General features: G+C 38.7%; 1 protein-coding gene and 1 long non-coding RNA gene across 8 annotated transcripts; both read left to right on the top strand.

The window, feature by feature from the left end:
* Positions 1-45,970: 45,970 nt before the first annotated feature.
* On the top strand, positions 45,971-104,286 carry LOC143880151 (phosphatidate cytidylyltransferase 1-like). Of its 7 annotated transcripts, none has more exons than XM_077382923.1 (14): positions 45,971-46,608; positions 62,226-62,347; positions 62,944-62,979; positions 66,142-66,255; positions 68,694-68,947; positions 74,271-74,422; positions 74,700-74,841; positions 79,032-79,188; positions 83,157-83,204; positions 83,307-83,393; positions 101,371-101,499; positions 101,597-101,653; positions 103,639-103,722; positions 104,032-104,286. In XM_077382923.1, the coding sequence occupies exons 4-14, from the start codon at positions 66,178-66,180 to the stop codon at positions 104,107-104,109; spliced, it is 1,266 nt and encodes a 421-aa protein (XP_077239038.1). In that variant the 5' UTR covers positions 45,971-46,608; positions 62,226-62,347; positions 62,944-62,979; positions 66,142-66,177; the 3' UTR covers positions 104,110-104,286. The 7 variants fall into 7 exon arrangements, with proteins under 7 accessions (XP_077239038.1, XP_077239040.1, XP_077239039.1 ...); XM_077382925.1 differs by having other exon boundaries at positions 66,117-66,255; XM_077382924.1 differs by lacking the exon at positions 62,944-62,979 and adding an exon at positions 46,766-46,825.
* LOC143880150 (uncharacterized) lies at positions 93,409-100,396 on the top strand. Its single transcript, XR_013251510.1, has 2 exons — positions 93,409-98,879; positions 99,012-100,396. It is a non-coding gene; the product is annotated as an uncharacterized LOC143880150 (long non-coding RNA).
* Positions 104,287-119,247: the final 14,961 nt, after the last annotated feature.

Below are 119,247 nucleotides of genomic sequence, written 5' to 3'. Positions count from 1 at the left end.
AACCATCAATCCTAACACTCTTAAACTTCATTTGAATACCCAAGAGTGAATCAAGCTTCAATTGTGCCTCTCATCACCAACTCTAGGATTTGGATCATAGGCTCTCAATTGTACATCTTTTGTAACCCTTGTGAAGGGATTTTTTAGTTCTTTCTTTCATCTTTCAAGATTTGTATTCGGGCGAGTATTCGGAGAAGCGGAGCCCTTTTTTCTCCGTGGTGAGGATTGCCACCAAGGTTAAAGCAATTGTAATTGGCACCGATCTTCGCCAAGGTTAAGAAGATCAAATAGTGAAGCCATCAACGGGTTTGGTTGGTGGAGTGGAGTAGGCCTCGGGTTTGAGGACCGAACCACTTTAAATCTCGGGTGCACTCTTTCTATCTCTTTGCTCTTTCATTTGCATTGCACCATTAGATTTAACTTGTATGCTTAAAATATTGTTTTTGATCTCTTAATCGGTTTAAGTTTTTCAAATTGGTAAATTCTAGTTTTCTTAAACAACCGTATTCTCCCTCCTCATAGTTGCCATTTCTAATTCAACTTGGGACCCCCTATATCGGATTTTCAGTACCATATTAAACTCGAATTTTTGCCGTCCCGTTTTATTGGCGAATCACGTTTTGCTAACTATGGTATTGCATTGCATCATTTGGCCGTGTACACAGCATGTAGTGGATTGTTCCTCAAAACATTCTAACAGGAAAATGAATATAGCTGACCAAGAGATTGATATGATTGAGGTTCAACAACTCGCATTTTCATATTCTCAAGTCAAGAGAAATAATCCAGTGTTTATGAGCTCACTGTAGGCAATGGATGTATCCATCACCACTAATTTAGTGACTAGTGGTGTAGTAGGAACTGTATAGTTAGAAAAATGAAGAGACAAAGGAAAAGAAGAATTTGTATGAATGGAGCAATGTGTAGCATGGCCAGCACACCCGTTTAATTAAAGAGATTTCTACAGAATTGACAAATCTACCAGAAGTACACAATTATGAATATATTATGTTGATCCCCGCATTTATGTGCTTAGTTCTTTAATTGAACATAAGATCTGAATGTATGAGTGTCACAATGAGGTCTCATAGGAGTACTAATGTCAAAACCCATTTCTTAAAAAGAGTTTGAAGTTAAAATTGGTTCAGATGTTGTATGAGATATAGTCAAGTATTCGTTTTCAACACATGATTCAGATATTAGAGAAGGGATCGTGGGCCCTCAAATGGGGTAAAATAAGTCACCATGGGGGGCCCATCAAATCCGTAAGATGGTCCTAAAGTTCAAACTCAAGGGTTTTCAGCTACATAAATGGGGGTAATTAGTACCTAAGGGGGCTTCTTAAGGGCAATAGAGGGGAGCTGGGCATGGTATTAGAGAAGGGATTATGGGCCCTCAAATTGGTTTGAAGAAGTACCCTTGGAGGGCCCATCAAATCTACAAGATGGTCCTCAACTTCATACTCAGGGGTTTTCAGCTACATAAATGGGATTAATAGTTCGTAAGGGGAGCTTCTCAAGGGCAATAGAGAGGAGTTGAGCATGGTATTAGAGAAGGGATTATGGGCCCTCAAATGGGGTAGAATACGTCGCCTTGGAGGGCCAATCAAATCCAGAAGATGGCCCTCAAGTTAAAACTCAGGGATTTTCAGTTACATATGTGGGATTAATAGTATGTAAGGAGGGTTTCTCAAAGGCAATAGAGGGGAGCTGCGCATGGTATTAGAGAAGGGATTATGGGCCCTCAGATGGGGTAGAATAAGCCACCTTTGAGGGCACATCAAATCCACAAGATGGTCCTTACGTACTATTAAACGAGATTAATAGTACATAAGGGGGGCTTCTCAAGGGCAATAGATGGGAGTTGTGCATGGTATTAGAGAATGGATTATCGGGCCTCAAATGGGGTAGAATAAGTCCTCATGTAGGGCCCATCAAATCCATAAGATGGTTCTCAAGTTCAAACTAAGGGGTTTTCAGCTACATAAATGGGGTAATTAGTACCTTAAGGGCGCTTCTCAAGAGTAATAGAGGGGAGCTGTGCATGATATCAGAGAAGGGATTATGGGCTCTCAAATGGGGTAGAAGAAGTACCAATGGAGGGCCCATCAAATCCACAAGATGGCCCGCAAGTTCAAACTCAGGGGTTTTCAGTTACATAAATGGGATTACTAGTACCTAAGGGGGGCTTCTCAAGGGCAATAGAGTAGAGCTATGCATGGTATTGGAGAAGGGATTATGGGCCCTCAAATGGCGTAGAATAAGTGACCATGGAGGGCCCATCAAATCCACAAGATGGTTCTCAAGTTCAAACTCAAGGGGTTTTAGCTACATAAATGGGGTAATTAGTACCTAATGGGGGGCTAATCAAGGGCAATAGAGGGGAGTTGTGCATGGTATTAGAGAAGGAATTATGAGCCCTCAAATGGGGTAGAAGAAGTACCCTTGGAGGGCTCATCAAATCCACAAGATGGTCATCAAGTTCAAACTCAGGGGTTCTCAGCTACAAAAATGGGATTAATAGTACGTAAGGGGCTTCTCAAGGGCAATTGAGGGGAGCTGTGCATGATATTAGAGAAGGGATTATGGGCCCTCAAATGGCGTAGAATAAGTCTCCATGGAGGGCCCATCAAATACACAAGATAGTCCTCAAGTTCAAACTCAGGGGTTTTCAGCTACATAAATGCGATTACTAGTACTCAAAGGGCTTATCAAGGGCAATAGAGGGGAACTGTGCATGGTATTAGAGAAGGGATTTTGGGCCCTCAAATGGGGTAGAATAAGTTACCTTGGAGGGCCCATCAAATCCAAAATATGGTCCTCAAGTTCAAACTCAAGGGTTTTCAGCTACATAAATGGGGTAATTAGTACCTAGGGGGCTTCTCAATGGTAATAGATGAGCTGTGCATGGTATTAGAGAAGGATTATGGGCTCTGAAATGGGGTAGAAGAAGTACCCTTGGAGGGCCCATCAAATCCACAAGATGGTCCTCAAGTTCAAACTCAGGGGTTTTCTCCTACAAAAATGAGATTAATAGTGCGTAAGGGGGCTTCCCAAGGGCAATAGAGGAGAGATGTGCGTGGTATTAGAGAATGGATTATGGGACCTTAAATGGGGTAGAATAAGTCCCCATTGAGGGCCCATCAAATCCACAAGATGGTCCTCAAGTTCAAACTCAGTGGTGTTAAGCTACATAAATGGGATTAATAGTACGAATGGGGGCTTCTCAAGGGCAATAGAGGGGAGCTATGCATGGTATTTGAAAAGGGGCTATGGGCCCTCAAATGGGGTAGAATAACTCAGCGTGGGGGGCCCATCAAATCCACAAGATGGTCCTCAAGTTCAAACTCAGGGGTTTTCATCTACATAAAAGGGGTAATTAGTACCTAAGGGGGGCTTTTCAAAGGCAATGGGAGAGCTGTGCATTGTAATAAAGAATGAATTATGGGCCCTCAAATGGGGTAGAATAAGTCACCATGGAGGGCCCATCAAATCCACAAGTTGGTCCTCAAGTTCAAACTCAGGGGTTATCAACTACATAGATGTGGTAATTAGTACCTAAGGGGGGCTTCTCAAGAACAATAGAGGGGAGCTGTGCATGGTATTGTGGACCCCGATCCGAGAGAGGCGGGGGACGAGCCCCCGGAAGTCTCTGGATCATCCACGTGAATGGAGAGCTCTACCAAGGAACTCTCGAAAGAAGTACCTCTCACAGTATGAGTGGCGATGAAAGGTGAAATATCTCTCGATTCGGGGACCAGCCCGGATTTGAGACGTACCTTAAACAAAAGAAGAGTCGTCATCCAAGGAAGTGGGCCCTGGATCCCATACTATGCTCTGTTGCAATGGATAACCAGATATATAAAAGAAGGTTCGTGTTTGGTTACGAATTTGGAAGGTCCGAAGAGCACCTTATCCGCCCAAGTGCAAACCCATAGTCTCTTATGCCATTTATTTATTGATTTTGAAGAGTTTTGGATGAAAGTCATGTGAAATGGGAACATATATCTCCAAGAAGATGTTTACCTAATCATGTATGTCTCGGAGATGATTAATAAGCACACACAAAAGAAATGAAATAAGTGTCACCTAAGAATAACTAGGTTATGAGTGTCATACCTAATTAGGGGTGTCAATTTTGGCTCGGACTCGGAAGCTCGCTCGAGCTCGGCTCGAATCCTTAACGAGCCGAGCCGAGCCGAGCCGGCTTGCCAGGCTCGTTAAGCTTAACGAGCCGAGCCCGATTTAGGCCAGGCTCGGCTCGGCTCGTTAAGGCTCGTTAAGAATTTAATACACACACACACACACACACACACACACACACACACACACTAAAAGGGTTATCCAGGGAGTGAAAGGGGGAGGCAAAATATGTCACTTCATTTTTGGAACCCCATTTGTTACTTGGACCACCCCCCATAGTGTAAAAAAAGTAATCAAATTACACTAGATAGGGCTGTCCAGGGAAGATGAGGGGTGTGAACTTAATATAACCCGAGCTCGGTAAGGCTCGCGAGCCTGGCCGAGCCTGACCGAGCCGAGCCGAGCCGAGCCTGGTTCGAGCCTGGGCCGAGCCTGAATCGAGCTTTTGAGCTTAACGAGCTGAGCCGAGCCTAGCCAAGCTCGGCTCGTTTACACCCCTATACCTAATTGACGTCTAAGTTCTGGTGTGCAAACACATGCATGCTACAGCTAAAGGTATAGGGTCTGTACATGAAAGTAAGAAAACACAACAAAACACACATCACGACTTGACTCTACACTCGACTCGACACAATAAACCCTAAAACTCTAATGCAATACTTGACTCGGACTAAGATGGCCATCCAGCCTGGCTGCTCTACGTATCCCGGCCTCCGGAAGAATCAGAATCAACGTAGTTCGATGACCTATTCTAAACTACGATGCCTAACCATCTAGAACCGCTATCCTACACTCTGTCAACTAGACTCGACTTATTTTTAAAGCTTTTTGTATGATTGCTTAAGTTCAAGTGAATTATAATTTTTTTAGGACTCTCCATATGCCCTAACTAATGCAAGTTGGTTAGCCTTAAGCTAATGCAGGTGGGCCCTACATCCTATGTGTAACTAGGTTGTGCATCTTAAGAAAAACCATGGGCTGACTAAATGCTTCCTAGTCTAGCCATCGGTTCAACTAAATGTCTAACCGACCATGACTCAAGGCCTCGTAACTCTAGGGACACTCACACGACAAGACACATCATATCAACACAAACAGGACAACCTCCTAACTCTAAAACACCCCAAATATTTAGGACAGGCTCCTAACTCTAGAGGAAGATCTTTTTGAAAAGGTTTTGAAGAAGTTTTGTATTTTTAGAAGGTTTGAAATGTTTATTTTTAAAGGTTTGGCTGGACTTGGGATATAGATCTCAAGCTGCACTACGTATCCTGTGGAAAGGGATCAAGCCAAGGTAGTTCGGAACAGACTTTCCTAACTACTCCAAATAATTCAAGATTTTTGAGATTTTTGGTTTCTCGGATATTTTTTATGTTTTTGACTCAAAATGACAGAATCCTATCATCATAAAGGTAAGACAAACTTCTAATATTCCGCAAAGGTTGGACAGCATCCTATGCTTTGTGGGGGAATTGGACAGAATCACCACTTTGCAAGGGTTGGACAACATCCTATACCTTGTAGGAGTGGATAAAAAATCATATGACTCGATGAGAGGTCGGACAGAATCTTAACCCCTATGATGATAGGACTGACTCCTGAAAGAATGACTGACTTTCTAGCTAAAGAAAGACTCCTATGCTAATGGAAAAGACTTACTGGTTAAGGGCAGACTCCTGTGTTAATGACTCTAAGAAGGGCTAATGAGACATGACATGTCTCCTAAAACAAAAGGATAACTAAGGGTACTAGTGAAACTGGGCAAGTCTTTTAGACACATAGGTGGGCTCCAAGTATCCTTATCATTACCCTTGCAATGAAAAGGGAAAAATAGGGCAACTAACAAACCAAGTTGGTCTTCTACTAGAAAGAGGTGCTACTTTTGAGACTTGGATAGTCTCTTATGTGTAAACTCTCTAGTGGGACAAATCATGTCTCCCAAGGATGTGGTTTTGTTTATCAAGACATAGCTTGTCTCCCTAATAGGGGTAAGTTTCAGCTAGCGCTATCATTGCCCTTGCAATGAAAAGACAACTTTTAAGCCTTTCTAAAGACTAGGTAAGTCTAAAAACAAAAGAGGGGAGCGCTACTAGGACCGAGCAAGTCTCCTAAGGAAGGGCTTGGGCTATCGCCTTCATCGAATAAGGGAAGATAGGTTCAAAGGTATCTAAAAGAAAAGGTTAATCTAATAAATGAAGAGGGGAATGCTCTCCAAGCTCTCTAAAGATAGACCCTAGAAATAGAACTAACTAAAAAATAATAATAATTTGCAAGAGCTGATGATTAGATTTAGTTAAGTAAATGGATATTTGATTCCTACATAAATGAGTGCTAAAGGATGCTACACAAAGTTTAATACTTTCAACACAAGCCGAATACTTTAAAGATGCTACAAAGAACCCAAAATTCAGGATATAAATTAAACATATATAGCACTAAGAAAATGCTACGAAAAGAATCAATATACAAACTAAACAAATCTAACACTTTCCAATAGGCATCCAAATGTCAGTCAACAAGGAATATTTGTCTGTGAAGCAGACCATAAAATCTATCTATGAACAAATCTCTCCTTCCTATATTCTGTTACTCTCAAGAGATTAACTTTTATTATGAAAATATAACTTAATCAAAAACTTTATAAATGACTACACCTCTCCCAATTAGCCTATATGATTTTAAAATACTATGCAAAAGAAAATCAAATGAAATTTAATTCTGAGGAACGCCTATGAAAAATAAAACACCAGTATGGAACTTACTCTGTCAAATTAATACCATCCCCTACAATTAGAGCTCCATGTAACTAGAAACTATAGTAATATTACTATCACATCTATATCCTCAAGCTGTTAAATCACCCTAACAATTCTCATGTCCTACATAGGAAAATGACTCCAACACCTGCATTTTGGTACCTCCACAAACCATTCAAATACTATCATAATTCATGAGGGGTTCTAATGAAGTCAATCCAAAAGGAAAAGACAAATCAAATCATGTGACAATCACAAACTACTAAAAAAAAAATTAACTATTTGGAATATAGATTCTTATGTTATTTGGAACTCAAACTCATTATGAAAGAATGATTACATGATTAATCTTACTAAAAATGACTCTAATATCATCACAACTACTATAAAAAGAATTCATGTCTTTTCAGTATGTGGACATTAGTTTTAGATAAAATCTCTCATAAGCATTTTGAACCACCAATTAAGGAAAAACCATATTCTCAAAATTCACTCCATCCTAGAGTCTAATCTGTAAGTTGTCAAACCAAAGGACATTTTATCATATGAGAAAATTAAAAGGCTTCTTTTGCAAAATGAGAATTCCAATCGAAAGAACTAATGGTTAAAAATTTGCAAAAGTACTACACTCCTTATGGCTTCATCATCGAATCCCATTACTAATCCCCAGTTCCAATTTGTTTCAGGTCTTTTGACAGAAATAGTGTAGCATCAATTCAACTGATAAAATAAGATATTATCTTATAAACAACAATAACATTACCATGCCAACATCACCTCTTGAAAAGAGCAAAGTAACCAAAAGGAGCATAAAGAAAATCTAACCATTCATGAGCAAAGTCAGTGAATTCAGATTATGACTGTATTTATTCATGCTCTTAATTTCTGAAACGAGGACAATTGTTTTTTCTAAAACCAGGTGAGAATCGAGAGGGAATCCTCATCCTTCACCCTGTGCTCTAATTTTTATTTTTGAAAGACTATAGACAAAAAAGCAACACTATTATCTAAATCTGAAGCTCATGAAGCCAAGAAACACATCCCAATGAACAGGGAACATTAACTCACAGATCTTTTGTAGAGACAATTTAAACACAAAAGAACTCATATTGAAAGCATCAAAATGAATTGTAAGCCCATGACTATCATGACAACATAATTCTCATTCAAATGATGAATTGAATCACGAGATAAAGAAGATTACCGGCATAAATTGGACAAGGTAGCTTATTCCGATCTAAGCGATGACCGGATCGGAGATGAGTCAATGAAATTTGCAGAAATTGCTGGAACTTGCGACTCTTTCCAGAAATTGTAAAAATATGAGAAAAAAATTAAGAAATAGCAATCAAATATTTTCTCTTTCCTCTTGCTTCAATTTGTAAACCCTAGAAATTCTTCTTATGTCTCAGATCGGCAGCAAGGTGGATGGCCGGAGTTCACCGAAGCTCGCCGGAGAAGAAGATCCCATTGGAAAATTGGCGATTAGAGTATGAAAACGAGATCTATATTTCCTCTCTAATTTTCCCACTCTCTCTCTCTCTCTCTAGAAAATTAGCTTAAGAAAACTCTCGATCCCTGAAAATGAAGGTTAGAGTGCTATTTATAAGGGATTTGAGATGATGATATTGGCACTACTAGGTGGATGAGGCGCGCGGTTGCGCAATTTTTTGATGAGCGCACACCCAAATCCTGTCCTATTCGGATTCTGCCACGACCTCCACAGGATAAATCACCCCCCATTCTACGGATAAACTCACCCCCTTCTATATTTGCACTACGACACTTCTTCGGTTCGTTCGCTAGGCAAACACGCTCAGATTTCGACAAAATTTTTCAGGGACCTAGATAGGACCCTAAGCTAGCTTAGGGTGAAGTTTGGGGTCTCACCTCGCTGATTTGATAGGTTTTTGCACAAAAATGGAGGGATTAGGGGACAGTCAAAATGGGGTGTCTACAGGTATTAGAGAAGGGATTATGGGCCCTCAAATGGAGTAGAATAAGTCCCCACGGAGGGCCCATCAAATACACAAGATAGACTTCAAGTTCAAACTTAGGGGTTTTCAGCTACATAAATAGGGTTAATAGTACTTGAGGGGGGCTTATTAAGGGCAATAGAGGAGAGCTGTGCATGGTATTAGAGAAGGGATTATGGGCCCTCAAATGGGGTTGAATAAGTCACCATGGATGGCCCATCAAATCCACAATATGGTCCTCAAGTTCATACTCAGTGGTTTTCAACTACATAAATGGGGTAATTAGTACCTAAGGGGGTTTCCTAAGGGTAATAAAGGGGAGTTGTGCATGTTATTAGAGAAGGGATTATGGGCCCTCAAATGGAGTAGAAGAAGTATCCTTGGAGGGCCCATCAAATCCATAAGATGGTCCTCAAGTTCAAACTCAAGGGTTTTCAGCTGCATAAAAGGGGTAATTAGTACCGAAGGAGGGCTTTTCAAAGGCAATAGAGGGGAGCTGTGCATGGTAATAGAGAAGGAATTATGGGCCCTCAAACGAGGTAGAAGAAGTACCCTTGGAGGGCCCATCAGATCAACAAGATGGTCTTCAAGTTCAAACTCAGGTGTTTTCGGCTACATAAATGGGTTTACTAGTACGTTAGTGGGGCTTCTCAGGGACAATTGAGGGGAGCTGTGCATTGTATTAGAGAAGGGATTATGGGATCTCAATTGGGATACAATAAGTCACCATGGAGGGCCCATCAAAACCACAAGATGGTCCTCAAGTTCAAACTCAAGGGTTTTCAGCTACATAAATGGGATAATTAGTACCTAAGGGGGCTTCTCAAGGGCAATAGAGGGGAGCTGTGCATGGTATTAAAGAAGAGATTATAGGCCCTCAAATAGGGTAGAAGAAGTACCATTGGAGGGCCCATCAAGTCCACAAGATGGTCCTTAAGTTCAAACTCAGGGGTTTTCAGCTACAAAAAATAGGATTAATAATACGTAAGGGGGGCTTCTCAAGGGCAATAGATGGGAGCTGTGCATGGTATTAGAGAAGGAATTATGGCCCTCAAATGGGGTAGAAGTAGTCACCATGGAGGGCCCATTAAATCCACAAGTTGGTCTTCAAGTTCAAACTCAGGGATTTTCAGCTACATAGATGGGGTAATTTGTACCTAAGGGGGGCTTCTCAAGAACAATAGAGGGGAGCTGTGCATGGTATTAGAGAAGAGATAATGGGCCATCAAATGGGGTAGAATAAATCCCCACGGAGGGCCCATCAAATACACAAGATAGTCCTCAAGTTCAAACTCAGAGGTTTTCAGCTACATAAATGGGGTTATTAGTACCTAAGGGGGCGTTTCAAGGGCAATAGGGGGAGCTGTGCATTGTATTAGAGAAGGGATTATGGGCCCTCAAATGGGGTAGAATAAGTCACCATGGAGGGCCCATCAGATGGTCTTCAAGTTCAAACTCAGGGGTTTTTAGCTACATAAATGGGGTAATTAGTACATAAGGAAGGCTTCTCAAGGACAATAGAGGGAAACTGCGCTTGGTATTAGGGAAGGGATAATGGGCCCTCAAATTGGGTTGAAGAAGTACCCTTGGAGGGCCTATCAAATCCAAAAGATGGTCCGTAAGTTCAAACTCAAGGGTTTTCAGCTACATAAATGGGGTAATTAGTACCTAAGGGGGGCTTCTCAAGGGCTATAGAAGGGTGCAGTGCATGGTATTAAAGAAGGGATTATGAGCCCTCAAATGAGGTAAACTAAGTCACCATGGAAGGCCCATCAAATCCGCAAGATGGTCCTCAAGTTCAAACTCAGGGGTTTTCAGCTACATAAATAGGGTAATTAGTACCTAAGGGGGGCTTCCTAAGGGCAATAGAGGAGAGCTATGCATGGTGTTAGAGAAGGGATTATGGACCATCAAATGGGGTAGAAGAAGTATCCTTTGATGGCCCATCAAATCTACAAGATGGTCCTCAACTTCATACTAAGGGGTTTTCAGCTACGTAAATGGAATTAGTAGTGCGTAAGGGGCGCTTCTGAAGGGCAATAGAGGGAGTTGTGCTTGGTATTATAGAAGGGATTATGGGGGGTAGAATATGTCTCCTTCGAGGGCCAAATAAATCCACAAGCTGGTCTTCAAGTTAAAACTCAGGGGTTTTCAGCTACATAGGTGGGATTAATAGTACGTAAGGGGGGCTTCTCAGGGGCAATAGTGGGGAGCTGTGCATGGTATTAGAGAAGGGATTATGGCCCCTCAAATGTGGTAGAATAAGTTGCCTTGGAGGGCCCATCAAATCCACAAGATGGTCCTTACGTACTATTAAATGGGATTAATAGTACGTAAGGGGGGCTTCTCAATGGCAATAGATGGGAATTGTGCATGGTATTAGAGAAGGGATCATGTGAGCATATCGTAATGATCTATAAAAATATGAATGTATAACCATTTGGCTCTCCCCTATGAATTTGTCAGAGGCCTTAGATGAACCTATGATATAAGGCATAACAAGGCAAAATGGTTGAAAATGTGAGTGATTTGAATACTTGGGCTACATTTGCAACTTATGAAGCAGATAAATTTCTATCTGAGCAAGGATATGCTCAAGTCTTAGACATAACTTTCAAGTTCATAAGTTTCATTATGTAGGGGATCTCTTGACAATAAGCAGACAAGTCTTCTTCCAGAGCATTGATATGCTATGAACTATAATATGCCTTTTTGAGATACTTGTTTCTTGCTTATAGAGATTGACACATTTCAAAGTGAAAACTCCCCCTAACTATGTGCAGCTAATATAAATGTTAGAGTTCAAGCACATAAGCCCCTGATTCAATTAATTACCTTTAACATTTTCGGGTTGCTCCATTTAAAAGAAGATTACAATTTGAATTGGAATGGATGCTTATTAGACATGAGATATGACAATGAAAAGTGTATAGTCTAATAAATACATGGATAAAAGAATCAAACTAGTAAGGTACATATCTATGGAAACCAAAGATCATGCATATATAGATGAAACTATAATGCTTCATATACATGATCAAATGATGGAAGATTGATACCACATTTCAATTAATGTTTCTTAAATGATAAAAGTGGTATTTGAAAATCTCTCGGAAGAAGCAAAGCTGAACTTCACATTCTTCTATCTGGAACTCTTTTACAGATGAATGTTTAGAAGAGCTTAGATCAATGCTTGACCCTTTCTTCCATGTAAGGGTAGTATTTTTAAAAGTTCTTCCCTGGTTGAGAGACTTGTTTTAACTTTTGTCCTTCAACAAAAGGCTATCCCTGAGAGGATGAACATGAAGTGCATATGTCAGCCTTTAGTCATGAATCTTCAATTTTCTTAGTCTCTATTCATCCTTCACTGTGAAAGAATGTAGAGTTGGACAGAGGAAATTGAGTACATTTACCATTTTATTACATTTGGCATGATGGAAGGAGACAAGTACCTTAGACAATCTGTGAATGACTGATTATTTGAAATCAATCAACTTGAGTCCTCCGAAGCTAAAATCTTGGAAGAGATGATGAGACATGACAAGCTCAGAGAATCAATTATCTCTCTCAAGAGATTGTCAGTGGCCTTTGATAAAACCTATGAGGCAAGGCATGACAATATAGAGTGGCTATAGATATAACTGTAAAAGTATTGCCATTGGATCTTATCATGATGAAGGATATCTTGATCTTCAAAACCACATGATAAGAGACAACTTCATAGGTAATGATATGATCAATTTAAGCCTATCCTATGAAGGAGAGTTCTAGAGATTTTGAAACTCTAGAACAAGATACTTATCATTGGAAATGATGAAACCATAAGTTCATCCAAGATAAGTATAAAGCCTACAAGAATGTGATATTAAGGCTCAGGCAAAGAGTACTTACCATACATGAGTGATGATCTAAAACAAGAAGGCATAGGACAAGACCCAAACTATAACACATATGGAGCAATGGAGCTCCACATGAGTGTACGTATCATATGTGTTGTAGTATACACATCAAACATCATATGATAAGATCCGGACAGATATTACACATGTATAGCTCTCCCTATGTGAGTGACTCATACAAATTATGAATCCAAAGGACTGTCCAACCCAAGCACCAAAGGATTTAGAGGTGAATAATTTGCAATCAACCCTTGGGCTACAAATGCATGATAGCTAGGAGTAATCAAGTAATACCAAAAGAAATGACAGCCTAGGAGCCAATGCACCCCCTAATTATGTGCACACACACAGACACACACACACACACACACACACACATATATATATATATAAGTGACACTTCAATGCACATATGGCTTGTCATGGTGAAGATGTTGGCTAGAAGCCAAAGAGATTAGATGTTTTAATTAAAGTGAGCATACACTCTCCAACTTACTAGGTAAGAGGACTGAGAGTACCAATTGAGTGATTTTTAACTTTAGGTTTACCATCTTTACCATAGCTAATGCCTTACAAGGGGATAAAACTATAGATTATATAGATATGCCAATATAGCTCAAATATATAGAACTCAGACACAGGAAATATAGACTATAGAGGATTATGTCTGAGAGAGACATCCACAGCTCATGCAAAGTGATAATATATCACTTATGGGTAAACATAAGCAATATATGATATTTTAAGACATGAACGGACAGTCTACCAAGTTTGGACATAAGTAACATGACACATTAGGTTCATGGTCCAAACCTCTATGTTTTATATCCACATACCACCTCTCTAAAGATAAGGCATTAAGCACAAAGTTGATAGGCCTATAGAAAATCAAAATGTGAGGGAGATACGTGTTCCCATCACAATGTATTACATGATAACCACTACAATGAGTAGCTACCCAACAGAGATATTAGATTCCTATGACATTTTCAATTATACTCAATTGAGTTTCACACATTGAATCTAGACTCATTTTTAATTCTCTGCAAAAAAGAATTCATACAAGACTGTAGAGAATAATCCAAGGACTTCTAGAGAATGTCAAGTGATGAACACCTTGACACATGCATTCCAAATAAACTACTATGACTAGATAGTTTTATCTTAGTCATGAGAGGATATTCATTTGAAGCTTTTTGGAATACATCAATTTAACCCATCAAGATTTCATATGCATTTAATGATGGTCATGAAGCACATAAGAATGGGGTTGAAGGACAACTAAGTGCATGGTAATAAACATATTTACTCACCTAGGGCATAAGAGATGTCTAAGAAGGGATTTGAGTGGATTTTCTTAGACAAAGCTTTTAACATATAATCTTGCTAGAAATGATATTCTATCTAAGTTGAATATACCAAGATATACTAAGATATAGCAAATGCCAAAATTGTCCTAAATAGAGTTCAAGAATGAAAGAAATGAACTTGAATGATCAATTTGAACTCAAGGGCTAATGGGTGGTTTATTTTCATGAAAGCACACATGGTTTTCATAATGAATTTTCTATTGAGGATTTTTGTTTGTGGATGGAATACTAAGTGCTAGAATATATGAGACAAAGTGTGTGTACTCAGACTAAAAAATTCTAGAATGATATCAAACAAAGTACAAAGATATAGTCTTCAATAAGTATAGCATTGTTTTACTTATAGACTATAGCATGGATATGATGCGAGCATTAAAGCACAATGAACAAAGGTACATTCTATTAAATTATGTATAATGATATGTATCTAAGCTCAAATATGAAATGATATGTCGTTTAAGCACACATGTGATCTAGATACAATAAATTGAACATTGAAATAGTATCTAGAGAGAATTCAAATGATATAACAATTAAAGCACAACCCCATATATCAATAAATTCAAATAATGATTTGAATGGGGAACTTTGGAACCCAAATTTTTTTGGTTCCGACCAAGTTTGTTTTTGAGACTGTATCATTTCTTAACCAAACAAAGTTGTTTGACTTTACAAATCTAAGTTTACATCTAGATTTGTGATCCTTAATCTACCACAATATGAGCAAGAATAAGCATGGGTAGATGAAGAGCAAACATAATAACAAGACTTTGAAAGTAAACAAACATGTTCATCTTTTTCATCTTGAAGTCTTTGATTCTTTGATGAGAGTTCTTTATTTACTAGTTTTATCTCATTTAATTAACTATTTTATGAGAGGAACTAGTTTTCAATTTTTCTTCATTTTCACAACCATGTTTATATTTTTCATTTAATTTCATGTTTGTGTTTTCAATGCTTCTATTTTCTTTCTCAAAAGCATTGCATCTTTGGATTAAGTAATTATTTTTATTTATCAATGTTTTGCTTAAATGACTTAATTTTTTATTTCTTTTTAAAGTTACATCAATTTTCATTTTTAAATCTTCAATTTGATTCTTGAATTTGAAAATTGAATTTTCAACATTCTCTTTGTTTGCAAAAGATTTTTGAGTCTCTTTTTGTTCAAAATTTAAAAAGAGACAAACATTTTTCTCAAAAATATTTTCAAGTGTGGTCCAAATGTCTTTTGCATTTAAACATGTTGAAATTTTCTCAAAGATGTCTGGAGTTAAGTTACAACAGAATAAAATCTTGGCTTTTGAGTTCAAGGAAAATAATTTTAAATTATTTTTACTACATTTTCTTGAAATAGAACATCCCCTTTCAATGACATCTAACATGTCATAATCTATGGATTTGGGATAGGCTAAAATTTTTACTTTCTAAGCTCCAAAATTCGTTCCATAAAAAAATAGAGAAATTAAAGCGGATTAACCTAACTTAAAATCCATTTGGATTGTCACGGATCTTTCTCTTATAGATTTTTAAATTTAAAAATCTCTTTAAGAGCCTAAGCTTTGATACCAAATGAAATGTAGGTGTGACAACCCAAGAAGGGGGTGAATTAGTCAATTAAAAATGTTGGGCTTAATTAAATGGATTATTAAAATTAAATTACTAATTAAGCATTTATAGTCTAACCCTTGTTCAAATATTCAAGATAATGAAAGCTAAGGTTTAGATGTTACTTTAAGCCTATATGCTTTAACCCTTGTTTAATAAAACATAAGTGCAAGTAAAGGGTAGAGATTACCAATCACCAGAGTCCAAAGAGAAGGAGGAGAGAAAGCATCCACAAGGCACAAGATTTATAGTGGTTTGGTCTATCACAAGACCTACTCCACTCTTCCAAGTTTACCTCCTTGGGGCGCTCCACTTAAACAATGAGATTCTTCAAAGGGCGAATCTCGAAGCCGTAATCTCGAAGCCGTACACCCGACTCCTTCGATCTTCAAAGGGAACGAACCCTTTTTGCACAAAGCCTTGGCGAGGGATTACACCCGCTTACAACGTCTTCACTTTTCTTAACGGGACGAAGAGTAGACCCTCACAACATCTTCACATTTGTTACCGGACCAAAGAGAAGACCCTCAAATACAACTCAACTCAACTCAACAAAGCCTTTGTCCCAAGCTAGTTGGGGTCGGCTAAATGAATCCTTTAGAAAAAAAATTCATGAAGAAGGTAAAATGGATCTACCTAGCTCTAATCTTGGTTCTAGTTGGGTTCTTCTACGTGGATCATTTTCTTCCATTCTATCATATCCAAGGTTATGTTCTTTGTTATGTTTCTAGCTATCAAGTCTTTCCTCACTGTTTCTACGCATGTTATTTTCGGTTTACCCCTACCTCTTTTTACTCCCTCAAGCACGAGTCACCTCTTCTCATCGGAGCATCCAAAAGCCTACGTTGGATATGTCCAAACCATCTTAAGCGGTGCTCTCTCATCTTCTCCTCGATTGGAGCCACCCCCACGTTTTTACGAATGTCTTCATTTTTAATTCTATCTAACCTTGTGTGACCGCACATCCATCTAAGCATTCGCATCTCCGCTACACTCATCTTATGCACATGCTGCTTTTTGGTGGCCCAACATTCTGAGCAGTACAGCATGGCTGGCCTCACAGCTGTCTTATAAAACTTTTCCTTCAACTTGGTAGGGATTTTACAGTCGCACAGAACTCCTGAGACAAGCTTCCACTTCAACCAACATGCTCTTATTCTATGGTTAACATCCTCTTCAATCTCTCATTCCTTATGTAGAATTGAACCAAGATATCGAAATATATCCCTCTTAGGCACCTCCTGTCCACTCATATTTACTACGTCCTCGTCCCGCCTCCTTACATTACTAAAGTTGCATTCCATATATTCTGTCTTAGTCCTAGTCAGTCTTAAACATTTAGATTCCAAAGTAGTTCTCCATAACTCTAATTTAGCATTTACTCCTGCTTTGGTTTCGTCGATTAATATACAAATAACATACACCATGGCACCTCATCCTGGATACCCTCCGTAAGGTCAACTATAACAAGCGTAAAAAGATAAGGGCTTAGAGTTGGTCCTTGGTGCAGTCCTATTGTAATTGAAAACTCACTAGACGTGCCATCCGTGGTTCAAGACCCTCAGATACAATAAAGAAATTAAAAGAAAAACTCTCAATGCCTCTTAGATAGGTGGATTACAAATTTTGATAGCTCACCAACACTCAAAGGAAAGATAAAATGTAAAGCCTATGGAATCCCTCTTGATAAAATGTGCAAATGCAAGATCAAAGAGGTTTAGCTTTTAATAAAAAGGTTTTGGCTCAAAGAAATGGGATTTGATCTTCTCAAATGTTCAAAAGCTAGTTTAGAAATGTTTTAATCATGTATATATAAGGTATTTGAAAATATGACCGTTTGGGGGTAAAACTGTAAATAACTGGGTTGAAAAAGTCAACCTGCGAATGCCCCTAAGGCTAGTTTGCCTGACCATCGCGGTCGACCGAGCTACCGAGGTTGCCCTCCCCTATCGGGCGCCATTTTTTATTTTCAAGTTTCTTACCGTCGCGGTCGACCGACCCCATGGCGGTTGCCGGGCTAGGGCTACCTGTTCGCTCAAAATTTAAGTTTAAAAACCTATCCCGGTCGATCGACCCACGGCGATCACCCGCCCAAACCCATGATAGAATAGTTCTGTAGAAACAGAACCCATTCCGCGGTCGCCCGGGAAGCCCTGGTCGACCGGCCCTGCATAAAATTCCATTTTTAACTTTAAAGTTCAGGGTCTTTGGGCTTAAGTCTAAGATTTTCAAACACATTTTTGGGTGTGTTAATGATTTTCAAAGATGTAAAATGTTAAGTATAAAAACCTTTTGAAAGTGCATTTAAACATAAAATCAAGAGGACTCCAAATACAATTTAAAAGATGTAAACCTTGAGTCTTCTCAGAATGTATAGGCTCATTTGCACTTTCTTGGACTTCTTCTGCTTGGGTGAACATCGTGACCTTGTCTTGGCTCTTGTGACTTGTCCTCCAATCTTCAATGCATGTTGAGGTACATGAGGTGTCACCATAGCATGTTCAACTCCAAGCTCCTTCCTGACACTTGTTGGGAACTTGTGGAATCTTCATGATGAGCTTCTTAATTTGAACATTTCAAATGAGGATGTCTTCACTGTTGGTGCAAGCTCTTGGTTACTTTGCTCCTTAATCCACAAGCCATGTGTTGTGAAGAGTTGTATAATGACGATTATGACATGAAATTCCAGTATACAACACAACACCTCAAAGCAACACATTAGTCCATATAAGGTGTAAGATTACATTCTTGTTTCGATGCTAGTAAGGTGAATGATTAACCCATGGGAACCCTTGGGCTTACAGCTTCCATAACTTCAAACACAGTTGCAAAGTTTATCCGTACGAACATTATATGTAGATACGAAGTACCTCATGAGTTGATTTCTGATAATGGCTCTCATTTCAAGAAAGAAGTAGCATGCTGTAGACACCCCATTTTGACCGTACCCTAAATCTCTCCTAGTTTAAGCATAACCCTATCAAACCAATGCTTTAAGATCCCAAATTTCACCCCAAGATAGGTTAGTGTCCCAGCTAGGTCCCCGTGAATTTTCGTCGAATTCCGAGCGCGTTTGCCTAGCGAACGGGCCGAGGTAAGTGTCGTAGTGCAAGTGCGGATAGGGGGTTGAATTTATCCGAGAGGGGGGGGGCGAATTTATTTTGGAAAAGACAAACCTGGGCCGAAAAGGACGCGCAATTTTGCGCGCCTATCAAAAGTCTGCGCGCTTCATCAACTTGGAGTGCCTTTATCAACCATCTTTCTATGCCTATAAATACAAAAATTAACTCTCATTTAAAAAAAAAAAAATTGGCAGAGAGAGCGAGAGATTTTTTTTCCCCCAAATCACCTTCCTCATCTCCGGTTTTCTTCTCCGGCTACTCCCTCTAGTGAGATCCGAAAAACTCAAGCCTTAGATCTAGCTTCATCTCTATCTTTTCCGGCTACTCCCTCTGATCTACAGCTTGAAACCCTAACTGAGGAATCATATCTGAGAAAAAGAGAGAAAATAGATCTTGATTTTTCCGATCGAAATTCTACCAAACTCCGGCAAGTTTTCTTATTCTCCGGTCGGATTTCAGCCAAAGTTTTGGCGAAATCATTTTATCAAGCAAGCTCTTCGGATTTTCAGTGCCGGATATCTTCTTCGGAAAGCAGTCTTTCTCGCCTGCAAATTCATCTCCTCTAGCCGCAAAATCCGGTGATCTTGAATTCTCAGATCATAGAAAAGAAGTGAGGAACCTCAAGTTTGAGTTTGAGATCTGTAAATTTGAAGAAATTTCATCCGAGGCTGCAAGAAGAATTTCATATCATCTGAGATTAGAAAGAGAGGAAAAGTAAGAAGATCTATCTTAAAGGTATTTACATTTATTTTTAGCTTCTTACTCTTGAGTTTAATCTTCTGTTTTGTTATGTGATGAATGAATGTTTATTAGGTGATAGAATTTCTGTTTCTTTGAATGAATCATAGTTTGTTTGATAAAATATATATATATATATATATATATATATATAACTAGAAATTAAGATTTGCTAAGATTTTTTTTATATATATATGATTATTATTAATATTTTTTATACAGTTTTAGATTCAAAGATGATAAGCGCATGTTTCATATATATTTGTCCTGATCTGAGCAAAGAAATCAAGGCTGTCGAATAAAAATTGGAATAAAAAAAAAGCTATAAAATCTTTATTGGCTGTTTAGGTTATCACTTCTATTGGATAATGAATTAATGTTTGCGGATTTATCTTCTTATCTGTTCATGAGCACTGATGAAGTTTATATTATTCGTTTCCTGCTAGTTTGTTCGATTTGATTCATAGCTTGGATGTATTGGTTTTGTCTAACCTTTAATTTGGATACTCTTGCTCTGTTTCGTTACTAGTTTGGGTATATTTATGATGATTTTTATTCTTTCTTTGAGTCTATTCTAGGAAAATAGACATAAAGAGATGAATTCATGCTTTGTATTTTTGTCTGCCTCTATTTACATATATTTCTTTAGGATTTAAATAAATAGGTGAGGTTCTTGTGTTTAGAGTGTTTTGAAAGTTTTATCAAGTTAAAACAGGGGTTCTTTTATGTTTTAAAATAAAAAAATATCCATGTGTAGAGGCAACTGTTCCCTATCGTCTTGTTTATTTGAAAAATTAATTATGTAGCAGCTAGTTTGCTTGCCGAAAAAGATCAGAGGGCATTGATGTGGGTGTTACTTTGTGCTGTATGTTTAGTTTTTTTTTTTTTAGAAGTGAAAGGTTTTTATAACCCCTCGATTCTTATTGTAACCTGAATAATATTAGTTGAGTTATATAGATAAGGTTTGAAAGGACTAATATTTCCATTAAAGTAATGTACTACGTGGCTAATGGGATTTGATAACATAACTTGAATACCCTATACTGAACTAAAACTATAGTAGTATTTTCATTGTATTATTTTGGCAATAGCATTTCTCAATTGATGCTGCAAAAAGGAGATGTGATTGAGGTATAAGGTTTGATTTTTATCACTGTTTATTAATATCCATGTTGGGCTTAGATTGGTTTTACGGGTCCTTTAGAAAATGCAACTACTGATGATGTGGCACCAAGGCTTTACTATGAACAATATTGCCCAATGGAATTACTTCATCCATTTGAAAATTGCAATGTGAACTCTTAGTTGTTTTTCATTCTTTAGATTTGTAGAGATGAGAGCATTGTTATGTTGGTATAGTAGAAGGAGCTATTGTTCACTTCCACGGGACAAGAGCTATAGTTATTTACTTTTCTGTATTGATTAGTGCATCCAGTTTGGGCTGCATAGGTGGCATAAATAGAAGAATAATTTTAAGCAATGGTCTTAATAGTGGTAGTATGCATGAAAGTAAGGGTTAAAATGTATTTTTCATTACCCATAGTTTATTCCCCTTATACATGTTTGGATGTGTGTTTGACATTGATCATTATCCTTCTTCAATTTGGTTACATATTTGCATAGAAGTACATAGCTGTTGCCCTGTAAGTTATATGCCCTGTAGCTGTAATTTGGTTAGGTCCACTGTTACATATAACTGTTGTCCATTGCCTTCTGTCCACTGTTACATATAACTACTGTCCATTGCCTTCTGTCCACTGTTACATATAACTGCTATCCATTGCCTTCTGTCCACTGTTACATATAACTGCTGTCCATTGCCTTCTGTCCACTGTTATATATAATTGCTGCCCATGGTTTTAGATCAAAGATACATAAACTTTTGTCCGCTATTACATATAAATGCTGCCCATGGTTTTTAATTCAAAGATACATAACTGTTGTCCACTGTGGCACATGATTGCTGTCCATGTATGGTAATAGAGTGGCGCCACTACTGTTGTTTATTCTGACAATTACAATAAATATTCCAAGTCCATTACTCTTGCTTTATTCAAATTTTAGAGATTCTTGAGAGTAAATTTTATAGTAAAAACAGATGGTGGGATTATTTCTTTTCTACTTGGAGGATTTAGTAAGACCTTAAATATGAGTTTCTTGTTATTAGATGTTTTGTCTGACATTTAGATTTTCTTTAGCTAGTTTAATTATTCTGTAGAAAATGAGATAATGAATTTGAGTTGCATAATTATTTAGAATCAGGCTGTTCGATTAGAGGTGTTTGATTTCTGTCAAAGCATATGATTGTATAATTGTAGTCATTATAATTTTATGTTTTGGGTGGTCAAAAGAATCAAAAGGAGATATGGTTCAATTACTTGCTTATTATGTCTTTTAATTATATTCTCTTGATTATAAATATGTTTAAGTCATGGCACTTTATTTTTTCCTTATTAGATAAAATATTTGTTCTATCTGGTGGACGTTTTCCTAGCAGATTGTTTCTTCATTATAGGGGATGAAGGCGATAGCCCAAGTCCATTATTAGAGGACTTACATAGTCTGAATAGCGCTCCCCTTTTCATTTTTAGGCTTATCCAGCCTTTAGTAAGTCTTAGAATTTTCCCTCTCACACCTTAATAGTGGTAGCCATTTCCTTTATTATATTAACAGCCTTATTTCACCCTGACAATAGCAAATATCATATTTTTAGATTTAGTTATACTTCGCTGCTTACATATATTAAATAAATGCCTCTTTTAATTTATACTTTGTATAGATTAGAAATATCATTGGAAAAATTTGTATAAAATATTGAGAATTTATTACTTTTCTTTTATCTTAAGTTTTGAGTTAGATTCTGAAGATAAATGGATTGTTCAGGTGAGATTATCTCAAAGCTTATTATACTCATTCATTTTTATTTAAGTAAATTGTTAATAGGAAGAAGGAGATCAGATGACTACTCTATTCGATATTATCGACATGAGTACTGTCTGGTTTCAAGGCGGAATATAGAAATATTATCATGTGTATATGATATCAGATGATTACTTTAGCATCATCTGATTTCATCCCCATATTGGGGTGGTGTTTGTGGTTGGGCATAGAAGTGTTTGATATTGTTTTCTTTTACTTTATTAGGCTATCCAGCGGCTGGTCTGGACTAATTAATGTTGTTTATCATTTTATGATTGCTATAGATTGTGTATTTTTTTTATTGAAAATTCTTCTTTGCTTAACACTTGATTTATTTTTATAAGAATAGAATGGAATTTGCGATTATCTGGTAGCCTTTTCTTCTCTCTTTGATAGACTAACACAGTCTTATAGATTTCTGTTAATTTTCTTTAGATACTAGAATCCCCTCTCATTGCAAGGGCTATGAAGGAGTCATCCCGAGCCCATTATTTTAGAGGACTTGCATAGTCCTAGTAGTGTTTTCCCTTCTAATCTTTTCTTCATTTTATGAGACTGTTTAAGTCTTTCAGGTTTCTTTCCTTTATCATTTCAAGCCCATCTCTAGGAGGACTTGCACAGTCCAAATAGCATTCCATTTTCTCAAAAGACTTGCCTAGTCTTTTAGATCCAAATCTTTGGAGACAGGCATTGTCTCATTAATGAATCAACCTGAGTCAACTCCTAGAGACTACCTCTAGTCTCACAGGTCTTAAACTCTCTTCTAGTCGAAGACCAACTTGGTCTGTCAGTTATCTCATTTTCTTATCATTGTTTAGGCAATGATAAGGTTACTTGGAGCCCATCCTTATGCTTAGGAGACTTGCCTAGTCTTGCTAGCATTTTTCTCTATCCTACCTCTGTGTCTAAGAGACTTACCCAGTCTCATTCTCTTGATAAACCTCCTCTTTGTGCGTCGTTTGGTTTTGGGAGAACACCTTACTCGGCTTGGCAGCATACCCCTACCCTTATGGGTATTGGGTTGCACATTTGTTGCACCCTAGGGCTAGGCAGCTGTCCGGCTCGGCTGGGTGTTTTACCTTTGCCAAATATGCACAGACTCTTTTTCCTTATTACTTGTGAGCCTTATCTTGGTTTGATAGTCCACTAGCATAGGAATCCGTCCTTAGTCTAGGGAGTCAGTCCTATCATCATAGGGGTTAGGATTTTATCCAACCTTTCATCAGATCATGTTCTTCTATCCGCTCTTGCAAGGTATAAGATGATGTCCAATCCTTGCAGAGTCGTGTTTCTGTCTTTTTCCCCCGCAAAGCATAGGATGATGTCCGACCTTTGCGGGATTCCAGAAGTCTACCCTACCCTTATGATGATAGGAGTCTATTCTCTGGTCTCAAAAACATTTCAAAAACACTCAAAAACAACAAAAATATTTCAAGAATACTCAAAAACAACAAAAACATTTCAAGAACACTCAAAAACAACAAAAACATTTCAAAAATACTTGAAAACAACAAAAATATTTCAAAAACACTTGAAAATAAAAAAAAAACATCTGAAAAACCAAAAATCTCAAAAATCTTGAGTCATAGGAGAGTAGTTAGGAAAATCTGTTCCGAACTACGTTGGCTTGATCCCTTTCCAATGGGTACGTAGTGCAGCTTGGGATTCACATCTCAGGTCCAGCCAAACTTTAAAAAAAAAAATATTTCAAATCTTCCAAAAATGCAAAAATATTCAAACCTTTTTCAAAAAGATCTTCCTCTAGAGTTAGGAGTCTGTCCTAGACATTTAGGGTGTTTTAGAGTTAGGAGTGTGTCCTGATTTGTTGATACGGTGTGTCGTGTCGTGTGAGTGTCCCTAGAGTTAGGAGGCCTCAAGTCGATCGGTTAGACATTCAGTCGAACCGATGGCTAAACTATGAAGCATATAGTCAGCCTGTGGTTTTTCTTAAGTTGCACAGCCTAATTACACATAAGATATAGGGCCCACTTGTATTAGCTTAACGCTAACCAACTGGCATTAATTAGGGCATATAGAGTCCTAAAAATCACAACTCACATGAATTTAAGCAATTGTACAAAAAAGCTTTAAAAATCAGTCGAGTCTAGTGGAATCGAGTCTAGGATAGAGGTTCTAGATGGTCAGGCATAGTAGTTTAGAATAGAGCATCGAACTACGTTGACTCCGATTCTTCCCGAGGCCGGGATACGTAGAGCAGCTGGGATGGACGGCCATCTTGGTCCGAGTCAGGTCGCATTAGAGTTATGACTCATTTTGTCCAGTCATGTATAGAATTGAATTGTGTTGTGTGTTTTATTGTGTTTTCTTACTTTCATGTATAGATCATATACCTTTAGTTGTAGCATGCATGTGTTTGCACACCAGAACTTAGACACCAATTAGGTATGACACTCATAACCTAGTTATTCTTAGGCGACACTTCTTTCATTTCTTTTATGTGTGCTTATTATTTATCTCCGAGATATGCATGATTAGATAGACGTCTTCTCGGAGATATTCGTTCCCATTTCATATGAATTTCACTCAAAACTCTTCAAAATTATTAAATAAATGGCATAAGAGACCAGGTGTTTACACTTGGGCGGATGAGGTGCTCTTTAGACCTTCCAAATTCGTAACCAGGCACGAACCCTCTTTTTTATAATCTCTGGTTATCCGTTGCAACAGAGCATAGTATGGGATCCTTGGCCCACTTCCTTGGATGGCGACTCTTCTTTATTTAAGGTACGCCTCGAATCTGGGCTAGTCCCCGAATCGAGAGGTATCTCACCTTATATCGCCACTCATGCTGTGAGAGGCACTTCTTTCGAGAGTTCCTTGGTAGATCTCTCCATTCACGTGGATGATCCAGTGAGACAGTTCGCGCGTGGGGGCACGTCCCTCACCGCCCCTCTCTCTCGGATCGGGGTCCACACATGCCTGTGTGAATAATTTAATATAAAGCATCACAAGTTATCTTCCTACAGAGCGCAGACAAATGAGGCTGTAGAAGCAGCAAATAAGAACATCAGTGTTATTATTAGCAAGATGACAGAAACATATAAGGACTGGTCAAACAAACTTCCTTATGCCTTATGGGCATATAGGACTTCGATCAGATCCTCTACAGGTGTAACTCCGTATTCTTTAGTGTACAGAATGGAAGCAGTTTTACTAGTTGAGCTGAGAATTCCATCTTTAAGAGTAATGGTGGAGGCTAACTTGCCAGAGTCTGAATGGGCAAAGGCCAGATATCAAGAGTTGTAGATGATAGATGAAAAGAGGCTGATGGCCTTATACCATATCCAGGGATATCAGAGGCAGATTGAGCCTTTTATAAGAAAGTCTGTGTGAGAGACTTGAAGCAAGAAAATCTTGTTTTAAAGTCCTACATGGGACCGGTATTTTACCCGAGAGGGAAGTTCAGGCCAAATTATTCTGGTCTTTACACTGTCAATGAAGTCCTGTCGGGAAAAGCCGTAAGACTCCTCGATAAAGATGGAGAAAAATTAAATGAACCTACAAACCTGGATCAGTTAAAGAAATATTCTGCTTAGTAGACCAGGAGGCCATCCTTAAACAATTTGAGCTTTGAGCCACAACCAAAATGTTTACAACCGTTTGCAAACCCTTTGGTCCTAAAAAAAACTTGTTTTCTTTAATACACACAAATTAAGGGCATTTTTATTTTTAAATTTTGAACTACGTTATGACCTGATTCTTTTCTACAGGGTACGTAGGCAGCCTAATCACTTCAGATTCGGTCGCAACCTTTTGAAAAAAAAAAACGAAATCCTTAAAATCCATTGCGCAAACTGCGCGGATCTGATTCCCGTTTCTTTGGGGATACATAGGCAGTCTGGAGGATCCAGATTCGGTCCAAATACATTCAAACACACCAAGATTTAGCCTTTTGAACCTAAGCCTACCTGAAAGTCCTTCTGGTGTATTTAAGCCCAGGTTTGTAAAGAAACAGAAAGAAAGAAAAATGATGGAGTCTTAGACCCGCTAGACTGAAAATCCGAAAGGGCGGTCTAAGTAAAATTTAGGGTCGTTTACCTGCTAAGCTGAAAATCCAAAATGACGATTTAGCTAAAAATCAGGGTACTGAGCTTGCTAGATGGAAAATCTGTAATGGCAGACAGTCCAGGCAAAAATTAAGGCATATAGTCCGCTAAATCGAAAACCTGAAAGGGCGATTTAGTCATGGCAGTGACTTCATGCAGAGAGGACAGAACTTCTAAAAGACAGCTGAACTTTCATTTTTCTTTGGCATTACTCAGATGTTTAAGTAAGCACTAGCGGAGCTATCTTTGATACTCTTTAAGCTAAGGAGGTTGAGACTAAGCAATCAAAAGGGATAATAACCATGACGTAAATAATAAAAAGAGGAATGAAACACCTTTAAATGTGGTATTCAAAAGATTCTAAGAGTGATTGACCTTTACCATATAAAAATATTTATCAAGCTAAGAAGCAGATTCAGTCTCTCTTAGAATCTTGTTTGGAACTCGTCAAACTCCTTGTTAGTCGTTTGTCAAATTTCTTTCTTTGTCGAGTCAAGGTCAATTTTTCAGAGTCTTGGTTTTGTTTAGTCTGTATCCTCCCAAAGCTGGGGTGATCAGTAAAAAAACAAAACTTCAGAGAAGTAGAGAATTTGTACCTCCTGTAGACAATGTGAAACTGAGCAGAGTTCAGAAAGTGACAGGCTCTTAATCTCCTTTACAACATCAACAGATGGCAGAGATAAAGAAAATTTTAAAAAGAACAAGTTTCTTGTACTTGTGAAAAGCCTTGTAAACTCAAGTGTTCACGAGGAGAATCTGTTATAATCCCAATTGATCGTTAATGAAAGCCTTTGGCCTACCCTTTTTGTGTTGCTCTCCAATGAATTCTGTCATGGAAGTAATCATACTTGTCAAACAAACAATAATATTTGAGATGGTTATTCTCCTCCAATAGAGGTGAGAGAAATTTTGGACATACACTTTTGAGTCAAACTCATCAGTCAATTGTTTTATTTTGGAGTCAAGTTTTCAGAAAATCTTATCCCTGGTGGAGTCTAGAATAAACTCCTGCAATCTTCAAACCCTAGCAGGATGCTTTTCACCTTTGAAAAAGGGTTGATACCCAAAAGTTCCTTCAAGTTACTTGAGTCTGGTCTTTGACCAAGATCCTGCACTCTCAGTTACTCTCTGTAAGAGATGACTGGTCCATCAATGAAATCGGTAAGAGTCGATCTTTTCCTTTAATTGTTTTGAGATTTTAATAAGATAGAAAGTTATCAGAGTCCGTGTTTCATAGCCTGGTCATTTTCTTCCATCATTTTGAAAGTTTATAATAAGGTCTTTTTCTTCAATCATTTTGAGTTTTAATAAGGATCGAAATTGACAGCTATGTGCTTCATAGTCTGATCTTTTCTTCCATCATTTTCAACAAGTTTTAATAAGGATAGAAATTGACAGCTCTGTGCTTCAGAGTGTGGTCTTTTCTTCCTTCATTTTCACCAAGTTTTAATAAGGATAGAAATTGTAGGCTTTGTGTTTCGGTGTCTGGATTTTTCTTCCATCATTTTAAAAAGTTTTTTTTATGAGGATGGAAATTGATGGCTCTGTATTTTGTGGTCTTGATTTTTCTTCCATTGTTTTGAGAAGTTTTCAATAAAGGGAGAAATTACTAAAGTCCGCGTTTCACGGTTTGGTCTTTTCTTCAGTGTTTGTGAAAGTTTTAAAGGAAGGATAAAAAACTATTTGAGTGTTTGGTTTATACGTGTTTTTGGTAAAGTTTCAGTATATAAATTTTATTTTTATTGTGTTTTTAAGAAGTAAGTAATCACCGGATTCCGTATTTCACGGTCTGATATTTTCTTCCTTCGCTCCGCAATGTGCCGCTACCTAATGAAGTTAGGAGTCAAGTATATCTGCGAAGGGTTCGTATGGAGCTGGTTTATGCGGAATCATATGAATCTAGATTTACATGAAGCTGGTTTATGCGGCACCATATAAATCTTGGGTGATTCGCTACCTTGAAAGAGAGGAGTTAGAGTTATCCGGATAGCTAAATAGATGAATTTTCAGCAATGGTCTGTATAGCTATCACTTTGGTATTAAATGTTTGCGTTTAGCTCAAATATTCAAATACCCCAATAATTAGTCGAATGGTTTTTAGCCTAATCGACAATAAAAAAAATTCTTTGAGAGTTTGGTTTTCGTTTGCTTCGGTAAAGTTTTAATACAAAAATAAAAAAAAACTCTTTGAGTGTTTGGTTTTATACTTATTTTGGTATAGCTGTGTAGACACCCCATTTTGACCGGACCCAAGTTCGCTATGCTTGGGCGAAATCCCGTTCAATCATTTCCGCCATGTTTCGCACTTTTCCGTTAAGTGTTGAGAGAGATTATTCCCAAGAATCCGAACAAGAGAGAATTTGGATCCGATTGATGGGCCCGTCTTGAGCATTTGTTTAGATTTGGATCAAACAGGGTGGCCCGCACATTGTTTTAGTGAAAAATGAGTTTTGAACCTACTTCGATCCAACACCTAAAGATGATCATCAAGAGAACGGTCAAGATCTCAGAGAAGTCGTTTTAACAACCAATTTTGTTTCGATCATCAGGTTGAGTTACTCGGATCAGCCCATTGAAATGATTTAGGAGGACACAACCTACTTAGGTAGGGGACCCATCAATTGGATGGTCTGGATCGTCATAGAGGAATGATTTAAGGGGGCACAACCAATTTACATTGCGACCCACCATTTGAACGGTCAAGATCATCAATTGTCGCCCATCAAATGGACGGTTCGGATCATCAAATGGGAGTGATTTAAAAATGGGGTAACATATTCACATTTTGATCTATTGGATGGTTTGGATCAGCCCATAGGATTGATTAGTGGAGCACAAATTAAATCACATCGCAGCCCACTATTTGAACGGTCAAGATCATCAATTGTCGCCCATCAAATGGACGGTTCGGATCATCAAATAGGAGTGATTTAAAAATGGGGTAACATATTCACATTTTGATCTATTGGATGGCTTGGATCAGCCCATAGGATTGATTAGCGGAGCACAAATTAAATCACATTGTCGCCCATCAAATGAACGGTTCCGATCATACTTTGGAGTGGGGCATATGATTTTATGCACAATTGGGAATTTGGTCACATATGGGACCCATTTGGGTTATCTTTTACCTACTCAAAAGAACTTTAAAAAACATGCATGGGGTCACACACATGTCAAAATTCAATGTCCACAATGGTGGCCACCTACCATGGAATATGTCCACAATGGTGGCCACCTACCATAGAATAAGTCCACAATGGTGGCCACCACCCTCCCATTCCTTTGCTATAAATGGTTCAATGAGGGTGAGTAAGAGGGAGGGAGAACTCATTTCTCTTCTATCATGTGTTCTAACAAAGTTGCTATGAGGGGTTGAAAAGAAAAAAAAAGAAAAGAAACAAGAAAAGAAGAAAAAGAAACAAAAAAGAAGCAAAAAGAGAAAGAAAGCGGAAGCGATCGCACGGAGGCGGAATTTTCGAGTTTTTCGGCTCTCGGATTCGGCGAGGATTTCGATCACAGGTAGGTACACCGTTCTCGGAATTTTTTTTAGAATTATTTGGTATATTTTCGGATTTTTGCATGATTTTTAACAAAGAAAACTAAACGATATACTAAACAGATTCCAAAAATAATGAAATTTCGTGGGAAAATAATATGATAATGATACATTCTACCATGAATTTGTGAGAATTTTTGGATTTTGTTTGGTATATTATTTTACGCATTCTTTGAAAATTATCAGATTTTGGGAGAATTGTTACTGACGTCAAATCACAGATAAAATTCTCCAAAGTTTTACAGTAGTCTTAAATTCTATACTTCTTACTTCTGTAAAATTTTCAAGTGATTTGGATCTTGTTTCATATGAGCTGTAGTGTTAATTCATAATCTGGTTTGAAATTTGAAAAATCCGAAACTGATAGTAAATAGTTTTCTAAATTCATGGAAATCTCACAGCATGCTATTTTCACTTATCTCTTACTACTGTAGAAATTTCATGGAATTTAGATATCTATTTCTAGTAGTTTATGTGTTATTTTTGCAATCTGGTTAATTAATTTTTAAATCCATATTAAATATGAGTTTAATGTAAAAATCTGTAAAAATCTTCCAGTAAATTACATCTCATCATATCTTGTTGGTGGAGAAGTTTCAACTCATTTCGAGTTCGTTTGCAACAGCTTCACTTGTAAAATCACTCATATGGTTAAAAATTGGTAAAATCCATTAAAAAAATAAAAATTAAGTGAAAATCATCTTAAAATCTCTAAAGCACCTTCATCTTTGTGTGTGTTTGGGAGACCCGCCAGGTCTCATTCTCTCGTTAGTCCTCTTTGTGCGCCGTTTGGTTTTGGGAGAACACCCTACTCGGCTTGGCTTCATACCCCTACCCTTATGGGTATTGGGTTGCACATTTGTTGCACCCTAGGGCTAGGTAGCTGTCCGGCCCGGCTTGGTGTTTTACCTCTGCCAAATGTGCAAATTCGTGTTTCCTTTTCTTTTAGAGAGTCTTTGACTCATCTATCCTTTAGTTGGTGTTATTGGAGTCTTTGACTCATGTTTCCATTTCTTTTAGAGAGTCTTTGACTCATTCGTTCTTTTGTTGTATTACTAGGAAGTCTTTGACTCATTGGTTCTTCTGTTGGCGTTATTTGGGAGTCTTTGACTCATTCCTCCTCTAAGTTGTAGTATTAGAGAGTCTCTGACTCATTTGTTCCCCTCTTTAATGTTGTTAGTTCGGAGTTTCTCCTTTAGAGTTGTTGATTACTTCGCTTTTGATTAGAGGCTAACTCAGTCTTATTAGAGCTTTGCTTGCTTAGGATCTTGGACCATTTTCTCTCTTCTTGGGACGCTATCTTTCTTGTTGTGGTTTGTCTCTTTGAGACGCTAGTTGCTTATTCGGGGTTTCCCCTTTTGCTTTAGGGCTTTGCCCTAGTTTGTGGTATTACTTGCGTGTTCCCTTTAAGATTAAAAATATTTTAAGGTCCTGAGCATTGGAAAAGCTATAAAATCCAAAAACATTAGAAATTTAAAACTCAAAAAACATTTGAAAACATCAAAAACCTTAAAAAAAATCTAAAGTGTTGAGTGTTTTCTTTTAGAAGCGTATTAGGCGAGTTCGATTTTCGAACTACGTTGGCTTGATCCTCTTCCGAGGTACGTAGTGCAGCTTGGGATTTATATCCCAAGTCCAGCCAAACCTTTTTTGTAAATAATATCTTAAACTTTCTTCAAAAACCTTTAAAATCTTATTTTCAAAAGATCTTCCTCTAGAGTTAGGAGTTTCTCCTAGATAGAGAGTTTTAGAGTTAGGGTTTTTCTTTTGATAGGTAGTTTGATTGTTTGTTTGTTGTGTGCTTGTTTTTAGAGTTAGGGGTCTGTCCTAGAGTTATAGGAGCGCCTCCGTCCGGTCAGTCGGCGATCCATATCGCCGAGTGATGACTAGAGTAGGATACGCTAGTCCACCCTTGGTTTTCCTTAGGAAATACAGCCTAGTCACACATAGGTTGTAAGAACCACCTGCATTAGCTTAGGGCTAATCTGCATTTAGTTAGGGCATATAGGGTGTCATAAAATCCACAATTCACTGAAATTTAAATAATCGTACAAGAAACTTTAATAACCGGTTCGGTCTTTTAGATCGAGTCTAGGATAGAAGTCTAGGTGTCTTAGGCATCCTAGCTTAGAATAGGCGCGGAGAACTACGTTGCCTTGATTCTCGTGGAGGCGGGGATACGTAGGCTTCTTTGGATGAATACCAGATCATCTGAGGACTCGGGCTAATCACTTTTAAAACTGTTGAAACAATCAAATCACTTAGGATTTTCCATGAAATTAGAATTTTAGGAGAACTTTCACTTAGATTGAATCCAAACCAATTAAGAAATCAAGATACACATTTAGGATTCACATTGAAATTAGATCATAGGATGCATGTCACTTAGTTCGCACATTAACATAGGGTTGAATGAGCCATTTAAAATAAATTTAAAAGAGTTAACTTTTGGAATTGAAGACCGATTATCGGGCAGGAATGGTGCATGTGGTGGATAAATCCCCATACCTTCCATTCTTGTAACCAGGTAGCGAGTCTAGATTTCTGGTTAATTATGGGTCCTAGATCCCACATCTAGGTGGCGACTCTGTCAGTCTCTTTTGTGTGGAATTCGGATTGCCTTAGTGATCCCAAGTTCACATAAAAGATGAATTAAAATTAATAATAAAAGGCACACGCCAATCGCGTGGGTACGAGAGACCAAGAGATAGTGCGTGGCGGCTCTCGCGCCCCACGCCCCTCTCGCGGGATCGGGTCCCACAGACTGGCGACTCTGCTGGGGACCACCTAACTTCATTACAATTCCAAAGGATAACTCATTTGAATCTATTTTAACTGGCTCATGAAAACTCTATCTCTTTTATGCTTGTTAGATTAGTTTGTATGCTTTATTTTCTCATCACATTTACTCAAACTTAATCTAACAAAACCTGAAGGCATCATAGATTGCGCGAACTTATTGCACACACTTACATCACTTGCATCTAAACCCTTGCATCTCACATGCACACACGTCCCATTTTAGGAACCCGGAGTGTTATCTAGCATGGTTGACTGGGATTTCATCACCTGGTGCCTCTGTGCTAGAGAAGCATTCCACCCTTAGCCTAGTACCTTTATGGTACGTAAACGGATCTCTTGTTCACGTACTGATACGCCGGACACTGGTACAGTATATCGAACATGGATTCGCGCTAAGGGAACTCTTGGCCTTACCCCTAGATTAACCCACACATGCATGTAGTATACGAACACATGTGCATCACGTGTGTGAGCCTAGTTTAGGATATCTTACCCAATTGTGTGTGTGAGCCTAGTTTAGGATATCCTACCCATTTGTGTCTAGATTAGGCCCATTTGTGTCTAGATTAGGCCGTAGTCCATCTTCCAATGGCTACGATCGGTCCTAGGTACACAAACAAAGTCATGAGTCGAGATCCTCTCTCCACTCCGCTAGATTAGGGTTAGGGTTGATGCCTTCAGGTAACACTGATAAAATGTGCGAAGATTAAAAAACTTTTCCTTTGGGGTTAGGATGTAAATCATATTCATTTCCAAAGATCTCATAGGATTAGTCATTCATGATCCATCCGTTGAAAGCAATCTTATGCTATCTCATCTCATCTTGATCTCATCTTGTTGTTGATATCCATCATTCAGATTTTAGATCTGGTCCTTGACCCTACTTTTGTCATTCTTATGGCCATGGTCTATTATCTGAGCCATTGATTGATCCAATGTTTATCATATATCTTTTACCCCTGGATCATATCGAAATCATTGATGAAAAAGTTTGATCTCACCTGTATTCTTTGAGTGCATGATCGTTGCTGAGATCGAAACTTATTTTGATTAGGGATGTTTATCGTTCCTGACTCTTTCATTCCCAAAAGAAGAACGGTTATATCCAAAGAACACCTTAAGGAATAGGTTGAGGATTCTTTCCAAATTAACATACCCGTTGATGTATTTCAAGACTACTCTTTTCTCTATTTGTTTAGAATTTTTATCCCATGACTATTGAGATAGTGTGATTGCTTCTAAGTCAAAAGTCTGTGTTCAACAAAAAGCCCCTCTTCCAAAAGACTGACCATTTCTGAATTCATTCGATACATCAGTCTATTGCTTTACCCACATTGTCAGCATAAGCCTTTTGTTGCCCCATTTAACCTAGACCTTGTGGAGTTGCCTTTTCTGGGATTCCTACTTCGGGATCGAACTTTGTAATTATCATTATCATGAAGAAAGGTGTATCACCTATAAACTTTCAGTGCCGGTTCACTACCTTTGAAGAAGTGTCCTGTGTCTTTAGATTTGTCTTTCATTGAGTGTACATCAACTTTCTTCTCTCGAAGTTGGAAAAGTTCAGTTATGTTGATGTTAAAAAAAGAAAAGAAAATGTGTCATGTCAATCAGTCTTTCTCGTTCAGAGTCGGTGTTTAGCTTTTTGATTAAATTCAATGTAGAGCCTACTGAGGCGCGTTCAAAGTCATCTATGTACTTCAAAGTATTTCAATTCAATAAAGCATTTGAGTCTGTATCTTCAATTTTTTATGATTCACTCTTGGATTAAATGTTTAAAACAACTACAAGACCCCCTTCTCGGATGAGAATGCAGACGAAATTCCCCTCGAGATTTGAAAGATGGTCAAACGAGAGGAAGAGCGTCGAGCATAGCCACTTGAAGAAGAAATCGAAGCCATTGATAGTGGTATCGAAATTCGAAACTCGGGAGAAATGGATTGGAAAAACTTTATCTCCTAAGGAACGCAAAGAATTGATAAACCTGTTTAGAGGGGTTTGAGGTAGTCTTGCTTGATCCTATAAGGATAAACCAGGGGAATGCCCTGTCGTTGAGCAAAGCAAGACTTCATCTGCTTTAGACATCCAGTTGAAGAGTAAAATTTTAAAGAGATAAGCATCAGACATCCTGTGGAGCTGATGAAATACTGAGAGAAGATTTTCGGACAAGGAGTTGTGGAACCTTGAGCATAAATTCAAGATCTTCGAGATGGGAGTGGAGCACAGCGGTTGAAGTTTTGCCTGACATGCCGTCAGACTCCTCGAAAAAAATTCTAAGTCTTTGAACCTTAGCAAAAGAGCTTGTACATCAAATACATCGGAAGGCCATCCTTGGACGTCTGAACTTTTATGGCCAAAATCCCAGCGTTTAAGAATCCTTCTATAAACCCTTTGGGCCAAAAGCAAAATTAAACAATTTCTTTTCAAACACATTATAAACCCGGGGCATTTATGCACCCGAACTACGTCGGACCTGATCCTCATTTCTTCAGGGGTACGTAGGCAACTTGATTAATTCAGGTTCGGTCAAACCTTGGGATAAAATCCCTTTTCAAAATCTTGAAGCTAAATGCTAAACCATCCTTTGAAAAATCCTTAAGCGAACTACGCGGACCTGATCCTCCATTTTTGGGGTACGTAGGTAGTCTGGCTAGACCAGATTCGGTCCAAATCCTTAGAACCTTAGGTATTCAACCCTTTTGAACCCGAGCCCACCTAGAAAGTCCTTCTGGTGAAACAAGTAAAGGTTCGAGGCGAATGAAAAGAAAAACAGAAAGAAAAGAATGAGAGTCTGAAGATCCGCTAGGTTGAAAACCCGAAAGGGCGGCCTAGAGAAAGGTGAAAGTCGTTTTTTCTTGCTAAGTCAGCAAGCAAAATGATTGACTTATCAGAAAGTAAGGGTAGTGGTATGCTGGATTGAAAACTTGAAGAGACAATCTAGTCAGAGGCAAATACTTCCCATGAAAAGTTGAGTTGAATAGAAGCAGAAGGAGTTCCTCAGTTACGTAGAATTCCCAAGTTTGAGTACAAGCAAAAATTGAGATAAGTAGTCTTTTAGACTGAAAGCTTGGAAAGCAAAAGTTGAGATAAGTGGTCTTTTAGACTGAAAACTTGGAAGACATTAATTTTGACTTCTTCCGAAAAGACAAATCAAGGAGACCGAGAAGCAACTCTATAGGGCAGGATCCTGGAATCCGAATAGTGTCAGCAAGGCTTACTTTGACACCTTTTTAAACTAGGGGCATTAAAACCGAGCAATCCGAAGGGGTATAACCATGACGGATGTCCTGATGGAGGAAACTAGAGCCTTTTGGCATGGTTTTTGAGACTACTCTAAGAGTGGCTGACCTTACCATTTAAAAAATGATACATTTGATTTAAGAGTGAATCAAAATTTAGTCAAGTCCCTTGAATATTGTAAGTCTTCTTTGAAAGAGTCCTCAGGAGTCTGTTCCTTGTTTATCATTGTTTTCTTTTAGAATCCAAAGTGTTTGGCACTGAAAAGAATGGGTGTACACCTTCCGAAATGTAAAGAAAAAAAATCTAGAGTAGATCCTGGTTTAAGAATCAAGGAAAACAAGAAACATTTGGTCCAAACCTGCCTGAAACATCAAAGCCTCAAGCACTGAGCAAAATGAAGAACTCTTACGTTCAGCCTTTGTGAAGGTGGTCTTACCATTATACCAAAGAATTCTGCTTTCTTAAAACCTTGTCATGGAAGCACATCATACTAGGGGCATCTTTTATGACTTGCGTCATAAAAGATATTACACAATGATAACTGGGATATCTATTCTTAGCAAATAGAAACCAGAGAAGCTTGAACATACTCTTTGAGTTGAATTCCTTGATCAAGTTGTTTCTTTTGGAGTCAAAGTTTCATAAACTTCAACTCCCAGCGGGGTATATAATCTACTCCTGCATCCTTCAAACCTCATTAGAATGCTTTTCATCTGTTAAAGAGAGTCAGCACCTAAAAATCTCATCAATCTACTTGAGTTTTGCTTTCAGCAAAGATCATGCACTCCCATTTATTCTCGGCAGGAGATCGCTATGCTATCAATGAACTCGATATAAGATCGATAAATATTTTTGTGTTGATTTGAGACTCTTTGAGTAGTTAAGGCCCTTTGAGTGTTACAGACTCTTCGGGTAGTTGAGACTCTCTGAGTATAAATGTTTTGATTTGTTTTGAGACTCTTTGAGTAGTTGAGACCCTTTGAGTGTTACAGACTCTTCGGGTAGTTGAGACTCTTTGAGTATAAATGTTTTGTGTTGATTTGAGACTCTTTGAGTAGTTGAGACCCTTTGAGTGTTACAGACTCTTCGGGTAGTTGAGACTCTTTGAGTATAAATGTTTTGTGTTGATTTGAGACTCGTTTGAGTAGTTGAGACCCTTTGAGTGTTACAGACTCTTCGGGTAGTTGAGGCTCTTTGAGTATAAATAGATTTTGGTGTATTTGAAACTCTTTGAGTAGTTGAGACCCTTTGAGTGTTACAGACTCTTCGGGTAGTTGAGGCTCTTTGAGTATAAATGTTTCTCTATGTAGTTGAGACTCTTTCGAGTATAAATGGTTTTTGTGTATTTGAGACTCTTTGAGTAGTTGAGACCCTTCGAGTGTTACAGACTCTTCGGGTAATTGAGACTCTTTGAGTATAAATGTTTTTGTGTGCGTTTGAGACTCTTTGAGTAGTTGAGATCCTTTGAGTGTTACAGAGTCTTCGGGTGGTTGAGACTCTTTCGAGTATAAAGATTTTTGCATGTGTTTGAGACTCTTTGAGTAGTTGAGACCCTTTGAATGTTACAGACTCTTCGGGTAGTTGAGGCTCTTTGAGTATAAATATTTTTTGTGTTGATTTGAGACTCTTTGAGTAGTTGAGACCCTTTGAGTGTTACAGACACTTCGGGTAGTTGAGACTCTTTGAGTATAAATGTTTCGCCATGATTTGAGACTCTTTGAGTAGTTGAGACCCTTCGAGTGTTACAGACTCTTCGGGTAGTTGAGACTCTTTGAGTAAAAATATTTTTGTGATGTATTTGAGACTCTTTGAGTAGTTGAGACCCTTTGAGTGTTACAGACTCTTCGGGTAGTTGAGGCTCTTTGAGTATAAAGGTTTCTCTATGTAGTTGAGACTCTTTCGAGTATAAAGGTTTTTGCATGTGTTTGAGACTCTTTGAGTAGTTGAGACCCTTTGAGTGTTACAGACTCTTCGGGTGGTTGAGACTCTTTGAGTATAAATAGATTTTGGTGTATTTGAAACTCTTTGAGTAGTTGAGACCCTTTGAGTGTTACAGACTCTTCGGGTAGTTGAGGCTCTTTGAGTATAAATGTTTCTCTATGTAGTTGAGACTCTTTCGAGTATAAATGGTTTTTGTGTATTTGAGACTCTTTGAGTAGTTGAGACCCTTCGAGTGTTACAGACTCTTCGGGTAATTGAGACTCTTTGAGTATAAATGTTTTTGTGTGCGTTTGAGACTCTTTGAGTAGTTGAGATCCTTTGAGTGTTACAGAGTCTTCGGGTGGTTGAGACTCTTTCGAGTATAAAGATTTTTGCATGTGTTTGAGACTCTTTGAGTAGTTGAGACCCTTTGAATGTTACAGACTCTTCGGGTAGTTGAGGCTCTTTGAGTATAAATATTTTTTGTGTTGATTTGAGACTCTTTGAGTAGTTGAGACCCTTTGAGTGTTACAGACTCTTCGGGTAGTTGAGACTCTTTGAGTGTAAATGTTTCGCCATGATTTGAGACTCTTTGAGTAGTTGAGACCCTTCGAGTGTTACAGACTCTTCGGGTAGTTGAGACTTTTTGAGTATAAATGATCTTTGTTGATTTGAGACTCTTTGAGTAGTTGAGATCCTTTGAGTGTTAGTTGAGACTCTTTGAGTATAAATGTTTTTGTGATGTATTTGAGACTCTTTGAGTAGTTGAGATCCTTTGAGTGTTATAGACTCTTCGGGTAGTTGAGACTTTTTGAGTATAAATGATCTTTGTTGATTTAAGACTCTTTGAGTAGTTGAGATCCTTTGAGTATTACAGACTCTTCGGGTAGTTGAGACCTTTTTTTAGTATAAATGTTTTGCGTTAATTTGAGACTCTTTGAGTAGTTAAGGCCCTTTGAGTGTTACAGACTCTTCGGGTAGTTGAGACTTTTTGAGTATAAATGTTTTGCGTTAATTTGAGACTCTTTGAGTAGTTAAGCCCCTTTGAGTGTTACAGACTCTTCGGGTAGTTGAGGCTCTTTGAGTATAAAGATTTCTATGAAGCTCTCTGAGTGTTTGATTTGAGACTCTATGAGTGTTACATACTCTTTGAGTAATTTGATTTGATATTCTTTGAAGGGTTGATTTACGTCTGCATCGATAGTGGTCTGCTTTCTTTGAGGTAATTTCATTGGGTTCGTTTTCTTAAAAGCTTTATTTTAACAGAGTATGTTTGTGTTTGCTTTAATAGAGTCTTTGCGTATTGATTTAAATAGTTGAGTTGTGAGTATTAGAGAGAGGCCATCTCATTGAGATGTCGTGATTGCCGAGTTAAGGGTCGGTGAGAGGTCATCTCCCTTTTGCTTCTAGTCTTTCAGTCTCGTAGTGCTATTTTGTTGTTTTACCCTGATGAACATCATTTTAAAAACAAAAAAAAAAAAAACTTGTTTTACTTTGTTTTCGGGCCGGCCAAAATGTGTCGTCTGTTCAGCTTTGCCATTCGTGTGTTACACACGCTTTGCCAAAGAGGGGCATCTGTAGACACCCCATTTTGACCGGACCCAAGTTCGCTATGCTTGGGCGAAATCCCGTTCAATCATTTCCGCCATGTTTCGCACTTTTCCGTTAAGTGTTGAGAGAGATTATTCCCAAGAATCCGAACAAGAGAGAATTTGGATCCGATTGATGGGCCCGTCTTGAGCATTTGTTTAGATTTGGATCAAACAGGGTGGCCCGCACATTGTTTTAGTGAAAAATGAGTTTTGAACCTACTTCGATCCAACACCTAAAGATGATCATCAAGAGAACGGTCAAGATCTCAGAGAAGTCGTTTTAACAACCAATTTTGTTTCGATCATCAGGTTGAGTTACTCGGATCAGCCCATTGAAATGATTTAGGAGGACACAACCTACTTAGGTAGGGGACCCATCAATTGGATGGTCTGGATCGTCATAGAGGAATGATTTAAGGGGGCACAACCAATTTACATTGCGACCCACCATTTGAACGGTCAAGATCATCAATTGTCGCCCATCAAATGGACGGTTCGGATCATCAAATGGGAGTGATTTAAAAATGGGGTAACATATTCACATTTTGATCTATTGGATGGTTTGGATCAGCCCATAGGATTGATTAGTGGAGCACAAATTAAATCACATCGCAGCCCACTATTTGAACGGTCAAGATCATCAATTGTCGCCCATCAAATGGACGGTTCGGATCATCAAATAGGAGTGATTTAAAAATGGGGTAACATATTCACATTTTGATCTATTGGATGGCTTGGATCAGCCCATAGGATTGATTAGCGGAGCACAAATTAAATCACATTGTCGCCCATCAAATGAACGGTTCCGATCATACTTTGGAGTGGGGCATATGATTTTATGCACAATTGGGAATTTGGTCACATATGGGACCCATTTGGGTTATCTTTTACCTACTCAAAAGAACTTTAAAAAACATGCATGGGGTCACACACATGTCAAAATTCAATGTCCACAATGGTGGCCACCTACCATGGAATATGTCCACAATGGTGGCCACCTACCATAGAATAAGTCCACAATGGTGGCCACCACCCTCCCATTCCTTTGCTATAAATGGTTCAATGAGGGTGAGTAAGAGGGAGGGAGAACTCATTTCTCTTCTATCATGTGTTCTAACAAAGTTGCTATGAGGGGTTGAAAAGAAAAAAAAAGAAAAGAAACAAGAAAAGAAGAAAAAGAAACAAAAAAGAAGCAAAAAGAGAAAGAAAGCGGAAGCGATCGCACGGAGGCGGAATTTTCGAGTTTTTCGGCTCTCGGATTCGGCGAGGATTTCGATCACAGGTAGGTACACCGTTCTCGGAATTTTTTTTAGAATTATTTGGTATATTTTCGGATTTTTGCATGATTTTTAACAAAGAAAACTAAACGATATACTAAACAGATTCCAAAAATAATGAAATTTCGTGGGAAAATAATATGATAATGATACATTCTACCATGAATTTGTGAGAATTTTTGGATTTTGTTTGGTATATTATTTTACGCATTCTTTGAAAATTATCAGATTTTGGGAGAATTGTTACTGACGTCAAATCACAGATAAAATTCTCCAAAGTTTTACAGTAGTCTTAAATTCTATACTTCTTACTTCTGTAAAATTTTCAAGTGATTTGGATCTTGTTTCATATGAGCTGTAGTGTTAATTCATAATCTGGTTTGAAATTTGAAAAATCCGAAACTGATAGTAAATAGTTTTCTAAATTCATGGAAATCTCACAGCATGCTATTTTCACTTATCTCTTACTACTGTAGAAATTTCATGGAATTTAGATATCTATTTCTAGTAGTTTATGTGTTATTTTTGCAATCTGGTTAATTAATTTTTAAATCCATATTAAATATGAGTTTAATGTAAAAATCTGTAAAAATCTTCCAGTAAATTACATCTCATCATATCTTGTTGGTGGAGAAGTTTCAACTCATTTCGAGTTCGTTTGCAACAGCTTCACTTGTAAAATCACTCATATGGTTAAAAATTGGTAAAATCCATTAAAAAAATAAAAATTAAGTGAAAATCATCTTAAAATCTCTAAAGCACCTTCATCTTTGTGTGTGTTTGGGAGACCCGCCAGGTCTCATTCTCTCGTTAGTCCTCTTTGTGCGCCGTTTGGTTTTGGGAGAACACCCTACTCGGCTTGGCTTCATACCCCTACCCTTATGGGTATTGGGTTGCACATTTGTTGCACCCTAGGGCTAGGTAGCTGTCCGGCCCGGCTTGGTGTTTTACCTCTGCCAAATGTGCAAATTCGTGTTTCCTTTTCTTTTAGAGAGTCTTTGACTCATCTATCCTTTAGTTGGTGTTATTGGAGTCTTTGACTCATGTTTCCATTTCTTTTAGAGAGTCTTTGACTCATTCGTTCTTTTGTTGTATTACTAGGAAGTCTTTGACTCATTGGTTCTTCTGTTGGCGTTATTTGGGAGTCTTTGACTCATTCCTCCTCTAAGTTGTAGTATTAGAGAGTCTCTGACTCATTTGTTCCCCTCTTTAATGTTGTTAGTTCGGAGTTTCTCCTTTAGAGTTGTTGATTACTTCGCTTTTGATTAGAGGCTAACTCAGTCTTATTAGAGCTTTGCTTGCTTAGGATCTTGGACCATTTTCTCTCTTCTTGGGACGCTATCTTTCTTGTTGTGGTTTGTCTCTTTGAGACGCTAGTTGCTTATTCGGGGTTTCCCCTTTTGCTTTAGGGCTTTGCCCTAGTTTGTGGTATTACTTGCGTGTTCCCTTTAAGATTAAAAATATTTTAAGGTCCTGAGCATTGGAAAAGCTATAAAATCCAAAAACATTAGAAATTTAAAACTCAAAAAACATTTGAAAACATCAAAAACCTTAAAAAAAATCTAAAGTGTTGAGTGTTTTCTTTTAGAAGCGTATTAGGCGAGTTCGATTTTCGAACTACGTTGGCTTGATCCTCTTCCGAGGTACGTAGTGCAGCTTGGGATTTATATCCCAAGTCCAGCCAAACCTTTTTTGTAAATAATATCTTAAACTTTCTTCAAAAACCTTTAAAATCTTATTTTCAAAAGATCTTCCTCTAGAGTTAGGAGTTTCTCCTAGATAGAGAGTTTTAGAGTTAGGGTTTTTCTTTTGATAGGTAGTTTGATTGTTTGTTTGTTGTGTGCTTGTTTTTAGAGTTAGGGGTCTGTCCTAGAGTTATAGGAGCGCCTCCGTCCGGTCAGTCGGCGATCCATATCGCCGAGTGATGACTAGAGTAGGATACGCTAGTCCACCCTTGGTTTTCCTTAGGAAATACAGCCTAGTCACACATAGGTTGTAAGAACCACCTGCATTAGCTTAGGGCTAATCTGCATTTAGTTAGGGCATATAGGGTGTCATAAAATCCACAATTCACTGAAATTTAAATAATCGTACAAGAAACTTTAATAACCGGTTCGGTCTTTTAGATCGAGTCTAGGATAGAAGTCTAGGTGTCTTAGGCATCCTAGCTTAGAATAGGCGCGGAGAACTACGTTGCCTTGATTCTCGTGGAGGCGGGGATACGTAGGCTTCTTTGGATGAATACCAGATCATCTGAGGACTCGGGCTAATCACTTTTAAAACTGTTGAAACAATCAAATCACTTAGGATTTTCCATGAAATTAGAATTTTAGGAGAACTTTCACTTAGATTGAATCCAAACCAATTAAGAAATCAAGATACACATTTAGGATTCACATTGAAATTAGATCATAGGATGCATGTCACTTAGTTCGCACATTAACATAGGGTTGAATGAGCCATTTAAAATAAATTTAAAAGAGTTAACTTTTGGAATTGAAGACCGATTATCGGGCAGGAATGGTGCATGTGGTGGATAAATCCCCATACCTTCCATTCTTGTAACCAGGTAGCGAGTCTAGATTTCTGGTTAATTATGGGTCCTAGATCCCACATCTAGGTGGCGACTCTGTCAGTCTCTTTTGTGTGGAATTCGGATTGCCTTAGTGATCCCAAGTTCACATAAAAGATGAATTAAAATTAATAATAAAAGGCACACGCCAATCGCGTGGGTACGAGAGACCAAGAGATAGTGCGTGGCGGCTCTCGCGCCCCACGCCCCTCTCGCGGGATCGGGTCCCACAAGCTGCGAGGAGGTTCATATGGAATTGGTTTATGCAGAATCATATGAATCTGGATTAAATGGAGCTGATTTATGCGGCACTATATAAATCTTGGGTGATTCGCTACCTTGAAAGTGAGGAGTAAGAGTTACCTGGATAGCTAAACAGATGGATTTTCAGCAATGGTCTGTATAGCTATCGCCTTGGTATTAGATGTACGAGTTTGACTCAAATATTCGAATACCCCAATAATTAGTCGAATGGTTTTTGGCCTAATCGACAATAAAAAAAAACTCTATGAGTGTTTGGTTTTCATTTGCTTTGGCAAAGTTTTAATACAAAAATATAAAACTCTTTGAGTGTTTGGTTTTGTACTTGTTTTGGTATAGCTGGAGGAGGTTCATATGGAGCTGGTTTATGCGGAATCATATTAATCTGGATTTACACGGAGCTGGTTTATGCGGCACCATATAAATCTTGGGTGATTCGCTACCTTGAAAGAGAAGAGTCAAAGTTACCTGGATAGCTAAACATATGGATTTTCAGCAATGGTCTGTATAGCTATCGCCTTGGTAATAGATGTTTGAGTTTGGCTCAAATATTCGAATACCCCAATAATTAGTCGAATGGTTTTTGGCCTAATCGACAATATAAAAAACTCTTTGAGTGTTTGGTTTTCGCGTTTGCTTTGGCAAAGTTTTAATACAAAAAAAAACTCTTTGAGTGTTTGGTTTCGTACTTGTTTTGGTATAGCTGCAAGGAGGTTCATATGGAATTAGTTTATGCGGAATCATATGAATCTGGATTTACATGGAGCTGGTTTATGCGGCACCATATAAATCTTGGGTGATTCGCTACCTTGAAAGACAGGAGTCAGAGTTACCCTGATAGCTAAACATATGGATTTTTAGCAATAGTCGGTATAGCTATCGCTTTGGTATTAGAGTTTGAGTTTGGCTCAAATATTTGAATACCCTTGTAATTAGCCGAATGGTTTTTAGCCTAATCGACAATGATAAAAAAAAAACTCTTTGAGAATTTAGTTTTCGTTTGCCTTGGCAAAGTTTTAATAAAAAAATTAAAAAAATTCTTTGAGTGTTTGGGTTTAGACTTGTTTTGATAAAGTTTCGATACAATGGTTTAAAAAAAAACTCTTTGAGTGTTTGGGGTTGTGATTGTTTTGGACAAGTTACAATACAATTTCTAAAAAACAAAAAATCCTTCGAGTGTTTGCGTTTGTGCTTGTTTTGGACGAATTACAATACGGTTTCTAAAAAAAAACTCTTTGAGTGTCTGGGTTTGTGTTTGTTTTGGACAAGTTACAATACGGTTTCTAAAAAAAGGAAAAAACTCTTTGTGTGGTTAGTTTGTACTTGTTTGAGTGATTTAGTTTGTACTTGATTGGTTTGTACTCTTGGAGTAATTGTTTTGTGTTTGCTTTGGTATAGCCTCAGTTTAGGAATAAAAAGTGTGTGTTTTGTGTTTGCTTATTTTCAAAACAGTCCTGGTTGACTGGTTTGGATTGCTGAGTCATGAATAGAGGGAGGCTATCTCATGCAAATGTCATGGTTGCCATGATAAGAGTCGGAGAGAGGTTATCTCCCTATTACTTTCAGATTTTGAGTCTTTTGAAAAATCTTTGTGCCAGTGTACCTTTGTGGGTATCATTTTTAGAACCCAAAACCCAAAAAATACTTTACTTTACGATCAAAATGTGCTGTCTGTTCAGCTTTGGCATTCGTGCTACAAGCACACTGCCAAAGAGGGACATCTCTAGACACCACATTTTGACCAAACTTTTTTAGACCTCGGTTTAACTAAAATCCTATCAAGTAGATGAAATAAGGTCCCAAATTGTGCTTTAGGGTAGTTTAGGATCTAAGGTAGGTCCCTTTAAAATTTCATTGGAATCCGTCGACGTCTGCATAGTGAGACGAGTATAGTTCGTAATATGGTGTAGCATAGTGTAGCAGAAGGGGAGCGACTTATCCAGTCTGGGGGTAGTTTAATTAGTGTATTTTGCGGTAGCCAAGGTAACTAACAGAGTCTAAATTTTTCATAATGTTTCGTTAAAGTTTTTCCCGTACACCACCATTATCCAATTAAAAGCAAGTGTGATTATATCAAATGGGGGGTTGTCCAATGCCAATTTAAGGGTTGAAAGTTAACAAATCACACTATAAATTAAGGATCGATGGCCCATTTTTAGGAAAGATTCATCATTTTTCGTTTTCAGCAGCAGAGAGTAAAGGGGGAAATCATTGAAACCCTAACTCGTTGCTCCATTTTTTCCGATCATCTTCCTCAGGATTCCGGCCATTCTCCGGTGTATCTTCTGGCCATCATCCTTCTTCATCTTCTCCGGCAAGGCATCGCCGGAAGAAGTCCGGCCATCCTTCATTAAACCCGGCTGGACTTTCTCCTTCTGTGTTTATCATCATTATCCCTTCAAAACCTCAGCTATTATTCTCTTCTCCGATCTTCTCCGGTTAAAAATTCAGGCCGTACTCCGGCAAATCTCTGGCGTTTTTTCTAGCTTCTTTTCCTACTTTGATTTCTCATCTTATATTTTTCTTCACCTGCTTCTTAAGCTAGAAACCCTAAGTCTTTTCTAAAAACCCTAACTCAAACTTCTCAAACCCTAAGATCCGAGGCAAAGTTTTTTCCCGGACATATTTTCTGTTCAATCTTCGGCCAACTGCGTTTATTCGGCGAGGCTTCATCCTTCGGTCGATCATTACCTATTTACTCTCTTTGATCACTATTTGTTCAATTTTGGGGGTTCTTTGAGAAAGAAAAGAGTAAGAGGTGATTCAAACAGGTTCAGTACTCAAGAGAAAGGTAATTATTATTTTTTTCTTTTCTCAGATTTTTATTTGTGAAATTGCGATAATTAGTGATGATCTTCTTTTGATAATTATATGATAGCATGTGGTTATGATTTTGCTTGTAAAATCGCTGTAATTTTTCAAGATTTATGGTAATTTCTCTTTCATAGTTGTTTAGGATCATGTGTGGAGAATGTAGCAGTTCTGTTCTTCTCTTACCTGATGATGAGGTGATTTTTTTTTTATGCTTATTTGATGATATATATTGAGGATCTTCATTTTCTTGGGAAATATAAATGTATTCATGCTTAATATTTATACTGAAGCAATCTATCATTTTTTGTTATCATGGTGTCGTTTTTTTTTTTTTTTTTTAGTTTAGTTTTCTTTTGAAAAATATAACCCCAAACAGCTGCTGTAATGCAAAATGGTAAAATTAGCTGATCTTTTCTTTGGTCCTCTTTGAAAATGAAAATAACTTTATGTCAAAAGAAAAGACAAGAAAGAGATTTCACCATCCGTTTCAATTTAGTTGTCTTTTAAGGTGCAGGTCATGCCTAGCAGGCAATCACAATGGCTTTGGTAATCATTTTGGAATAGTTTTATTACTCTTGTGAAAATTAACCTAAAAAATGTTTAGGGTAGCACTAGGTCAGCTTGTATTTACCATGTTTTGAAAGAGAATTGTTTGGAATCAGTGGGGTATACTTTGTGGATTCATTTTAGCCTGACTATGAGGTATGATTGTCATTTCTATTTTGATTGTTATAGAACTATCAATTAACTTGATAATTCTTTGAAATCATTAGTTGATGTTGTCTATAGGGTTATGGAATCATAAGTCAAATAAGTAATGAGTTATGTTCATAAACTGATAACAATTTTGATAGCCTGGATTTTGTTATAATATTGAATATACTTTGGCTTTTCTTTTAGCTCTCAGGATATACGTGTTTGGAATATTAAGGGTAGGATCTATTTGATACTTCTTCCTTGATTTGAATTTGGTACTCTCCTCATGGCTATAATTGACTCATTTCCCCTGCTAATTTCCTTCAACTCTCAAGGCGACTGTGTTTTTGCCGCTCTGATTATGGTTTCCATGTTTTCAAAATGAGGTAATACTTGTGTCAAATATCATTATAAGCTCCTGGTACTGATTTATAATTTGATTGACCTGGGAGTTGTATTAACTCATTAACTGTCTTGGTTGAGGACTTGGTGCTTGAATCCGTTAGAGTTATGATGTATGGAATGCATTTGTCTTTACACTACATTATAACTGATATGGTTTTTTGAAATTTGGAAGGTTAAAATGATCATATTTTTTTTAAAAAAAGAAAAAGGAAAATGTGCGTCAGTCCCAATTGTAACACTATTTCCAGTTATTTGTGAGACAGACTTGACATTGAATTGATTTATATATCACATTTGATACTAATACTAATTTTAATTGATTTTTAGCAAAGGATATATTATTGACCTCACAATCATGTTGGCTTACCATATGATTAGGTATTTGTATTATTTTGGTGAGCTTACTTCATTATAATTTCAATATGCTGGTTCTATATTGTCTTCCTAGAACTTAAGCTCCGAATCCTTCAGTAGAAGTTTATGTATTAATTTTAGTTTTGAGTTTCTTATAGTAGTTTACACCATCCACATTTGCGTTGCTGTAATTTTTTCTCCAATATATTTAAGCTTTTCCATTATTTCTCTCTTTCTAATATTAAAAGCCTGGAGATAGTGTTTGCTGATTTCTAGCTTGTCCTTGGCTAATTTTAAAACATTTTTTGGAACGTTTAGAAAATTTTCCATTCCTGAATACTTGCCACAGGAGCTATCAAATGCCTTTTCAAATTTGTTCATAGAATACATGATGTACAGTTATATTTTGTGGTTATTTACATGTACCTATTCAAAATAGGTTTTGAGTGTATAGTAATATATGATGAAAATTGTACTAACATTTTGAATTGTCAACCTTGGCGCTATCATGTTTCAATCATTTAGGATGACTATAATCTTGTTCTTTCCTTGAACTTTTGAGGTATATCTGAAATGGATGACTTGAGATGTAATGGTTACATGTCTAAAATTTTTCCTAGAACGCTTTTTATTCAAGTTGTTGAGTTGTATGGGCTGTACTTATACTGTTTCAGGTCTGTAGATAGTTATTATGGTATATATACATGTGTCTAATAGAGAATTTCTTGATACTATGTCTGTATGTTCAAGAAATGTTTGAATACACTTACTCTATATGCTTAATGTCGGAATATTATAATGCCTTGTTTGAGCAGCGTATAGGTGTCAAGTTAAGGCTATTTGAATTTTTGTTGATTAAAGTTTTCATTATAACTTACACATTTTAACCCTATTTATATATTGGATAGTTTGACTTTGATAACTGAGTGGCTTAAGTCATTGTAACCTTAGTCTTGACTGAGAAAGTTAGTTGTTGAAAATTTACTTATATTCTAGGGGTAATACCTGTTAAATGTTTACGAAGAGAAGTTATGTCTTCAGTCCTAGTTCTGTGATAATTTAATTTTTAAGGTAGAACATAAGAGTTCTCTTATTGGAGATATGCTTGTATCAAAAATTATTTTTCAGAAAATGAGAAGTATTTGGCATTGTCTACTGTCTTGTCTCAAAATGTAGTGTATATTTATTCGTCCTTATTTGCATTACTGTCACTTGTGGAAAGGATGGTCAAAGTAGGATTTTAGCAATGGCATCAGTGCAATCGTAATAGGGTAACCACTTGCAAGCAACTTATTTTCTTTGATTCACTTCATGATTTTGTTGTTGCTCATGTATCTCTTTGACTTTAATTAATTTTTAGCAAATGCCCCCATTCTTATCAAAATGAGCCATCTTCTCACTTTGATAAAGACAACCTTTTTCTTAGCCTTGTTTTGGCAGCCCACATTACTTTGATAATGGCAGCCGACATTACTTTGATATGAGCAGCCCCCTTCTTCACTTTGATAATGGCAGCCCACATTACTTTGATATGAGCAGCCCCCCTTTTCACTTTGATAATGACAGCCCACATTACTTTGATATGAGCAGCCCCTTTTCACTTTGATTTTGGCAGCCATTACTTTGATATGAGTAGCCCCCTTTTCACTTTGATTTTGGCAGCCATTACTTTGTTATGAGCAGCCCCCTTTTCACTTTGATTTTAGTAGCCCTTTCTTCCACATTCTTAAGATTCGGGTTGTGACATACCCTTCTTTTCACTATTTTTCACAATTGTAGACTTTGGTCGATGATAAGTATAACTCTTGAGTATTTTGAACTAGTTCTACTATGCTTGAAGGTTCTTCATATTTGTGGGATAGACAAGGCAAGTTGAATTTCATGCGTTTAAGATTTGTTTGGATCATTGAATTGTAATGCTTCTAATTTCAATTATTTTCATATTGTTTTATAACTGTAGAGTTTATAAAAATGTTTAAAACTCTGCAACCCCATCTGATCGCTTGAGTGGACCTCATTTGCCTTGGGCAAGTTCTTGACCACCTTTTTACTTATTAGACGTTGGTCTCTACTTTCTCTCATCACTTGATTATCCTTAGACTTGGGCATCTAATTTCATCAAAGCTTTAGAGGTCACATCTTACGGAAGAAAAGAACTTTGAGGTGCAGATGGTGGTGTTCGGGTACCCCCTGCTCTTTGCTATTAGTGGTTGGATCTTCTCATCCTTTTCTTCTTCCTTATTAAGGAATAGCTAAGTCCTTTAGATAGATCATCTCCTCAGTGCAAGGGCGATGAAGGAGTCATCCCAAGCCCATCATTTAGGGGACTTGCATAGTCCCAGTAGCATTTTCCCCCGTCTTTTCTTTAGAAGACTTTCTTAGTCTTTTATATGTATAGCATTAGATATTTAGCTCCTTTATCATTGCAAGGACGATGAATGAGTCATCCCAAGCCCATCCTTTAGGGGACTTGCTCGGTCCTAGTAGCATTTCCTTCTTTTACTTAGTAGACTTTCTTAGTCTTTTAGACACCCTTAGACACTAGTTCTATTCATTGCAAGGGCAATGAAAGAGTCATTTAGAGCCCCCATTAGGAGACGCGTTTTGTCTCATTAGGCAGTTCTCCTTTGGAGACAAGCCTTGTCATTTACAGCCCATCTCTTTAGGAAACCCTTTTGGACTCATTGGAGAGTCACCTAGCCTCATTTATAGAACCCCTTACTAAGTTAGAAAATAACTTAGTGTTTTAGTTATCTTATCCCTATTTATCATTTCAAGGGCAATGATAGGGATACTTGGATCCCACCACTGTATCTAGGAGACTTGCCTAGTCTCACTAGCACTCTTGTTTATGTCGTCTCCATTTAGGGGTCATATTTTGACTTATTTGCACCCCCTCGTATAGAGTTGTTAGAAGTGTTTTAAATTATTTGCATTCCCTCTTATAGAGTTATTAGAGAATCTTTAACTTATTTGCCCCCATTTTGGTAGCGTTATTAGTGAGTCTTTGACTTATTTGCCCTTATTTTGGCAGCGTTATTAGTGAGTTATTAGTGAGTCTTTGACTTATTTGCCCTTATTTTTGTAGCGTTATTAGTGAGTCTTTCACTTATTTGCCTTTTTTTTAATGTCGTTTGTTTAGGAGTCTATTACATAGACTTTTAGTTTGTCCTCTAGCTTAGGAGTTGGCCCTTTAGTGTTGTTATCACTCCCTTTTAGAGACTTGTTTAGCTTTGTTAGAGTTTTGCTTGCTTGGGATCTTAGATCATTTTCATGTTCTTGGACAATAGTTTACTTGTTTTCTCGATCTCGAAGGCGGCGACGGAACGGGCCCTCGTCGATCCTTTGGATCTCCACACTCATAAAAAAAATATCCCATCCTTTACTCTCCTCTCTCTCCCTTTTTTTTGGTGTGATATACACCCTACCTTCGGTGTATTTCTAATACAAATACCCCTCTGAATTTCAGAAAACCCTAGTTCATTTGATTTCTAGAAGAGAGAAAGTAGAAAAGCTCTAGGTAGCTCACAACGAGCGTCGGCGTTCTGTCGAAATTCTGAAGGTTTGGAGTGACATCCTTCATTTAGTGCTGTTGTTCTACCGAATTTCACAGAACTACGAGCTACTCTTAAATAGTAGCGTTGCTGTTCTGCTGAAATTTCGACAACTTCGGAGCCTCTTCAGCCACACAGCGTTGTTATGCAGCCAAAATTGCGGCAACACCAAGAGCCCTTTTTCTTCGAAACAAGCGCAGTTACACTGCCCAAATATTTGGTAAAATTATATTAATTTAAACAGCTTTATGTAACTCAGATCGTCTGAAGTCGTACTGGATATGACGTAATCCACTAAACGACAAATTCAGATCGTCTGAAGCCGTACTGGATATGACGCAATCCACTAAAAGACAAACTCAGATTGTCCGAAGCCGTGTTGAATATGACGTAATCCGCTAAACAACGAAAAAGAACTTCCAGATCATCCGGAGCCGATCTGACTTTAAAACCGTTCAGAATAGACGAGTTAGAAATAAGGCTACCATATCGTCTGGAGCCGATCTGATTTTAAAGTCGATCTGAATGACGAAGTCAAAAAATAAGACTTCCAGATCGTCTGGAGCCGATCTGACTTTAGAGCCGTTCAGAATAGATGAGTCAGAAATCAGGCCACCCCTTGCATGCACACCCGATAAAGCTTCCCCAAGTCATCACAATGGCTTGAAGAATCAGGGGGCAAATGATGGGGTATAAAAAGCAACCCCAATCACCACTCAACACGTGGCACCAAGGCAGGCCCACAAAGCCACCAGCACACCAGGGGTAATGGGGTCATTGCGTCCTAAAAAGAGAAGGACCAAGGCTAAACCTTGCTCAACCACAATCATACACCTATCCAAGGGTATGAAGGCAAGAGCAAGGTTTAGTCCACCCACAGGTTGACACCTGTCCTAGAGGGCAAAAGGCTAAACTAACGCCCAAAGCCCTCACTATAAATAGCCCTCATAAAGACAAGGTAGGGGACCGAGTCCCAAAATTTTTACTTTTTATAGCTTCAGTTCAGCTCAGTATTTGTGCCCATTACTGACTTAAGTATTGAAGGGCCTATCCGAAGCTACGACTCCTGGTTGGTCTTTTGACCGGGTGTTGCCTGTGCAGTACTTAACTTTCTTTTCGTCTCAGCAATCGAGATCCGCCAGATCAGCTCTTCTGTCACTGCCTTATCTGTTATCACTTTTTGGCGTAACAGTGCGCCTTGCCCTTTATTTTTATTATTATTATACTTTTGTTCCTCTCATCTCCATCATATCAAGTTCTTTCACCGCTTAGCATTCTTTCCCAACATGTTTTTCCTTGCAAAATTCCCATTTTAGAGAGCAGAAATAATTCTAAAACTTGTAAAGAAATGGACTTTTGAGTCTCCTATTTCAAATATAGGAATGGAAATCCTATATTGTTTTCCATCTCACTGAAGATTCCTCTAATGGTTGGGCTTGGGGCTGGAACAATCTTTTCTCTTCCAAAGCTCGGCTCAATTAAGAAATGAAACTGCAATTCATTGTACCAAAAACAGAGGATGTAAGAAATTTTTCTCTGTCCACATGATTCTTTTTACTCAGATTCAATAGAGCTAAAGATTGCATTGTAGTTTTAGAAATGTGGACTCACGTTGGTCATTTGATGTAAAGCTTGGAAAAATGAAATTCTGTTCTATTCCAATTTGGGTTATATTTCGTGGTTTGCTTCTAAATTTTGGTCATTCAAGACAATTATCAGAATTGCAAGCCTCATTCGAAAGTCTCTCTATTGAGACCTCAAGCTGTGATCGGATCAATGTTCTCATTTGTTGTATATTGAAGTTGGCATTCGTACTTCTATTTTTAGATTTGTTTTTTCATTTTTTTTTTGGATATCAACAGATTTTATTTAAGAGCACAAAATGTCATCAAATCCCGGATTGAGATGATAAATCCACATAGAATAAGCAGGACGAGGTGAAAAACCCCAAAACAAGATTAATGGGAGGCAGGAGCTTAAAATATTGGCAGGATATTCCTTCTCCGGTATATAGTCTCTAATAGTCAAATTTGGGCATGGTGGTACTCATGATCTATTGACCTCGGCATTAGCTTTTTCTTTTAGATACGTTGGGATCATAATCGGGTCTTGTTGGGCGTAAAACGGGCCCGACACTCGACAACGCTGCATCTCAATGCACCTGTTACCTAAAAATCATGATAATCCTTATATTAGGATCTAGGGTTTGTTGTAGGGTTTGGAGACCTTAAACTTGCCCTAAGAGGTAAAAAATCCAAGGAGGGGAAGGCAACCCGGTCAACACAACCAGGTTCTGCTTGGCCAACCAATCCATGCTCGGTTGACTGTGTCAGTCGGCCGACCAAAGCCTTGGTCAACCGTCCAAGTAGTAACTCGGCCGACCCGAGGGGCATGGTTTGGGTTTTCTTCCCTCGAGCAATTCTGTCCGGACCCTAATATTTACTCCATAATCCATTGTTTTAATTCTGTCTTGGAGTCTTTTTTTTATTGTGTTTCTAACATGAAGTTCGCCGGGATCTTGGCAGAAAACGATTTCCATGGACCCTTCCCTAGGTGAAACCCAACCGTTCCTGCTACCCAAGTTTGAGTTTACTTTTGGAGAAGACACAAGATCATCAAGATTGTTCTAGGGTTGTGATTCTTCGCTTTAAAACTAACATGCTCAGAACAAGATTTTTGTTTTATATGTTTTCGTCATTTCCATTGCGCCTTGATCCCGTGTTCTATTAACAAGTTCATCGTCTTCCGATGTTGTATGATGCTGAGGAAGTGATGGACGGGCTTATGGCTAAACTCCTTGAAGGAGTATATGGATCCTTGTCGGAGCCGTGAGCACCATTGTGCGTGCCCTCGCAAGGGTGGCCAGAAAAGCACTGCACATGACTTCGTCTGAAGTAGGGGTGTAAACGAGCTGAGCCGAGCCGAGCTTGGCCAGGCTCGGCTCGGCTCGGTTCGGCTCGTTAAGCTCAAAAGCTCGGCTCGGGCTCGAACCAGGCTCGTCTCGGGCTCGAACCAGGCTCGGCCAGGCTCGCGCGCCTTACCGAGCTCGGGTTATATTAAGTTAACACCCCTTATCTTCCCTGGACAGCCCTATCTAGTGTAATTTGACTACTTTTTTTACACTATGGGGGGTGGTCCAAGTAACAAATGGGTTCCAAAAATGAAGTGACATATTTTGCCTCCCCCTTTCACTCCCTAGACAACCCTTTTAGTGTATATATTAATATATAATATATATATATATATATATATATATTTAAATATACTAAATTCTTAACGAGCCTTAAAGAGCCGAGTCGAGCCTGGCCTAAATCGGGCTCGGCTCGTTAAGCTTAACGAGCCTGGCAAGCCGGCTCGGCTCGTTAAGGATTCGAGCCGAGCTCGAGCGAGCTTCCGAGCCTGAGCCAAAATTGACACCCTTAGTCTGAAGCCTCGTGCAGTAGTATCATCGTCTGAAAGGTTTTCAAGTGATCGACGGTATTTGTCGTCCCATCGTATTGGGCTACCTGTGGCATCTTGAATTTGAGAGGGAGGGGGCGAGGAGGATCTCCTTCGTGAAGGGAGATTTGTTGGCGAATTGTTGTTTGTCCCTTAGATTCCTCTCTTTTGTGAACTCTCTGAGCCTATGATCTATCTCCTTAATTTTTTTTTTTCAATCTTGGCCGTCTTGGGGTCCAGCTCCATGGTTCGGCCAAGGGAGTCTGATATCACATGGCTTGATGCGAAGTTCGAGCGGCTGTCGTAGACCCTCTGGCGACGGGGATGACGGTCTGGTGACAGTGAAAGCTCTTCCCGACGTGAAGGTTCGCCTTCTTACCGGGTAGACCCACCCTTCGTCGTGTCCGGGCCTTTTCCTTCTCTGTAAACTTTTGAAATCGATTGTCCAGGATCACAACTTGCTGGACAAGAAGGTTAAATTCTTTTGCCGTCGGGGCAGTGGCCTGCGTTTGAGGTCGCCGGATGGTTTAAGGAGCTTCCTCTGGTAGATGGTTTCGCCCCCGGTTGGAATTTATGCGATTGCTTATTATGGTTGTCATACTTAAATCCTCAAAGGCTTTTTGTTTTGATCCCACGAATGGTGCTAATCTGTTGCCGCTTGAATCTGGGTGAAGGCTGAGTCTGCTCCCGAGGCATAGATCAGCAACCTGTGCGCACAAACCATTAGAAAATCACCCGAATTGGATTCTGGGAAGTCTTAGTCAGCAATGAAAACATATAGGAAGGCTAAGCAGTGTGGCCGCCCAACAAAACTCAAAAAAGTTTCAAAATCTTTACCTTTGAGCGTCTTTTTTATAGAGTTAAGAGTCCTGATGAGTTCAAAAAGTTGCCTTTCAGAACCTCGTTCCTTACTGGTTGAGCTTCCTTCTTAGATTGGTTAAGTTTCAGAGAAAAATACAAGATGGGCCAGGGATTTACAATATATGATGATTTATAGATAGAAAGCGTTTGTTCTCGTTGTCAACCAAACAGAAGATAGCAGGCCTATCAAAGGATAAAATGAAGGGAAAAATACAGATACAGTCCCTCAACTTTCTGACATTTTCAACTATAACCCTGACTTTCAAAAGTCACCAACTACATCCCCTGAGGTTTCAATTTGTATAAGGTAGACCCCCTCATTTGACGGTTCGTCCACAGATCGAAGGGTTAGGATGGTCCTATGGAGCTGTTTTTTTTTGGGGCACACCCTATCTATATCAGGGCACATCAATTGAACGATTTGGATTATCCAAAGAACGTGGGACCACTGTGTTTTTAGCAGTGTTTGGATTTGGGTATGGGGTTTGGAGGGGGGTATGGGGTCTTCATTAGCATTGGTAGTGTTTCAAAAGAGGGGGTCTACCTTATACAAATTGAAACCTCAAGGGGTGTAGTTGGTGACTTTAAAAGTCAGGGATAGAGTTGAAAATGTCAGAAAGCTGAGGGGGTGTAATTGTATTTTTCCGTAAAATGAACCTTGACTTATTATCCCGACCAAGAACAACCCCCACATTGGTAGGGTATCATATTTCCCCTGGAATATTTGCCCGACCATACCTTTATTCTTCAATCTGACATGTTTTCCAAAGTTTGAGTTTCTTCTCTTTTTGCTCATTGGCTGTTTAATGTGATTCCCACCCTATCTCTCTCTCTCTCTCTCTCTCTCGCCCTATCTTCAATTCTATCTCGCTTTCTCACCGACTATCCCTTCCAAATCTAGGGTTTCGTTTCTTTAGATCGAATCCCCTTTTCGAATTTTTCTACTTCAAGAGAAGACACTCGAGTCCTTCTCAACTATCTCTCACCGAACCGGTAAGCCATCTCATCTCTCTCTCTTTGTATCTTTCTCTATGGCATTGTATCTTTCTTTTTATATTGCTGTCTTTTTTTTTTCTTTTTGCTTCAAGATCTTTATTTTCTGTAAAGTAAAACTAGCTTTAGATGAGTCCAGTATGTATGGATAGGGTTAGATGAGACTCTGCTGCTTAATAAAGAACTTGTTTAATCAAAGGCAAGAAACCAAACAAATGACTAGAAATGTGAACTTTCTGTTTCGTATGTTGCTCTGGAAACAGCTATGAAAAGCTCTGCTCTAGTTCAATAATGAAAAAAAAACCCTGTTTTGCTACCTTTACATTCTTAGAAATTGCATACAGGGCGTTGGGCGAAATGAGTTACAAAACCTTTAGATTCTTTGTATTCATTCTAATGTTATTAAACTTGATTTCGAATACAACGTGTTAAATCTCAATGTTTTGATCAGTATTAATGTGGAATCTGGCTGGACGCGAGAGGCATCTCAACTGTTTGATAGAATGACACAACGAATTTTGGTTTCTTGGGATGCTTTGATCTCTGTTTTAATGAGGTGGATGTGAGGAGGCACATCTAAATTGTTGGATCGAATGATAGATCGAACTTTGTTATATTCATTACAATCTTGTAAGATCCAATAGTTACACCAACGATCTTGCAAATAACGTTGTTTTAGGGATAGGTTAGTCATTCCGGATACATATCTGATCCCTTAATAGGAAATTCGTTGTTTAGCTTTGTGCTCGTTTAAGCGTCAAGGCTCCTCATCCAGTCATCTCTCCTCCTAGCTGCTGTTTTTGTTCTACTGAAGCTTTACTCTTTCTTGAAAAAAAAAAATGCAAGCACATATTAAATCCTTAATTTAAAGCTGAACTTGTAATTTTAACGTTAAAGCTCCCAATCCAACCTCAGTTCACCTTTAACAATAGAAAGATCGTACAAGATTGTAATGAATACAACAAAGTTCGATCTATCATTCGATCCAACAATTTAGATGTGCCTCCTCCCATCCACCTCATTAAAACAGAGATCAAAGCATCCCAAGAAACCAAAATTCGTTATGTCATTCTATCAAACAGTTGAGATGCCTCTCGCATCTAGCCAGATTCCACCTTAATACTGATCAAAATATTGAGATTGAACACCTTGTATTCGAAATCAAGTTTAATAACATTAGAATGAATACAAAGAATCTAAAGGTTTTGTAACTCATTTCGCCCAACGGCCCTGTATGCAATTTCTAAGAATGTAAGGTAGTAAAACAAGATTTTTTTCTTTATTGAACTAGAGCAGAGCTTTTTCATAGTTGTTTCTAGAGCAACATACGAAACAGAAAGTTCACATTTCTAGTCATTTGTTTGGTTCCATGCCTTTGATTAAAGTAGTTCTTTTTTAAGCAGGAAAGTCTCATCTAACCCTATCCATACATACCAGACTCATCTAAAGCTAGTTTTACTTTACAGAAAATAAAGATCTTCAAGCAAAACGAAAAAACAGACATCAATATAAAAAGAAAGATACAATGCCAGAGAGAGAGAGAGAGAGAGAGAGAGAGAGAGAGAGAGAGAGATGAGATGGCTTACCGGTTCGGTGAGAGATAGTTGAGAAGGACTCGAGTGTCTTCTCTTGAAGTAGAAAAATTCGAAAAGGGGATTCGATCTAAAGAAACAAAACCCTAGATTTGGAAGGGATATTTGGTGAGAAAGAGAAACAGAATTGAAGAGAGAGAGAGAGAGAGGGCGGGAATCACATTCAACAGCCAATGAGCAAAGAGAGAAAAAGCTCAAACTCTGGAAAACATGTCAGATTGAAGAATAAAGGTGTGGTGGGACAAATATTCTGGGGGAAATATGACACCCTACCAATGTGGGGGTTGTTCTTGGTCGGGATAATAAGTCAAGGTTCATTTTACGGAAATACAGTTACACCCCCTCAGTCTCTGACATTTTCAACTCTATCCCTGACTTTTAAAGTCACCAACTACACCCCTTGAGGTTTCAATTTGTATAAGGTAGACCCCCTCTTTTGAAACACTACCAATGCTAATGAAGTCGCCATACCCCCCTCCAAACCCCATACCCAAATCCAAACACTGCTAAAAACACAGTGGGCCCACGTTCTTTGGATAATCCAAATTGTTCAATTGATGTGCCCTGATATAGATAGGGTGTGCCCCAAAAAAAAACAGCTGCATAGGACCATCCTAACCCTTCGATCTGTGGACGAACCGTCAAATGAGGGGGTCTACCTTATACAAATTGAAACCTCAGGGGGTGTAGTTGGTGACTTTTGAAAGTCAGGGTTATAGCTGAAAATGTCAGAAAGTTGACGGGCTGTATCTGTATTTTTCCCTTCATTTTATCCTTTGATAGGCTTGCTATCTTCTGTTTGGTTGACATCGAGAACAAACGCTTTCTATCTATAAATCATCATATATTGTAAATCCCTGACCCATCTTGTATTTTTCTCTGAAACTTAACCAATCTAAGAAGGAAGCTCAACCAGTAAGGAACAAGGTTCTGAAAGGCAACTTTTTGAACTCATCAGGACTCTTAACTCTATAAAAAGGATGCTCAAAGATAAAGATTTTGAAACTTTTTTGAGTTTTGTTGGGCGGCCACACTGCTTAGCCTTCCTATATGTTTTCATTGCTAACTAAGACTTCCCAGAGTCCAATTCGGGTGATTTTCTGATGGTTTGTACGCACAGATTGCTGATCTATATCTCGGGAGTAGACTCAGCCTTCACCTAGATTTCAGCGGCAACAGATTAGCACCATTCGTGGGATCAAAACAAAAAGCCTTGGAGTATTTAAGTATGACGACCGATGCAGCACCATCCTAATATCTGCATCACGACTATAATAAGCAATCGCATGAATTCCAAACGCAGGCCGCTGCCCCGACGACAAAAGAGTTTAACCTTCTTGTCCAGTAAGTTGCGATCCTGGACAATCGATTTCAAAAGTTTACAGAAAAAGAAGCGGCCCGGACACGACGGAGGGTCTACCAGGTAAGAAGGCGAACCTACACAACGAGAAGGCAAACCTTCATGACGGGAAGAGCTTTCACTGTCACCAGACCGTCAACCCCGTTGCCAGAGGGTCTACGACAGCCGCTCGAACTTCGCATCAACCCATGTGTTGTCAGACTCCCCTGGCCGAACCATGGAGCTGGACCCCAAGACGGCTAAGATTGAAAAGAAAATTAAGGAGATAGATCATAGGCTCAGAGAGTTGATAGCGGACAAACAACAATTCGCTAACAAATCTCCCTTCACGAAGGAGATCCTCCTCATCCCCTCCCTCTCAGATTCGTGATGCCACAGGTAGCCCCAATACGATGGGATGACAAATACCGTTGATCACTTGGAAACCTTTCAGACAATGATACTGTTGCACGGGGTTTCAGACAAAGTCACGTGCAGTGCTTTTCTGACCACCCTCGCAGGGGCACGCACAATGGTGCTCACGGCTCCGACCAAGATCCATATACTCATTCGAGGAGTTTAGCCATAAGCCTGTCCATCACTTCCTCAGCATCATACAACATTGGAAGACGATGAACTTGTTAGTATAACAAGGGATCACGGCGCAATGGAAATGACGAAAACATATAAAACAAAAATCTTGTTCTGAGCATGTTAGTTTTAAAGTGAAGAATCACAACCCTAGAACAATCTTGATGATCTTCTGTCTTCTCCAAAAGTAAACTCAAACTTGGGTAGCAGGAACGGTTGGGTTTCACCTATTGAATGCTGTCTATCCTATTATCAATCCTCCTAAGAATCTCTCTAGCCTTGAGAATCAGTTCAGCAAATATCGATTTGCCATTATTCCTTCCGGTTGCCCAAGAAATTACATTTGCCAAATCACCCTCAATCGTTGAACTTTTGTCTTGATTTCCTGAAAAAAATTCAGTCCTTGAAGAATTGCCGTAATTCGGTCCCGTTAGAATCTGTACGTCCAATTGAACCCGAAAAAGCTTTGATGATTTCCCTCATCATTTTCGACTGCTCTGCCTAATCCTCTTGGACCTGGATTGCCTCTAGAACTTCCATCAAATTTAATTTTCTACTTGGGTGGTGGAGGGGCCTATCCCACCACTATCTTCGATGGAACTGCATGATCCCAAGCTATAGATACCATTCCATTTATTATTGGACACTGCTGTAGTAAACGTCCACTTGGAGTCTACAGCCTTAGCCCAAACGACTAACTCCACTTTAATGTCATTGATAATAGCTTCAATTCTTTTAGATCTTCCATCAAAGATTTTGTTATTACGCTCTTTCCATAAATTCCACGTAATTGTGAAGGGCTTCATTTATCATTTAAAAAAAATTGTGAAGGGCGTCATCTTCCACAGCATCTTTCCACATTTTCCATAATTTCTCAGCCACCATACAGAAATGGGGTCCTCCATTTCTCAGGGAACAACCATTGCAACCCAAAACATTTCAGCAGCATAGTCCAAACAGTCTGTGCAACACTGCAGTGAATGAAAATGTGATCGGTAGTTTATGTTTGAAGACAGCAAAGGATGCACCTGCTGGCCATTCCGAAAATTTTCTTTTGTTGGATGTCGCACGTGTTAATGATACTTTCTATGGCAGTCCAAGAGAACGCCTCTACACGAGGAACAAACCAGGGCTTTCCAGGCTAAAACACGGTCATTTTTGAAACCAGATATCCTTACGATAAAGTTTTGAGAAAGATGTAAATGTGACTGATTTTATGTGTTGACTCAAAGAACGCCATTTCTTCCTCTTCTTTGAAATTTTTGATAAAATTATATTGCCGTTCTAACTTTTCGTGGCACCATCTAACCATATCCATAATATTGATATCTAAGTAAACCTTACATGCTTGTTTTCCAACAATTTATCATCCCACAATTTATTTTCTATTCCATCTCCCACACTATACCTCATTCCGTCTTCAAATTTCTCATGAACAATAGTAACAACTCTCCCTATACCGGATCTGTGATCACATCTAGGGGTAATCACATTCCATGGGTTATTGTTAACTTTGTATTTAGATACAATGATGCATCTCCCAAGAGCCATTTTGCCTTCTCCATATTGCCTTTGTGCCTAAATCCCTTGAGTCTTAGGTAGGCAGGCACAATTCCTCCCATTTGATCAACTGTTTAGTCATTCTCTTTGTAATTTTTCAAGCCTCTTCTCAACGGATATGAGGATATTAAAGATAGATATGTAATATATTGCCTTCTCCATATTACCTGATATGTGCATGTGCTTACTGATGTTCTGATGTATTTTGCAGACTTTGTGATATTGAATGAGTATTCTTGTCTTGGGTACAATACTCAGATGTGATGCTATGATCCTTGTGTTGTGACTCTACAAGATTAGAATGCCGTGATGCTATTCTTTCCTTTTTTTTCTGTAAGTTCATAACTGTTTATCATTTTCTACAACCTTGAATAGATGATTTTTTAGTATTTCATGGGCATTTAGTATTGAAAGTGGTTGAAAACCCTTATAGGAAAGAGGCATTTCCCCCATGATTTGTGATTTTATATTGGTGGGAATTTTTTAATTTTTGAAATGGTAGAATTGTTGGAAATTTTTTACCTGCATCATTACTGTCTCTGTAGAGGTATTCAATAAAATTGGGGCATACTAGTCAGAGAGTGTTCATACAATGTTTTGGAAAAATACATGCAAGATTTGGTTATATGAATTCAGAAGAGAGTGGTGCCCATGAGCTCCTAAAATCCTGCTGTGTTTCGCGAACCCTCTCGGTTTGCACCAGATACGAATCAACTGACAAAATGGGGGTTGATGATAAATAATCACCTTCCAAAACATGCACGTCCATTACCTTAAGGACATGATAGTAAGGGCTTTAGACTTTGTTTCAATTGTCATATGTCGACTGCCAAGCTTGTCTATTTTTTTTGTAGAGGAAATAAATACTGTTTTTGTTTCACCAAATTCACTGTATGTTTATGCACAAATCTGTACTATCTTTATTGCAGGTATGCATTTAGTTTTCAACGTCTTCATTATTTTTTGTAAGTATTCACTTTTGTCACCACGTCTGTAGTACTGTTGCACTTAATTTTGTGCTGCTTCTTGTATGTTTTGTATTTTGTCAGATGAATGATCTCCTACCAGGTTTCCTAGTTTTTATTCACACACACACACACACACATATATATATGTGTGTGTGTGTGTGTGTAGTACTGTTGCACTTAATTTTGTGCTGCTTCTTGTATGTTTTGTATTTTGTCAGATGAATGATCTCCTACCAGGTTTCCTAGTTTTTATTCACACACACACACACACACACACAGATATATATATATGTGTGTGTGTGTGTGTGTGTGTGTGTGTGTGTGTGTATCTACTATAATAAGCTGGATGGAAAAGAAGAGAATTTTTTGATTTTTTTGAAAATTCTATGAGAATTACACATCACTTTTTTTGACTTTTTTTACCAAATGCACCCATTCAACACATATTTTCAATCCTACCCCCTCCTTTATGCTTTTAACAAAGGCACCCATTAAAGCCATATAATTTCAATCTTACCCCCTTCCTTTATGGTTTTTTAATAAAAAATATATAGGGTGATCTTAACCATCCGATTTAAGAGGAATTATGGAAACATCTATAGATTGGAGGGCTAAGCTCAGCCTATGGAAATGATTTTTGGGGCACAACCTATTTATGTTGTGTTCCATCACATGGACGGTTTGGATCAACCTATGACGTGGTCCGGACAGTTCTTTGTCGGCCCGTGCATCGCACGGGGTTTTTTACTAGTGTATATATATAGCAGAAGAGAAAAGGAGAGAATTATTTGAATTTCTCCCAAAATTCTAAGAGAATTACACATCACTTTTTTTTGACTTTTTTAAACAAAGGCACCCATTCAACCCACATATTTTCAATCCTACCCCCTCCTTTATGCTTTTTAACAAAGGCACCCATTAAAGCCACATAATTTCAATCCTACCCCCTCCTTTATGCTGTTGTAATAAAAAAATGGACAAAGTCAACATAGTGACGTTTTTTCTTTGCAAAAATACGGATTGGGTGCATATGTTACATTATACTACGGATTTTTGTGAACATATTACATAATATTACGACTTCCGGACACCTTTACAAATATTGACGAATTGCGGGCACCTTCAAAGGAACACCAATTATGGAAACCTCTATAGACTGGAGGGCTAGGATCAGCCTATGGAAATGATTTTACGGGCACAACCTATTTATGTTGTGTTCCATCACACGGTTTGGATCAATCTATGATGTGGTCTGTACAATTCTTTGTCGGCCCGTGCATCGCACGGGGTTTTTTTACTAGTGTGTGTTTGTGTGTGTGTGTGTATATATATATATATATATATATATATATATATATATATATATATATATATATATATATATATAACACTTTCCTAACACACACACACACACACACATATATATATGTGAAAAGGTTTCGTGAGGTTAACCTCATATAGCTTATATGAGGTGGTGCTCCCAAAACATAAGGGGCCCACATTGTTAGGATGATCCAAAGCATTCATTTGCAAGGCCCCATCATAGATAGGGTGTGTACAAAAAATCAGCTCCATTGGATCATCCTAACCCATCCAAAAGTGGAGGGCAAAATGGATAGACACTTTTTGTCCACAAATCTGCCCATTTTTTCCTCCACTTTTGGAGGGGTTAGGATGATCCAATGGAGCTGATTTTTGGTACACACCTTATCTATGATGGGGCCTTGCAAATGAATGGTTTGGATCATCCAAACAAAGTGGGCACCTTATGTTTTGTGAGCGCCACCTCATATAAGCTTACACGAGGTTAACCTCAGGAACTCTATTCTCTCTCTCTGTGATATATATATATGGGATTTGCTAGCCAATTTCGTGCAAAGCCATTAGCGGCTGGCTTTTGCATGTGAGAACAGCCACCTTTGATGTGACAAAATGTGCTAAAAAGTCAACCTGTGTGGCTGTTCTCACATGCAAAAGCCAGCTGCAAAATTGGCTAGCAAATCTCACCCACACTCACACATGTGGGATTTGCTAGCGTCCATTGCAGAGGGCATTTTTGCGGTGGCCTGTTGCATGTGAGAGCAGCCACCTCGTGAATGAATACAAAATCTGCTGAAAAGTTAGCCCGGTCACCTCGTGAATGAATACAAAATCTGCTGAAAAGTGAGCCTGTGTGGCTGCTCTCACATGCAAGAGGCCATCCTCAAAATGCCCTCTGCGATGGACGCTAGCAAATCCCTATGCGCACACACACATATATATCAAGCTTGCTATATCTACAAAAGCTTGGTTTTATCTTTTAGATGATGTGGGTCTTTTTATTTTTTCTATTTAATGAATTGATTCTCCATCAGTGTAACATATCGTTGCCAGAGGCATTTCACCACATTCAATGGAGGAAAATGATATGATGCTGCCTAGGGAAGGCCTCAGGGCTGGGACCGCCACTCTGCGCATCAGGCACGTGGTGCGCATGGAGTGGCCATCCCGTCCAGGCATCTCCACGGTGCCCAGCTAGCAAACGTCATTCATGGAAGGATGGTAGTGGTTGTTGGTGGTAGGAGCAAGTGGTTTGGATGTGGGAGCAAGATTATCTGATGAGAGTGATGCCTTGGCCATAAGTGTTCCTTATAGGCCCCATAGATATTTTGACCTAGTAACTGGGCCATCTTAGGTGTTTTTGGTGGCACCCAAGTTGAAACTCCATGAGTTGAGTTCAGCAAAATTGTTCCTTATAGCCTGAATGAATTATTATTATTATTATTTTTAAGATTGATCACGAGACCAAATAGTTCATCTTTCCCGACACGATTGAAAACAAGTGATGGTTGTGAACCCTCCACTGATTGTCGTTGTGAATGCTAACAGGTGCCCTAACATGCCACTTCTTCTTTGAATCCATTCCTTGGTTTGGGCTAAAAAAATTGCATTTTTGAATATGATTGTAGCGTACAATTCTTTCATTATGCTAGAACTACTAGTTCTAGATGCTATGCATTTTTCTCATACAAGCTTCTACGAATTTAACCTTTTTCTACATTAGAACTATCATCTTTTTGCCTTTTATTTCACATTTGTCTTCCCTCACAATTTATTTACTTAAAGCCAATATGTGTACTCTCTTTTCCTGACAGGATATTTTAATTTTGCTTCTTACAGTGGACCTTGCTCTGCCTTTTTTAGTCAGCAGCAACCATGCAAAATGATAGCAATATTACTTCCCCTTCATCTAACCCTTCTGGCCGGGTTCGGCACCGCAGACGCTCAAATGAGGTTCGTTTCTTGGGTTTTCCATATTATCGTTTGGAGACATTTTTCTACTCTTTGTTTTGCTGTTATTTTTTAATAGTCACGGAATCTCATTAAACCTGGAAGAGAATCATTCTTGAAAATCATAGTGTTTTTTAAAGCACTACAAGGAGAAGGAGAGGGATATACTCCTTTTCAAATCGCCCCATGTTTGTTTTTTGACATATACAACTCTTACTAGCTGTTTCTTCTAGGCATGGTGTAAATTATATTCAACTGAATGGTTCAGGTGCATCTTTATTATTTGTTAGCATATTTGCTGATTAAAAATTTTGTGCTCTTGGGCTGAACAGTCTGCCATTAAAATTCTTTTTTTTTTTTTTTTGAAAATCTTCCATTTCTTGCGGTTCTGCCATTGGAATTCTGTTCTGCAACATATGAATTTTAATAGAGAAACCACTTAGATCCTTTAAAAGCGTAGCTGATGGTGAAGAAATCTGGCCTCCTTGATCCAAGGGTTGGTAGAGCTCCAATCTGTGGCGTCCTGCATAGAAAGCGTTAGGGGTCTCGGAGTTTTGGCTCCGGGAAGCCTCTCCGATGCTCAAGTCAGAAATCGGTTTCACAGGTAAAGCCAAGTGACAGAAGCAACAAGTAGGAAAGAGCTTTTCTCATGGTTTAAGGTTGAAGGTGGCTAGAAGGAGTCCTGGTACCTTTGAGCGTGGGGGTTTATATAGGGAGGGGACTTCTGCAACATAGCTTCGTTCGTTGGTGGGGAGTATAATGATGACGCACCATGTGGGTAATTAATGGCGCGGGGGGGGGGGGGGGGGGGGGGGGCATTAATTGGCCCTCAGGGAGGTTGGGTGGGCCTTTTGGTGCCGCACGTGTGGGAGGTAGCGTATGCCAGGAGGGGACGGGGAGATCAATCAGCGTGCTTTTGTCAGCTTCTACCGCATGGCGGGATTCGACAACAAGAAGAGGGGATATCAACTTTACCCCTAACAGTAGCGTATCTGAATATGGGAAAATGATACTTTGATAAGGGCTAGGGATATGCCTCTGGTACTTGTAATCTATATATATATATATATATATATATATATATATATATATATATATATATATATATATATATTTGAAATGGCACTTGTAATCCATATCTTATTTCTCTTTCTTTTTATTTCTTAGCGAAATGGACAAAGCTCAGTTCATGGTACCAATACTTAATCCTCTTGTTATATAGCACATGATGCTATACATCAGATCTTTCTGCCTGTAGGCCTAAAAATTGTTTTTTTATTTAGTCTCATAATGGCATTGACTATACTATGCTTTTATCAAAATAAACTGTAGTATGCTCCAACTAGTGACTTAAACCAGTGAGCGGATAACTGAATCAACTTTACCAAGTGGGCTGAAAAATCTCCTGTCGTTAAGGCAAACACTCAACTAAGCCTTTGTCCCAAACTAGTTGGGGGGTCGTTAAGGCAAACACTATATCTTAAAAATCTAACTCGAAAACTAATTTACTTTAAATTTTAAACTACATATTGATCTTTTTATTTTATCCCTTGGCTTAAGGGGCTCATTCTATCCCATGGAGATTTGCCCCATTTTTTGACGAGATTCAGGACCTAATCTCGGGTGCAAACATCGTATTCAAGCATGTCAGGAGGTCCGCCAAATGCGTGGCCGACCGATTAGCCAGATTAGAGGTGTTCAAGGAAGGGCTACAGCCTTTTGATTTTCTTCCTCCTTAATTCTTATTTCTTTTTCCTCTCTAGGTCTATGGAGGGATTCTTTTCTTCTCTTTGTTTTTTCGATTTGTTGTTGCCTGTATTGTGACCATTATATAAAAAAAAAATTGAATGTTATAGTACCATTTTTATAGTTAATACTATATTGCTCATGGCTTGTTATATTAATTCAGTATTGCTCATTGTCATTTACTAGTTCTTCGTCATTTTCTATTATAATCTGATAGATTATACCCTAAAACTGGAAATTACAAAAAATTTACCAATTGAGTGTTACAAATATATCCCACATCCTAGGTTTAAGGAAGGAGTATCTTTATTCATACCCATATTTGATAAAAAGCATATAGATCCTTGTCCTACCCATATCATAAGATTTTTGGGTTTAGGGGGATTCCTGTACGCAATCCCTTTCCACAAATGCCCGAATCGGTATCCAGGTAACATAGTTTTATTTTGTTGCTTGGGGTGTTTTAATTATGACACCGACTACTAGTGTCTCGTTGTGCTGTTACATCTCTGTCAGTTAGGGCCAAACATGCCATATTTTTCTAGTGTCCCGCGCATCACGGAGCATGATTGTGGGTTTCTGGAATTTTTTTTTTTAGCTTGATAATCTGTTTTTGTAGCTTGATAATCTGTTTTAGCATGATTGTGGCTTTGTCGAAATTTTTTTGTTGCTTGAGAATCTGTTTTTGGTGTCAGGTTCCTATTGATCCAAATAGATCAAATGAAGGTCATCTGCTCGTTGATGATCAGAACAAATACAAATCGATGCGAATTCGTGCCCATTCATCCGTGTGGATGATTGGGGGTTTTGCATTTATTATCTACATGGGCCATCTATATATTTGGGCTATGATTGTTGTCATCCAAATTATTATGGCAAAGGAACTGTTCACTCTAATGATGAGAGCTCATGAAAGTAGGCGTCTTCCAGGCTTCAGGCTCTTAAATTGGTGCGTATTCCTCTCTTATTATCTTACATTATCCTATTTTCCATGTTACATGGATTCTTCTAAATGGGAGAAGAATCCATGTCAGACACGTCTCGGATTCCAATACTTTAGGATTCTCTGAGACACTTCTAGATCTCTTTATCTTGTTTTTTTGCATACCATTACCACAACTTTGCAATTACCTCATGTTTTGAGTTTTACCCATCCTATTAATAAGTTTTGTAAATAGAAATAAAATATTATAGGAAAAATTATTAAAAAAATGCAAAGTTATGTCTAAATTGTGAATAAAAGGTAGTGATTTGAAATTTATAAAAAATGTGTTGTTAGGTGAGAGAAGATGGCTTTTAGGACAAATATACCCCCCTACCTATTTTTTCCCTCCACCTATTTGCGCCTATCCCTATGCACTTATTACCTTCTCACCTACCACCCTCTTCTTCCTCAAGGCTTTTCTAACGTGGAAAACTCCATGGAAGGGTTTTGAAGGTTGCCATTTACAACAGGGTTTCGTATCCACGAGGGTTTATTCATGATAAACTTATCGAAGCAGTGTTACAAAATGCAAAGAAAATGGATTTTGAGCTTAAAACTGAATTTTGTTGTTTTCCCCATTTTCAAAGCAAATCCATTTTCTTTGCATTTTTGGATTCTAAAACATCAAAACCAGGCTTCAATTTATGGTTGCCTGCATGACACTAAGATCACAACGTATATCCCTATTATCCTTCGAATTATTACTCAATTTGAAGATAAAATCCTTGGAATTATCCCTATTCTACTGGCTTTCGTTAGAAGTCCGAACAAAACTTTGGACTTCCGAACGGAAGCCAGTATACGTAGCCAAATTACTGGTTCCATTCGGAAGTCCGAAGGTTTGTTCGGACTTCCGATGGAAGGCAGTTGGACTTTGTAATTCGGTAATTGTCATATGTTAGTACATCCTTTCGGTTTTTTTTTTCCGTAATTTTACTACTTTGTTTCCATTTTTCCGTAAATTTTCATTTAAAACTTAGAACTTCTGCCACAAATTCGTAATGATTACTTTTTTTTGCTATTATGTTTTTGCTAGCCACCTTTGCACCCATGTTACTTCTGCCAATCTTTGCAACAAAGGATGGGCCACAAGCCGACAAGTGGCCTCGACGAAGGTGGCTAGCAAATTTCTATAAAAAAAAAATCTTAAAAAATACGACAAAAATCCGGGTGACCCGTTGGTCGACTCGGCCCGTACGGGCCGGGCACGGGTCCAGGCTCAGTGTCTCAGTGACCCGTAATTGCCAGGTTTAAATAAAGCTCAAAAGATAAGATTTGCCCAAGAATTTCTCCCATTTTTTCTTCATTTTGGAGAAATGTGTTGAGGGAGTTTATAGGGTTCCACGTTAGCAGACAAGGGCTCGACAACCCCAGTGGTCAAACTCCCCATTTTTGCTAAATTTCAAACCAAACAGGTTTAAGCAAATCTGTATTTTTCTCAAAAAAAGGTAACCAAACAGAGCTTAGTGGTTTCAGGGTATAAGATGTGGTTCCCTAGTAGTTCTAGGGTATAAAATGTGGTTCCTTAGTGGTTCCGGGGTATAAGATGTGGTTCCCTAGAGGTTCCGGGGTATAAGCTGTGGTTCCCTCGTGGTTCCGGGGTATAAGCTGTGGTTCCGGGGTATAAGCTGTGGTTCCCTAGTGGTTCCGGGGTATAAGATGTGGTTCCCTAGTGGTTCCCGGGTATAAGATGTGGTTCCGGGGTATAACACCTCAGAACTACTATATTATGTTTTCAATAGGTTCAAGATAGTATTTTAGTGGTTTTAAAAGTCATCATGGCTCTATCATTGGTGTTTAAACCTATAGGCTACAGAACCACTATTTAGTGGTTAAATAGTGGTTCTAAGACTATAAATTATTTTTTCCCAAGTGGTTGGTACATTGTAATACTTACTTTAATGGTTTTCGAAGGGATAATGACGGTATCATTGGTGTTTGGAACATATTGAAATCATTACGTAGGCCAACAATTTAGTGGTTCCGAGAGGTTACATAGTGGTTCCAACACTCTAAATTGAGGTTCCAAGAGTCCAACTTGTGTTTGGTACATTATAATAGTATTTTAGTGGTTTTGAAAAGTCATCATGGCTCTATCATTGGTGTTTAAACCTATTGGAACCATTAAGTTGGCATCGGAACCACTATTTAGTGGTTAAATAGTGGTTTCAAGACTATAAATTATGGTTCCCAAGTGGTTGGTACATTGTAATACTACTTTATTGGTCTTCGAAGGGATAATGACTGTATCATTGGTGTTTGGAACATATTTGAACCATTACGTAGGCCTCGAACTCTAATTTAGTGGTTTTGAGAGGTTACATAGTGGTTCCAACACTCTAAATTGTGGTTCTAAGAGTCCAACTTGTGTTTGGTACATTATAATAGTATTTTAGTGGTTTTAAAAGTCATCATGGATGTATCGTTGGTGTTTTAAACCTATTGAAACCATTACGTAGGCCTCGGAACCACAATTTAGTGGTTCCGAGGAGGTTAAATAGTGGTTCCAAGAATCCATATCAAATCTTGTTGTATGACATTCGAAATGATGATGACCTAGCAATGGTGATGATGCTTTTTGAGAATAGCTTCTTAAATTGTATGAGCCTGTTCATGCGAAAGTCCCTACCAAATCCCATATTATAGTTAGACAGACGGTGGAGGATCTGAGGGAAAAAAATATAGTGGGGCCTGCTTATTTGAGTGATCTAAACCATTTACTTGCTAGGCCCTTTCATGTAGTGCCATAAAATCTTCTCTACAGGATGATCATAACCCTCTGATTTGTTAAGGCTATTTTTATGCGATCCATTCATTCTAACCCTCTATAATCCTAATGGTTCAGATCATCCTATGGGATCCAGTCATTCTAACCACATTTTCTACCCCGGAACCACTAGGGAACTACATTTTCTACCCCGGAACCACTAGGGAACCACATTTTCTACCCTTCAACCACTAGGGAACCACATTTTCTACCCCGGAACCACTAGGGAACCACATTTTATAGTCCGGAACCACTAGGGAACCACATTTTATACCCCAGAACCACTAGAGAACCACATTTTATACTCCGGAACCACTAGGGAACCACATCTTATACGCCGAAACCACTAGGGAACCACATCTTATACGCCGAAACCACTAGGGAACCACATTTTATACCCCGGAACCACTAGAGAACCATATCTTATACCCCGGAACCACTAGGGAACCACATATTATACCCCGGAACCGCTAGGGAACCACATTTTCTACCCTGGAACCACTAGGGAACAATATTTTATAGTCCAGAACCACTAGGGAACCAAATTTTATACCCCGGAACCACTAAGGAACCATATTTTATATCCCGTAACCACTAGAGAACCACATTTTATACTCAGGAACCATTAGGGAACCACATTTTATACCTCGAATCCACTAGGGAACCACATCTTATACACCGGAACCACTAGGGAACCACATCTTATACCCCAGAACCACTAGGGAACCACATTTTATACCCCGGAACCACTAGGGGACCACATTTTATACCCCGGAACCACTAGGGAACCACATTTTATACTCCGGAACCACTAGGGAACCACATCTTATACCCTGGAACCACTAAGGAACCATATTTTATATCCCGGAACCACTAGGGAACCACTTCTTATACCCCAGAACCACTAGGGAACCACCTCTTATACCTCGAAACCACTAGAGAACCACATCTTCTACTCCGGATCCACTAGCGAACCACATTTTATACCTCGGAACCACTAGGGAACCACATTTTATACCCTGGAACCACTAGGGAACCACATTTTATACCCCGGAACCACTAGGGAACCATCTTATACCCGGGAACCACTAGGGAACCAAATCTTATACCCCGAAACCACTAGGGAAGCACATTTTATACTTTGGAACCACTAGGGAACCACATTTTATACCTCGGAACCATTAGGGAACCACATTTTATACTTTGGAACCACTAGGGAACCACATTTTATACCTCGGAACCACTAGGGAACCACATTTTATACCCCAGAACCACTAGGGAACCACATGTTATACCCTGGAACCACTAGGGAACCACATCTGATACGCCGGAACCACTAGGGAACCACATCTTATACCCCGGAACCACTAGGGAACCACATCTTATACCCCAGAACCACTAGGGAACCACATCTTATACCCCGGAACTACTAGGGAACCACATTTTATACCCCGAAACCACTAGGGAACCACATCTTATACCCCGAAACCAATAGGGAACCAAATCTACTGCCTTCCGTCGTAAGTCCGAACGTTTGTTCGGACGTCCGACTCGGAAGTCCGAACAAACCTTCGGATTTCCGAATGGAACCAGTAATTTGGTTACGTATACTGGCTTCCATTCGGAAGTCCGAAGTTTTGTTCGGACTTCCGAGGGAAGCTAGTAGAATAGGGATAATTCCAAGGATTTTATCTTCAAATTGAGTAATAATTCGAAGGATAATAGGGATATACGTTGTGTTCTTAGTGTCTTTCAGGCAACCGTAAATTGAAGCTTGGTTTTGATGTTTTAGAATCCAAAAATGCAAAGAAAATGGATTTATCTTGAAAATGGGGAAAACAACAAAATTCAGTTTTAAGCTGAAGATCCATTTTCTTTGCATTTTGTAACACTGCTTCGATAAGTTTATCATGAATAAACCCCCGTGAATACGAAAGCCTGTTGTAAATGGCAACCTTCAAAACCCTTCCATGGAGTTTTCCACGTTAGAAAAGCCTTGAGGAAGAAGGTGGTAGGTGAGAAGGTAATAAGTGCATAGGGATAGGTGGAGGGAAAAAAGAGGTAGGAGGGGTATATTTGTCCTAAAAGCCATCTTCTCTCACTTGACAACACCTTTTTTATAAATTTCAAATCACTACCCTTTATTCACAATTTAGACAAAACTTTGCATTTTTTTAATAATTTTTCCAATATTATATCTACTTAACCGATTAAATTTTTCAATATATTTCTTGTTATAACAATATTATGATGTAAGATAGCAAAATTTCGAAAATTTATTAAAATATTTGGTGAATCCATGAATCATTCTTTTTGACGTTTGCCGAATCAAACACTCTTTACCCATGTTGGATTCGTATCCGTACTGATGCAACATAGCCTATTTTCTGAATGTTCTATATAAGCACTTTGCTATGCTATTTGATCGCTTTCAGCCTTTATAATGATGTTAAATTATTCATACATTCAGGTGCTGTGTGTCGCTTCATTCTTGTTTTCATTCTCCACTTCTACTTGCAGGCATTTTTTCTTCACGGCCATGCTATTTGCATATGGGCGGTTTCTCAGTCGACAACTTGTGAACACTGTATCTTCAGATAATTTCTTGTACCAGTTTGTGAGCGGCCTAATCAAATATCAGATGTTTATTTGTTATTTCTTATATATTGCAGGTTACTTTTTCCCTTCCTTATTATCTTCTATATAAAAGCTGACATCCTGATATCAAGCATATTATTTTGTAAACCATGTACTTCAAATTTGCAGAATTTGCATATTTTATGTTTCATTTATCATACCGTCTATACACATTCATGGGCTATCTTTTCCACGGATTTTTTTTCTGTTATTCCAAGAAAATGGTTTATCATTATTCTGGTAATCATATTCATATTTATAGAAACACACTTCTGAACTGAAGTTATGGTTTTTAATCTGTATTGGGTGTAGGCTTTGTGTGGTTCATTCTTACCTTAAAAGCGAAGATGTACAAGTATCAATTTGGCCAGTACGCATGGACACACATGATTCTTTTTGTTGTGTTTGCGCAGTCATCATTCACAGTAGCAAATATTTTTGAAGGAATTTTCTGGTAATATTTCATTTACATACTATTTCTTATGATGTTATCTAAATATTTTGCATGGAAGACAGAATTAATCTTAACGAGAGTCATTTATCTATGTAGTTTGGTGCAACATCATATAATTTATGGATTATTATTAAATGGCTGCTCTAACCATCCTCATTTTCATCCTTGCATTTATTTATATTCAAATGATGCAGTGGCACTGAATGCTGTAATGCATTATTATGCCATTTGAAGTAATCTATTAATTCTGTACCCTTTTCAGATTTGTATAAAACAGATGCTTCACTTTTTTTTTTACTAAACTCTTTGCGGAAGATTAAGTGTTTTTTCTTCAAGATATGTAGTATTCTTCCAGCCAGCTTTACCTTGCCCATGTGATGTAACTTGAGATTGGTGTGGTCTATGTCGTGTGGACTTCTTCCTGCAAAGAACACTTTACCTTTTGCTTTGTTTTTTCAGATATCTCCATATAAGGCTATGTGTAGTACGTATAATGCTAAGTGAGGACTGATGATTTTTTGTTGAATAAATTATAAATCACATAAACTATTTCAAGGGTCAGTAGGTTCCCAATCATGTTATTTTTCTTTCGCTAATCTTCTTGTGGCTTGGCTATCTTATGTCTCATTCACTGAACTTGGATCATGTAGTTTTGTTATTTTTCGTTACCTAGAAGGGAAGTGTCTTGATATTCTTCATACAGTGTAAGAATGCCACAGCTCTTGTCTGTTGGTCATCTGCTTTTGAAATATAACTTACTGAGAAATCTAAAAGCTGAAATACCGAGGGTAGGGCCGTGGTGGCCCGACACCGAAAGAGAAAGGAAGCATTTTGAGTATTACTTTTCTGAGAAAGCTAAAAGCTGAAATACCAAGGGTGGTGGGTCCATGGGGACCCCACACCGAAAGAGAAAGGAAGCAATACAGCTTGAAAGCGAGATAAAGTAAATGGCAGGGACAACATTCTTACTAGAAAAGTTCCATCTGGTGGGTCCGCTCCTAGCCTGTTCCTTTGCCAATTTGTTACCGCTACAAGAGATATGCAAAATGGACGCACGCATGGTGGCTCATAAACCTTACATGGGAAATTAAGTTTGCCAATCTCCAAAGACCAGACTATGATTTGTGCCAAAATGATGGCACAGGAGGACTCTTCAATTCTCCAAGGAGAGCCCTGATTGCTCCTTGCCTGAATGTTATGGCACCTGTCCGTTATGGCCACAAACATTGGCATAACAACACCAGTACCCCCCCCCCCCCCCTGCCTCTCCAAGAACCTGTTGGGTTAGGCTTGCCTGGGTAGCTGCCGTCATAGTCTTTAGTTTCATTCTAATAAGGATGCGAGGTGTGGTTCCCAGGGAATACTTTCCGCTTCTAGAAGACTTCAAAAGTGTAATTTCAATTAGGCTTGTCCATAGGATGATGGATATTGTGGTTATGGAAATAACCATCCACCAATGAGTCTTTGACATTGAAAATGCCTGTGTTTCACTCTTTCCATATGTCATCAACCCCGCAATTGTCATGGGAGTTGTATGCCACAGTTGTACGTACTGTAACCCACAGCCAACGTCTGAAAACCTTGCCGATTGGGCTAGGGAAAGACCAACATACCTCAAAGCTTTTAAGAACAGAAGACAAAACAGGTGCGGACATTCTTAACCTTTCTTTTAAAGATCATCGCAAGTATTCATGCTTTTCGCAATCAATCTCCAATAGAGTAACGACCCTTTTGAGGCATATCAATATACACCAGGAGAACCGCCATCCCAAGCCAGGTCAAGGATAGGAAAAAGGAACTCATCGAGAAGGTGTCAGCTAGAGGCCCATATCAAACATCTCTTGTCGGGTGATTTGGGGAAATATAGACCTCTTCAACAGTTCTTACCGGATATAAGAATCCGCTCTTCATTTTTGAAATATCTTCTAAAAGTCATGATCCAATCTACCTTTGATCCAGTCCATTGATTGGGGTATCGTCAACCCATATGTCCCAAAATCTTATATTGATATCCGGACCAACACAAAATCTGATTCCGAGAATGAAATATATATATATATATGTATATCTCCAATCCCATGGGCCCTACCTCCATAAGAACCTTGTAGTATCCATGTGTTACTGTCCACACCATACTTGGCATTAATAAATTGTTTTCGTATGGCATCCCTCTCCCCTCCTCCCTTTAATCAAGAAGGTCATTTGCATTATTGATCAGAGCTGTTTAGACTATAAATTAACATTCAAGGCAATCAAATTGAATTAATCTAGTTAGTACAGAAGATAGGAAGCATTTATTTGAAGAAGGGGTTCCAATATCAAATTTTGAGAGGCAATAAAGTCCCTTTGGATTGTCCTTATCAATATTAGCCCATATGTATTAATTACATGTCACTTAAAGTGTCAGTGGGCCTACTATCTATTTGGTTATGATTATTAGTTCTAATTTGTGGTAAGTTGTAGTCGCATTAGGAGTTCTTATTTGTGTTGGAAGGATGGATTAAACCCTTGTCAAGTTGAGTTAGAAGTTCAAGTCTTACTAGGAGTAGGAGCTCAATTTCAATTAGAAGTTCAAATCTTTTTAGCAGTAGGGGTATTATTTTGTATATAAATGTTAGGCCTTTGGCCTCTTTGAAGAGCACAATAGAAAGAAGGATTTGCGCCCTAACTCAGACATTGCCTAGCAAAGGAAATACCCCTTGAGCGAGGGTAACACCCCCCCCCCCCCCCCCCCCCCCCCCCCCTCTCTCTCTCTCTATTTTCTTTGAGTTTTTCTTCTTGCCGCAAATACAGGCTAGGACCATTGCCAGCAAGCCTCCACACCCTACGACCTCACCACCCTCCCTCTCCCAACCACATGGCCACTACACCCCTCCTTCAGCCTTCGACCACCTCACCCCTCTCCTCCCATCTGAGGCCCTCAATCTCTCCTTCATCTTAACCGGAATACCTTAACCCTAATCGAAGCCCCTTTTCCTCTCCTACCCACTCTTCTCCCATCTCCTACGCTCTATTCCCCACCTCTCCCTGAACCGAAACACCCACAAATCAGAAAACCTTTTCACCGCCTAGCCATAGCCCTATACGCCAGAGAAAACCCAGCCGCTCAGCCCCTCCAATGGCAACCCACAGCCCCTAGAACCCCACTAATGGCCATGGGCCCCTTTAGACTTTCCCTTTGGCTGATGGTCTCCATCACTGGAGGATTGGATTTTTTTAATCCGTAGGTTTTGGTTGGTCGTATTTTTGTCAAAAAGGGGGAATAATTAGTTTAGTGTTTTAGAATTATGTAGTTTCTTTTGTTTTTTCCATTATATTTTATGTTATATTATGAATGAAAGCTTTGCTTATGGTGATCATCTCTTCTCTTCTTGATCTTGATGATGATGTCTTGATCACCTGTTGGTGGGAGTCCTTCGATTCCGGAGGAGTGATGCCTTGGGTTATCCTTGTCTATCTCTCAAAGTAAATCTCTACCATTCTTTGTTCTTTCATTCGAAATTTAAGATTTACTAATCTTCTGAATTTTTTTCAGTTGGATTGCTTTTTTTAATCAAGGGTTTTAATAAAAGCATCAATACAAGCAATCTGAATGGATAAGATCTGAGTTCCATTGATTATATGGGATTGATCTACACCATCAGATTTTAAGGAGTGTTGATCTTGAGGTCCAATGGTCGGATCAATTTGATCTTGATTAGTATCAACTAGGTTAACCTGAATCGTGAATTTGGAGATACATTGGAAGGTTTAGATTTAATCTATTTTAACATCCTGATTGCGTAGTGTTACATAAGATCAAGGTTGATTTGGGCTTTCCCATGTAGCCCTATACCAGTTTTGCTATTTGTTTTCATCATTTTTGATACGAACCAGTTATGCATATTACTCGTGGAGCTTAATATAGGAAGATCTTTAAAGTTTAGTTACATGTGACTTCAAGACAAATTCACCTAATTTTCTTTTTGCTCTCTCCATTGAATTTGGTAAGGCAATCCAATATTATGTCTATTTTCTCCATGGGAAAACATAATTTTTGTAGCATGGGTTTTGCTACTTGTTTTCGTCATTTCTGTGATTGTTGATATCACCTCTTAAAATTAAATTCTGTAGTTGAGATCGGAGGTTCAATCCCAGTTTATTATTTCAATTAATATGGTTTTTCTGATCAGGGCTAGTTTTTCTTACAGGTTTCTTTTGCCAGCATCACTTATTGTTATCAATGACATTGCTGCCTATATCTTTGGCTTTTTCTTTGGCAGAACACCTTTGATTAAGTTATCTCCTAAGAAAACTTGGGAGGGTTTTATTGGAGCGTCTGTCGCTACTATTTTCTCTGCATTTGTGGTGAGCAGTCTGTTTTGTTATGTATAACTGAATACCGGCTTTGAAATTTTCTTTTTATATCATAGCTTATTGCTATTCAAGAAGCATATCTACACAAACGAAATCTATATCTGATAGGTCACTGAAAGTTTCTGTAAATTGCACCCTGGCTAGTTTATAGCTTGCTCCATGGTAAATTTGTTATAAACACTATAATATGTCATTGAATACAAGACACAGAATCAGCCAAGCTCGAATGCATGGGCATAGTGCGTAATATCATATTGTCAAGGCTAAATACCGCCTTAAAAGAAGCATTAAAAGCCGCTTCGGTCGGTTGCTGCAAGAATTCTTCCGTAATCTGTGTAATATCATATTCGATTTCTCTCTCTGAATTCCTGGAAGAAACACATAGAAAATCTATCCAGGAGAGGGTCCTTATACTTGTCAAGGCTAAATACTGCCTTATAGACCTCCACTTTTGAAAATAAAGCCTCATACGAGCCACATTCTCGTAGAGAGGAAAACTCGACTATCGGTCTCTAGCTTCTAAATAAAGAGCCGTAGATCTTCGCCTCTGTCAAACCTTTTCTCCATCATTTGTTTCAAATCCATTCATTGAGGTGGGTTCTCACAGCTCGATTAGAAGTGGAAAGAGGCACTTCTCTTTCATATTCATAGCCTCAATCTACTGCTAATCTGATCATTCCTTATTACACGGTTACTAAAATGTTCTTCATTCTATTTCCGAGGGCCAGCTTGAGGGCTGGAAGTTTTTGGAAGAGACTGACTCGGTCATGGGGGCTGAGCACCCCCACCATACTCACTACCTCTCCCTTCAGCTCTTGAATAAATGACCAATGTTTAGGACGCCTTCCACCAATACTTGGCACATTTGCATTGACTCTTTGGCTATCCTTGTCACCAATATAATTATAAGTGTTTTTGTTCGGTCTCCTTCCAATAGAACGATCGATGGCTGATAATAGTTCGACTCTTCCTATTTACTCCATAAATGATGTGATCCGACCGTGGGATCGTTCCTGTTTTTTCCTAGATTGATACTCTTTATTTGTTATCTTTGATTACATGATTACATCAATAAATCACCATAATATTCTGCCATGGGCATCTACCCTTTGCTAAGACTTCCTATGTCTTGATGCAGATAATAGATCCTAGTGACATCATTCTTGTGAGAGTATGTTTTTTGCAACGGCATATATATATATATATATGTGGGATTTGCTAGCGTCTATCGCAGAAGGTGTTTCGTGGAGCATCTGAGACTGTGGCTGCTCTCTTATGCAACAGATGCTCCGCGAATTGCCTTCTGCGATGGACGCTAGCAAATCCCATATATATATGTGTGTGTGTGTGTGTGTGAGAGAGAGAGAGAGAGAGAGAGAGAGAGAGAGAGAGAGAGAGAGAGAGAGAGAGTTCCTACTCTCCGGAGTAGATGACTTATCTACTCCGTGGGCTTAAAATACAGTGGGGGCCACATTGTGTGGGTGATCCAAAGCATTCATTTGATGGGCCCTCACATAGATAGGGTGTGCCCAAAAAATCAGCTCCATAGGATCATCCCTACCCTTCGATTTGTGGAGGCAAAAAATGGACAGATTTGTGAAGGTTTATACCCGTCCATTTTTTGCCTCAACAAATCAAAGGGTTGGGTTGATCCTATGGAGCTGATTTTTTGGGCACACCCTATCTATGTGAGGGCCCATCAAATGAATGCTTTGGATCACCCAAACAATGTGGCCCCCACTGTATTTTAAGCCGACGGAGTAGATAAGTTATCTACTCCGGGGAGTAGGAACTCTTTTCTCTCTATATATGTGCGCGCGCACGCGCGTGTGTGTGTGAGAGAGAGAGAGAGAGAGAGAGAGAGAGAGAGAGAGAGAGAGAGAGAGAGAGAGAGAGAGAGAGAGGGCACCCTTTCAAAAATTGTTTCTGCGCTTGAGCGTAGATAAGCTTATCTGCGCTGCCCCTTAGAAAATCATGTGGGCCCTATCCATATAAGGGTCATCGAAATGAATGATTTGGAGTGGGCTGACATGTTTTTTTGAGGCATGAGCTATCTGTGCTCAAGCAAAGAAACACTTCTCTCTCTGTGCGTGTGCGCGTGCGCGTGTGTGTGTGTCTCTGTGTCTGTCACTTCCATTATGTTTCAAACTAAAAAACTATCATTTACCTTTGGTGTCTCCCTTGAAAGTGGAAACAATTACATGTAGACATTAATGATGAAACAGACCGCTCAGAAAACTTGTATCTTCTTAAACACCTCTCGAACAATCCAAAAATTAATTAAAAAATTTAAAGTGCCCAAATCCAGATATCATATGCATCCCCTACATTGAGCACTGGATGTGCCTTAAAGCTGCTGACATCAACGCTTGGCTCATATGACGTCACACAGCCTCCTTCAGCCCAGAAAACTGTTGCTTTTGATTAATCTAATGATGTTGAAAATATTTGTTTATGACCATTTACGTGGAGGCAAAGGATTGTAGTAGATATGCGTCACAGCTTTGTACATTGTACAAGTATAAAGAAGAGAGGGAGAGAAGATTTTTGTGTCGTTAATCTCTCAGCACCCAATTTTATCAACTTAAGAGAGAATTACAAAGTGACTAATCTACCCCGGTATTGCATAAGTAATCTCAAAAGCCAGTAATGACATTAAACAAATAAGCTATGTACACTTGAACAGCTGTAAATAAACATTAAGATGAAGTTAATGACGATACTGTCCCTGGAAGACACTGCAGCACAATTGATTTGTCTGTTGTGTGGGAGAAGGTTGGCTAAAAACCGAAGAAGCTTTAGGTTCTGAAGATCGAGTTAGTTTAGTGAAAGGTTTAAAATTTCGGTTTTGGTTTTGGCCATCGTCGAAACCGAAATTTCAGCCGAAATACCGATATTTCGGCTGAAATTCGGTAATAAAAAAATTTCGGTCATGTGCCGAAATTTCGCCACAAAACAAAAAATGTTGGAAATTTTTTTAAAATTACAAATGGCCGAAATCTGGGCTGACACCAAATTCATGTACTTTCGGTGTCGGCCCTGGCCGAAATCCGGTATTTCGGCCGAAATTTAATGCCATGGTTTAGTGTCACTGCATTGGTTAGTCACTATTTTAAATTTGTGGCTACATCTTGAGTTTACCAGGAATTAACTTTGTTTTATGAAGCTATACTATGACTTTGAACTTAACACAAGTATACAGTGCATATAAGATACTTCTGTAGGTTCTCAGATCTTTTCATTTCCTAGGCCACCACAAGACCTCTTGTTGTTGTGCTGCGAAGGGTCATGTTGATTGGTTGGTTCTAAGCCCTTGATGAACACCTTGGAAAAAAAAGACATCTGTCTTGGATCCTCAAAATCCTTAAATCATGCATTTTGTATGCAGGTTATCAAGAGAGTAGTCATATTGTCATGATGTGACGGTAGCAATGTGCCGAACTAGTGGTGGCCCGCCAAATCAATGGAGTCGACATTTTTCATATGTACAGTAAACACCTTGTGTCACTGTTGACAAAAAACACCGTGTTGTACCACTACCATTACTCTAATTGAAGAGATGTTTCCATGTTGGATTGATTGTTTCACTGGATTCATTCACTTGGACACAGCCCCCTTACTTGAAAGTGTTTTGTAATTTTTTATTTTGTGGTCATGATCATGTCACAGTTCTCTCTATTTATTTATTTTCTCTTCTGTTCAATATGTGCCACAGTTCAATTGCTCACATGCGTGTACATGCTCTGATGTGGCTGTAATCATTTTGGGGTTTGTGCTTGGAAAGTTCACTTGAGTCAACTAGAGAGTAACTTTCTGTAGAAGCTTTTTTAAATTTAGATGACCCGCCAAAAAGAGAAAATTGAGATGTACTAACATGACGTTATCCTCTTTTTTTTTTTTTTTTTTGCTTTTCAAAAAAGATGCACTAACGTAATCATTCTAACTTCTGTCTTATGCAGCTTGCAAATGTCTTGGGCCGATATCAGTGGTTAACATGTCCACGGAAGGTATTTCTCTACAATAGAGTGCAGTTATCAATGATCGTTCCAATATACGCATGGAATTTGAAGATACCTATTATCCTATTCATATGGGTGAAATATATGCAGGATTTATCCACTGCATGGCTTCACTGTGATCCTGGTCTGATGTTTAAGCCGGAAAATTATTCTTTACCAGGATGGGTGCCTCCGTGGGTGAGTAATTAGATACTTAGTTGGATTGAACTGTGTATCTTTTTGTTAATATCGTGTATAAAATCCACTTGGTTGGTAGTGGCTATGCTAGGGGTGCAACTCGGGTCAGGTTGAGGCCAACCCGAACCCGACCCAAGGAACCATTTACTCAACCCAGACCTGCCCCGACTTCCAACTCGATGAGATTCAACCCGACCGGACCCGAGGAAGTGAAGGAACCCTTTTTTTCCAACCCGAACCCGACCCGAGTTTTTAAGCGTAGTAGAAAAATATGATTAAACATTTTGGGTTTCACTCGGGTCGGGTCGAGAATATTTTAATAGTGATAACTAAATATTATGCTTTGAATGAGAGATTTTCTAATAATAAAATTATCCTAGAGGGAAGTAAGATTTGTTGCTTAGTGACCTTAATTTTTTGGTTTAATTGGGAAGGGGATAGATTTTTTAGCATATAAATTCTTCACGTTTATATTTTTAAGTAGAAGGAAATGATTGAGGCAAATCTAATCAACAATTATTTATGTGTGCACACAAATTTGGTTTTTTATTTGTGTCAAGAATATGAACCTTCTTATGGAATTGATGGAGTGCAATTTGAAATTATTTATTTTGGTTTAAATATGCAAGCCTTCCATGTTGGTCTCGACACGTGCATTCAATTTAATTTAACTTGGATAATTCTCTTTTCTAGTTATATTCTATCTTGCACAGGTAACACTATGGGTGTCAGAATCTGACACGGGTAATGAGTGTCAAAATCGGCAAACCTATAAAAAGGATTTGTAGATGTGGCAATGTTCTGTCTTGTTCTTTTTTATCTTATTGCATAATAGTTAAGGAATGTTTCATCTGTTTTGGATAAAACAAAACAGAATTCATAACTATGGGAACTAACCTTCAATTGATAACTATCCAAAATAATGAAAATTGATCTAATCCGAGCTGATTACTATCTCAGATCAAATGCACGAAATCCTGCAGGAATTGCTGTAGGAATCTTCACAATCGTTGATTTATCCTACGAATAGGAAATCGGCAGGATACGACCTTTACTCCATTGTTATTCCAGAAGATACAAAAATTTGTTTCCAAAGCTCAAATATAATACTACATAAATAGATAAAACAGATGAACATAGAAAGCTCTAAACCCTAAATAACTTCCCGCTTTTGGTAAAAATATTCACTTAAAGCTCTCTTAAAATTCCTGTGAACAATGACGCAAATGGGGTCATGAACAATGACGTGAATAGTATGCTGGGAGTGGAGTGGACCCTCTTTTACTCTAATTCACTTATGTCTTAAATGAAATGCTTATTATATAACCCTATGACCTAAAACGTTATTAAAGACTTCATTTAGAAACCTAAACTAAAATAAAATTTCACTTTGGCACTAAGGATGTGCCCCATGTGCATCAAAACTTGTCTCATGGGCATTAGCTTTTCTCTTCTTTGTCTCATGTCGCTTGTACAATCCTAGGCCACAAACAGTCCCTATGTTGGCTGTTCTTGCATATTTGTTAACAACCTTTGGATGCCCCATCCTTTAGCACATGCTGATTCACTTCATCTTTGATCTCGACAAGAGATTGTACTACATCACATAGGTTATAATAAACTCATCCAAGATTACCTATTACTTGTAAATTTTTTTTTCTTTATGTTGTTGTTTTCTGTCAAAATTAGATCTCTGACACTCACATGGGTACTTGATGGCATGGTTTTAAACTTCCACCGAGGCCGGCATGTGTCAATTTCTGTCTTTCGTTTTTTTTTTTGGTTGATTAGCTGGGGTTTGGTAGGACCCCTACCAGTATGTATTAAAACAGAATATAGAAAATTGGATATGCTGATAAGGGTCCTCAGTCGAGTCCCTAAATACAATTTCCTGAAGACGTGTCAATTTCTGTAGGGACTGATATCCAAAGTTTGATTTCGTATTGTGCACCCACATAACCAAAAACTCCATATATTCATGGTTTTAAATTTCAGCCGAAAGGAAACGAAATGGTCGAAATATTTTGATTTCGGCTGTCACTGAAATGAAATCCCCTTGGATTCAGAAAATTACAAGATTTCATTCGAAATTTCGGGATCTTGCCCGAATTTTTTATATTTTGTTAATGGTTTGGTCATGCAACGTTTCTTATTAAAAAAACAAAGTTTCCGTCTAAATGTCGATTTTTCGGCAGAAACCTTTGCAAAAATCAACTCCAGCCGCGGAAAAGAGAACAAGAAGATTCCTTAAGATATTTCTAAAAATGACAAAAAATTAAAAGAATAACCAGTGGAGAAGAATCTTGTCTAGGGATTTTGGCCGTGATTTTACAATGTTTCCGTTTCACTGATGAATGAAACCAAAATTTAAAAAACCTTGAATATGTTTAGAAAATATTAATTAATCATTTCATTACATTAGATAAGTCAAAAGGTGATGGAAATACAACAATCACCAACTTTCAAAACATGTGAAATATCAATGTTTAGAATGAAGTTTACATGCACAACATCACATGTCACTAGGTGTTTGATCGTGTTAAACCATTATGAATATAGTCTTGCTTATGTTGTGGGTTCTAAGTGTATATTTCTGCTTATTTTAGCATTTTCAAATTTTTATCATATTTTACTCCAGAAGCTTGCAGGATTTTTACCATATTTCCTTGGACATCTGCTTCTAATTGGTCTTCTTTCGAAGGCAATGAAGAATTGTTGTTTTACTCAAGAAATCTGTGTTGGGACCTACCTGTTTGCAAGACAAGTGGTTCGCCAATAAGCTTCCACAAAGTACTTCCACTTCTGTGGGGGGCCAAAGTCCGGACTAAAACTAATGTAAATGTTTGATGATTTGTGATACCACAGAATCATTGTCGCATATTAGCAACTATTGTAAATGTTGGCATAGATGTTCGTCTTGAGATAAGTTTCATGTGCATGGACAATGGTGACGACAGATTTGATAGGTGATGAACGATTTGATAAATTTCATCACCCATCAAATTGGTGATACTTGAGTTTCACGTGCATGTTCATCTCAAAGCGATGGTGACGACAGATTTGACAAGTGATGAAAGATTTGATAAATGTCAACACCTATCAAATAGATGATAGGTGAGTTTCATGTGCATGTTTGTCTTAAAACCATGACTTGGTTCTCTCTACCTTTGCTTCAAGAAAATAGGTGATGACAAATTCGATAAATGTCAAGTACCGAAGAGCTCCCACCATACTTCGATATTCCAAAGCATTTTATACTTGTTTCCATAGTTGGCAAACTCTTACGAGTCAACTCTCGAGTCGAGTCGAGTCGCTGAGCTTTTGAGTTGAGTTGCATGGGTGACTCGCCTTTGTTAAAGACTCTTACGAGTCGTCAGGTGACCCTTACGAGTAGTTGCGAGTCGAGTTGAAAAACTAAGGCAATTGCATTAAATGCGAAAAAAGACCAAGGAGGTCTATACAAAGAAAGTGACAGAAAAAGAAAAAGAAAGAGAAGAACAAGCCCCACTGCAGGGTCAAGGAGGAACGAAGTCAAATAGCTCAACTCTCTCCCTAGAGACACCATCTCTAGCTGGACTGTCTGCCACACCATTAGCTGACTGCTAACATGATGGAAAGAAATCGATCCATCCCCACCCTGTCTTGGATCTCATCGAAGAAAGAGGCAAATCTCCAAGGGAAGGAATGAGAGCCACTAATTCACTTTATCACATTGAGCGAGTCTCCTTCTACCACTACCTTATTCAAATCTTCATTCTCTAGATACCTTATTCCTTAGTAGATAGCACGCACTTTAGCATCATTAGCGTCTGCGCCAATGGGACCCGTAAAAGCCCATTTTATAACTCGAAATTCATCCATCAAGACTCCCCCAATTCTGACAGAACTAGGGTTCCCCATGTTAGACCCTTCAAAGTTTAACTTCCAAAAACTATGTGCGGGAGGCTCCCAGTCTTGGACAATCTTGGGTTCTTGGCCAGAATCATGACAAATCTTCTTCCAACCATACCATTAATCATAGGTGGATACAAATCTAACACAAGGAAGGGTTCCCCCCATGATTAAGTTCCAACCAGAACTTAATTATTTTTGTGCATACAAGTTACAAACATATAGTTATTTATATTTTTGGCTTAATTCACGAAGGAGAAAAATCTCGTCTCTTGGTCAACCTGGCGGAGGCTTCCGTAGGTGTTTCCTCTGTGCATCATCTGGCTGACGGAATACAGGAAGGTGACCTTTTGCTACGGAGGGAAGTGGTGGACCCGGTCGGTGTAGCTTGCCCAGCTATCGTTAATTCATCTTGTGTGCTTTCAATCTATGAGGAGACCCACCGGGGTGGGGTATCGGGCAAAGACATTTGCTGCAGCCAAGAGCGGGGTGATTCCCCCACCCAAGGATTAATAGATGACTGTCATGACAATCCGCTGTCCGATCCTTCTACATCTGGGAGTTGGGAGTTTTCGGTGGAAGGCGTTGATGGTGGCGGAGTTCCGGATTCAAAAGAAGAATTCGTAAGTGACAACTTAGCTTTAGTTTTGAGTGTGGAGGAGAATATCACTCCTCTCTCATGGGTAGATCCTCAAACAGAAATTTTGGAAATTTTTGTGAATCATATAATTTCAACGAGCAGAGTTCTGGGCTTATCATACTCTGGGCCCGAAGACCAATTGCGCTCTATGTTCAGAGTGGCGGAGCGTCGTGAAATGGATCACAGAACCTTTTCTGATCCTTCCAGCGTCGAAGGGGTCAGGAAGATGCTGAGAGAGCTATCCAAGTTGAAATCAGATGTCAACTATGATAAATCTCCCGTCTTTAAAAAAGGAGTTCGCCATGCGAGAGGTTCCAGTCGGATGAGTCCGCGGGTAAGTGCTCATAGGTCGTCTGTTCGCCCATGTTGATTCTTTCTTGGAATGTTAACGGGTTGGGGTATCTGGAGAAGAAGGCACAGGTTAAAGACTTAGTGAAACGACATAAGCCGGATATAGTTTGTATTCAAGAAACAAAAATGGGGGTGGCAAATAGTGCTTTGATCCGAAGTCTAGGCGGCAACTCCAATTGGGAGTGGCTCTCTTTGGCCGCTGTAGGGGCAGCAGGAGGCATTTTAGTGATGTGGGATCAATCCAAATGGGTGATTCAGGATTCCTGGGTAGGCCAGTTTTCAGTGTCAATAGTTCTTGGTCAGATGAGCACACAAAAAGTTCTTACATTTTCAGGCATCTATGGTCCAACACTCCGATCAGCAAAGCAACAGTTGTGGTCAGAACTTCTATTGATCAGGGGTAAATGGGGACATCCGTGGTGCTTAGGGGGCGACTTTAATGAAATCAGACGGGTAGAAGAAAGACAAGGGTGTCGCAGAATTTCCCAACATATGTTAGAGTTTTCCGATTTCATTGCTGAATCTGAACTCCTCGATATTCCACTATTGGGGGCTAAATTCTCTTGGTCCAGAAATTCTCAGAAGAGCCGTTTAGATCGATTCTTGTTCTGCAATGGCTGTCTTTCCTTGTTCCCGTCAGTGTGTCAGAAGGTGATTGTACATTCAGTGTCTGATCATTGCCCGATAGTTCTGGATCCACGACTGGATTCATGGGGTCCATCACCTTTTCGATTTCAGTTAGGATGGTTACAAATTCCTCACATGATCGAGCGGATGGGCGGATGGTGGGAATCACATAAAGTGGAAGGGGCAGCCGATTGGGTCATAGGGGCTAAACTTCGTTATGTGAAAAAAAGACTCATAGAGTGGGACTCTCTCAGAAAAGAGGCTCTCCGCGATTGCCAATCTTGGCTACAAAATCGGATGCGGGTCTTATCATTGGCCGATGAAGCGCGGTCAGCTACAGAGGATGAGTTGCATGAGTTGGGAAAAATTAAGGAGGAACATAAATGATGTCTCCTCCAGGAAGAAATTTTATGGAGACAGAAGTCCCGAGTTAGTTGGCTAAAGCAAGGAGATAAAAATACTGCTTACTTTCATAACATAGCCAGTGCACGGAGGAGGAATAATAGGATTGAGGTTTTAGAAGTGCAGGGTACCCTTTCGGATCGTAAAGAGGCGATTACTAAGGAAATTTTGGACTACTACCGGCATTTATATTCAGCAGAAGATATTTTATGACCTACATTGGATGCGGTGAGCTTTACCTCGCTTAATGCTTCTAGTCGCTCGGGGCTTGAAGGCCCTTTTTTGGCTGAAGAGTTGGAGCAAGGGGTGTTCTCCATGCATCGTGATAAAGCGCCGTGGCCGGACGGTTTCTGTCTTGCTTTTTTTCAGGATTGTTGGGAGTACGTAAAGGGAGATGTCATGGCCTTCTTTCAAGCGTTCCATGCGGGGTTGAAGCTGGATCGGGGAACAGGTGCCACCTTTCTTGCTCTCATCCCCAAAGTTAAGGGAGCAGTGAAGATTTCCGAGTTTCGGCCTATCAGTTTGGTAGGGTGTTTATATAAGCTCTTGTCTAAAGTGTTGGCGGATCGGCTCAAGAGGGTCCTCCCCTTTATCATCTCAGAGAATCAATGTGCTTTTGTTGCCCAGCGACAAATTTTAGACTGCTCGATGGTAGCCAATGAAATGGTGGATAACATGGCAAAGTCAGGGAAGCAAGGTATTATCTGTAAGCTAGACATGGAAAAAGCGTATGACAGGGTGGACTGGCAGTGTCTGGACTACCTCTTACAAAGAATGGGTTTCGGGAGAACATGGTGTGGGTGGATCCGTAGTTGTCTATCTTCAGCTCACTTTTCAATTCTGATTAATGGCTCTGCACACGGTTTCTTCCAATCGTCTCGAGGATTAAGACATGGGGATCCTCTCTCTCCCTTTCTATTTGTCATTATAGCGGAAGCCCTCAGCGTGCTGTTGAAGAAAGGTCGAATGGAGGGGTTGATTTCCGGGGTAGATTGTAGTGAGTCTGGGTTTCAGGTCTCGCATTTGCAATTCGCGGACGATACTTTACTCTTTAGTTCTTCCCAGGCCTTAAAGATTCTAAATCTTAAGGCTATTCTTCGGTGCTATGAGTAAGTGACAGGTCTTCGTTCCAACTTCTCAAAATCTCGTATTTACGCTTTGAATATGTCCGCCGAAGGTGCTTCCGATCTAGCGACTATTATGGGATGTTCCTTGCAGAGTTTGCCTGCCTCTTACCTGGGATTGCCTCTGGGAATAGGTCAACCTCGAAAATGTGCATGGGATCACATTGTGGATCGAATTGAGCGAAGGCTTGATACATGGAAGAGGAACTTATTATCTAAAGGTGGTAGGTTAACCTTGATCAAAGCTGCTTTGGCCAATATACCCATTTATCAGCTATCATTATTCAAATGCCCGGTGTCTGTGGTCAAGCGCATTGAACAGATTCAACGACGTTTTTTGTGGGGGAGTTTAGCGTCGAAGCGGGTCCTGGCGCTAGTGAGTTGGGAATCAGTGTGTATGCCCCTTCAAGGGGGAGGCCTAGGTATTCGGAGGATAAAGCAGGTCAATCAAGCACTGATGGGTAAATGGTTATGAAGGTTTGGTGAAGAGAAGTCAAGACTATGGGCTAGAGTAATCTCAGGTAAATATGGTGTTGCTCCAGGTGAATGGACTTCTTTGAATATCTTCAACAAACCGGGGGTGACGATTTGGCGGGATATCCTCAGTCTCTTACCGCTATTTGATCGTGAAATAACGTATCGTGTGTACTCCGGCGAGCGGATATCTTTCTGGCCCATGCGGTGGTGTTCGGCTGTACCGCTCCAAGCCCTATTCCCGGATCTTTTTCTAGTTGCAGCGAATAAGTATCTCTACGTGAAAGATTGTTTTGATTACGTTAGAGGAAAAGTTATATGGCAGCCTCCTTTCCGTCGGAATTTCTTTGACCGCGAATTACCATCAGTGACGAACTTATTTCAGATTCTGGAGCAGAATTATGTTAGTGTCTCTGGGAAAGACAAACGGTTGTGGGCAGCAACGTCTTCAGGCAGCTTCTCGGTAAAGTCTTTTTATAATTGGTTGGTGCCTTTTGAGGTTAATCATCTGATAGCAAAGGTGTGGAAAACAAAGGCGCCCCCTAGAGTCTGCTTCTTCGGTTGGGCGGCATTAAGAAATCGAATACAAACAGTGGACTTCCTGCGTCAAAGGCACATGCTGATTGTCGATCACTGTACTTTATGCCTTGCATCAGGGGAGTCGGTTGATGACATTTTCATACACTGTCGAGTAGTAAGGGAGATTTGGAGGAGGCTTTTAGGTCGATTTGGCATCATATGGGTGTTCCCTTCATGTTTGCAAGATCTGTTTGCCGGCTGGGGATGTATACCTTGGGGAAGCAAGGGAAAGAAGTTGTGGTGGCTATCCTTAATGGCGGTTTTATGGGTAATATGGACAGAAAGGAACTCTCGGATCTTTGATGGGAAAGCTAAATCTCCGTTCTTTTTATTTATTAAGGTCATTTCGCTTACTATCTCCTGGGCTAGAGCCCTGCCGTTATTCCGTTTCGTCTCGGCATTTGATCTCTGGGAAGGGTGGACGGTAGTGTGCCATAGCAAGGAAGTTCAGCAGGTATCCATTCAGCATTGGAGCCCTCCTCAAGAAGGGCACTTTAAATTAAATTTTGATGGTTCAAGCTTGGGCAACCCAGGCCCTGCAGGGATTGGTGGAGTATTACGAGATAGCAAAGGTGTCGTCCTAAAGGCTTATTCTGGGCCACTCGGCATAGCGGATTCGAATGAGGCTGAGGTAAGGGCAGCGCATCAAGGCATAGTCAGCTTGGTTAGGGAAATATCAGACAGCTGTGTTGTGGAGGGTGACTCGCTGAATGTTATAAGATGGCTCAGGGGACCTCGGACTCCCTCGTGGCGCTTTCTTAAATTCTTTGACGAGATTACAGATATCTTACAGGGGCGGCCGGTAACTTTTAATCATGTGAGGCGCTCTGCTAATGACGTAGCAGATAATTTAGCAAAAGTTGGCGTATCGCTGCAGGCTTTAGAACTCTATGATTTTCTCCCGCCCTAATTGTATTGCCATATTTTGTCTTATTTTTCTGTGTTGTAAGGGGGACACCCTCAGCCTTCTTTCAATATAACTGCTACCATTCAAAAAATAAATAAATTTTTTGGCTTAGTGCTTTATTCATGTGCTATTGGGTTATATTTTTTACATGCTTCATCTTTTGATATATAATTATATTTTTTAAACTAAATTTCTGTTCTAGTAAAAAACTCTTACGAGTCACGAGTCGAGTCGAGTCACGAGTCATAAAATTAAGAAATCGAGTCACGAGTCTAGTCACGGGTTGAGAACTATGCTTGTTTCCTTTTTTGTGACTTGACTTTCTATCGAATGTGTCTGTTGTGTTGCCTGACTCATGAGAATTTTTAAAGTAAATACATGGCATTCTTGAGTTAAATTTATACCTTGGTTCTCTCTACCACTACTTCTAGAAAATTGGGGGAAAATTGTTTAATAAAAGCTAGTCACACATGCATTTTAGCCTCTAATTTTATTATATGTGACTTCTTGCCTGATCTAGCAACCACTGACAGGGTCAATTTTTCCATTTCTAAAATTAATCAAATTATTTAATTTTCTTAGAAAAACCTTTAAAAACAGTGAAAACAATATTTTCTTGAAAAAAATATATCATAATTGCGTGTTAGTTTCTAAATTTTTATGTGTGATATTCTTGTCCAATCTACCGATAAACGGAGTTAGAATTTTATATTTTAAAATTTTAATTATTTTATTTATTTTTGTTAGAAAATCTTTTAAATTGCATTTATTTATTGCAATCCTTCATTATATTCTATTTTCTTTATGAAACGAATGAATTAGGTGGCTTTTTTCCTACCTTTTGTATTTATTTGAAGCACATATGTGATTGTATACATTTTCAGTTTAAACTGAGCCATATTGTTTCAGGAGCAATGATAGGTACAAGGGAGCCCTTGCATAAAGAGCTGCAAAAGGGCTATTCATTGGATCCACGTCATTTCAGTTACATTTTAAAACTATGATTTGTGGACATGGACACGGAGTGTCGGACACGGCAAACACCCAAAATTTAGAAACGGGGACACGGCTAAAATAGAAAGTACATATAATCATGATTTGTGGACGCAGATTCGTGTGCCATGTTTGGACACGGATACGAGGCACGCCCCTAAAAATCTAGAAATAGTAACACACTTTCACATGCATGCATATAAAGTTACTGAAACCTCTAGCAGTACATTAAAAGTGTCTAAAGGAGTGTCGACACGTGTGGACACGGGTGTCGTGTCAGACACGACACGACACGTGTGTCAGCAATAAATTCAAAGTGTCGGCCAAATCATAGTTTTAAAATCAGTTGAAAAAGTAAAATCAGTTACATTTGATGACGTGGATCCAATGAGGAGCCCTTTTTTGGCTCTTTATGCAAGGGCTCCCTTGTATCTATCATTCCTCTTGTTTCAGACATGTGCGAAAGCACATGCATATCATAATGTAAGTCGATGGCCGTAGTCCTACAATATATAGACTTCTCAGGATTATAGAGACTTCCCTACAACTCAAGCATGAGATGGGCCCTTTGTAACTTAAAATCTAGAAACGGTTCTCACACAAAATTCAATGAAAATAAAAACACCCATCCACCACTCCTATGAGAAAACCTCTTCCCACTAATGTTGGGCCCCATCATCATGCTTAGCCTCTTTTTACTTATTTGTGAAGGATGATCGCCATCAAGGATATTCTTAGATATTGGAGGAAAAAGGTTTTCCTTGTGAAGGATCCTACGTGATCGGGAGTACTCTTATATTAGACTGCATGCAAGAAATATGAATCCCTTTCATCGTTCTAATTAAGACATACACGACTCTCGATATCATTGTCTTAATATCCCATTTCTAAGCAACATTTGGATCATTGTGCTTTTGTCTCTAAATTCAAGTGTGCCCACGAGTTGCTATGTTTGAAAGCCAGAGATTTACACCTTGTATAAGTAATTTATCCTCTCAGAGTGCTTTTTTTTACAAGGAATAGTGTATGAATTTTATGTTAAGAGGAACACCTATAAGTTGTTGGCCTTGGCGGCCATGGATCATTGTGTATTCGGTTGCTAAGTTGCTGGCCTTTCTAAGTCCTATTGATATTTATATTTATTAAATGCATATGTTAAAGTTGGCTTTGTAGAATCTTCCTGAATCACATTTATAAGGAGTAGTGCATCTTGACGAAGATGTGGAATTCTTACATGTTTGATAGAACACTTGGCTTGCGTTCTTTAACCATTCTAACGATTCTCATTCTATAAGTTGGAGTCAATTTTTCTTATTTGGAGTGCTTCCAGAATTAGAATCATGTTTAACTCATTTTAAAGAACAACTTTTTCTAATTTTTGAAATAGAGTCACGTTCACCTGTCATCAAAAAAATTTGATTCTAATTCTAAGTAGATTGGATCAAACCAACTCCGGTTTGTAAACACAATGTCAATGCATATCTTTTGCAATGCTTAAAAATGTAACTGACCCAACAAGAAAACACAAAGAGGCCCATTTCTGCATCTGCTGCTTTCATGCCATTGCACGACGAAGTCACCAGTCACCCTAAAAAGTGAGCGACCTTTATGGTAGCTTTACCTATTGACAACTATTCGGCTCGCTCCCTACCACCTCTGTATTCTGATTTGTGAAGAGCCTAAATTCATTTCCGAGCTTGCTATAGAGTGGTGAGGCCTGAAAACACAGGGATACCAGCCCAAGAGCTCTACAGATCTCTCTTTATGCATCTCACCTGCATGATAGCTTAGTATATTCAGTTATTGAAAATTTATGTGAAAATGAAAAGAAAAAACCAGAGACATTTAATAATTTTCTAGCTAAACTTCAACTTCAACAGTTTGAGTTGAAACCCGCACAAGGTTCGAGTGAATCTCCCAATGCAGCAAGGAAAAACTAACAAGTTATTAAATCTCAAGAGCAATATGTATCTATGTTAATAGAAAAAATTGAAGATTCTTCAATAAATGGAATTAGATAATTAAGTTAGGCATCTACGTAAAATTGAAAAGCCGATTACACTGGATTGATAAGTAAGTAATAACAGAGTCTTCAATTCACCATCTCCTCCCTTTAGTTTGTTAGTGTCTATTATCGTTTCTTCAGAATTTTCATATTAAATCAATACAAAACAGGATATATCAAGGGATACCTTGAATGGTGAAAGATTCCCGCAGGAATTTTGCATTCACAAAAAAAGAAAAGAAAAGGAAATCCGCCTCAGTTTTCTGCTTGGTGCAGCACAGAAAATGTTGTGCAGATGTCTTGTATTATACAAGACCCTGACGGACTAATGTGCGCGACGCACGCGCGGGTTTTCTCTTAAGGGTATTTCGGTAAATTTCTCTATGTAGTGGCATTGATATATAAGCCACATGTTAGGGTTGCGGGATTAGGTTTTTATTCTTTTATGTTTTCTTGGCCAAGAAGAAGAGACTTTGTAACGCTAGACCGAAATAGTGAAAATCTTCCCCCGTGGACGTAGGCAGTGCCGAACCACGTAAAATCTTGTGTTTCTTGTGTGATTGTGTTTCTTTGCATCATTCTTTTGCTATCCGTGTTCAGAAGTATTTCTCGGATTTTCTACAAACTGGTATCAGAGCGATTAGGTTTTGGGCGGTTGCAGCGATGACGAGCGCCAAGTTCAAGGTGGAGAAATTCAATGGGGCAACCAACTTCACTCTGTGGCAAACAAGAGTGAGAGATCTCTTGGTTCAGCAAGGTCTTGTGAAGGCTTTGTCAGGAAAAAGCAAGAAACCAGAAAAGATGAGCGCCGACGATTGGGAAGAGTTGGATATGAAGACGGTTAACGTGATCCGTCTATGTTTGGCGGATGAAATCGCTTATAATGAATCGGTGAAGAGACTGCAACCGGGATTTGGAACAAACTCGAGAGTTTCTACGGGGAGAAATCGCTAAACCAACCGGTTGTTTCTCAAAAAGCAACTATATGCTCTTCGGATGGAAGAAAACTCAAGTCTGTTGGGGCATCTCGATACTATGAACATGATGGTCTCGGAACTGTTGAACGTTGGAGGCAAGTTGGAAGAGGAGGATAAGTTCCTACTTCTCTTGGCGTCCCTTCCTGGAACTTACGATCACTTAGTTACCACTCTTCTCTTTGGGAAGGAAACCTTGGTCACAACAGAGGTAACTTCAGCCCTCCTTGCAAATGAAAAGCTAAAGAAGACTATTGGGGAAGAACCCAAGGCAGATGGCCTTGTGATGAATGCTAACAACAGGCAGGGGCGTGGTTGATCTCTTGACAGGAAGCCAGAAGGGAGTAAATTTCGATCCAAATCAAGAGGAGGAAGCACGATTGAATGTTACTGGTGCCATAAAAAGAGGCACATTAGAAGAGACTACAAGAAGTGCCATCAAGATTTGAAAGAGAAGAAACAACGAAGTTCAGATCAAGCTAGTGTTGCAGCGGAAAGTTCTAGCGAAGCTGAAGTAGCTGTTTTATCAGTTTCTTCAGATAAGGGCTATTTCCGAAATGCACGGATTCTTGATTCAGGATGTTCCTATCATATGTGTCCGAACAAGGATTGGTTTGATACGTACAAGCCATACAATGGAGGAACAGTTCTCATGGGAATGATGCTGCCTGCCAGGCTACTGGGATAGGCATTGGGAAAATCAAGATGCATGATGGAGTTGTACGCATTTTATCTGAGGTAAGACATGTTCTAGATTTAAAGAAGAATTTAATTTCTCTCGGGGCATTAGATACTGGTGGTTGCCGCTACAGATGAAGATCGTGAGAGGTGCACTGGTTGTAATGAAGGGAGAGAAATTTGGAAACTTGTACAAGTTGCTAGGGAATAATGTGACAGGTGGAGTTGCATCAGTCGAGGCTAACGAGGATAATTCACAATTATGGCATATGCGTCTGGGGCATATGAGTGAGAGAGGGTTGATGGAACTTCATAAGCGGAAATTGCTTGAGGGAGTTCGAAATTGCAAATTGTACTTTTGCAAATACTGTGTATACGGGAAGCAGTGTAGAGTCAGATTCAGGATAACGACGCACAACAGTGAGGGTATACTTGATTATGTTCACTCAAATGTTTGGGGGCCATCGCCAGTGAGATCACGGGGCGGTATGGATTATTTCGTTACTTTCATTGATGTATTTCATGAAATGAAAGTCTGGAGTTTTCTCCAAATTCAAGCATTGGTTGGCAGCAGTTGAGAATCAGACGGGAAGGAGATTGAAATGCCTACGGATAGACAATGGCATGGAATACTGAGATGGTGATTTCTTGGCCTTCTGCAAAGACCGAGGAATCAAATGCCACTTCACTAATCCAGGTACCTCACAGCAAAGCGGAGTAGTTGAAAGACTGCCCTTATTGAGAGAACCAGGGCCATGAGGCTTAATGCAAATTTGTCAAAGACATTCTGGACGGATGCAGTGACATGGCATGTTATGTGATAAATAGATCTCCGTCTACACCGATTGACTTCAAACTTCCAGAAGAGGTATGTACTAAAAAGCCAGGTGATTTTTCTGTATTTCGTATATTTGGATGCCCAACTTATGTGCATATTCAGAGTACGCAGAGGAGCAAGCTAGATGCTATGTCTAAGCAGTGTGTATTTCTCGGGTTTGAGAAAGAGGTGAAAGGATATAAGTTATGGGATCTCACTACGAAAAAGATAGTGGTTAGTCGAGATGTGATCTTCGATGAGACTAGTATGCTGAAAACTAGTGGACTGGTGGAAGTCATAGGATGTAGATGTGGAGGAAAAACATGATGCAACACAGTTTGATATAGATGACTCAAGGGTATCTGATAATGGAAAGGACATGATACAGTCTTTCAGGGCAGAACCATCAAGTAGCAGTCATGATGAGCAGCAAGAAGAACCACATAGCAATGTCAAGGCCAGAGCGGAATACTAAGCAACCGATCAAGTATGGGTATGATGATTTTGTTTCTTTTGCATTGATTGCTGCTAGTGGAGAACCTATGTGTTTCCAGGATGCTATGAGTGGTGGGGAAAGCCATAAGTGGGTTATGGCTATGCATGGCAGATGAGATGGAGTCACTCCACCAAAATCGAACTTGGGATCTTGTGAAGCTCCCCGAGGGAAAGAAAGCAATTGGCTGCAAGTGGATATACCGAAAGAAGGAAGCATCTTCCGATACAGGTGGAGAAAGGTACAAAGCCCGTCTAGTTGCAAAGGGGTATGCCCAGAAAGAGGGCGTGGATTACAACAAGATATTCTCATCTGTGGTAAAACACACCTCAATCCGTGTGTTGTTGAGTCTGGTCGCAGGGCATAATCTAGAGCTAGACCAGATGGATGTTAAAACAACGTTCCTTCATGGTGACTTGGAGGAACAAATTTACATGGAACATCTAGAGGGATTTGTTAAAAGGGTAAAGAGAATCATGTATGCTTGCTGCAACGGTCTCTCTACGGTTTGAAACAGTCACCTAGGCAGTGGTACGTACAGTTCGATTCATTCATGACGAGGAATGGGTATACTACGTAGTAGCAATGATTGTTGTGTTTATTATCGTGTTATTGATGATAGTTCATACGTATATTTGCTAATGTATGTTGATGATATGCTAGTTATTGCTAACACAAGGCAGGAAGTCGATCGGCTGAAATTGATGTTAAGCCAGGAATTCGACATGGAGGATCTAGGCGCTACTAAGAAGATCCTTGGGATGGAAATTAGATGGGACAGGAAAAAGGGAGTACTTTGGCTTTCACAGACCAAGTAAATTGAACAGGTGTTGCAGAGGTTCAACATGGAAAATGCAAAACCAGTTAGCACTCCTTTGGCAGGCCACTTCAAACTGGGTAAGCACTTATGCACGTCCACTGATGAGGAACGGGCAAGTATGTCTAACATCCCTTATGCTAGTGCCATTGGTTGTCTCATGTATGCGATGGTCTGTATGAGACCAGATTTGGCTCATGCAGTGAGCTTGGTAAGTACATGGGGAATCCAGGAAAAGAGCATTGGAATGCAGTGAACTGGATTCGTGGATTCTCAGGTACTTACGAGGCACTACAAATTTAGGCTTGATGTATGGCATGGGCAAAATTAAAGATGGGTTAATAGGATATGTGGACTCAGACTTTGCAGTGGGCCCGTCTCTTGGAAGGCTTCTCTTGAGTTAATGATCGCCTTGTCTACGACAGAGGCAGAATATATGGCAGCATGTGAGGCTGGCAAGGAGGCCATTTGGATGGCTGGATTAGTTTGTGATATGGGGCTGAAGCAGGAAGAAGTCTTGTTGCACTGGACAGTCAAAGTGCAATTTATTTGGCAAAGAATCAAGTATATAATGCCAGGACGAAACATATACATGTAAGACACCATAAGATAAGAGAATGGGTGGCAGATAGAAGCATCAACTTGAAAAAAATACATACAGATGACAATGCAGCAGATATGTTGACAAAGTCAGTTGCAGTGACTAAGTTCAAGCATTGCTTGGACTTGGCTAGTATCAGCCGTTGTTGATGATTGGCGATGCACCCCATGGAGTGGAGTGGAGTGGGCACCTCATGTGCACGAGGTGCGGAGCTGTGTTACAGAGAACACAACGGCGTATGATCTTCAGGTGATTGCAGAATCCAAGCCAAGGTGGAGATTGTTGTGCAGAGGTCTTGTATACTACAGGACCCTGACGAACTAATGTGTGTGACGCACACACCACACGCGGGTCGAGCTACGCAGTTAGCTCGCTGGGGGTGCCGGGGGCAGCGCCCTGGAAGCTAAATTTAAGTTTTGGGTTTTCTCTTGAGGGTATTTCGGTAAATTTTTCTATGTAGTGGCGTTGATATATAAGCCACATGTTAGGGTTGCGGGATTAGGTTTTTATTCTTTTGTGTTTTCTTGGCCAAGAAGAAGAGACTTTGTAACCCTAGACCGAAATAGTGAAAATCTACCCCTGTGGACGTAGGCAGTGCCAAACCACGTAAAATCTTGTATTTCTTGTGTTTCTTTGCATCGTTCGTTTGCTATTTTGTTGCACATCGTGTTTGATCCGTGTTGAGAAGTATTTCTCGGATTTTATATAGAAAAAAATGTCAGTATTAGGTTAGTTCATGGCATTAACTCAAAACCCGCATACAAAATATGCCCAAACATTGTAAACGACTCTCAAGAAGATTTTAATGCTTTATGAAGAAAGCTTCCTCCATTCAAAGATCTGCCTTGGCTGCCTCGAGCACTCGACTATCTCCACCTCTGAGAAGGCCATTTCCATCTGAAATGAAGAAGGAAAATGAAATTGAAAAGGAGGAAAACTTTAAAATCCTAAGGACCAAAACCAACCCTAAATTACAAATCCCAATGGAAAACAGTTCCAGTAAAGGGACTCCTCTAGGATGGGTTTACCTGAGAGATTATATTTGACGAGGCGAACATCGAAGACCCATCTTTTGTTCTGGATGTGGATCCGGTTTTCTAGAAGCTTCCACTGATTAGTGTGGGATTCGATTTGGGTTTATTGAGTCTGCAACATTTGGACCAGGGCAACAGTTTCCCGGGAACGGAAAATGTGTCAGGAAGGAGAGTGTTGGTTTTGTTGAGAGAAGTACGAAGAGTGAGTGAGGGCGCCTGATAAATCGCTTCTTATTTTTCGAAGCAACCAAAAGTAGCTCCAAAAAACTAACCAAAAGAATTAAAAAGGAGTTTAGGAAAGGGGCAAAGAAGGGTTAAAGAACACAATCTTTTTACATTTTTTATTCTTTGGAATGAAAAATAAAAGAATCGCTCCAGAGGATAGTTAAATAGCATAACCTTGGTATCTGTCTTTTATATTGTTTGCATCTATTTGGTTCCAAGTGTTTATCATTTTCTAATTTTGTTTGTGTATGCGTGTAACCTTTTTTGTAGAAGTTTTTCAAATATAAGTTCTATCTGTATCCGTCTTTGTTCTAATTGATTTTAATTTCTTTTATTTTCTTACAGTTTCCATGGAAAGTGGTGTCGATTTTACCAGTACAATGGCATGCTTTAGCTCTTGGTCTATTCGCATCCATTATAGCACCTTTTGGAGGCTTTTTTGCAAGTGGTTTCAAAAGAGCTTTTAACATTAAGGTTCTCCGTCATTGATTTTTGAGCTGAAGCCGAAGTGATAGAAAGTTGCTTGATAAAACCTGGCTTAGTTAACCGTATGTTTCTTCAATTGTTACAGGATTTCGGTGACAGTATTCCTGGACATGGTGGAATTACTGATAGAATGGATTGCCAGGTAAGATGCTGGCGAGTATGAAATGTTTTATTGCTATTTGTTTTTGGGTAGGTGAATGGGCTTGGAAATTCGAAATGTTAATATTTGAGTACAAATGAACATTGATTTGAGCTTTTTGCCAGGAATAAAAAGTGGTACATCATAAACCATTTAGTGTTTTTTTTCCGTGAAAAGTAGAATAAAAACATTAAAAAAACATTTAAAGTTAATGGTGCCACTTGACCATCCTGTTCTACAAAAACTGGCTGGTCTATCTCGTTTATTTGTGACTGCACCTTTTGTGATTCACGTGGGGAAAACCTCTTTTGTGGGACTAAGCTGAATATATTTTTTTTTATGGAAAAAGAAAACACACCTTATGTGATTCACTTGGGGAAAACTGTTTAACCTGTCTTGGATGTTTTTTTTATCAGAAAAGATGTAATGTTATTAGATTTATGAAGTTGTAATTTTTAAAAAGTGAGACTATTTATCTATATAATTGCAAACTAAATGTCTGTTTTTCTTTTCTGATTTCTTATATTCAAAGTTTACTTTGACAATAGCATGCTGGAGTTTTCAAAAGAGAACTTTTCTCTTATTTTTATGACTAAAGTGTTTATTTATATTTGTGACTTTCAGAACATGTTAAGTTCTACCTTAATGAGTTTCTTCATAGTAGGCTGAGGAACTGCTGTTGATGTTTCTGATCAAACAATTATCTGAACTTACTCATTTTTGTTGAATTGGTCTTGTCCTAAGTCACAAATACTGTTCTCGGGAATTTCTTGGAAAAATCTCGGGATATATTATTATTTTTTATTTTTTTCGTGTTTTATATATATATATATATATATATATATATATATATATATATATATATATAGAGAGAGAGAGAGAGAGAGAGAGAGAGAGAGAGAGAGAGAATGGTTAAAATTTATAAATTAAGAAAAAAATCGCAAAAAATATTGTGATGTTATCGTGATATTATGCCCGCAAATGGAAATATCACTATATTTTTAAATTCTCGTGATTATTTTGGGATTTTATCAAAATGTCGCGACAAAATTGCTATATTTTCAAAATATCGGAGATATTTGTGACATAGACTCTGGTCTGATCACTTCCCGTTGGTCTGATGTGAATTTGCCAGTTCATTAGCTGGTTCAATTTTTAAGATATTTTCTCAGGGTGGTAAAGTTAGTAATCTGTTCCGGTCTATAATGTGTAAGGTGATTGGAAGTGATCATCCAATGAATCTCACTATAAATGGGCCACCATATAAAATATCCCACTTTTCTTGTTGAAAGTGCTAAATTTTCAACCGCCTATTTGCTGGGCACTATCAAAATAGCTAGGAGTATCTGATTCACGAGATTTATGAACGATGGCCAATCCATGGTGGGGCAAGCAGATGACCGGTTCCATTCACTTTAACCAAATAGGGCCTTGTACTTAATTTTTCTATTTTCTCATTTTTCTTTTCTTTTTTCATCTTACTATCAATTATCTTCTCTTACATTCAAATTTTCTGGTGTTTATATGATGTTTGCTTATCCTTGAAGTGGAACACCACGCTATCATTGTTTGTGTTGCTTTATTGTTTATCTATGTCGAAGCACGCTTTATTAGTCAATATGAGGCCAAGGAAGGCTTAGCTCTTTATTATGACCATTTGCCTCCTTACGAATTTCTTTTAGCTTTTATTTTTCCTCTGTAGCTTTTGTACATTCTTTATTCTGCTCTGTATTGGCCTCGGCCTTTTCGGGTTTTCAATGAATTCCCTACCATCCAAAAAAAAGGGTCAATATGAGGCCCATATTTGGTTGTTTTCTGTGTCTGTTTTTTTTTTTTTTTTGAATGGTTGGGTGTTCTCTTATTGTTGTCGTTGACACATTTGCAGTTCACGATTCTGATTCAATTTTGGGATTTCTCATGACACCTATCTGCTAATTGCCCTTCCAGATTGATGTGATGTATTTTTCTTTGGATTATTTCTTCTGTAGATGGTGATGGCCGTGTTTGCATACATCTATCATCAATCATTTGTCATGCAGCGAAGCTATTCAGTTGAGATGGTCCTCGACCAGGTAAAAACACGCTGTTCATTCTGCATTTGTTTTTCTTACCATATTCTTTTGGGAAATGATCTAGTAGTTGACTCGCTTAAAGAATCATCGGAACAAGTCTACCAAAACTGTGATAATCAAGATGTGGGGTCATTATGATGTGGCCCACTTCATATCTACTTCCTAGCTTTTTTGAGGTGGGGGCATATGGTGGGCCTTCGTTTCCCTCATTCATGGGTCCCACTCGTGTACATTGTCAACTAAAACACTGGATTGTATTCCCTTCTTGTTTATAGTGTATGGTAAATATGTGAGATTGTTATGTTGCAGATAAGGAACCTTTCATTTGAGGACCAGCAGTTTCTCTTCATGGAGCTCGGGAAGTTCTTCGAATACGCGGGTACTTAGAACCTTGAGGCATGTTTTTGCATGCTATGTACATGGTGTTGTGTTCTACATGCCTTTTCATCTTTACACACGGTGTTGTGTTTTACATGCCTTTTCATTTTTACGCAGATTTTCAATGTATACCAATCTTTATTGTGCTTGTAACTCTCATCCTCTGGCCTTTATTTACCCCTTTTTTCATCTAAGCATCTTTATATCTAGGAAATGTTAGTCTTTCAAAAAATAATCTCTAGGGAATGTTCCTATGACATGCACCATCATCATCTGGACCCTTCATCTGGTGGACTCATGTTAACATGCCATAGCAAAAAATCGCTCTTTTGGTTATTTCAGCCATCCTTACAGTGCCTGTGGAGTCCTTATGCCAATCCTGGTTGCTCTTTTCACCATCAACTTCCCTAAAGAATGTGTCAGCCCTCTCAAATATTTTCATACACTTCCTTCTTTGCTTCAATGTTTTCTTCGAGGTCAGGGAAAGATATCTATATATTATGTGTTCTCCCGCCAGAAAATGTCTACTGGAGGGAGTGTGAGATTGTCAAACTGAGCTATTAATGATTCGATCTTAGTCTTAGGATCCTCCATTGGGTGTATTTTAAGTCGGGTATCTTCGCAGTTAGGGATCACTAGATGGAGGATTCCAATCATGCTGATATCAAGTTGGTGGACGCAATCGAAAGGTGTGTTATGCATCTCATAGTAGCATTTCTTATACATCCTTCAAATTAGCCAGTTCAGTCCCATTTGCTTATATTTTCATTTAAAAAGCTGTCATGCAGCTGTTTTACCAACTGCTAGCTCATTTATTTGTGTTTAACAATAAACCCGGAAAAAATAATAATACTGCCTGCCCCTGTGCCTCTTTACAACGGCAAAGGGCATGAAGTAAACTGGTTAGAGAGGCTGCTAATTCTCGATTGGACATTGATCTGAACCTCGAACCCCCTATTAGCTCACTTCGAGAACAGGATCTTTATTTCTTGCTTGCGAAGCCAAGCTTTCTTTATTATTTCATTCGCGAGAATGAATCTTTTTCCTCGTGGTAAACACACTGAATTTTCTGAGCTATTAGCATGCATTACCAATGACTTCCATGAATATCCCACTACCTCTAAAGACTCTTCCATCATTCTTCGTAACCCTTCATTATATGAGAAGTAGCCACCAACTTAGCGAGGATCTCTTCTACTTTATTTGTTTCGCAATATTATGAGTACCAGTCCAACTATTGAGCTTAACTAAATGAGTCTGGCAGTCTTCTTTTATGTCTTTTGCTTGCCATTTCGATGCGGAGCTCTTGCAGGATGTTTTGGGAATCTCCCTCAATTCACAATTACTTCATCTGAATAGAGGTTGTCATTGTTAGACTGTGAAGAAGTTCAATACATTCAGCCAAATGATACAATGGCCAAGTGGTCTGAGTAGGCCTTTGAGGAAAAGTTGGGATTACTTTGCAACTCCTTTTCTTATCATTTCATGGAGACTTTGGAGATCACATTGAAAAATTTGCAAAACAATTGGGTTTCTTGTTTTCTACATTGTCCAGATAACGAATAAGGAGAGAAAGAGCTAGTGGTTGATTGGATCCATGGGTGCACCCATGGTAAGTGGTTGGAGTAATTGAAAAAATGAGGGGATTGAGATCTTAGACAAGTTATACTTGGAATTCAATGATCATCCTAAATTTTAGTGACCTTTTATGATTGGATTGGCTCTAAAGTTGTTTTTGAAGGTGCTAGAATATGTACCTTTTGATGTGCTCATCGGAAAGTCATGAGTAGGTAAGAGGCCTTCTTTGTTTTGGATTTTGAGAATCGATTGATTCCAAAACTGATTACTGGACTCAAAATTGCATTTAATTATGAGTCCACAAGTCAGTTGTTGGACTAAAATTGATTCTCATAATCCAAAACAAACAGGCCCAAAGCCATGTTTGATTGTTTAAGATTATGAGAAGCTGACTGTTAGCCAAAACCAATTATTGGACTATGCGTCCAGTAATCGGTTTGGGCTCACAATCATTTATAAATGAACAGCCCCTAAGCATTTGGAAGATTGTTAGTATTTTAATGAAAAGGGAATTGCTAAAGACCATGCAAAGGCATTTCGCGGAACGACTGTTGAATGAGAGTGCATCCACCTCAGGTGGCTTAAATCAATAAGAGCCTATGTGACTGCCCTCATGCAACAGCCGTTACATGAAATGCCTTCTGCGATGTTCCCTAGCCAAATCCCTAGTAAAAATCGTTTTTAAAAAGTTTTTGTTTATGTTTTGCTACCCAGTTTCAAATAATTTAGGGGAGTGATAAATCGACTCCCCAAATTGATAAATCGACTCCTCATGTGTCTTTCTCTCTCCTCTTGGTTAGAGAGAGAAAGAGGAGAGATATCTCCTCTTGGTTAGAGAGAGAAAGAGGAGAGAGATAGACACATGAGAGTCGATTTATCAAATTGGGGAGTCGATTTATCACTGCCCATAATTTATTGGCGCTTATCCCTCCAAAAGATTTTAGCCCCACATTGAAAGTGGGAGAAATCTTCATGGGTATGTAAAGCATCACATTCTCATTACTCTTAATTAGAAGACGAGATGGGCCATCATGTGGGCCTACCGGAGGGATTTTGATGGTCATCTTGTGGGCCCAGCTCGGTTGTGCATGTGTGGCCAAAGCTTTTTGCCTTTTATTAATTTTTTATTTTTATTTTACAAATTTAATAAAATGTTTTTATGAAAATCAGACCATTACTGGGAGCCTGCGGTTCTGATAAGGCTCTCCTATGCTCTGTTTGCTGGACTTCTTTGTCTATGTCACAAATACTCCAATATTTTCAAAATATCGTGTTTTTATCATGAAATTTTGATAAAACAACAAAATCCTGAAATAATCCTGAGCTCTTTGTCTTGTCTTGTTGTTGTCTCTGGGCTCATGTAGTCTCCAGGCTCATGTAGTCTCGCCCGAGGGGGAGTGTTGTTGGTTGTTCCATTTTCTTGTCTAGTTGATGTGTCACCTTTTGTCTTGGTTCCCTTTTCTTGTCTAGTTGATGGTGTTCACCATTCTGGTTGCTTGGCCTCTTCTTCCCATTGTAAGTCCTTCGTATTGTGAGTCGCTTCTTCGCATTGTTAGTTCTTCGTATTGTTTGTTGTTCCTTTAGCTTGTTGATTATACTTCTACGCGTGAGTGTATTTCCCTTGTGTAGTATTACGCATTCATCGTGGTTTGCATTGCAATCCACTTCTCATTGTCAGGCTATATGCCCGGTCGTTAGTGTGGGTCTCTGCCATGTCTCCATATGACAGTGTCCTCCGTTGTTGGTTGGTTATCTCTTCAAGCGACGTACTGCCGTCAGCCTTGTCTCCAGACGATTGTGTCCCATGTCGTTGGTTGGTTATCTCTTCAGGCGGCGTCATGTCCGCCGTCGACCATGTCTCTTCAGATGACGGTGTCCCTCGTCGTTGGTTGGTTAACTCATCAGGTGATGTGATGTCCGCCATCGACCTTGTCTCTCCAGACGACGATGTCCACTCTTGTTAGTTGATTTCTCTTAGGCGACGTGTTGTCCGTTTTCAGCTAAAAGACAGATTTGACGAGGATGAAGATTAATTTATGGTTTACTTGAAACATAAATGTTACATGACACACCCTTCACTTTTTTTTTGTATTAACAAAGCCTCTTAGTCATTTCTTGATGAACAAATTAGATGACAAGCTATGAAATAGAAGTGACAAATTGTGAGCTGAAATAGCCTTAAGTATCAAAATAACAACTGCAAAAATGGCCTGCTATTCATTGCACATTACATAGTTAGTTCCAGGGCATAAAAAAAAGCATTAGGAGAGAAGTACAAGTGATATTCATAACAGGCTTATCCACGAGACTTTGCGGCCGTTTGGATATGCTGATTTTAGAATCTTGGATTTCCTCAAAATCCGGGATGGGAGACGAGAGAAGGAGACTGTCTATTGTTTTCTTATTTCTCGCTCTTCTTTCCGTCAAGCGAGAGAGTATGAGATCATCCTGTGTTTCCAGGTTCTAGAAATCTCAGGGCGGAGGCGAGAGATTTGTAAAACCTGGATTTCTTACTTAAAATCCAGCATAATAGATTGTAAAATCCAGAATTTTACACCGCTTTCAAACTAAAACCTGGATTCTAAAATCCATGTATCCAAACAGCCCTTTGATGTTAAGAAAAGAAGGAAGTTCAGAGCTATGATACCTATGAGCCAACTGGGAAAAATCACCATCTGACTCATCATCTTCATGGTTGACATTAACAAGAGGTGCAACTGATTTTTCTGTTGCTCCTACTACTGCTATGGTGGAAGTTCCTTTCAACATGTTATCATATTGGCAAACAACACGCTGCAAGTCGTCATTCAGTATCAGACCCTGATGTAGAAGTTCCTCATCTCTGTATCATAATTAGCTAACACCGTCATGGTTAAACAATTTTATATGATAGGAATCTATAAAAGATTTGGCTAATATCCATACACTGTATTGTTCACAAGGAGCATAACACGATTTTGGTAAGTTTGACACTGGTCGACCGAATACTTCTTTCTTTAAGTCCTCCTGCCCATGACAGCATAATCAAGTAAGAGAAATTAGCAAATGGAAATTTGAGACACATAAATATAGCGCTGATATGAATTTATTTATGCTTTATTGCTATTATTATCACCCAACAAATGCACCAAAGTATAAGAATACGGCCACTTAGTGTGATCTTTGTAACAAATATCTCAGACATTTTCACATTATAGTTATTTTATCGCAACATTTTGATAAAACGATAGAATCCCAATATAATCCTGAGATTTTAAAAATATAGCCATATTTTTCATTTTTATCAATTATCGTGAAAACATCACGATAATGTTGCGATATTTTTATTTCATATTTCAAATTATATCTCTTAAAATAATTTAATTTAATTGTCTTCCCACTATAAATCAGAAAAAAATATATCCCCGAGATTTTACCTTGCCGAGAAATTTAGTGTGATTAGCCTCCGCACAAACATTTTAGCTTCATATCACATCTAACCTATGTTCCAATTAAATACTATGGAAGTCGGGGGCACATATAATAGGCTCAACTTACAGAGATGAATACGGTATATTTAAAACATAAGGTATTTGTTGAAAAAATGCTACATTTTCCACCCTCACTATGGCTAGAAACAATGTAGAGAACATATAATCATTGCACATCTAGTAAGTCGGTAGCAAGCTATGCTGCAAAATGTAAGCAATATTTTGACATAGCTTCATCAAGCAATGGCCTTTCCCAGTACGTATGCATGTTCGAACATCCTCACCAACATGTGAGAAGAGTAGATCCAACCCGGAGAGTCTTCTGGCACAATCTGAACTTAAATTTCTTCTCATATTACTTTTATATTGGCCATCTAATACGAAATCACTTAGTGGTGACAGGATAGGAATGCTTTTGCTATCTGAACTATAGCTCAAGGGAGTCATGCTCAGTTGCTCATATGATAAATGGTTGCAAGTATGATTGTTAACTGCAAAATTATTTCACATCTATTTGAACCTAAACTTTCATATCAAAGGTTTATCCTCTTCAATGCTTTGATTTGTGTATTCTACATTCAACAAGAGGATCTCCATAGGGCTTTTATATTTGTTATCTTTTGGAGAGTTTTGTGAGCTATCATTTTTGTATCAAGCCTAATCAAGAGGCTAAGAGTGTTATTATTTATTGTTCTTCATTGTATTGAGAGTCTTCGATTCGGCCCGGTAAGAAAGGTGAATCAAGATTGTGAAGAGGGGTTTTGTCGCTTCGGCCTTTGAATCGTCTACGATTCGGCCCGTTAACAAAGGTGAATCTGGAGCAAAGAGGGTTTGTTCCCTCGGAGGCAGAGAAGGTGTTTGTAAAGCTTGGAGATTCGGCGTATAGAATCTCACCGTTAGTGGAGTACCCAATGAGACAAACTTGGAAGAGTGGAGTAGGTCTCGTTGATAGATCGAACCACTATAAATCTTGGTGTGCCTCTTCTTCTCTTGCTTGCCCTCTACATTTGGTGTTTGGTAACTTCTAACCTTCATTTGTGTTTATGCTTAATTGAACAAGGGTTAGATTTAAACTTGTAATGTTTTCTAAATCCTAATTAAACTTATAATTGTTAATTGTTAAAATTGGTTTTAACATTACACTTAATTAGGGCAAAAAATTTAATTAGCCAATTCACCCTCCCTCTTGGGTTGCCCTTTGGGATTTCAATGATCAGATATGGTGCAGTTGGAAAAAAGGAATGGATCGCTTGATTTACTATAGTCCTGGTGATTTGCTTGTAATCTGGTTTGTCTTGATTTATGCGCAATTCTTCTAGAATTATATCCAAAACCCATCGATTAAGACATTATACTTATGTAGCAAGTCTTGGTATAGAAGCCATCTTAGGTTCTGAGTGGGACGGGGCCCTATGAGTTCACCTAAAATGCAAATGTATGGCTCGGGATGGTGTCACGGATGCTTGAATCTTACATTATAACCAGAGGACGGTGAGTTTGAGTATACAATAACCACAATTAAGTATCCTTGGTGATCTATGAGGAATAAGAGCCCAATGCAAAGAAATGTTCAGATAGAATTGTCATATGGTTTACAACTTTACATTCACTATGTTTGTTTTTATGTTACGTAAGTTTGGTGAATTGCAGTTATTATGTAATATTCAACTTATGTGAATAAATTACGGCACACCCCCCGATAGGAGCATACCTTCTCATTCCCATGACATCTCCTTGTCTTCTCTCTATCTTCTCTTCCTCCCCTTCATCTCCTTGTCTCCTCCATCTCAGCACGACAATGGCCCACATGGTATAAGAACTGTGTTACATCAATCATGCCCTACATCTAATTCCATCTCTTTATCAGTCTTCAACAAAGATTTACAAAGAGCTGTAACGACCACTTTCCATTTCAATTTTCTTAATTTAATCAACTAAAATAATGGTAAGGGCACCCTTAATTAGATAAATTGTGGGCCCCATTATCAATTTGTTTCTTAAGGAATTAACAATAACTAAGGGTATGAAGGTAAATTCCATTTGAGATTAAAAAGGAAGGATGTGGATAGAGATTTGGAAACACAAATCTCACCCAAACCATATGCCGGATACAGTCTTCCACTAAGGAAAGTGCGCACGCATAGTGGGCACTTCCTATTTAATAAAAAAAAAAAGAATTTAGGAAAGAAAGAATCGAGAGAGTGGTGATCAAGGGTCTTTCAATCACCGATCAAAAAAGAAGAAGAAGAAGGAGGAGGGATTGAGATTCATCTTCAATTTTACAAGTGGGTACCACCAATTGCAATCTTTCTCTCCTCTGTTTTGTTTCAACTGATAAACCTCAATTTATAACAGCCCATTAAAACCCTTATCCTTTGTAGCCATAAAACCTTAGCAAACTAGAAAAACCAGCGAGGGATCTCCGACAAAAAGCGAGATTGCAATGGAATACATGAAAGTTCAATGGAAAAAATTCAAGAAGAAAGCAATGGAGAATGAGGAAGAATTCCTCCAATTAACCGGGAAAAGGTCTGTCAAAGAAGTTTGCATACCACAATACAAGTTGCCACTCTTTCAACAACGTTTGGTAGAGGAGCGGAAGGAAAGAAAAGCTCGTTTGAGGCCGCTTCGGCGAAAAAAAGAAGAGAAGGAGTAAGATACAGTTTTCCCCGATGAGGAGTCTAAAATGACAAGAGACTCGATGGAAGCGGAACTAAATGGGAAAATTAAATCCTGTATTGATAGGGCTAAACAGGTTTCAATAGAAGGAGGGAAGGATGTTTCGGGGGGAGAAGGGAAGTCGGAGTCGGAAACGAAGGAGGAGAATTCAGGAAAGGATGAGGAGTGTTGTAAGAAGAAGAGAAGGCCTACTCTGACGAATTTGAGAAAATGACAAAAAAGGGGGACCAGCTGGGCTTAGGGTACGAGGAGAATGTTGAAGGGACCAAAAAAAAATGTTCTTTGAAATAGAGAAGCGGGATGCGGGAGAAAAAAAGAACGAAAACCCCCGGAGAAAGGCAGCAGGGAGCTTAAAGCTCACATGAAGTAATGGGGTTAGCTCTTGTGGAGTTTCTGGGGTGATTTTTTGGGAACAATGTTATTAGGTTTTTTGGGTTAGATTTGTATAGTTTTTCTGGTGATAGGATAGACTATAGTCCTTCGTTATTCCTTGACACAGGTGTTGTTGAGGAAAGCATCGAGGGCTTCTGCATTAATCCCGTAATAAGTTTTTTCAAGATCTTCGAGGAAGATCGCACAAGGTGGAGGGTGGTTATTAATCTATAGAGCAGTTGTTTTCAAGATCTTAGATGAAGATTGCAAAGGTTTCTTCTGATAACTCAAACTGGGGTGTTTTAAGCATGATCTACGAGGAAGGTTGCAGAATTAGTTTATGAAGTTTTAATGTTTTTGCTTTGGCGTGGGGAATGTAAAGGAGAATGTAAAGAGGAAATAGTTCTGAAAATTTTTATCTGTTAAGGCTCTCGAGTTATCTCCTAGGCCATCATACGATGTAGTCCATGGGGGACTCCTGGTCCCCTCTTCATGTAACACTCTGTAAGCCCAAGGGTTCCCATGGGTTAATCATTCATCTTAGCTTCTTGTTTTGATGCTAGCAAACCAAATTGATTAGAATTTATAGACTGATGTGTTGCTTTGAGGTGTTGTGTTGTATACAGGAATTTCATGTCATAATCGCCATTACACAACTCTTCACAACACATGACTTGTGGATCAAGGATCAAAGGAACCAAGAGTTTGCACCTACATTGGAGTCATCCTTATTTGAAGATGCTCAAGTCAAGAAGCTCAACATGAAGATCCCACAAGTTCCTAAGCAAGTGTCAAGAAGGAGCTTGGAGTTGAGCATGCCATGGTGACACCTCATGTACCTCAACATGCATTGAAGATTAGATGACAAGTCACAAGAGCCAAGATAAGGACAAGATGTTCACCCAAGCTGAAGAAGTCCAAGAAAGTTCAAAGGAGCCAAGACATTCCAAGAAGACTCAAAGTTCTTATTTTTAGAATGTATTTTGAGTCCTCTTGATTTTATGTTTAAATGCACTCTGTTGACAAATATAAAATTAAAGTAATAAAAAATGCAGTTTGTTGAGATGGATCAATAAGGGCCTCGTAATTGGTTTTCTACAAGGGGCTCTTTAGTTTATCATAATGTTGCAAGGGTGGGAAACAAATTCGAAAAACGAAACGTGAAACAGAAACGGGAAACACATGAAAAAAATATAGGGGAAACGAGAAAATGATAGAAAATCATAGAAAAAACACACGTGAAACTAGGGGTGCAAATCGGGTCGGGCGGGTCGGGTTTTGAAGAACCCTACCCTACTCGAGAAATATCTCGGGTCGGTTCGGGTTGGGTTTTTTCCCGAAAAACCCACGGTTCCCACACCCGGCCCTACACATGACAATTCTCGGGCCAGGTAGAGTCGGGTCGGGTTTTTTCACGTTGACGCGTTGTAGAAAAAAAAAAATCCTCACACCAAAAATCTCTAAATTTATGTAATGAAGTGTATAAATTTAAGATGGAAACTATATTTCCACATCACAAACATGATCACCTCAATGAAAACAATTATATCAATATATTAAAAATAATTTGCTATGTTATTCAAAAGATAATTAAAAGTGTCATAGTACACCTACATAAGTCGGGTCCGGTTTCGGGTTTCAGGTTTTTTTCTTTAAACCCAACTCTACCCAAGATTGAGTGGGGTTTTTAAACTAAAACCCGACGCTACCCAAGACCCATGATTTCTAAACCCAACCCATGCTATTTTCGGGTCGGGTCAATGCGGGTCGGGTACTGGACCCAAGTTGGACCCCTACGTGAAACATAAGGAAAACACAGAATATGTGGTTTTGTAGATTTAAATTTTGTTAATTTTAATTTTCTATTTGAAATTTTCTTATTTTAATTTTCTATTTGAAATTTTCTTATTTTAATTTTATTACATTATATACTATTGTTTTAATACCCATTCCACAATTTTTGATGTATTTTTTTCAAAATGATTTTCGTAAGTTCTACACATGTTTCGCATGCATTTTCTACAAGTTTTACAAACCTTTATCACTTGTTCTGCATATGATTTACGTAAGTTTCTCATATGTTTCCCATGCATTTCAGAAACATTTGTCCAATTTTTTTTTATTGTGTTTCGGAAATATTTCTGAAACGCTGGAAACACGTTTTAGGAGAAACGAGTTTCCCATCCACGAGAAACACGTTTTAGGGGAAACGGGTTTTCCACCTGCCCAAAGAGTTTCCGGCAACTATGGTTTATCACTCCTCTAGATTATAAGAGGAATGTTAAAGTAGGCACCATTGCAAAAATCAGCCACAAGGGCACCCTCATTGGATCCACATCATCAAAGTACATTTATTATTCCTTTAGGCTATGTCTGGCAGTGAGGAATTTTTTTTTCATGATAAATTAGATCCTCCAAATGGTTAGAGAGGGTAGGATGAGTGCAAGAAGGAGAGAGATTTGAGAGGGCACTACTGAGATGAGGGCAAGGAAGAGCCTAAAATTCAGGAAGAAGTCAGTCCTATTTTGAGTAGAGTTTTTGTTTCCTGATCTTTAGCTACTTCTTACAACTCGGAGACACAATTTTCCTGATTTCTAACCACTTCACCCGCCCTACCCCTCTTTCAGGAACTGTAATTTACACATGAGAAAAAAGGGAGATGATATTTTCACCCCCTTTGCAGTACGCAGTCGCCCATGCGTACTGGAGTGGGTGAAATATCATCGCCCAAAAAAAAATCATGGTAGAAAAATGAGCCCTTAATCCCAGCCCTACACAAGCAAGTGAAAGACTGATTTCTAGTCGTCCCACTTTTGAAGAGTTGAAATGGCCTCTAACAGATCAACCCACCTTTCTTTCTTCTAATGGGTCTTTTGATTTTTTACGAAACCCTCAAATCCTCTCAAATCCATCTTATTCGGCAACCATATATACACCCACAAAAACAGAAAAAATCAGTAGGAAAAGTTGGATACGAAATTTGCTTTGTTGGATACGAATTAAGACTATCTATGAGGTTTGCTCCATTGTCTCCGCGTCGTATGCTGTCATGTAACACATCCGAACATTCTTACCAGTTACTAACTTACTATTGCCCAATAGTTCTTTTAAGCAGTGCCCATTTCTGAAAATGGATTTGGATTCTTTCGTGATACAGAATGACTCCACATTACCAAATCGAGGGTGAATTTTGGGCAACTAAGTACTTTCGCACTAGGGAAATTTGCTGACCTCAAGGCGAATCGTCCAAAGGGGTAAATCTCAGATATATGCCTCATCAAAAAATGCTAAATAAATCAACAACATCAGCGTGTATGTCCATCCTTGTTCGAATAAAAAACCGCCATCATCCTCCAAACCATCTAAAGCATCTCCATGGCAAGGTTGATTCGATCCGTCTGTCGGCCTCCAAGTGAACGATCCGATCATCAATTGAGCTTATTTGAACATGAAATAAACTACCCTAGTGTCCTATACTAACCTAGTTAATTTATACATCATGATCAAATCTCCATGGGAAACCAGTTGTCCGCCCAACTGCCCAGAGGTAGTGTAACAATTTAATAAAATTATAAATAATACATTGCGGACAATATGAGGTACAAACCACGAATGATAAGATAAATCACTTGCATATCAGCACATAAAACCATAAATTAACTTATGCTAAAACTATAAATTAACTCATGCTTGAAGTTACAAGTTGAGGTCCAAACTCCCTTTCTGCTCAATATTCACCTTTATCGATTATTTTGCACTTTTAATGGGTTGATTGATTTTTAATTAATATAAAACCATTCTGATTTCCATTAGAACCATTATAAAATATTTTTATATGATCTAAGAAATCACCATAAATTTTTTTTGCTCGAAAACAAATCGTTTGATAGGAAAAATAAAAATTTGTCATGTACCGGGGATGTAATCCGGATAGCATGACCTTTTCGATAATTTTGAGTGGGATTCAATTATTTGAAAGACTTATCATGTTTCTGATAATGCAACAAACTCCCCAAGACATTGTTTGAAAAGTCCATGCCTGGGTTACAGGTTTTTCAAATTTGTTTGGCGTAAAAAAAAAAACCGTTTCAATTTTCGCACCAAAATTCCAGCAATTTCAGCAAGTTACATGCAACTTCAAAAAATTGAATCTCCCAACCCGTCCGTCGGATTTTGATGGTTCTTGATGCGTTGGACTCGTATTCAAGTGTACTTTCTAACCATGTAAAGCGATCATCCGAAAAATCCAGCAAGCATACCATATCCACTATTTTATCAAAACAATCCTATGTTTATTAAAATCACACATAAAGACTAGGAACCTCGGATAGCCGGGATAAACGTCCTAGCTCACAGTGGGTAACCGCATGATCTATCTTTGGTTCGTTAGCCTCCTAATCTATTCCCTAATTTGCTCTGATGCCACTTGTTAGAAGGGTCGTATAATCCCCTAGCAAAATCACTATGCGCAGCGGAATAAAATCACATAGTATGGTAATTAATTTTCAATTTGGCCCTTAGCACAAGATTTCTAGGAACTAGATTATATTTGACAGAAAGTTTGCCTAACAAAACTGAAATTTCTACATAATTGCCAAAGGAGATTTGCCCAAATGGAGCCAAATTTTCAAATACATACATATTGCCAAAGGAGATGTGCCCTACAAACCCAAATATTCTTGAATTGCTTATTTCCAAGAGATTTGCCCAATAAAACCAAATTTTCCTGAAGAACCCATTGCCAAACAAGATATGCCCATTCTAAAGAATCTTTTACTGCCAAAGGAGACTTGCCCAGCAAAGCCAAACTTTTCTTGAATAATTATCTTTGAGAGCTTTCCAAAGAACCAATGCCCAACTGCGAGTAAATGTTCCAAAATGATACTATCTAAGATAGTGAAGAACACAAATTCAAGCCACTTTATTGAAGCATCAATGAATAGCGATAAAATAAACAGATAAAAAACATACCTTTGTAGAAATTACCACGAAGAAGATCGTCTGCTTGATATATTCCCTGAATCGCCACTAACGAACTTTTCACCGCGGACACCGCAAGTTGATCCGATGGGATCCTTTGATCTTCACACAAAGGGATAGAACAACTATTGTTCTATTTATGGATCTGATCTAAATCAGATCTAATAGATGGGATTATCTCAATTTTATATTGAGCTTTAATGGTGTTGAATAGAAGTAATGGAGAGAGAGAGAGAGAGAGAGAGAGAGAGAGAGAGAGAGAGACGTTTTCACTTGTGGGTGTTTTTCCAAAAGCAATACTTCTTCCAAAAAACAAACGTCTACCCCTTTTTATATATTAGTGTTTGTGTTTGTTTTGATTTTTTGAAAACCTATAATATCTCACTTAGACATTAACCAACAAAAGTTGCAAGTTTTCAAAACTTGTAGAAAACTAAAAACCCCAAACGTTTTTAATGTTTTGGCATGCACAATATGGGCGTGTATCTTTTCACATAAAAATTCATTTACAAAAAAAAACTCCTAAAAGATCTATAAGATCTCCCTTCTTTATCTCAAGGAAAGAAGTTTCTTCGTACAACTAGTATTCTTTTGTTTTTGATAATAATATCTTTCCTATCTAACCCTTAATAGTTGGACGAAATTCTAAATTTTAGGGTACCACGGCTAACATTAAGATATAGTTGTGTATATAAAAAAGGGTAGAATTTTAATTTTTTTATATTTTAAATTCAAATTTTAAGATATAGTTGTGTAAGATCCAATATTTATCACCATAGATCTGACATTTTCCTTAGATCTTCACATACATTTCAACACATACATCTGTTTTTTTATAATTCAATTCATTATAGATTTTTGAATTTTTAGAGACGAACTCTTCGAATTTAAAAGTCAATTCCAATGTAAGTTCTACTTGCATATAGTAATTGGATTTGTGAAAATCTAGATCTATCATTTATTATGCATGCTCCTTAAGCCCGGTTTGGATGGCAAGAAAAGCATTTGTTATGAATTTTTTTTCCTTTCCACAATTTAGAGGGAAAGGAAAAAAAATTGAAGGTCCCACTAAATAAAAATTGAATAGGGTTGATTGGTGTTATGCTTCTTTGTGTTTGAAAAAGAAGGAAATTTTAGAGATATTTTTCCATTCGACACATTTCCAGAATATTCCTGCAATCCAAACAAGGCCCAATACTGCAATTAGATTTAGATCTGTTCATTCTGTAAACTTCTTTCATGTTCTGTTTGGATTTTATATGAACTGCTTCCTAGTTTGAATCTGAATTCACTGTTTTGAATCACATTTTCCAAATATAAACTTAAATTCCAACATTTTGTAAATTTATTTCAAGTGATCTATTGGGATTTATATGGGCTGCTTCCTAGTTTGAATCCTTGGCAGTTCGGACATCACGAATTCAAATCCAAAATGATAAAAAACTATCAAGTTTTAGCCGTTCAGAAACACTTGTATTCCTTCAATTATTGCCTAGTTTCGGTCAGCAAAACTGGGAAATTTCTAAAAGACTCCACATTTGATTCACTTTGTCATCTTCATGACATCTTATGGCATGTTTGGCAACTATGAAAAATTATTCCATGGAATAATCGTGGGACCAAGTGTGACTTAAGTTGGTGGGCATGGAGATACCATTAACAATCCCTAAAAAATAGTGAAAAATTAATACCTACTAAATTTGTATTTTGTTTTCCTGATTTTCAGGAGTTTTTCATGCTTCACTCACTCGTTTCTCCCTCTTCCTTCTATCTCACACCAAAATCCGAAATCTTGGATTTCAGTCAACACCGAAACCGAAACGTTTCGAAACGTTTTGAAACCGAAATCCCTGAAACGTAACAAATTTCGGTCAAAATTTCGTCAACTTCAGTCGAAATTTAAATTATTTATTTCTATACAGAATTTCAGTCGAAATTACAAAAAATTCGGGAGAAAAATCTGACATTTCGTTAGCTTCTACCGAATTTGGACCGAAATTATGGGATTTCGGCTGAAATTTCAGTTTCGGTGAAGACTGAAATTATAGCCGAAACCGAAATTTAAAAC

The sequence above is a fragment of the Tasmannia lanceolata genome, unplaced genomic scaffold (genome assembly GCF_043159265.1).
Source record: "Tasmannia lanceolata isolate RefF3 unplaced genomic scaffold, GAP_Taslan_0.1 ptg000006l, whole genome shotgun sequence".
Taxonomy (NCBI): domain Eukaryota; kingdom Viridiplantae; phylum Streptophyta; class Magnoliopsida; order Canellales; family Winteraceae; genus Tasmannia; species Tasmannia lanceolata.
This window is presented reverse-complemented; position numbering and strand designations above follow the sequence as displayed.

Coding starts and splice junctions, on each gene's coding strand:
- LOC143880151 (XM_077382928.1), top strand. CDS start 66,178: ATGCAAAATGATAGCAATATTACTTCCCCTTCATCTAACCCTTCTGGC. Junction 68,948..74,270: donor GGCTTCAGGCTCTTAAATTG/GTGCGTATTCCT, acceptor TTCTACTTGCAG/GCATTTTTTCTTCACGGCCA. Junction 74,842..79,031: donor ATTTTTGAAGGAATTTTCTG/GTAATATTTCAT, acceptor TTTTTCTTACAG/GTTTCTTTTGCCAGCATCAC.